Raw genomic sequence first — 120,610 nt, 5'->3', positions numbered from 1 at the left:
CATTAAGATGTTCCGGACACCCCTGTGTATTAGGATATACATCCCTCTTCTCTCCTTTCATTACTATGAGTGAGGAGTTGCATTTTATGCTTTATTTAACATCAAATTATAAAGGTGCTGTAAATGCGACCTGCACATGTGTTTAAATATTACAGCCTACTTCTGTACGATCTTGCACATTTTACTGAGCATCAAACTAAACATGAGTTGTTACAATGTAGGCTAGCTTAAAACACGCTTTTGTCTGTAAATGCTGTCACACGGACCAAAAAACAACTGGCAGGGAGATACGCGAGCTGCACGAACACTTGAAAACGGTTGCACCTGCGTTTCAAGACAGCATCGATGCTGACTTGCTCCTGGAGGCGTGGTAGCCCCTCTCCCTAGGCACTTCACTCGTCTCAAAATTCGTTTCGGATGATACTTAATGTGGCGGACCCTCGCGTGAACGCGCAAACGAAGTGGAAGTGTGTAGGACTATGGGTTAAGGGATCCGTTTTGGAAAGGGCCATTGTGTGTCCTCACAATAGGTTGTGACTGGAGTTCATATTGGGGTCAAGGAAGGTGTCGAGGTGTAGTAAAGGTATGTGTAATGTCAGACCCAGGGGGTCAGGATTTGGCTGATTAGCTTCGCCGATTAGCAAGGCACTTCCTCGTCGCCATTTTCCAGAAATATATCATGTCCGGTGCCGTTTTTCCTTCGTTTTCCTCATGCTGATTGGTGGCTGTTCCACTCTCAGCTCATGCACGAGCTTAGTGTGGGCACGAGCTCTCCTTCAGTACCTTACGTCAATCAATAACCTGGCACTTCATTGGCTAAGTAAAACGGCACCGGAAACAAGACCCTTGAAACGCCATGTTGAAGCCTGAAAAAATCGTTCAATTTTGGCACTTTTCACTAGCCTAGCATTCCCATTGAAATGAATGGGGGCGGGACTTGTTCACTTTCTCCAGTTCTTATAATAGGCGCGTTCAAGTTGACCTTTTGCAGCAGCGAGATTTGCCGGCGGCAGCAGGGGCAGGGATACAAACGCTGCTATGAAGTTGTACACTCTCTACTTCCCGTGGTCTAGACTTGACCATGTGACGAATCACGAGGCACGGACCCGCACGGACTCTTGTGGATATGGGGAGGCATCTAAACACCTGCACACACGTCAGGGATGTAAAAGCCAATTAGGGCAAAGACCTGACGTCATGAAGGCAGGGTCTAGGCTCCGCTGCTCTCCGCAGTACCTCCAGACCGGCTGCTCTTTTGCGGAGCAGCCGCCTGGCCACGCCTTGCTCCCGCGATAAGTTGAGGCCATGTGATACCGACTGCCGAGTCGAAAACACGCCCATCTAGACCATCGTGGACAGATTTTTAACCACGTGCATCTTGTGCTGCGCAGTTTTTGTGCTGCGCAGCCAACTTGAACGCGCCTAATACCTCCATGGTCAGACCTGTCTATCTGTCAAATCAATCTCACCTGCTTCCATTTGGAGGCTACTCCTCGAGCCATCAGCACCATTGCCTGATTGGCTACCTCACCTTTGGAGGTCAGTCCATCTATTCTGTCAAAACCACGGTTGTAATCCAAGTGCTTTTTAATTGCCATCTCGTCAAAAATCAATGACACTGCCAGCTGGGGTGGCATCATGGTTTTTGCCATTAATTCCATTTGATGTAGAATGGAATGTAGAAAACCTGGCTGCAATGCAATAGATACAGTAAATAGATAGATAGATAGATAGATAGATAGATAGATACTTTATTGATCCCCAAGGGGAAATTCAAGAATGCAATGCAAAGCAATTCTAGCCTGTTAGTTGAATAAGCATAATGCATTACAAACAAATGTCAACAAATGTTGATATAAATCTTACTTTGAAAAGGCCAACATTCGAATTAATGAATCTTTGGAGGGTTGATTGCGAAGGCAGAACAAAATGCCTCCGCAAGGTCCGGTAGGCATTTGGACTGTGGTGGAATATTTGCACTCCAAGCTGCTTGACCGAGGTGGGGAATTTTCTGCCTTTGGTGTTTTGGGCAAAACTTTTTATTTGGAAGCTCACAAACTCAGCTGATTCTGGTGGAAGATGTGTCAGGGCATCTGCCAGATTTTTTTTTGGCTTGTTCAGCTGAAAGTCTTACATTAGAAAAAGAGGTTGTTTGTTTTAGTGAAAATAAATTGTAACAATAGTAATTCCCTGAAATGTTGATACTCTTTTTTGATTGATCAAAAGGCTGGATTGCTGTACTAATAGGGAAACCCACTTTGCTTTAAGGTCTCTTATTTGACCTTGTAGTTTCCTCTTCATGGCCCTCTCTCTCCTAAGCTGCATTTGTGTGCGTTTTTGAACTTCCCTCTCCCTCCGTAGCTGCTGCCGGAGTTGCGATAGCTCTCTCTCCATTTGGAGCTCTTTCCCCGACTGTCCCTAGTGTCAAAATTGTCACATAGTTTTATCTACACAGAGATATTGTGATGCCAGGTTTATCCATCACCAAATGGCAATCACATACACTGATTGAAAGTCAGCCTTATGACACGTCTGACACTTGCTAATCTACCGTACTTATACTTACTTCTATTATGGCTTCTGCTATGTCTTCTACTTCGATTTCTGCTTGGTCAGTGTCTTCTATTTGGTCATTCACTGTCACTCTGTCCTCTCCTTTAAAACATGTCTGTATTGTATTACGTTCCCATGTGATTCATTATTTATTTATTTTTTAACTTTGATGTTGTCTCTTTGTTTTAGGTGCTGAAAATGCTGGTCAGATCACTGCCTTCAGCCAACCAAAGGGTGAAGAGATCCTGCTCTCCTGCACTCATACTAATCCATTGCTGATATTAGTTACTTAAAAGACAATAACAGTATTTTCTTTTGCAAATGCTTAACTACCACTTAATGCAATCTATTTTATTGTGTCCTGTCTCATGCATTTAACCGGGCCACATATGCATAGACTCTAGAGTCAACACCTACCCATATTGCTGTGTCTCTGCAGGACACGTCTAGTGGCAGTTGATGGAGGGGGGTTGGGGCAGTTCATAATGGTGGGGACAGCATTGTCTGCAAGACGCTTTCTCTTTTGCTGTAAATACATGAACATTATTGTGCTATTCCTTTCCCTGTGGTGGGTAAACTACAGAATGTGGCTATGTAGGTGTTAAATTGTGAAATTTGTTGAAAATGTGAATCTCAAATAAAACCATACCATATGGACAATCATGCCCAGTTCGAAGTGAGCCTCACATACTCCATACCCTCCTTTCCTTAGGCTTTCATGTTGTGAGCAGATGGACAGGTCGGCTCGCCTTATGTTAACAAGCCACCTTTTTCTTCTAGTTGTTCAATAGTGTGGTATAGGAAAGAGAAATGTCAGTGTTTATCCTATTGTAATATGCGTGGCAGTAATGGGCCCAAAGATATGGTTGGTGCTGCTGCCTTAAAAAACATCAGAGGTAAGGATAATTAAGTAAGTAGGCTACACATAGAATATTTAGGTGTGTTAGCTAACTGTCCAGATGATGAAATATAGCCTAATCGCTTAACACTTGCACGAATAGCCGGCTACCCTAGCCTACGATGTGTAGGCCTACGGCCGTATTATACTGCCGATTTAATTTGTGCTTGCGAGTTGCGACCCGGACACAAGAAACAATGCTGATGCACTTGATTGTACTACATACCTGTCTACGTCCTGCGGGAAGAATAAGACAGAAAGGTGTCGGTTATTGCACCCAATTGCAGCACAAAGTATCGGCATTTTTGTGATTGAATGGTCAACAACGGTCACCTATTCTACAGAACTTTCGTCTACCCATAGATCGCGTGACAGTGGGCTACAGAAACAGACAGACAAGTGGCAAACAAAGTAGTTTTTCTCCTTAACTGTTTATTCAAAAAACACCATGTCGATGCCAGAATGTAAGGAACATATGTGAATTACAGAAAATGCATTAACATTTGCAATATCGAACTGTATAAAATAAGGCTGGGGCAAATTCTGAGAAAAAAAAGATTTCTTCCATAGGGTTACATTGTAAAAAATCTCCTGCAAGTCTCCTAAAAAGGCGTGGCGCGTCCGAACATACGTCATAGGGAACAGGAAGAAGCCTCCTGTGAATCGTCTCGCTTTTTCAACCGTCTCTGACTGTACCAAAGATCCTCCGCTTTAACCCTCTCTGACTGTACTCAACTTTTCCCGCGCCTATCGTCTCGCTGGAACTTCAAAACTTAAAATGGCTGCAGGGCTGTCAGGACCGATGTGTGGTCTTCCGAAAAAGAACGGTTTTCTCATCTTGAAGGCTGAATTTACTAAATGGAAACGGTAGGAAGTAATCATCTTCTTTTCTCAGATTAATATGGAACCATGTTAAACTATCGTTAGGCTGCAAATGTTGGAAATGTGTGTACGTTTGCAAAGCATCATGGGATTTGAGTTCTCTAACTCGGAATTTAAGATATGTACACAGTCTTGTACAGTCTCGCTTTTTTTACATTTTCTGTTCATTTTTTCACTCGAAATTATAAGTTATATGCTTATGAGTCACATCGTAGCTGGTTAGCCTAAGGCATGGTCTAAAACTCTTTATATCCAGATTTTTCCAGAAGTCAATGGGAGAAATGAATGAGAAATTTACTTCCGGGTAAGCACCTCTCTCGGAGGAGGGGCGGGACTGTGGAGCTCTATTCCACCTGACATCTCACGCATCTGCGCTCACAACAGGGAGGCTATGCGTGTGCGTTCTGTTCGCGTTGCGTCTTTGTCAACAATTAGCTTCCAATGTTTATTAAACGCATAGGGGCTACATTCACGCATCCGTTGCTGATCAGACACGTTTTAAATGCGTCTCTGGAAACACCTCAAGATGCGTTAGCATCTGTGCCTGATTTTTAAACTCAGTTGTAATTCAATTCACCTTGACCCCCCCCCCCCCTCCCTAAATATTTTCTCATCGGATCTGAACGAATCATGTAAGTCACCTTTTTTTTTTTTTGTTGTTTAAAGGTTATTTTTTTTGGCTTTTTATGCCTTTAATTGGACAGGACAGTAGAGAGAATGACAGGAAGCGAGTGGGAGAGAGAGCTGGGGTGGGATCCGGAAAGGACCCCTATTTTTGATTCAAAACGGCGAATTTCGCCGAAAGGTGAGGAGTTTTCATGCCTGAAAATAAAATAAAAAAAACATTGAAAAAAAAAAAAAGAGAAGACTGACCAATGCGAGATAAACACGGACGTGACGTAGTTCCCGCCATGGGTGACGGGAGGCTGATAGATTGCAATGTGTTTTGGAATCACATTTGCCATTGCCATTTGAATTTTAAGACACAAAGAGCGTGACAAAGTCCTATGCAATAACGGGGGCGCTATTTCTGCAAACCGGGCAAAACATTTTGCCAAAAAATATTCAAAATGTCTTCAATATATTTTTAAAAACATTTTCAAAAAACAATTCAAAAAACATAATTCAAATAATTCAATTCTACATTGAATTTTGAACATTAAATTGCTAAAATAATTGACAATTAAATGATGAAACTGAATATTGAAAATTGAAATTCAAAATGAATTGCCATTTGAATTTTGAGACTAAAGTACCATGGCAAAATGGAATGCAATTCAATCCATGTTTATTCACATTTTTAACCAAAATAAATCATATTGATTTGATGATTGCATTGTCACTTTGAATATTAAAATACATGTTGAAAGAAAGTATTGCAAATTGTAATATTAAATTGCATAATGAATTAGCAATTGCATAATGTAATGTCTTTTAGAATTGCATATTGCAGAATGCATTCTCATTTGAATTTTGGAACACGCTTCCATAGAAGACACAGGGCCAGCAGTCAGACTACCCTACTACACTATCAAAGTAGCACTGCGCACCAGAGCCAGTAGGTGCTTCTCAACATGCCTCCTCGATCCTCGATGCTCTAGGGGCGTTCCCACTGATCTATAACACTGGATAGACTATCCCATTGTTGCCGTCCCCTCATTCTTTATGTAGATCTGTGAGGATCGAGGAGCGAGGGAGGATGTATAAAAGCCCAAATGAGAGGCACCCAGTGAGTGCACGCATTGAAATGTGAGAGGTATGTATCAACTCGTCTTAGTTAAGGAAATAACATAGTTTAATATGAAAAAACGGTGAAGGGTTCCTTTAACGGTAGCTAAGTCATTGCTAAAGAGACAAGTTTCTTTTCTCATTAGGCAAGTAGCCGTATAATAAGCGGGATAATGTATAGAACGCAGGTCATTATCAGGAAAATAAGGACCCCGACGCGAAGCGGAGAAGATAATAACCGTTCTAAACATTGTGTGATCACACTATTGGCTGGGTTAAAAACAAACTTTGAAAATTTAACTGCAGCTACTTATATAATAGCATACTGGTATCAATTTATTTGTGACTCTGCAAGGCAAAACCAGTCGCTTTGCGCTCGATGCTACAGTGGGTATAGTAAGTATTCACACCCATGCTAAAGTTGACTAAAAAGAGGAATATAAAATCATCTTTTGAGAATTGATTGTAATGCCTTAATTCAAAAAATGAGTAAAAATCAAACCGCTAAGGACACAAATTTTCTTTGTGAAGAATGTATCGTAAATAGATAAATGTTCTTCCTTAAATACAGGTTGCATAAGTATTTGACCCCTATGTTAAATTCCCATAGGAGCAGGAGGATTTTTTTATATGTTTTTCTTTTTAAAGGCCATCTATTTCATGGATCCAGGATATTATGCATCCTGATAAAGTTCCCTTGGCCTTTGGAATTAAAATAGCCCCACATCATCACATACCCTTCACCATAGCTAGAGATTGGCATGGTGCTTTTTCCAGTTAGCCTATTAGCCTGTTTGATTTGCATTGAGATGTTTGTTTCTGATTGGCCGAGAGACGTTCCATGAGTTGAAATATCCCACGATAATCCACTCGGACTTTTCACAGCTAATAATAAATCACTCCGCGATACAATGTCAAGTTGTGAAGTGTAAAACGAACTGTCACGTTGCATCCGAGCTGAAATACATAGGCTCAGAACATAGAATATGACGGAGGTGGATATTAGTTTTTCTCAAATGCTAAAACACAAAAGCCAATCCTCTAAACCAAATGACCAGTTGTCTAAACACATTTACTAAATCTAGCCTCAATTTTTCAATACCATAAACACATTTCACACGAAGACACAATTCACAAAACACGAGCTCTGTTCTCATAAATCTAAGCACATTTTTCCTTGCTAAAACACATGTTGCAAAACATATTCTCAAATGAAAGCTCATGTGATGCAAAATGCTTGCCACAGTCAGCAATAACTGAACACAGTGAACACACCTGGCGTCATTCATTACACACAACGACTCAAAAATGAAGACACTTGTTGCTAATGCGCACAGTGACAGTGGTGTGTGTGTGTGTGGTGTGAATGAAAAAAGTAAAAGAACTTCACACCCTGATCACGTTTTCTGTTGTGTACTGTTGTGCGCAATAGATTCTGTTTTTTAAGCATTGAGTTGTGTTACAGTAGTGTACTTGGAGAATTTTCTGTACTCTTCATTATGAAACTCACAACTCTAAATGAAGAGCTCTTCTCCAAAACGCTATAAATCCATTTTATAGACATTACTGTACTGTAACAAATCATGTTACTGTATTTACAGTAATTGTGTGTTTCAGGTAATAAAAATGCAGTTGTTTTGTTTTTATTGAGTAAAGATAAATTACTGTAACTACTGTAAACATAACCCAATACAGTTTCACTGAGATTACTTGAAAAACAAAATGTAAAAAATATATTTATAAAAATTAATTAGTAAAATGGTGGATATAGCGTTTTGGAAAAGAACTCTTCAAATGCCTAATCCTCTGCAGAGATCTAAGAAGATCCGTTACTCTAAAGTTTTTAAAATTGCCATGCATTGGCAGTTAAACAAAGAACCTTCTCACAAATTGAGCATTGTGTTTTCAATTGTTTTGCTGTAGTGTGTAATGATGTTTATAGTGTTTACATTTTTGAAAGCTTCGAGCAGCTCTTTTGGTGTGAAAGTTTGAGTTTTGAAGTGAGAAGGTGTGGTTGTGCTTATTTAGCTTTAGAAAAGGGTATTGTGTGTAGACATTGGGGAACATGGAGGAAATGTTTGTGAAATGTGTTTTAGCATTTGAGAAAAACTTTAGCTAGTTGGATGGCATGTAAGCTAAGTAAAATAGTGATGTGTCAAAGCTAAAAGCATGTCCTAACCAGATGCAATGCGATGCGAGCTAACGTGTATTAGGTTGCTTTCACACTAGGTCCGTTTAAGTGGACCGGACCCGACCGTAGTTGGTCTGTGTTCACATTACATGTTTGTCTGCGCACCTGGGTCCGTTTGCGTCATAAGCATCATGCTTCTAGACCATAGTTCTAGACACGAACTTCGAGAATTCTGTTTACATCACTTGGCAACACAGCGGTAAAGATTCTTTAGATTCTTCAGAACGTTTGCTTAGCAACCTGCTCCAGGGTTCTAGCGAACGGTTGCGTTCACACTATCAAAAACAGCCGAACCAGGCTGTTTAAGCAATATAGCACGGGTTGTTGCTGGATATTCCCACGGGTGTTGTTGCCTGCGCCACTCGGCCTCTGGCCTCGAGGCTACGGCCGAACAACACCCGTGGGAATATCCAGCAACAACCCACTCCCACTCGTGCTATATTGCTTAAACAGCCTATGGAAAACAGCTGTCTGGTCAGTGAATCCACTGAATTTATGGGTGATCGTGTCGCTAACATCTGTTAATAACGTCTGTTAACGTGATTAACATAATTCCGCCGTCGTGTTCGACTGTCGCATTGCCCACCTTGTGTGACGGTCTTTAAATGGAACCCTTTCTCTGTTTCTCTTTCTATTCAAATAGATGGCTCACTTTTCTCTTCCCTGTTGCACTTATCTCGCTCTCTCACTTTTTTAGTAAAGTAGTAGAGATCCAGTTGAATGGAGAGACACAGAGAACAGGTTCCTTTTTTAAGTTGCTGTAAGAGTAAAGGGGCTTGATTACACTACAGGTGCTTGATAATGAATATCAATAGAAAGAGACAGAGGCTGTGTCTCAAACCGCATACTTAAATAATAATAATAATAATAATAATAATAATAATAATAATAATAATAATAATAATAATAATAATAATAATAATAATGAAAAGTGAGTTGATAAAGATTCTACACAACAATTATGTCTACTTACACCATCTTTACTTTACAGGAAGGCACTTTAACCGTACAAGTTCAGTACAAAAACAAACAGGTGTGGAATGCTGTTAAATAAGGTTTACTTGGAATGAAACCAATGCTGTTTTCTTAAGGCATAGATAGAATTATAAATCACAACTTCTAATTAACAATATGAATTTACAGAAGGCATCATATGCAAGATTTATATGTTGTTGTATCAAATTAACTGAATATAAAAAAGCACTAAAATGTCTGATGTGACATTCATCATACAGTATGTCACTCATCGATTCTGTCTATAGTCTCTTAGCTAAGACATACATTTTTATTGAAAAAAAGTTGCTGTTTCTCAGAGCTTCATGTGGATTTGAAGACAGGGACATAAAGCACTTGAAGAGCAGAAATGGGGGATCAGCTGGGCTAGGCCAGGGCCAGTTTGAGGTCTAGCAGCAGCATGGAGCCGATGACTGCCTTCTCTGTGCTGACTCTCAACTGTGCAGTGCTAGCTTTCAGCTCCACACTAGCCAGAACCAGAGCCCCACTACTGGCCAACTTGGCTGCAAACCTAAGAAGCAACACATTACATGCAAAGTTAATGGAACCAAACACTTCCAAAGTAATAGCAACACACAACTAAAAAAAGAGGCTTGCAGAGGCTATGGTGTCTCCTGCACAGAACCATAAAACAGCATTTAAATGTTATTTATGTAGAGCTCCTCTAGTCACCCAAAGCACTATTCAGAGAAGGGGATACCGCAATATACCCACCATCACTATGTAGCACCCACCTGGGTGATCCATAGTGGCTATTTTGCACCAGAACACTAACCAGACACCAGCTTGAGAAGGAGAGTGAGGGAATCAATCAGCAAATTACACTGTGGGGCTGATTAGGTGGCCAGTTGGAATGAGCCAGGTTGGTCATTTGGCCAGGACACATGCCATTAGATTTGTTATTGCCTTGGTTTTTAACATTTTATAAACATGATGCCAGCTCTTACAGCACAATGTCCCGTCACTGGCAAGCCACACCACTCCATCTGCCATCTTGTTTTTGTCTGTTTCACTTTTGCAAATTAACTGTTAATTTGTTTGTTTATATCTTGATGTCTGTGTGTGAAGAACTTTGGGTTGCACTCAAAAAGCGCTATATAAATGCTTTAAACTGCATATTTTACTGCACTGGGGAATTAGGATTGAGCTGTTGTGTAGGAAAGACTGCCTCCCCAATTGCCGGTGGCTCAGAACTGTTTTGTTGTTTGTGATTGTTTCTTAAATTTCATTTTATCCTTAGTTGACAAATAACTTACTCAAGCTTTAGGAATACACTACAGCATAAGAGCTCTCAACGAAAAGACTGATGTGTGAAAATTAAGCTAAGTGGCAAAGGTCATGACTTTCAGGGGAGTTTAACATTTTTGCAGTTTATGTGAATGGAGAGAGTGAAACTCTGTCGTTGTTGTGAGGTCATCTCACCTGAAAATACCATCTTCATTAGATGGAACCACACACATGTTGGCTACTGTCTCCACCTTTCTGCAGATTGGCTGACTTGATGTGTTTTCTGACGTCAGGGTGATTGTTGCTGAGGTTTCATTCATGCCAAGCAAATTACCTGTGGTAGAGTATAACAAAACATGTCAATGTTGTCTAAACTTCAAATTAGACAATCCTACTGTATGTTACAATGCACACTTCACCCACACACATACACTGCCCCTTAAAGGAACACTTCACCGTTTTTTCATATTAAACTATGTTATTCCCTTAATTTCAATTTCAATTTCAATTTAATTTCACTTATAGAGCGCCAAAACATTACACATGTCTCATGGCGCTTTACAGAGTGTTAAACATTCAAAGAGAGCCCATGAGTAACAGGGGCAAGGAAAAACTCCCTAGAATTGGAGATACATATAGGAAGAAACCTCAGACAGATCCACGACTCAAGGGCCCAACCCATCTGCCTGGGGTCAGTTACAGCAAAGTCATTTGTAGTTTGAAAGTTACAATGACAATGAAGGTTCAAATAGTCCAGTGTAGGGAATAAATTGTCCATTAGTAATCCATTAGTTATTTCGGAAAGTGATGGGTCGCTAGGATGCGTGGGCCAAGGATTCGGGCAGGGAACGACAGCATTAAGACGAGTTGATACATACATTAATTAAGACGAGTTGATACATACCTCTCGCGTTTCAATGCGTGCACTCACTGGCTCTGGCGCGCGGCGCAACTTTGATAGCATTTAGCGGTAGAGGTATGTATCAACTCGTCTTAATTAAGGGAATAACATAGTTTAATATAAAAAACGGTGAACTGTTCCTTTAACCCTCCAACCCCTACATACATACAGTACACCACTATTACCCCCCCCCCCCTTTTTTTTTTACTGTCCCACCACCACTCCACCCAAGACATCACACATACCCATAGGCGTAATTTGCGGGGGGGTTAGGGGGGTTATGACCCCCGCAAAAATCAGATCCAGCTAATATAACCCCCCCAATATCAAATCAAAAAATAATAATAAAAAATTATTATCAAATTATAAAATATTCTGAATGAACAACTTTAGTTTCTTTTCTTTATTCATTTCATTTTCCAGCAAGATAGTATCATTTTTTTTAAATATTCTGAAATGTACCCCCCTGCCCACCGACTACTTGGTATTACCCAACCTGCGTTCTCTAACGAAAGTTTGTTTACTATTTTGCGCAGTCGCTGGGATGAATGGTTGGAGAAAGCCCTCAACTCAGGTGGGAAGATTAAAAAGACGTTGAAAGGCAGCCAGACAGCATTTTTTCATTGTTGGTTGACACCAACCAAAAATAGGAAAAATCCTGACCAAATGGAGGTATACCCCTATTCTATTGCTAAGTTAGCTGTTAAATTAGCTGATGATTTGTTGACTGGAGTTGGCTGGCTAGCCCTATGAGCCCGACGGACGCAAAGTGCGTCAAAAACACACCCATTTTTCTCTGTTACATTGCTCCGGGATAATTAGTCACAGCGAGATGAGACCTATATTGCACGAAAGAGCAGAACCGGGGCTTTCCAACGAGACTAGACACTTGTCTGTACGATCAAGTATGAGACTAAAATAAAATCATGAAGTTAAATCAAAGTATATCATATTTGCAGTCTTTGCTCTGCATTCACCCAGGCATCCAGTACTCTCGCTTGAATTACACGTGAACCCGCCATCGGAAAGATATGGCACGTATGTCAGATGAAAGAGGAGAGCTAGAGCTATCCACAGATGCCAAATAGAACCTTCTAGGCCATGAAACAGACGAAGTGACAGCAAAATCATAACTTCATTTAGCTCCACTTACCCCATGTTTTTGTGTGGCATAATAGCCTATGTTCATAATCCAATGTTATCATGTGTTTCAGTTTCTCTATGGCAAGTCACGTTCATAATACGGTTTTGAGATCCTAACAAACTCCTGTATGGTATCTAATTCAAGACTCATATTGCATCCAAATTTGTTCAGATCAGCAAATATGCAGCACAAAAAGTGTCAAAAAGTAATTTCTCATCACTAAATAAAAATTGCCATTTATTTCTGGAAGGCACACACCACGTATTTCTGTAAATTGCTCAGCCCCAAAGTAGGCTATACCCAATATGGTTCTTATTGCAAGACAGGCCTACACAACCATGCAAGTCATGTCGAGCTGTCAGCTTGCTGTGGTGAGATACATGTCAAAATGTAAGAATGTGTATAGTATGCTTTTTAAATTTGTATTATTTAAAAATCTAAATCAAATCAATGCAAGTATTAATACATGTATAGATCTGGGTAGCCTAGACTGTGCTGAAAAAAAAAAAACAATATGTAGCATGTGTGAATGGCACTTACAATGACCAGGATAAATGCTTCTAACTGAAAATGCCCTTAAAACAGCTTAGGGCTCATAGGGCTAGTGCAGGCGCGCACTTTATACACACAAGACGGTCCATGTGAGCACACTGAATTTAACTACTGTGTCATTATGGCACAAACAGTCAAGTGAACAGCTTAGCCTAGCCTAAATCATCATGATGTATTTCTAATAAAGGAACAGCAAATTAGCATGTTACCTTTTGCACAAGAAAATTATTAAATAAATAAATAAATTGATAAATATGCCGCAAGTTTAACCCCCCCAATGGTAGACCCAAAGTTACGCCCTTGCACATACCTGTCCTTAGGATTCCCTTGCCCCACACGCACGCACGCACGCACGCACGCACACCTCCATCATATGCTACAATGTTACTATGTTCTGAGTATTTCAGCTTGGATGCAACGTGACAGTACATTTAGACTTCGCAACGAGTTTGGCGAATTAATATTCAAGTGTGATACGGGCAACACATTGGAACTACTTCGAAGGAAGCCTGTTATACGAAGTTAATGGCCACCCCTTCAGCCAATCAGAGAATCCCATTGTTAAGGGAGATAAAGCCAAGTTAATGGACTGAAGCAAGAGGTTCTCTACACAGGTTGTAATTAGGACTAAGATCCCTAACTAGACTTACAGCGCAGCAACAACTCCTAGCATCCAGTAGTATTTAGATCTTTGAAATAGTTGTGTGGACAAACAAATGAAAGAGGATTTAGAAGAATGCTCAATTTTTTTTTCCATTATGTACAGTATGTAGTAGTTAGTAGTGATTTTAGTTTAATGCCCTTTCTGGCGTCATATTACCAGACCTGCCAACCTTGAAAGAATTTTAAGAGTACCATCCCCACCCCCATCCCCATATTCAAAGGGCGTCAATGATCCTACACTTCAAATTTCTTTGCAAAATCTGACTAAATTAATCCAAGTAGTGATGAGCTACAAAGTATGAGTGAGAAAGGACAAATTGTCTTCAGCCACCTGAAACAATGTTGAAGCACTGTGGACAATTAGAGCAGTGTGTACAAATAGATACTTTATTAATTTAGGAATGAATCATGGTGATCTCACCTTGTTCTTTTTGGAAGTCCTGCTCAGTCATAGTAACAGGCAGTAACAGCTCTCCCACAGCTGGCTGAATAGAGACACTGAACTGGTCATCTTTTGTGCTGCAAAAGACCATTTCAATTGTAAATCACACAGATATGTGATTACACAAAACAAATCTTTAGTGTTGCTATAACAAACAACATTATATACAACTAGTCAACATATTTATTCATGTTTACTTGAATGACATAATCAGCTTTTAAACTTTTAGAACTGTATGTGCAGAGCCTATTAAATTCAGATTTAAACATGGATTTGCTTTATGTACTTTTAATGTAAATATAACATTCCTATTTGGGGTTATAAATCTCCATTCATATGAATAGGAGCTTGATCTTGTTGATCCAAAATAATTGACTGGTGGTGTTACCAACATGGCTTCCAAATGGCAAGACTTGTCTGACTTGTCATTTGTCAAATAAAAATGTCAGTGAGTTTAGAGTGAGAATTATAGAAAGTAATGACAAGTAATGACAAGTATCATGATAAGTAGGTCATGAAAATCAGGCCAGTTTTTTTGTGTTCTGCAAACAAACCAACCAGCCAACCAACCAACAGACAGACAAAGGTGAAAATCTCCTTGGTAGAGGTAATAAAACAAGACCTCTTACCATAGCTGGAAGCTGGCTGCCTGTGTGGAATCCTTGAAATCAATTCCAATGGAAACTGTGACTGACACATTCGGCTCCAGGTTTTCTAGGCGGGGAAAATAAAATCACTAAAATGTATAATTTGATAGCAACATATTATACTCACTGCTTCGTTGAATTTCGTATTGTGATGCTAGAATGACAAGGTATCGATTCAAATGGCATGTGGATGGGTCTGAAAATGTTGGGGCACCATATAGTAAGCTTACTACTACCATAGACCAAGCGGTTTCATGTAACAGCATGACATTGCACTTTACTATTATTAATATCAGCACTACCTCCACAGTATCTATGCACCAGGCTTGTGCACAATTCCGAATTTTAGAATTTGCCTCCATTCAATTCATGAGTTGGAATTTGAATTGAATTGGCCCCACCCCACAGGAAGTTGAATTTGAATTGAAATTGGAATGACAGGAAGTGGAATTCAATTCATGACAATTCAAAACAAATTCACATGTCACATAACAAGAATGTGTTGAATCTCACACACATTCAGTTCAGGGAAAATTACATTGGAAATGTAATTGATTACTGTTTTCAATTATAAATTGTGTGTTTGTTGAGATCATATCTGACATTTTGTGAAACTTAATTGTTAAACACTGCAAAAAAGGGTGTCTAAAAACAAGATAAAAACACTAAATCTGAGGTAAAAGGTACTCAAAACAAGTGAAATTTTCTGTCCATGCAGCAAGATAATTTTACTTGACAAGATTTTGTGAATTAAGATAAATAAAAAAAAATCTAGCAATAAGCATGTCTACAGAGGTATTTGGAAACTTAACATAAGCTGAAATTGCTGTTTTTAAGATTACTTATAAATATATTTTTTACATCCCCAAAATAAGTAGAATATACTTAATATAAGCATAAAATGCTGGTTGTAAAATGAGGTTACTTAAATTTAAACAGCCTCAGATTATATTCCTTTTTTTTTGGAAGAATATTTTCTGGACTTTTTACCTTTATTCAGATAGGACAATGAAGATAGACAGGAAGCGGGTAGGTGAGTGAAAGAGTTGGGGAGAGATTCGGATATGACCGCAGGTGAGATTCGAACCTGGTCCCCGTGGGTAGTTGGACGAGTACAAGGTACTAATGCTGTAACCTGTTGCGCCACAGTACCACAGCTTGTGACAAGTCTAGATTGCGTATATTTAAAGTTGTTACATAAATTGTTATAAGCATAAACTGCTGTTTTAAGATGATATCTTAAATCTTAAATGTCATCTTAAATTAAGTCAAATTTTCTTGTCACTTAATCTTAAAACAAGCTTTATTTTGATGAGAATTTAAGGGAGAGATGTAAAAGATCTCATTTTAACAGTATTTACCTCATTTTAAGATTTCATGCCTATTTGAGACAAAAAAAGATAGTGTAAAGTTGAACACGCTTCAAACAATATAAATGATCTAACACTTCTAATCTATTTTTTTCAAATTCACGCTTCAAACAATATAAATGATCTAACACTTCTAATCTATTTTTTTTTATCTTGATAAGAATCAAATAATTTGCAGCGTACCCTTATATTATGTATATGAATTGATTTGAATTTCATTGAATTTCAATTCTACTTCCCTTAATTCAAATTCGAATTGTAATTCTGCATCCTGTTTTTGACCTCAATTCAAATTCAATTCAAACTCAAGAATTGAATTGGAATTTAGGAGTCATTCTCAATTAAATTCTGAATTTTGCACAAGCCTGCTATGCACTGTTGTCTGTCTGTTGTGTCATCACTGTCTTTGTCTAGCTGCACTATATGTATTGAAGAAAACACACACTGTATTGCTGAAACAAATTCCTATATGTTTTTTACATAAATGGCAATAAAAGTACCTTGAACCTTGAACCTTGAACCTTGAACCTTGACATATACTCATACCGTAGGTAGTCATATTCTTTTTTTTTTTCAAATGTATTTTATTGAGCATTCAAGATATACAGTGCCCTCCACAATTATTGGCACCCCTGGTTAAGATGCGTTAAAAGCCTTAAAATAAATAAAATTTTTATTGTAGAAGCATACTCTCACACTGAAAATTGAAGAAAAATGTAACCTTCAACTCAAGTGAATTTTAAGGTGGGAAAAAAATCCCTGACTGAGAAATAATTATTCTTCATAAAATCACCTGTTTCACAATTATTGGCACCCCTAACAATTCCTAGGAAATAAATGTAATTAAAATATTTCTGTAATTTCTGTAATTTCTACAGTAGTTTCCAAAGTCAATCAGAGTATGTAGGAACATTTATTTAGTAATTCATAACATCCTGTTTCCCTGGGCTATAAATATGACGTGGCACAGAGGCCATTTCTCTTCAACATGGGAAAGACAAAGGAACACACTGTTCAAGTAAGGCAGATGTGTGTCGACCTTCACAAGTAAGGCAATGGCTACAAGAAAATAGCCACTCGCACACCTGCCCATATCTATGGTCAGAGGAATCGTTAAGAAGTTTAAAACAACTGGAGCAGGGGTAAACAAGCCTGGAAGAGGACGCTTTGAAATACCAGGACATTTTAAATCAGAATCTGGTGGCCTCTGCCCGGAAGCTGAAGATGGGTCGTCACTGGGTCTTTCAGCAAGATAATGACCCGAAACATATGGCCAAGTCTACACAGAAATGGTTCACCAGACACCGTATCAAGCTCCTACCATGGCCATCTCAGTTCCCAGACCTCAACCCCATTGAAAACCTGTGGGGTGAGCTGAAGAGGAGAGTGCAGAGGAGAGAACCCAGGTCGTTGGATGATTTGGAGATTTTGTGCAAAGAGGAATTGTCGAAGATCCCTTTTTCTGTTTTCTCTAATCTTGTGAAACATTATAAAACAAGATTAGGTGCTGTTTTATTAGCAAAAGGGGGTTGTACAAAGCATTAACATCAGGGGTGCCAATAATTGTGGCACACATGATTTGATGTAAAATAATTATTTCTTAATGTGGGATTTATTTCCTTCTAAATAAATGCACTTGTATTAAAGGTTGGATTTTACGCATTTTTTAAATTGTGGTCCTATATTATTTGGAAAAAAAAATGAATTTATTAGAAGCTAAAGAACACATCTTAACCAGGGGTGCCAATAATTATGGAGGGCACTGTAGGTACAGTCATTAACACATTTCAGACTCTTTTTTTGCTTATAAGTATGCTCACAAAGTCGAAGAGGATATTGTATGCTGATAGAACACAACAGACAAAACATAACAAAACATAGAAAACAAACAAAATAGACAATGTAACACAAAGGACATATCAGGTTGACTATGCAGGTTGCATTTATCACACAATGTGATATTTCTGGATATATGTTATGTAGGGCTGGGCAACGATTAACATTTTTAATCGTGATCAATCGCATAATTTCCCTGATTAATCATGATTAATCGCATTATTATACGCAAACTCAATAAGGAATTCAAAAGTAATATATAGCACATTTTTATTTTAAATGTGCTGCCATATGAACGCAAGTGCCATAGCATTTTTTCTGCAAACATTTAACATCAGCATTTTGTTTATACAATAGCAGTTAAATAAATGATTTAGTGTAAATCTCAACTTACACAATGTAACCAAAACAAATACAAAGTTAAAGCTTATTGTACACACACTTTTTTGGTAAAACCTTTACTGTAACAGTGCGTGTAAATATTTTCATAATACTTGTTGTAATGAGCCTAGCCTGGTATAATGTCAAAATTATTTTTTATTTAGGCCTATAGGGGTGGGTGATATGGGCAAACAATAATATCTCGATATTTTTTTGTGATTTTGACGATAACGATAATTAGTCGATATCCTTTAAAAAAATGTTTTTTAAAAGTTTGAGCTGTTACTTACAGCTCATTATTTCTGAGTAGCAGCAACATTACTATTATAATCAATTACCAACCTGTGACTTTTTAACCAAATCAACCAATGCATTGTCACTCTATGACACATTTGTAATTCTGCCCCCACTTGTGTGTGTGGTAATGATGAAGTCTAACCAGCTACATTAGAATAAATGGATATAGGGCTAACCAATTTCCCAAGGGAAACTCTGATGCTGAAATTCTTTTCAAACTTTTACTGTAAAACTAAGCAGAACAACAGAATACATTTCAGTTATTTCCTTCAATGTTTTGTTAGAGTGCAGTCACGTAAGCTATCATTCCAAGTTACAGAATAGAAACTAGTGCGTTAGCTTATGGCTAATGTCTATGAGAAATTCCATAGAAATGCTAACGATTAGCATAATCGATAAAATTAGATATTTAGAGTGAACTTCAGTCCATTTACAGCTTGGGCTACATAGGAGGATGTCTTTGTTTACAACTGAATATTAAAATACTCAAGGCTAATGTTTTCTTTCCATACAACAATGTTACCGTGTGGAAAAACAACTGTTTAACTTATCAATGCCACTTGAACAAAGTAGCCGCAAAACCAGCGCAAAACATGAACATTAGGCATGCGTGTGACAACGTGCACCGTGAACATGTGACTTGCTCTTGCACTGCTGCAGCCAGTGGCTTCTCTCACTTCTGTTGCACATCTCCTGATTTCGTGAATGTAGGCTATGGAATTTCAATGCATGATGACGAGACACCTGTGACCAGCCTGTGAGCAACAGACTTTTACAGTATAAAATAAATAGTAAAAACTGTGTTAATGCGCGATAAAATAATTATCGGCGTTAATTGATTGATGATTTAACGTGATATTAACGCGTTAACGTGCCCAGCCCTAATGTTATGTAGTTTTTCCTTTGAAAAGTGTAACATATAGATAACTTTAAACTAAAAGAGCAGGTATTAATCTTTTCCAAGGCGCTGTAATTGGTTCACCAAGTTCTTTTTCCCATTTGCATCTATGTATGTTGGGAAAGGGGGAGCTTAATGATAAAAGAGTATGACAAATGTATGTAATCAATTTTGGTAGTCTCGATGACAGTTTCAAACAATCATCTATTGATGTTCTTGATTCGATCTGAAACTCCTTTACATGTTTTCGTATATAATCCCTGATTTGCAAATATTGAAAAAAATTGTTATTTCCTAATTCAAATTTCTGCTATAGTTGCGAAAATGAGGTAAAGACACCTTATATAGATCTCCAACATATTTAATACCCTTCTGACTCCAGACAGAGAATGCTCCGCCCATTCTGGAAGGGGTAAAAGTGGGATTTCTATCTATAGACAATGCTGAAGAAATAGGTTTAAGCCTGAAATGGGATCTGATTTGTTTCCAGATACGGATCATGTTGTCAATAATAGGATTGTAGGTAGTCATATTCTAATGTTAATTTCTTCCAAACGTATAGTGTAAAGGCAATTTTGCACTGCATTACAGTACATTACATTTACCTGATGCTTTTCAGCCAAAGCGACTTACAACATAGTAATCATTTTAAGCTTTAAGCTTTTTAAAGCAAATTTAAATCTACAAACCAAACTAATTTTCTTTCCATACCTCAGCATATTCATCTGAAGCCAGATACATTTTCAGCCAACATGGGCTTACTAAATATAGGTGCACTCTCACTCATTACTAAATTCTTTGCAATCAATCATTTTATCAGTGAAAAAAAAAAATGGAATTTCTGTTTTGTGCTGAAACCGGTCCCCCAAATGCAGCGTTTCTCAAACTGTGGCGTGCCTTACTGGCGCGCAGAGACATGCCAGGCATGCTGACGTGAAAAACAGGAGAGGTTTTTTTTTTTTTTTATCTGTAGCCTATGCCTTCCTTTATTGCTAATTACGAGCATGCACCTCCACAGACCCTTATATCATTGATCAGATGAAAATGTTAGTCTGTCCTGGAACCATATAGTCTGAAAAAAAATAATGATCGACTTCAGAATTTTAATTGTAGCGGAATAAAACAAATGTTCATGTTCGACAAGACAAGCGCAGTGGATTTGAAGGCTATCCCTCTGTCCAACGACACAATTGCTAGATGCATAGTTGACATGTCTCACGATCTTGAAGAACTGCTTGACAAACTCAAACACTCACATTTTGCCTTGCAAGTGGACGGCAGTAAAAAGATTGTTTATTTGTTGCTTATGTCCGCTTTGTTAATTCTTTGACACTGAACAAAGATATTCTATTCTGCGAGTATGTCAAAAGTAGAGCTACTGCTGAGGAGCTATTCAACATTCTTAACAATTACCTGACAGATCATGACATCAAACGGGTAAACTGTGTGGAACTTCGCTTGGATGGCGCAAAGACGATAGCAGGGAAAAGAAATGGCCAGCAAACCCTAATAAAGAGGGTAGCGCCCGATGCACAATGGACGCACAGTTTCATTCATAGGGAAGCGCTTGCGTCAAGGCAGCTTAGTACCGACCTGAGATTTTTTATAAGATTTTGAACGAGGTTGTGAGAGTGGTGAACTTCATTTAGAACACAATGGTAGCTTAGTCCCTTTTTCTTTATTTTTGGAAATCAGCCTTTTTTGAGGCAAGGATTGACACCTTGACTGATATTATTTGTCATTGATCTAGATTTTTATTTTCTCTATTTTTTAACTGATATTTATCTGTAGCCTAACTATTATTTGTTACTGATGTATATTTAGAATTTGACGTCATCAATAAATTTGACCATTTAAGCTTGACCTACTAGCCTACTTTCTTAGAGCAATGAGGGACAGGTGGGGCTCGAAAATGCCCCCTTGATCAAAGTGGGGTATGAAAGAAAAAGTTTGAGAACCACTGCCCAAATGATAGTTTCCTCTACTCAACTAGACAGGGCAAATAATTGTAAATGGTGATTTTAATATCCATGTCAATAAGACGACCGATGCAAAAGCCAGTAAGTTCCTTAATGTTTTGGACAGTTTAGCGCTAAAGCAGCATGTTACGGGTCCACCCACAATCTTGGCAACACCCTCAATCTGGTGATCTGGAGGGATAGAAGTCACTGACTTACAGTAAACTCCTCCCTTGAGATCTGAACCTAAAACCCTTTAAAAAAAAAACAAATTCACACATTACACGGTCATAAGAATATTGGGTTCACAGATTTAATCTATCTGGCAGCTTCCTTTGCTGCTGCGGCCTTGGAGTATCCTCTGTAACCGAGGAGGGAGTAGTATCATTGGAACCTTCTTGCTCAACTCTCAGTTGATTCCAGGACATTTTCAGTTGGTCTTATTGCACTTTCTAACTTGAGAAGAGACACTTTTTAAATGGGAAAATTACCAGAAATCTTAGTCACTTGTAAGCATGTTGCTAGCAGGCGAGAAGCTAATGGTCTAATCCGATTCAATGATCTATGCTTGGCTGAAGCTAAAAGTTGTATCGTCAGACTCACCGAATGGCTGGATGAACGGGAAAAAGGTAAATATCGATTGTTTTGCTCGAGGGGAGGTGGAAATGAGCTTATTTCCAAAAATGGCGGAATATCCCTTTAATACCTATCCTTGACTATTTTAAGTGGGTATACTGAGATGGTAATGCTTTTTAAGTGGGTATACCGCGTAGTCCCGCGTATCACGCAGACTACACCACTGGTAGGAAGTGTCTGGTAGAACGTTTCTGCTGTTTCATCGAGCTGCAGTCCAATATCTGTACTGTACAGCGCCATGTTAGCTAAGCTGCTAACATACAAATCTAGCTGCTACCAGTCAGGAAGGGAGTCACCCGCTGCACATAAACCTAAGAGGAATATCCCATCCTTGTTGTCAAAATTGTTGTGTATCTACAAAGTAACTGCAATATACAACGATAGGTATCTTTGGATATTCCTCTTTTTATTACTAACCAGGTAACACACATTACACAGCAGCAACGCAGGCACTGAAAATGAAACTCATAAAGACCTCTCGCTTGGTCTCTTCTCAAGGGCGCGACCTAGAGTGATGCTCTAACATTTATACCACAGTGGCATCCAATGAACACAAAAGGTCAAGGGTCACACATGAAATACAACACATGAAATGAAGTAAAATACATTATAAAGTTTATCTCCATACACTACAGCAACCTTGACAGGGACAACAAGGAGGCAGACATTCCCAGCTGTACTCCCAATTGCATTACCCTATCCCCCCCCATAGTAGGGCTGTTGGAACGAATTTCGGTATTCGAATATAATTCGAATTTGTAAAAAATTAATACTATTCGAATGTTAAAATCATAATTCGAATGTGTTTTTTTCTTTTTTACGTGTTGACTATATTTAGCGAACGACAGCTTTAGGTGCTGCTGAGAGCGCCCTCCTCCTTTTCTCGGCGCTTTGGCCAAGTGTTTATTGTTGCTATGTTACCAAAACCGTCTGACAGTAAGGCCAGCACGTCTTTTTGGAATGTTTACCTAATGCTAGTTAGCTAACTAGCCAACTAGCCAACGAGCTAACTGAAATGGCAGCAGTCGTTCAGCAGTCAGCTTCAGACAACCTGGGACCAAGACACATCTACCTTTCACACTGCGAAATCCCCCTCAGCCTGTTATTTCTGTAACATGTATGTAATGTTTCTCAGTCAGAAAAGGGCTATAATTTACTTAGCAAGACAGCTATCACGTAAAACAAGTCAACTACGATGTCATAGTGGCAGTGTCATAGGCTTAGCCAGTTTTTACAGTGCGAGTAGATAGGAAAATAGTAAATATTAATAAGTCAAAATTGACCATTAAATATTCGAATATTATTCAAATGTACACAAATTATAATGAATGAAATTCGAATGTGATAACAGAGGAAGATTGACAGCCCTACCCCATAGTGTCTATGTATTGCAAATGTATATATACCATGATACACAGCCTTATACTACTGCCCTTTATTCTATTCTTACTGTTCTGTATTCTTAGTCTTTTTATGTTTTAATTGTTGAGTATTGTTCTATGAGTCAATTCCTTCCCTGACTCCAAAAACCCTCCCTAGGACATTTTTTATATACCCTTTTTTAAAGTTTTGAGAAGCTGATTTTCAAATACCTGCAAATACCTGTTCACTTGCTTCCACATAAAACCTGTAGTGGAGAAGTTCTAAATGACCTTGCAGACCCATAAACTATGCTCCCTGTATAGACGCAGAACTACAGAGCACTCTGCTCCCCGATTTGTTTTTTTGAAAATACATTTACAATATCCAAAGTCTTGAAACATCCATTTCTTAAACTAATGTGTTGAATAAGACAGCTTGTTATCAAAGGTGAGTTAAAGGAATTTCCTTTACCACTTTAATGTTACATGTGCCCATCTGTGCATCATGACCCTTTGCTTCACATGGATGAAGAAACCATCAAAGAGACCTGATGCAACTTTCTGCAGGAGACGATCGCTCTTTGTTTACATCTGGAAGTCTGAACCACGCTTGCAATTTATATATTTAAATATAGCCTATACATGTATAAATATACACGCTAAACCTGTCGGGGAAGCTCTGCAGAGAAAATGCAAGCATAAAACGAGCGAAAACAAACAACGAAACCGAAACCAGAGATGAAATCGCCAATCCTGCATAGTTCCTCTTTAATGTAACATTAAACTCACCAATATTGTTGAATCCATGAATGTTCTGTCCACTTTTCTCTCCAATGTGAATATGCTCCAGTGTTCGTTCACTAGTGTTGGTGAGGTTAAGCTGTACTGCCACCATGCCATTTCCATAGATGGAAGGCTGTCGAGAGAAATAGTACTGGGCAGCCAGACCTTTCCCAGTCATTCGATGGAGGAGTTCATGGGGCTTCATAGGAACAAAGGCCTGGGAGGTCATCTGAGGAATCACAGGTAGTTTGGTTTTAACATGAACATCCTCCAGACAGGACATAAACTGCTGGGCACATCTAATTCAGGGTGACCAGATGTCCCGAAAAATTCGAGACAGTCCCAAAATACAAGCACTTGTCCCGAATCCCAAATCCTGCCCTAACTGTCCCCAAAATGATAGCCTACTATAGCAGAGTCTGGAGATATGTTAGTTATTGTCTGATACATGAAAAAACTATTAATTCATGGTGGTTGGCTGCTCATTGCCTGCAGCAGTCCTATGTGTTTAGAAAAAAATGATTGTGTAGTAAAGCCTACTCACTTGAATTGATAATAAGCTAATTTTCATTCATTGTTAACATGGAGGCTCAGAGCACAAACTAAAAAGCACAAACGAGTGTGCAACTTGCAGTCGTGAGGAGAGGGAAAGTGCAGGCAGCAACGAGAAGTTGGTCAGATAAAATGAACGTAGCTAATGTCTGGGTTACACAAGCTTACACACTTCTTCATGCATAGGCAGCACCTGCTGGAGCAAGGATGAGGAAATATTTAATAAGTAAATTTTCCCAGTTATGAGCCTCATCATTGCGGTATTGTACAGACCACCTAAACCATAAAATATATTTATTCCTGAACTTTCAACTGTTCTTACTACTTTGAATGCAATGTCTCCTAATGTCATCCTGATGGGGGACCTATAATTACTATTCTCTGCGAGCGCATCCTTCATTTCTCCAGTGCAAATGTACGTTCTCTAGATAGGAGATGATATTGCGCCCTAACGGGCGTGTCAGTGAAGAGAAGAGGTGTGGTCCGGCGCAAAGCTCGCCAGTCGCTAATATATGGATGCAGAAAGTAAGTGCGCCACTGACCATGAAAAACCTAGTCGGGAATCATTTGCGCATAGCTGAAAGGCTATTTTATGAGCGCATGAGGCTTGGGGATATGGAGGAGTGCACAATGCATGCACACACCCTACTTCTTTCATCAGCAGGAGCGCGCAGCCCAAATATAATTAAATAATATTTGTCCGTTTCTCGGTTTTAGGTTTGTGTATTGGTCAGCAAAAAGTAGCCTACAAAGCATAACAACATCCACATGCAATAATACAACAACAACGTCTAACAGTGACCTGCTCATTTAGACAACATAACACAGCCCTATGGCTAAGTTACCTTTAGTTTTGTTCTAGCGTACCTTTAATGTCTGGCATTAAACAGCTGTAGCGTTCTGACAATTGTCAACTGTTATTGCTCATCTGGAATAACTCCTCTAACTGCCTCCATCCTCCATCCTTTCTGTTTTGTTTGTTTAAAATAACTTGCGATATCCATGTAGGCTATTGAGTTAGTGAATTAGCTTCACATTGTGTGCTGATAGCCGAGTAAAAGAAAACAAGTAGTGGCGCGCCTGCGTGCGTAATCTCTCCTGTTCAAACGAAATGTGTGCGTGTGGATATAGCTCTGCATTAAGTTAATTTTGATAACATGTTGACTGACTTTTACTTAAAATAGAAAATTGTAAATAGCCTGATGGCAGGCAGCTAATGGGATGCTGTGCATATTGGGAGGGTACGGTATGGCATGTCAATTTGGTGTGAATACACATACACACGCAAGGGAAATGTAATAATGATAATGATCAATAGTGAGAACTGGCTTCTGGCTACTGCTGCTATTTAAGTCATAAGCCCCGAGAGACCGTAGGCTAGTGCCTAAAACCCCCCTTAGCTGTTCTAAAATCAGTGTAAACTACGGACTTCGAGTGGCTTATTGCTTTTCTAAAACGGTAACTTTACGTCGATAGCAAGATTTCATGAAACAGAGGCAGCAACGAAAAATTTAATCATTCTTCCGCCAAGAAATATTTCCTCCATATGAATGGTTGCCATGCAACATCGAGACGCAGCTACTTTAACTTTTGTGCAAGTTGTGGTAGGGCATTAACGAAATGCGGTCAAGGTGTATGTTGGTGTTGGATTTTATAACAGCATCGAACGCGATTCAACCAATCATCATCAAGGTCCGGAACTACTCGTGTTAGTAAAAAATATTCACACATCATGTACATTATTTTCACAATTTTCCAGCATAAAATTTGGGAAGGCTTAGCCTCCATTACGCGCTGCCCATGCCTCACGCACGAATAAATCGGTCTCTTCTGGAGTAGACGCCAAGGTAAATCCGCCATGATAATACCAACAGGCCATGGAACAATGCACCAGGCTTTTAAAGGGAATGAGAGTGTGAAATCTAATTGGTTTATTGCTTGCTACGCCCAAAAGACCACGACTAATTAACTAAATTAAGACAACCTCTTTTCACTGTGCGCCGAGCGCAATGTTCTGTTTTCACGGCATCATTATAACCTTTCGCGCTCGGAACGCCCCCAAAGAAACTTGCGCGATTGACTTGCGACAATGCCCATTTGATCCTGAGAATAGGGCCCAATATGTTAACTGCCCAACCCTCAACAAAGGACATATTTTAGATCTGGCCTGTTGCTCTGGTATCAAGCCTGGCAATATCAATACTGCTGAACTACCCATCTCTGATCACAAAGCTGTACTGTTTGACACCTATCTGCCTGTCATAAAGTCCAAGGTTCAGCGTGTGATGTCATATCACAACCTCCAAAAAGGTGGAACCAGAGGAACTCACTTCTCTAATTGCCACTTATCCCTCACCTGCTTTTAATACTTCATTGGGGGATTTAGTTGACCACTATAATGACTGCTTGTCTACAACACTTGACAGAGTTGCTCCTATAAAGACACAAACTGTTTCATTTGTGCACCTTGGTTTACATTTACTATATGGACGACACTACGGCACTTTTGAAACAGGGTTTATGTATTATTCAGAACTCAATTCCACTGATGCAAGAGCTTCTTGACAGTGATGATGAACACTGTGAGAGCAATTATCTAAACCGTCTACATAATCTTGATAAGCAACCCTTGTAATGTCAACTCGGAAACGTTCATTTAGCACTAGCACTAAAATGCTAACCTGTTAACGCTATAATCTAGCGTTATTCTCATTAGTAGCTGACTGATGTGACGTCACGCTCTGCTTCTCCGTCCTTTCGGCTGGAGTGCCCAGAGTACGCTCTGGACGCTCTGAGAGTGTGATGCTCTGAATAAACGAATGAAAATTCCATCCACGCTCCGAATTTACGAAGGGTTAAAAAGAGTGTGCTCAGTGTGCTGGGAGTGGCAATTTACGAACGCACCCAAAGACATGTACTCTGAACACTTCAGTATAACGCATCAGTATAAAAATGCTGTCTGTGTTTTGTAAAGATCATACTATGCAAAGATAATCAGTGAAGGACAATTAAACACCAGGACTCTCTTTTCCACTGTTAATGGTCTTCTTAAGCCACCTGATAACATCACCCATCAGGAACTCTCTGATGAATGCTGCTCAACCTTCCTGAACTTTTTTAACACCACAATTGAGGCAATCCATCAGCAATTAGAATGTTCAATTACTCAGTTGAAACAACCATGCTCACTGAGCACTCTGGGATCATCTTACAACAATGAACTCTGAATTCAGTCTCCCTGCTGAAAATACCATCTGTGGCCTCATCAAAAAGTGAAATTCCTCCACCTGTCAGCTGGACCCTCTTCCAACAAGCCTGGTCAAGAGCTACCTGCCATCCATTGCTCCGATGATTACATCAATACTTAGCACCTCTCTTCTCTCTGGCACAGCCTTTAAAACTGCTATTGTCAGACCAACACTGAAAAAATCTGGATTGGATTCTAACAACTTCAACAACTACAGGCCTATATCCAACTTGCCTTTTCTCTCCAAAGTGCTTGAGAAAATAGTGGCGACTCAACTCCAGGATCACCTGAAGGACAATGATCTCTTTGAGCCATTCCAATCTGGATTTTGTCCTATGCACAGTACTGAAATGGTTTACTGATTACTAATGATCTCCTCTGTGCAGCTGATGATGGACTTATTTCCATTCTGATTCTCCTTGATCTCGGTGCTACCTTTGATACCATCCCTCACCATGTTCTGCTGGAGAGTTTAGCTAATATCGGAGTGCGTGTCAGTGCTTACCAGTGGTTCACCTCCTATCTCTCTGGAAGGACACAGTGCGTGCAAATGCAAGTCTGTAAGTCTGAGTATAGTATAGTAAGTAAGTATATACTTTTTTGATTCCATGAGGGAAATTCAGTCTCTGCATTTATCCCAATTTGTGAATTAGTGAACACACACACAGCACGCAGTGAATACACAGTGAGGTGAAGTACACACTAACCCAGAGCAGTGATCTGCCTGCCCAACCAGCGGCTCTCGGGGAGCAGTGAGGGGTTAGGTGCCTTGCTCAAGGGCACTTCAGCCGTGGACTGGTCGGACCGGCAACCCTCCTGTTACAAGCTCGAAGCCCTAACCAGTAGGCCACGACTGCCCCCAAGAGTACTGCTGACAAGAGGGGTGTCCCAGGGGTCTGTGTTAGGCCCTCTGTCTTTCATCAACTACCTCCTCCCACTTGGCACTATCCTCAGGCAACATGGTGTTCAATTTCACTGCTATGCTAATGACACCCAGTTCTACTTTTCAGTGAAACCTACTGCCACTCTTCCGCCAGCTGCACTTATTGCCTACCTCCATGACATCAACTTATGGATGAATAGCAGTAAGACTGAGCTGCTAGTGGTTGGCTCCAAATTAGCTCTTGCTAAGATGGAATCTATCACCTAGAGATGCACCGATCGGCTGCTGACCGGAATCGGCCGATTTTCACGTGATCGGCCATGACCGGCGACCGGCCGGTCAGTCTGAGACATGCCAATTTTATGCCGGTCAAAATGCACTCGCACGTATTGGTAACAACATCACACTGAGTTTGCAAAGTTTGATGAAGCTAGCAAAGGCCAACAGTCAGGGCTAGATATAGCGCTAAAACTGAGTTTTTCTTTGCAGCAAACACTGCTTTGCCATATTGCATGGAATTTACTAAGCTCACTTCAGGATACAGCGCTCATCAAAGCTCGTCCTTGCCGCTAATTGCGTGTTGTCATTTTCCAACATCTCAGTCTATGTAGCACATGTACACCAAGCTTTCCAGTTATCAGTATTCTGAAGATATTTACAGTTGGATATTGGATGTCAGAAGAAAAAAAAATAGTGTTCCTACAGTGCATTTCTATTAGTATGTGTGAAATGAATGTCCCACACTGGGAATACTGCAGCTGAAGAAGACTTGAAGAAGAATCTGTCTATTCACATTTTCCTACCAGCCATTGATAAGTTGATTACATTTCTATATGAACATGTTGTATTAAAGAAAATATAGGCTAGATAATAACTCTTTGTTTGTGCTGTAAAGTGGTTAGAAGGAATTAAATCGGAATCGGCCAAAATCGGTATCGGTAGGTCAAATTCGATGAAAAATCGGAAATCGGAATCGGCCGAAAAATTGCAATCGGTGCATCTCTACTTTCACCATTTGTGTAGATGGCAGCACCATCCCTTGCTCCAAACAGCTCAAAAGCTTTGGTGTCATACTGGACAATACAATCTCATTCAGTGCACACATAAACAATATATCTATAAGTGCCTTTTTCCATCTAAGGAACATTACACGGCTTTACCCTGCGCTCACCCAGCAGAGTGCAGAAGTCCTAGTCAATGCGTATGTGACATCCCAAATACGCTACTCCACTGGCTCGAACTCATCCAGAATTCTGCAGCAAGGATTATAACATGCTCCAAATCCACTAACCATGTAACACTATTGCTTATGCAACTACACTGGCTTCCAGTTACCTTCAGAATTCATTTCAAGGCTCTGCTCCTGGCATACAAGTCCCTACACCACAATTCCCCCCCCTACCTAACCTCACTGACCTCCTGGAAGCTTACACTCCTGCCCATTCACTGAAATCCTCCTCAGCAGGCCTGCTGCATGTCCCTAACGTGAACCTCAGCACCCTGGGAGAGAGGGCTTTCAGCTACATCACCCCCAAGCTGTGGAATTCACTGCCAGACTGCATCAGACACTCTGACTCAATTACTGACATAGAGACCCTATGCAACTTTTTCATAGTCATAAAATCGCTTAGAAATCGTTGTTTTGCTTGACTGACCAGTTTTATCGAAAACAGTAATATTTCCTCCCGCCCCCAGTGTCCCTATCCGCGACGCATAAAGAACAAGAAGAACCACACTTGCAATTTATATAGCCTATATATGTATAAATATACACGCTAAAGCTGTCGGGGAAGCTCTGCAGAGAAATATGCAAGCATAAAACGAAAATGAAAAATGAAACCGAAACTTAAAGGGATAATCGAAACTTAAAGGGTAGTGAGTAGAGGGTCCCTAAAGCCAAACCGAAGTATCCCCACGTCTTTATGTGGTCGGATAGAGAGTCGAGAATGAATTTAATCGAGTCAGTACCTTTCCGGAAAAATGTTAGTAAAGTGTTGTTGAAGCGTTGCGCAGCTGCCGCAGCGACATTTCCAGAAGGTACTGACTCGATTCAATTCATTCTGGACTCTCTATCCGACCACATAAAGACGTGGGGATACTTCCGTTTGGCTTTAGGGACCCTCTACTCACTACCACGTAAGTGTAGTGTTGTTTGGAACAGTAGAAGAGGTATAAAAATAGCGTTTTGTAGTGGCGAAAGGACTTGCCCCGGTCACTTACAGGCTAACGAGTTTTGGCTAAAAACGGTGAACTCGAACTTTCTCAAAATACATCCGAATGACTTGATTTTGGTGTCAACTCAACGTATGTACTCCCAATAGTCCGGATTATCCCTTTAAGATGAAATCGCCAATCCTGCATAGTTTCTCTTTAAAAGTAGACTGGCAACGTATTTCTTCAAGAAAGCTTATGGACTGACTGACTGACTTTTATTTCTATTTTTATTGTTTATTCTTATGAGATGATTTTAACTTTAAAGGGATATTCCGCCATTTTTGGAAATACGCTCATTTTCCACCTTCCCTCGAGCAAAACAATCGATATTTACCTTGTTCCCGTTCATCCAGCCATTCTGTGAGTCTGGCGATACAACTTTTAGCTTCAGCCTAGCATAGATCATTGAATCGGATTAGACCATTAGCTTCTCGCCTGCTAGCTTCATGTTTAAAAGTGACTAAGATTTCTGGTAATTTTCCCATTTAAAACGTGTCTCCTCTCAAGTTAGAAAGTGCAATAAGACCAACTGAAAATGAAACCTGGCGTTTTTCTAGGCTGATTTGACATGGAACTACACTCTCATCTGGCGTAATAATCAAGGCAACTTGCAGCTACTGGCACTACTACTGCTTGTTGTCTATGGGGACTATTTTCAGATGCTGAGTACGATATCACTGTGCCTATGGTACGTTTGCAAGTTGCCTTGATTAGTACGCCAGATGAGAGTGTAGTTCCATGTCAAATCAGCCTAGAAAAACGCCAGGTTTCATTTTCAGTTGGTCTTATTGCACTTTCTAACTTGAGAGGAGACACGTTTTAATTGGGAAAATTACCAGAAATCTTAGTCACTTTTAAACATGAAGCTAGCAGGCGAGAAGCTAATGGTCTAATCCAATTTAATGATCTATGCTAGGCTGAAGCTAAAAGTTGTATCGCCAGACTCACAGAATGGCTGGATGAACGGGAACAAGGTAAATATCGATTGTTTTGCTCGAGGGGAGGTGGAAAATGAGCGTATTTCCAAAAATGGCGGAATATCCCTTTAACAACCTTGTGAAGTGACCTAGGGTGTCATGAAAGGCGCTTTCAATAAAATGTTTTATTATTTATTAATAAATAATTTCGGCCTATTAGCTTTACTAGTGTTATTGAGAGGCCTGATTAACGTGCACTAGCCTGGCTAGCACCTACCACTTCTCAATGAGACGTGGTCTGGCAACCAAACGTTCATTTTCTTATATTTGAAAAAATGCCCAGATCCGTTCATTGGGCGCCACGGATGTCTATCAAATGCGTCTGTGCATAGCTCATCATCATCTTGCTTTCCCCCCTGTTCTGTGATTGGTCCCCTATCTGAGGCAAAAATTAGGGCGGTAGTTTCCAGGCTGCCTTAGCAGCGTGAATCAAATCGCGCGCAAGGCAGCATGGGAACACCCGGGCTAAACGTGTACTATTAAAGCGCTATGAGTAGGCTAGTTTACCAAATGACGGACAGAAGATGATTTTAATGAAAAAGTATATTTGTTTGTGAAAAAATGGTAAATCAAAACATATAAATAGCACTACTGTGGCTGATTGTCTCTGTAGTTCTCATGTGGGCCTAGGCTGCACTGACTGCACTGTATGGTAGACAGGAGATACTTTAACATCAATGTCATGGCAGAGTGACCTGCACTTCGGACACCCTAAAAAGCCTCGAATGGAAGAAGACTACTTCAGATTTTAGTTGGATTATTTAGCCTATGTAATATCATGGACTATATTTTGAGTTATACTTCAATATATGGTAACTGTGCATAAAGGGCCCTTGCATATTAGGGCATAAGAACATTGATTGGAGACTGGATGGTAAAATGCAAGAGGAGATTGCATGAGTTCATGAGAACAAGCAGGCAGGTAGGCAAATAGGTGATCTGGCTCAAATAGTAAGGAACACACTGTAGGTGTAACAGATGAAACATCCACCAAATCATCATAACAATGGGCACTCTGACCTGTACGGTAGAAGGGGAACTGGAGAGAGAGAGCCCATCCAAATCTGACAGCAAGCTTGGAGAGAGCACACAGGACTTTGTGGATATCCGTGGATCAGGGGAGACTATAAAAAAATCACACAATAATTTGAATGTAGGTGACGCATTTAAACATCATAAATTACATCCTAACTCAAACTCAAAAGTTGTACAGTAGGTTAGCCACTGGTTCAACTCACAGTCATCCAGATCCAACAACGTGATCTCAGGCTTTGTTTTTTGCACCACCTAAAGGCAAAAGGGGGAGCAGTAAATGAAAGCCAAATTAAACAGGTTTTTTTACAGCGGTAAAACTAAACAAAAAAGTTACAGTATTGACAAAAACACAAGAGGGTGATTATACATTTATTAAAAGGGCCAATTTTGCCCTTTTTTTTCCAAATAATGTTCTCCTATCCCAAGTGTGGAGTGATAATTAAGCAAAATTGTTGCAGGAGAGGGATATGACCGTCTGGATTGAGATGAAGATTGCACAAACACACAGACAAATGTCCCACCCTTGGGCTGCTTCTAAATCATAATTATAAGGAGGTAATCTCAGGGGTGATAGTAAAAAAAAATCCTGAGCCTGATCTTTTTTCCCCTGGGAGGCCCCTTAGCCACGATATAAGCCCTGATCAACGTAATTGTCAAGCGGGATCCAGGGTGGGCTCTTCTGGGCAGTGGCGTAACAAGGCAGGTGCGGGCCCCGGTGCGGCATGGCCAAGTGGGTCCTATCTCGAATAGAATTCATCGTGTTAACTCAGGATGTATTAGCTCTGTTAGGCCTACATGCAATACACATTAAGGGTGACTTCAATTCTCTATGCAAAGGACCTCTGGAAACGAAGTAGTTTAGTAATTACAGATACATAATGAAAAACACATGACTACATAGGATCCATTACATGTGAAAACATTCAAAAAATATATATTAATAGTCTGCAGGTCAGTGTAATCTAATATTACTGCATTAACATCAACTCGCATGGAATTATGGGAACACTCAATGCGCTGAAACCTCTTCAACCCTCTGCTGAAACTGCAAGCGTGGATTGCTTGCTTATAAACTCGCACTGCGCAGAAACTAAACTTAAATTAGCCTAACTTATTCAACCGTGCAGAAACAAAATAAAATCATTAATATGCATACAATACCCAATAGCCTATGTGTGAATCAGGCCGTGAGCCTTTCGTTGTGCAAAATCCTCAACGATGTTCCCAATATTTAATGCTCTGGCTCTCATATTTTCAATGGACAGGATAGCTAACCCACTGAGCCTCTCCTGCCCCATGCTGCTCCTTAGGTAAGTCTTAATAAGTTTGAGTTTGGAAAAAGATCGCTTAGCTGTTGTCACAGTCACAGGCAATGTCAGAAACAACAGAGTAGTAGGCTACACACTTCCCCGAATGTGGATGTTACGCTGTCGTAAATAATCTACCACCAGCAGCATTTTGGCAAGTTGAAAAATAGATGTTAGTGTTAGTTCCCCTTGCTCCTTACGCTCCTGCCGCTTCTTGCACCCGCTCTTGTGTTTGAAGGGCATTTTGCACGGAATGATGACTGAAATGTGCAGCCGCACTATCCATTCAAAAAAATCGCAAAAAAAATTACTCAGCCTACCCAGAAATCCTTGCTGTATCTCAGTAGAAAAAAAGATACTCTGGCGCAACAGTATGATGCCAAGGAAAGATGGTAATTTGATTTAGCCGTTTTTATTTGATAGTTTGATTCTTAATGGTGAAGTTCTAAAAAAAATTAAAAAGGCAGGGTGGGGGTAGCGACGGGCCCCGGGAGGTCACGGGCCCTAGTGCGACTGTACCTGCTGCACCTCCTATAGTTACGCCACTGCTTCTGGGAGAACATTTTGATAACTTATGTGGATATGCAGTGCCTATAGAAAGTAATCATATCCTTTACCTTTTTGTCTTACAGCCTGAAATCAAAACCCATTTTCTAAAAAAATCTTTTCCAGTTTTATTTACAAATTTAGCTGTACAATATCAAAATAATGAAAAAAAAGTCAACAGTTCTGAAAATTAATAAAAAATTAAAAACTAGAATAACAGGGTTGGAAAAGTCATCATACCCCTGACTTAATACTTTGTAGAGCTTCCTTTTGCTTTCATTACAGCCATCAATTTTCCATGCAGAATTGTTCAAATTCAGTCAAATTCTGTAGGGAGCGATGATGGACTGCTCTCTTCAAATCAATCCACAGATTTTCTATAGGATTTAAGTCAGGGCTCTGACTTTGCCACTCAAGGATATTCACCATCCTATCCTTAAGCTTTGTTCTTTTGGCAGTAAGTTTAGGATCATTGTCGTGTTGGAAGGCGAATGACCTGCCCATCTTCAGCTGTCTAGGAGAGGGACGCAGGTTTTCCTTAAAATTTGGGTGTACATGGCAGCATCCATTTTCCCTTCTATTCAGACCAATTGCCCAGTCTCCGCTGAGGAGAAACATCCCCAAAACATTATGTTGCCCCCACCATGCTTCACAGTAGGTATGGTGTGTCATCTTCTATGCGTCATTGCTTTCACGGCTGTGAATGTTTTATTTGGATCAAATGCTCTTGTCGAGGAGTGGGTGTCCATTGAGCGCATTGCGCACGAGAGAGAGGGAGAGCGAGAGAAAGCGGGTCAAGGACAAGGGGCTTACTTCTAGACTGGTAAAGTTGCACGTACTGTATAGTCTACAATGAAAACTTGCAAAAGAACTTTCACCCGAGCAGTGTCAGAAGCATCAGTGCAACCTAGATTATTTTTCAGTCACACTCCAACATTTTGGTCACAATCTGGAGCTGTGTTTTCACATTGCCTGCATCCTCGTTTTAAAATCGGACAAGTAGGCTAGACTTAGAATTGTATCCATGCTTTTGTCTGTGGCCTCATCAATGTTGAGTGAAAACATGTTATTCTTAAACTTGTCAGACATTTCTTTTAAATTCTGGTGAGATGCCGTGTGTTTGCTCGCATGCTGCCTCGAGACGCAGGTGCGTAAAGGGAGAGTTTATCATCCGCTAATTTCTGACACAAAGTAACAAGTGGATGAGCGAATGTGAACGATAGATCATAGGGCCTACTACTCGGCGATGAAGGAGCACAAGCGAATCAGCCACGCGATCGGTCATAGAGGGTCGGCTGTGGCTGTTGGGCCTCTAAGATCTTGGGAATTGTCAGATCACGCAAACGGAAATCCGGCGTGGTGCCGGAGCGCTATCACCCCTGTAATCATGCTTTTCTCTGTAATATACTCATGTCAAGCACCCCACTTCCTACCTTGGGTTTAGCCTTGCTCCTCTTTTCCTGGTTCCCTCCAGAATCAGAGTCAGAGTGAGATGTGCTTTCATCACTGGAACTTGAAGAACTGTCTTCTGGGGAGAGTGTTGGGGAGGAAACACCAACCTTGGCACAATCAGGTTCTTCATCTGAGTCACTGAGGGAGAGCACATCTACGTTGTTTATCATGACAGACACCCATTCATTGGAGAAAGCCTGCATGCAAAGACAACTCTGAATTTTATGTGAGCAGAATAAACTAGGGGAATATGAAGTCAGATCTCACATAACATAGTGAGGTAACTTGTCATAGTGAGTCAATATGCCAGAGAGATGGAAGAAGTATTTTTTACCTTCTGAGAGAATTTTTTTAGTATATTAAAAAATCTGTGATCAATACCTTCCTTTGTTTTTTGTTTTTGTTTTTTTCTTCTGCTGAAGTTTCTTCTTCTTACTGGAATCTGAGTGTGAATGACTGGAACTCTGTTCCGATTCTTCACTACCGCTACCACTCTGGCTGGAGGTCTCCTCCTCACTCTCAGTCTCACTGGTAGAAGCTAAAAAAAGCAACCACAAAAGACGACACACAAAACACCCAGAGAGAAGCATTATGAAGATTTGTGGCAGTGTTTGGAATCAACTTTAGACATCTTTACATCCTTACCAATTATGTGTAGCTTTTGCAGTTCCTTAAACCTTTTGAGAAGCTACCCCCTTTCCATGCATTCGTACTGCACACAACTAGGGGTGATCGTACTTCCATTGACCGCAGTTCATCAACTATTAAAGGAGAATTCCGGTGTGAAATTGACCGTAACTGTACCGAAACATTTTGCAGAGTACTTACACGTGTTGAAGAGGCTCCTTCATGCACCCCCTAGGATTCCGAACTCCGCCGTTTTCCGCCTAGCTTGCAGTAGGCTTGAATCTATTAGATTGGGCATCATGTACCCTATGCAGCTAAATCGCTATTTTTAAACCATTAAAACGGTTCCAAGTAACTCCACACTGTATTGGTAGACTTCTGAGGGTCCTGACATCTATAACGAGATACTGAGAACTTTGGAAATGCACAGGAAGTTTATTTAAAAAGACTGTTTACAAGCAGTACCTTCATAGAATCTCTCCGCTGGGCGCCATCTTGTAATCAAGTCGCGATAAGCCAACTGACAAGCACGAACGAACAGGAAGGACAGGGGAACATATTTATTTAGACTTATCGCGACTTCACCACAAGATGGTGCCCACGGAAAAATTCTATGAAGGTACTGCTTGAATAAACAGTATTTTTTAATAAACTTCCTGTGCACTTCCAAAGTTCTAAGTATCTCGTTTTAAATGTCAGGACCCTCAGAAGTCTACCAATACAGTGTGGAGTTACTTTTTAATGGTTTAAAAATAGCGATTTAGCTGCAAAGGGTACATGATGCCCAATCTAATAGATTCAAGCCTATTGCAAGCTCGGCGGAAAACGGCGGAGTTCGGAATCCTAGGCGGTGCGCGAAGGAGCCTCTTCAACACGTGTAAGTCCTCTGCAAAATGTTTCGGTACAGTTAAGGTCAATTTCACACCGGAATTCTCCTTTAACTAATAACTATTTTTCTCCATGAAAATAAGACATCTATCTATATATTTGTTGGTCAATCATTATAGCCAACTTAATCAAGGCAGCAGTTGTGGCATTTTTTCAAATTGGACTAAAGGTAAGGTTATGCTTATTTCTTTCATGCTTGAAGCAGTAGGTTCAACAGTGGAGCTTGAGGTTGCTGTGTTAAATTTAGTGTGTGATCGTGACACAATACATAATCGATCATTATCAGTTTATAACAGGAGTGGAGTCTACTGACTCGCACAGGACATTTACATGTAGCCTGTTCCGTTTTAATTTCTTAGCATTTGTTGTGATTATACGCATAATCAAATGACACTCATGTTAACTTGAAACAGGAATGATGTGATGTCCACAAGCACGAATTTCAAAAGACAAATTAGAACAAACTGTTCTGTTAAAATAGTTTGAAAGATTGCAGATAGTTCTATGATATGTATGTATTCAATCTACGTTTCCATAGACAGCTAGTAGGCTACACCATAGGCCATCGAGAATAAAACACATAACAGCTGCAAACCAGCATTGACAACCATGAGGATCTAATGGAAACCAATATTTAGTCACCTTTTTGCTTCCTATTGCAAAAAACAACTTTTACACAAGTGGTTGGCATCTCTCAGTCAATATTTGATATTAAAATTAAAATTGTGAAGCTATTTTAAAATTGCTATCTCTGTTGTAGGCTTTTTGACACAATTACTTATTTCATTACACATAGGGTGGCTCACAAACTCTCTCCTCGATGCTCGGTCCCACTGATCTATAACAAACACTGGATAGACTTTCCCATTGTTGCCGCCCCATCATTCTTTATCTAGATCAGTGAGGACGAGGATCAAGGAAGGAAAGGAGGGTGTATAAAAGACCAAATGAGAGGCACCCATAGGCTTATCAATCCATCCTCACTGTAAAGGAGGCTGTGGGTTGCTGACAGTAGCTATGGGTCTTGCAACTTCACATTAATTGTTTTATCCACTGCTAATATATATGCTAAACACAATGTTGCTGTTATCCAAAGTATTCAGAATACGTAGGTTTAAAAGTAACCTACCCAACACTGAGTTTGCTGCAGTAGGTCTACTGTGATATTGGATAGGTAGTCTGTAGTGATCAAGGTGACTGGTGGGAGAATGCTGTCTTATTGGAGAGGAGTGTTTTCATTCATATGCAACATTCAAATGACTGTCACATCTTGTTTGTGAATATCTCATGTTGAAATCACAAATGTATGTCGATACATTTGACTGCTGCTATATTTCACTTTCATTCTTAATCACTTGGATTGGTAAGCACTTTTTTAGTAACTATTGGCTATTTTTGCAAAACTCTAAACACAAATAACAAAACCTTTCACCAAATTATCAAAACATTGTAGTTCTCTTGCTAAAGCGAACACAGCTTGATTAACTCTCCACACCTTTGTAAAAATGGTGTTTCTGTATCAAACAGTAAACACAAGCCATCATTTACTAAGCACACAATGTGTCAACTACACACTGATGGTATGAATACAAGACACATCTGGCTTTTGCTTTCTCTGTGCACAAGGTAGGCTACAGTATGCCAGTTTGAGGTCATAGTTTTGTCATAGTTCTGTAAACATACAGGGATCCAAACTATCCAAAGTATTGGTGTTCACACTCATCAAAACAAATAAGTCAAAACACAAAATAGTCATTTCACTGAGACAAAAAAAAATAAAAAATCTGTCTACATCATGACGTCTCTCTGGGTACGACCACAAAATTTCATTACATCACATTACATCGCATGCAATGTCCTCCTGTCCAAGGTTCCGGGCTCCTTGTCCTTGTTGTCCTCTCCCTCTCGCTCCTTCACCTCCTTGTCCTCTTCCTCCTCTTTCTCCTACTTCTTCAACTCCACACGGATATCTTACCTGTGCCTTATTTACACTGCTTAGGCTGATTGCAAAGTGAACTAATTATCTAAAACAGATTTCATGATGTGACCGTGTGCCAATAAATGTGTGTATAATTTTGTAAAGAGTGTGTTGGAAATTTGGAAAGTGAGTGTAAGCAGTGAGTTGTGTTTAGTTCTGCAAAAAGAGTGCTGTGCAGTGAACTGTGCCTACAGTTTTGCAAAGTGTGTGTTACAAAATTGCAAACTGAGTGCAAAGCAGTGTTTGTGCTTTTAGATTTGCTAACTCAGTGAGTGGTTTTGCTATATGTATTAATAGTTTTAGAAATTGTGCTACAAGAATCACGATTAGCGCTTAAGCATTCAGAAAAAACTGTAATACTGATGCACCTCTAGCTGGAAAGCACATTCAAGACACCTATCAGCCAAGGTAACTGGCTATTTTGCATTGCAGAAGTATTTTTCAACAGACATCAGTTAATTAACCTTCAGTTAATTAACAGTTAATTAACCTTCACTGCTGCTTGTGCTCTTGCCGTCCTCAGTACTGTTGCCTGGCGAGCCCTCATCTCCCTCCTCGTCCGAGTAGAATTTGTCATCAGATTTAACACTTTCTTTCTCGGATGATGGTACCCATTCTTTAATCTGTAAGAGAACGATGATTTAGAGGACTGTCAGTAAAAAAAAGGTCTAATGGGGAAAAGCAAACTTACAAAAGATTTTAATTATGTGAGATACAGGTCATGCAGCATTAGACTCTGCTCTTACCTGCTCAGCCACTTCTACGTTTCTCACTGACTGATCAGGGGCTACTGTTGGCCAATCAGAGAGTTCCAGGTAGCCCATAGCTTTAGCATTTAGGGTGTGAGACAAGGTGCCCAGCTGGAAGCGATCTCGATCTGTCCCATGAGACACAAAAATGCAGATTTTGAGAACACAAAGCAAGACAAAAACATGGATAAAAAGTGAGAAAAGAATTGCATTGTTATGTAAGGACAGTATGCTTCTGCATCAAATTGGCTGAATAGCCCTGCAGAGCCCTCTGTGTCACTGTGTACCCCCTCCAAGCCTTTGCCTGATGTGAACTTTGTGTTGAGATGATGTAGACGGCAAGGACTGTGATTGTTCAACTCGCTCTGTGTGTTGAGTTTCCCACAGAATTTGATTCTATTTATGGTGGTAGCTGAGTTGGGCAAATAGACTGAAATAAAAAAACTTGACCACTTAAATTGAAATAAAAAACAGAAAACAAATATAATACAAATGTAAAGCATTCTTCTGTATAGCTAGCCCCCAATAATTTGGTTTTAAAACTGCAGCACATTTTCCCTAACTTTGGGCTCTAATGTAATAGCACCCCAAAATAATGAATAAGCCTTCAATATGTCTAAATATGCAAAACCTTTTGAAAATTAACATCCTATTGTCACGGGTGAATTTATGTGGTATAGGAGACGTAACTGTGCGATCTGGTGAGGGCTGTCAATGTCTGGTGCGATTGAGAATTTTGGTGGTGGGTGTGCGTGTGTGTGACGTGCATGTAATGCGACCTGTAGACACAGGTGTGGTGATTTGGGGGTAATTGGGGAAGCAGCATTGTGGCTAACAAAAAGAGAACAACTCATTGAGGGAAGACACAGCGAGGGGGAACAGTATAGAGCTTGGTGCACGGTGCGTGGAGTGTTGGGCTGTGGCAACGTGTTAGAAGGAATCCATCGGACCCGGAGTTTCCTGTGTTTCTACCCTTTGATCGGTGCCGAGGAGTGCACGGAGTTCGCTGCTTACTATATCATCTGGAGGTGCGACATCGGTCGCCCTCCACTAAGTTAAGTGTTTGTATTCCTCAACCTGTGCTGCAGTGCTTCCGCGTACAGATGCCTATTAGCCTTCCTGCCATGATCGCCGTGGGATTGTGGACAATAGTTTTTACATGTTGATGGACTTTTCGTGACAACGTGTCTCGTGTGCCGTACTGTGTTTGTTTATTGAAAAGACTGTGTGCCTCGTCTTACATGTTGCTGTGCTATTTTTGGGTTTATTTAGTAAATTGCCATCGGAAGACTATTGACTGTTAGAATTGTAATGTTCACACTTATTGCAGTTGTGGCCGTCTGGTATTAGTTCTTCTCTTCTTCCAGCAGTGCGCGTGTGCAGCGAAGTGTGGCCTGGATTTGTTTTGGATTGCCTGGACGCCCGCTCGACTATTGGCCGCCCATCTCCCTTGGAACTGTGTGTGTGTGTAGCTGCGCACGGCCTTCTCCCTCGCTTCCTGGATCAGACGTGCTTCTCTCCCCCCACCACTCGGATTGGTCCACTGCTTGTGAACTGGTGCCTTCTCTGCTTAACGGCCTGTGTCTTTTAAAGTATTGTGTTAAATAAATATATTTGATTTTCATAAGTAGTCGTCATCCTTGGTTTGTTGAACACCCATAGCATAGCTCCCCAGCAAAACGAGTTACACCTTGGTTACACTATCTCAAAATAACCATTTGTTAAAAAAATACTGGAAAAGGTTGTTTTATCGCAATTACTGCCCTTTATCAGCTCTGCTGATATTTTGGAGCCCTTTCAATCAGGTTTTAAAGCATGTTACAGCACTGAGACAGCCTTGTTGCAAGTCACAGATGATCTGCTCCTCACCCTAGACTATGGTGATAATGCCATTTTGATTTCACTAGACTTTAGTGCTGCCTTCGACCACAACACTCTTTTGTTGCGCCTAAAACAGTGTGTTGGTTTAAGAGGCACAGCTCTTTAATAGTTCTCCTCATATCTTAGCAATGCTAAGCTATGTCTTATAATATTAGGTCCAGTCCTCTTCTGCTTGTACATGCTCCCTCCAGGCAACATAATCAAAAAATATAACATCTCCTTTTATTTTACTTCTGTGTAGATGACTCGGTAATACCTCCCACTCGCATCCGGGGAGTCCCTCTAGTCTAGACCCTCCTCGACTGCCTTGAGGAGACCAAAGTACGGATGGTAAGTCATTTCGGTAACACTTTACTTGACGGGTTCGTTCATAACACATTCATAACAGCTGTCATGAACTGCATATGAAGCATTCATGACTGTTTCATGAAACATGACTCAACATTCATACCAACCCTTTCATGAATGTGGAAGAGAAAACGATGAATGACCATCTATGGACCTCTGAATGGTTGGACATTCCTGTTTTATTTACTGTATCTGTATATACAGTCATTGGTGTAGACAATTATGCATTCTTCAGAGGTTACTATCATAAAATAGGCAAACAGAAAACTAGGGATGTCCCGATCCGATCACATGATCGGAAATCGGGGTCGATCACGTGGTTTCAGACTCGATCAGAATCGGACTTTACATCCCGATCAGGGATCGGATATATATATATATATATTTAACAGATCTATAATATTTCAAAACAAATGGGGAAAATAACAGCTTAGTATTTGCTGTTATGTGGTGGTACAGAGGGCTCAAAATTAGCACCCGCCAAACGCCAATGGCGTGTAGATTTCTGTTCTGGCCAGTGAATTATGACAAAGTGTAATCCGCCACTTTGGCGTGTGTAAAACGGCTCTACTAACTAAATACTAGTTCTATTACGTTAACGACACAACTCTGCTGTGTGTGTGTGTGTGTGTTTGCCCCTAGCCCCCTCCTTCACTCACCATCTCTCTCCCGCGGCCGCGGCTGCTAGCTCGCAGGCAGCCGTGTGATTTAAACAAGTGTCTGCTCTGCCCAGTGGCAGTGAATGCTATAGACAGCGGTCTGATCTGGATCTCGAAAACTGCAGACAGTTAGTTGAGCTCGGACAAAGCGAGAATCACAGAGTTGTTAGCTAATCCTGTCCATCCCCTGCCATTTTCTGTTCTATAGCCTTGACTGGCGCTATATGACGCAAAATGAAAGTAAATAAAACTGACAGCGATCGCGCAACTTCTGTTTCAGTGATTCAGTCCAGAATTAAACATTGTATCCATAAGTGATGCGGAAAACTATCCTGAGAGTCACGTGAAAAGGTGCTCGAATGAAAAGGCCAAACTTCATGGAGGGCATAGTGGATGAAGAATAGACACATGTCTACGAATTTAGTTTGATTACTTTGCTTCATATGTTCAGTTCTTTCATCCTTATGATTGAACAAGTATCAATGAGATACATGTAAATTAGATTTAAGGTATTAATAAACACTGCAGGTATAAACATGGTTAGTTTAATAAATGACTGGAAAGTAAAAAAAATGGTCTTTGTTAAATATTTTCAAAATATAGCCAGTGTATATGCCTAATGACATGAAAACAAGCAATAGTTAAAGGTAGTAGGCTATATCATTGATACTTAAAAGTATCGGATCGGGACTCGGTATCGGCAGATACTCCAAATCAAATGACTCGGACTCGGACTCGGGAGCAAAAAAACCTGATCGGGACATCCCTACAGAAAACTAAATTCTCCTGGACACTGGACTTCCCCGTTGACTAAGATGTGACATGATCAGGTTGGCTGAAACAAAAAGGACAGCAATGCTGCTTTCCGATTGTTGTCTGTCTGTTTTATTTTGACAAGTTTTTGACGTTTTGTCTTCCACATTCATGAAAGGGTTGGTATGAATGTTGAGTCATGTTTCATGAAACAGTCATGAATGCTTCATGTGCAGTTCATGACAGCTGTTATGAATGTGTTATGAACGAACCCGTCAAGTAAAGTGTTACCGTAATTTCCTTAATGAATCAGAAGTTATTACAGTGCATGAAAATGCACTGCACTGTTCTCCCTTGGCTTCTTCTTATTACAGTGCATGAAAATGCACTGTATTGTTCTTCCTAGGCTTCTTCTTATTGTGCCGCTTACCACTTTTTATTTGCATAAGCATATAACCTGGCTCTCTTCAACTGCTTCCTGTGCTCAAAACTGTTTCAAAATAAAAGTCCTCACTACTCACTATTAAATAATTTAACCATTTAAACTACTCAAATATTTAACTATTTGGAGATTCCAAGAGTCAGTTGTCATCAACTATGACTCCCGCCAACTGTTTCCTCTGCCCACAACTGTTTCAAAATAAAAGTCAGTTTAACTATTTAAATTATCCAACTATTTACTGTTCAGCCATTCCATCTGTCAGTCACAGGGCCGGAGTGGGGCCACTTTTCAACCCGGGAATTTCAGTCCTAAGATCGCCCCACTTTTTCCATGGAAGTGGAAATTGGATAAATGAAGCAACAGTTCAGCTCCTGCATTTTTTCTTATTAATACCATGGTTCAACAAATAATGCAAAGGTTAAATAATAATCCACTTAAGATGAGAAGTTAACAAACATATTCCACTATTCCAAGGGTAGGTTGATAAATCAACAGACCTGCCAACCTTGAAAGAATTTTATGAGTACTACCCCCCCCCCCCCCCCCCCCCCACGATGACGACGACCAAATTTCGGACCCCCGGATCCTCCAACTTACATTCAAGACCTTTTCTATACCACTTTGAATTCCATACCAACTTGTTATCCGTTCGCCCCTTATACAGCACAAAGTGTATGGGCTACAACCAAGGTAGCCTGGTAGCCTACTTTGGTGGCACTGTATGTGTATACAGTGTGTACATGTGTGTGTGTGTGTGTGTGTGTGTGTGTCTGTGTCTGTGTCTGTGTCTGTGTCTGTGTCTGTGTCTGTGTCTGTGTCTGTGTCTGTGTCTGTGTCTGTGTCTGTGTCTGTGTCTGTGTCTGTGTCTGTGTCTGTGCCTGTGGGGGTGGGTGGGTGGAGGGGTGCATATTAATTAAAGAATATCATACAAATTACATATAAAGGCTACTCTTCACATAAAATATAATGTGGGTGTGTGCAATCTACAAAAGTCTTTTTTTTTTATTTGAACATGGTTCAGGCCTTAAAACAAAGACAATATCTGAGCCTGAATTATCAGGCTTTTGAAGAGGTCATAGGCCTTATGGAAACCTATTAGCATATCCTACTGAAGTAAGTATGACAAGATAGGCTATTGGAACAAATCAGAACCTATAAACTAGCCTACATTAAGCTTGCATTTGTAAAGTTGATCTGAAATGTTTAACCTGCAGCCTAAGCTACTTGCAGATTATTTTGCTTAACTTGTGAAAACAGTATTCATTCACATTGCATGTTAAACTGTGCCCTGTAGGAAGGAATATTCCAGATGAATAGAACGTTTCTTTGAAAGATTTCAGCATGCCAATCATCATTGCTTTTGTAGAATGGCACATTAAGGAGCAATTTATCTTTTATTTACATAGCCTTTGATATACTGATGAAGTTCTCTGTTAAAGTTGTCTGAATTCGCTCCACCGTTTACACCATAAATTGTTCAAAATGAATGAATTCTTCATCACAGAATCTCGTTGTAGCCTATGCTACGTCTATTTTTACATAACTCAAGACGGCAACATAAGGTTAGCGGTCTTGTAGTGAGAACGTTTGCAATATTAGAAGAAAACACGCTGCCACACTGCTATACTAATTCACTCGTTTTGAATATAATTGTCAAAGTTTAACTATACCAGCTGTGACACCCCTGTCCTCTGACATGTCAGACGCACCTGCGCTTGCACACACTTTCACTTTAGAATGGCGTGACTGAGGGATGAGAACCGCGAACACAAGTTGCAAAATAAAAGCGTGTTTGTTTATTTTCGGAATAGACGCATATTTTCCCTTTGGGATCTGCAATAGCACGGTCTCTACCGAAATTAATTGACTACTTAGTTGTATTAAGACCTTGTGAATTATATCTATGGCTGTGGCTCTGTAGCGCAGAATCAACTTTGACACTGACGAAATGCGAGATCAAACGAAATGCGTAGTTTAGAGCATGGAATTGTACCAGCGTACTAGGAGGTCAAAATGCGTGCCCGCTACGCAAAATGCATACATGTTGGCAGGTCTGAATCAACAAAATCACAGTACAGTATACAGTTACATTGCAAACAGCAACGACATCCAGGGCGCCACCAGGAGTGGCCACCACAACTTAGCCAGGAATGGCCACAGGGGTGGCCAGAGTTTATGTGACCGATGGATGTAAAATGTATCCAAATTGACACCAATTATTCTCTGTTTAGCCTAATCGCTCATGGAGTACTTATCTTTGATCTGAGCTTTCACACAATATTAGCGGCTAGGTGCTGCGATAAATGGTTTGCGAGAAAATTAACGTTGGATACATTCAATCTAATCATATTTCCATTGTGCACATAGCGATTCATCCACCTCCACACCCATTACTCTCGGTGGTATATCTCACAAACTCTTTAGTCAACACATAGCTAACCATATATCAAAATAAACAGCAGACCTTACCGGACACGAGGACACGAGGACAATACGCTGATCCTGAGTAATCCGGTTTTGAGATTGCAGCACATTTCTGCATGTTATCCAACTTCGGGCTAAATGATATTATGTTAAGCTTCTATTCTAATAGCAGCCCATAATAATAGCTGGCTTCAGACCGTCGGGCTAGCTTGGGCCAGGCTAATTTCGGGCCAAACTGGTGCTAATAGCCCGGGTCCACAAGCCTCACCTTTGCGTTCGGACAGTCAGGCCATTAGCCTCTCTGAATTACACCTCGACACGCCCTCGCTTGTGAAAACGTCCCCATTACCACACCTTTGCAAGCAGGGTAAGCAGAAAGTCGCGCATCTCTTTCCTATGCTGTGCTATCGAAGTCAGTCACCACATATTGTCCGTTTACGTGAATGTCACTTAATATTCATTTCTATAAAAACCAAGACGGTGGATTCCTAAAGAAAGGCATGGCACAGACATGTGTGTATCTAAATGAGTTATGTAACATAAATTACATTTTACCGTGACTCGAAGAGCAGTAAACATTTGTAAGGCTGTGTGTACAATCCATAGACAGTAAAATCCGAATGGAGCGCCAGTGGAATTTTAGTTTCACGACGATGCCGTGAGTTCACAGCCTAGCACCAAACTCCGAGCACAGAGTATGCTAAAAAAAATATTTTGAAGGCAGTAGACGCTCCTGCTGAACCAAACGGGACTTTGCTCAAATCCATAAATGTATGGCTACTGGAAAACGTAAAGTTAATTTCTTAAATGTTATTTTGAAATATTAAAAAACATAGTTATTTTAGAATTTCCGAACAAGAGGGCACGATAGTCATCAATAGCAGAATAGTATCAATAGCAGAAAACACACTGGCAGGAATAGCCTAAATTAGTGGGATGCTTGTCTATGTTAGTTAGTTATGTTAGTTCACTTTTTACTGTGCTACATGGTGATCTCTGGACGGAGTTAGCCTACTGACAGGCAAATATCTTTAACGTGGACGTAACCGCCATCTCTAAATTCGATGTGCAATGTTTGTCGACTCCACACACAGCAACGGATTGACTTAGCCTTCACCTTGACACAGCCTCTGGCCCGACTGTAGTCCCAACTGGCCCAGTGATTTTGTTGGGCCAGAAATCATGGGCTAGTAGCCCCGTTTTGGCCCACAGTTAGCACCGCGCCAAGAGGTGTGAAAGCAATTAGCCCTGGCACGGCCTGGCTAGCTCGGCTTTGGCCCGACGGTCTGAAAGGGGCTACTGAACATGCTTTCTAAATCAAAGAATCAAAAGTTGGTCATGGCATGCACAGATCAAATGTGTGCAATAGATATTTCTCAGGTGACACAGATGCAGACAGAGAGTATTTTTCTAGATCCGTGCTGTCCATGAAAACAGCAAAGAGACTAGTTTAATTAAAACATGGAAATATGAATTGACACTAGCTAGACTGGTATAGGCAACACAATTGCCTTTACAAAAATGCTTTATTGAGGTAGGCTTCAAATGTTCATTTTGAATTTGAGGGTAGTCTACAGTTCTGTCATTAGCCTAGTCCTTTGTCTTTTACATTTCCTTACAAAATAGATATTATAGCGCTTGGTCTCACCTAGGCTACTCGGAATTAGACTGTTGTAGGCCTATAGCCTAAGTTAAAAGTTTAATGGGCATAAGTCATGACTTGTTGTAACAGAGGTAAATATCGTAGCAAATAGCCTATGGTGATGATGAGACAGCTTAAAACACGTATTTCACCCTTGACGCATATCGTTGCAGTAGGGCCGGCCCAGCTATCGGTAGCCTATCTGAGAAAACTTTTTTGGAAAAGATGTGCTATGGACCCAACCAACTCTATTTGGGAGGGGAGAACTCCCTCGCATGGTACAACCCATGCAGAGGCTGTGGTCTCAGAATGCGAAACGTCTGTAACTTACTTTAAAAGATGGACTAACGTGACAAATGTCAAAAAATAAAATTCTCAACTGGCCCAAAAGTGAAGCGCCCCCCAGAAACTCTCCCGATTCTCCTGATTACCCACCCCGGGCCTGGTCAGACATAATCAACATAGGCTCTCTCCACTGGTTGCCCATCCAACACAGAATTCATTTCATGATTTTATTGATGGCTTATAAAGCCTTAAATAGCATGGACCCATCATACATTGCAGATCTCATTCACCACCACTCAGCTCCCAGGTCCCTTAGATCCTGCAGCATGGGTCTTACAGTGGGCGTTGGTTGACATTGGTCGCTTTCACGTGAGATTCTCATGAGAATCACGTGTGAATCACGTGTATTTTATTTATTTTTCCCAAGTGAAGCTGCAATGTCCCAAACAACCACCAGGTGGCACTTGTGAGCAGGGTTAGGAATGTCGGCATTTACCACTAGCCTAACAGTCCCAAATTTGAATTCAATCCCGAAGCAAGCTGAACATCTTTTCTGCTTTTAATAGCCTAGTCTCACGACAAAACTTGTTATTGTTTATGAAGGTAGAAGACACCTTCTAGCCTATTTTATGAAGAGGCATCTGGCTGTTTCGTTTAGGTTTGTTTTGCTGTCAATGGTTTCATGAGGTAGGCCTAACCACTAAAAGCATAAGCCTATGTCCTAAGCACAACTGTGTTCTCATTTTTGGGTCAATTCATACATTTTATTTCAAATGTGTGGATAGGCCGATGGTAGCCTACGCTTGTTTTTATGCTGGCAACAAAACAAAATGGTTCACGAATGTTATTCTTGACTCTAAATGCGGGAAACAATTAAAAAATAAAATGTCCCATTTTCCGACGCACAACAAACCTCTTGCCTATAGCCTAGGCCTATAGGCTATGTTTATTTGTTAATAAGATAGGCCTACTGGAGAAACTATGGTTTATGCTCTCTTATGCTGTTTCATTCCAAACCGAATGCGAAGAAGGGAGAATGAATTACGAACTGTTTTGATCAGGCGGGAAACAATTAAATATAAAAGGTCCCATTTTCCGAAGCACTACAAACATCTTGCCTATTTAAATATTCTATTATTTGGGCCTATTATAAAAGTTGGGACTTTTTCGTTAGAAAACAATTTCATTTGAATTATGGACTGCCTTTGAATGAAGTTTGATCGGACTTTCAGTTCACAGAAGAAAGTTTCAAGACGCTAAGAAACACGTTTGCCCCGTGGCATTAACGGTGGCTTAATTTATTTCAAAAGGATATGACATGAATCCGGTTCAGTGTTTCCCACAGAATTTAATTCCATTTGTGGTGGTAGTGTGTTTGTGCGCAAATTTTAAACAAATTTGCGCAACGTACTTATGATGCTAACTGGATTTAATTGCGATTTAGCGTCATTGTCATCAACAACAACAATCCTTGCTGGATTTTTAAAAATGTATTCTTTAAACGGGCATGCATGTTTGTTGAGGGACAGAGAGGCTGCACAAAGGTGTGCATAGCTCTGTAATGAAAGGAGTTCATCTAGTTTAAGTAGTACAACATGAAATCATTGTGTGGTGGTCAGTGTTGATATTGTGGTGGGCCGCCACAAATAAGTCAATGTATGGGAAACACTGCGGTTGTTTGCCGTTCTATAGGGGATGCATCTCATATATCACTGCATTGCAGTGTAGGCCTATTGAATATTGACAGGTTTGAAAATCGTAACATTAGGCCTATTTTCAATCAATACAAGTTGAAAGCCACACATGTTTTGTCTTTGTTTTGTCTTCTCCTAGATTTTGTTCGGCAAATTTGACAACTGTCAGCTTAAATGTCAAATCATATTTCCTTTCCTTTGTCGCCCTAGTAGGCTATTTAGAGAAACGCAGAGAAACGAGAGAAATGAAAGAAAGAAGAGAGAAAATAAACTGAAAATGAAAATAAACACAGAGAGTTCGTAAATAGGCTAGACTAAATGTTTGCATGGGTAATGGACAATTTCAAGAATTCTGGTGAGATGGCGTGTACAATAGCTTGGATGCTCATGAGCGATGACGAGTGCTGAGCGATTTTTAAAATCAGCCATGCGATCAGTCAGAGGGTCGGATTCGGATATCTGTGTGTGCGGATTTTTCTGTCCGAACCCAATACAGTTAAAATGTCATTCTCTTGATGGTTTCTCATACTTAGGCTATGACAATACGTTTGTTTGTGTGGAAAGCCTGATTTAATTAGCCTAAGCAACTGTAGGAAGGCAATCAGAAATGTCAAAAGGTGAGCGCAGAAGTTCAAACGGGGCAACAAGCGCCAACACAGGCACGCACAAGAAGCCCAATCATATAGCCACTTGAAATTAAATGAACATATTCAACCACAAATGGCCAAACTAACAGAAAAAAACACAAAAGGTCCTGGGACCTATCTAAATGAAATTCTAATCAACGCGTGTCGCCAGCGATAGGCCTATAACATCAACATAGCGCAAATGAGGGTTATTGACATGAAAATCAGCTCTGACCTTTTTCATCGAAAACAGTAGGCTACCTATAGGCTACTTAACTGCAACATGAGATCTATTGGTATAATCTATGAAAGTTTGGGCTATGTTCTTATGCAGAAAAATGATTGCATCAAAGGTGGATGGACAACTTTTTAAAAATGTAGGCCTATTGCATCGTTGCGCTGACACAATAGCTTAAACGCACGTATTTTGTTGTCAGTAGTTTAACACATTTCTGCACATAGGAAGACGGATGTGAGGGAAATATTTTACATGTATTTTATTTTAAAAAATGTCAAAATGTTCAATGCCTTATTGCGCTAATCTGACCGAGTTCTATCCGCGAACCTTCGTTTTTCTTTCTGCAAACACCTCGGCTACGCCAGAAATTTGTTGTTTGTTATTTGTTGTAAATCTCCCGACCACTATGTCGACCAGAGACGGCAAGACCAAGACAAGACCGAGGCAAAGATACTTAAATACTCCTGGCTTTCACTTCCAGTCAAAGTAACTGAAATAGTTTTTTGGAAAAGGCATGCAGGTAGACAACACGGCTATTTCGGTCCATTATGCGTTGGCATTGTCGATCACAATAGGTTTATCTGTAGCCTGGGCAGTGGGCACTAACTTTTTTTGATGAATTGATAAACATTTAAAAAGTGGTGGGGACAAAATCGTTCGTCATAAAAAAAGTGGTGGAGACATGTAGCCTACCCGGTCCCCGGCAAAAAATGACGCTGCTGTTTCCGAAAGCCTAGAAGGAGTAGGCTAGGCTCACTGTTGCAGACGCACACTCAACATAAGATTGCTAATGATGTGTGAAACTGCTCTGGGGGGGTGGGGGATTTTTTTAATTCGTCTTCTAAGGCAGAGGTCAGCTCACAGACGGGGGATGGTACAGATAGCTTCCAACACTTGATGGCTGGCTTTGTGGTAGGCTAGCCATGGAATGCCTCAGTCGGCACGGCATAGGTGCTTGAAAAAACACTCAAAAGTCAAAGACTAGACTAGACTAATCGTTATAATATTTTCTATGTTTCAAATCACTTGATCGCAGATGTAACAGAACCCTCACCAATTTGAGTTGACAGTGGGATTAAATTAAGAAGTATTTAAAATAAGTAGGCCTATTTAAATGAAGAATTTAAATTTAAATTAAGATGTATTTCCTGATTGGGGAAACCTTTAGCTAGTTTATTTTTATTTCAGTCCATGGTTCCATAATACCATTCGATCGTGCTGCAAATTATCAGACTTGAGAAGCACGCATCGCATCGGCAACTTCGCTGCTCAGTAGCCGAATTTTCTGTCCACGAAGGCCAGCAGTTCGTGAAAAAAGCTGCAGATCATAGACAGAGAAAGCATATGCTCTGAGAACAGAACACAACTGCATGTTAAAGGGATAATCCGGAGTGAAATGCACTTTAGATCAATTTTTCGGACTATTGGGAGTACATACGTTGAGTTGACACCAAAATCATGTCATTCGGATGTATTTTGAGAAAGTTCGAGCTCACCGTTTTTAGCCAAAACTCGTTAGCCTGGAGGTGACTCGGGCATGTCATTTCGCCGCTACAAAACGCTATTTTTATACCTCTTCTACTGTTCCAAACAACACTACACTTACGTGGTAGTGAGTAGAGGGTCCCTAAAGCCAAACCGAAGTATCCCCACGTCTTTATGTGGTCGGATAGAGAGTCCAGAATGAATTTAATCGAGTCAGTACCTTTCCGGAAATGTCGCTGTTGCAGCTAGCAACGTTTTCACAACACTTTACTAACATTTCCGGAAAGGTACGGACTCGATTAAATTCATTCTGGACTCTCTATCCGACCACATAAAGACGTGCGGATACTTCGGTTTGGCTTTAGGGAACCTCTACTCACTACCACGTAAGTGTAGTGTTGTTTGGAACAGTAGAAGAGGTATAAAAATAGCGTTTTGTAGCGGCGAAAGGACACGCCCCGGTCACTTCCAGGCTAACGAGTTTTGGCTAAAAACGGTGAGCGCGAACTTTCTCAAAATACATCCGAATGACATGATTTTGGTGTCAACTCAACGTATGTACTCCCAATAGTCCGAAAAATTGATCTAAAGTGCATTTCACTCCGGATTATCCCTTTAAGTGTAGCCGAGGGTCTGTCTGCAGAAACAACACGTTTTGATCATGCGTTTCAAGTGTATATCAAATTAACTCGACTGACTGAATCCCTTATATTTTTTGGCAACTGTTAAAATATTCAAAACCATGCACTGAAATATCAAAGATAGGCCTAATGGTAAGGCATGGTAGGCTACTGTTCTTCGATAAACAACCAATATTTAGATTCACTGCTCCCGTCCTCCGCTGATCAGACCGCAATTCGAATAGCCCACGGAACTACGATTAAAATATTTATGCTTTGGCTACTGTATTTCAGCGCCTACACCACCTTGAAAAATGTCTCTGCCCCCCGAGAAAGTAGGTCTGAAACCTACATATTCACCAATCCTTATGGATTACTCCACAAAGCAAAGCAAACTAACCAGCGGTGGTAATTTTCGTGGAGTTAGAATGAACTACTTGGGACACAGACCGGTAGGCCTACGTAATTTTTTTGGCGCGAGCCGAGTCCTGAGGACATGATAGAAGCCAGCGAACTAGCCTTCATTCTCCTCGGAATGAGCCATTTAAGTACGAAGCTGATAAAGTAACCTAAATATAGCCTAGACGTGCGTTTTAAACTGGTTCTGGCGGCAACGGCGCAGCAGAGTCAGAAACGCAACAAGTCCTCAACATCGTTAAGATCATATAAAATGTATGTCCCCAGCACTTATCAAACCAAGCTGTAAAATAGCGTTTTTGTCCCCTGAAAACTAAACCGACGCCCTTGGATAGATAGATAGCTATCCAAAGAGAAATTACAGAATTACATTCATGAGGAAATACGTCAGATTACGGAACTATTATAGAGATGCAGTCTAACTCAATAAAACTTGTTTGCATAGTGCTAATCATCCTCACTGTAGTCAAACTCTCGAATGAAACAAAGTGTTCCTGCTTGTGTTAATGGCAATTTTGAACTATGACAAATAGTTAGTTCATGCTCGTCTTTTTCGAAGTAGGCTACAGAGCCTTGCGAACATTTTCAGAGTGCCAGACTGAATTGACAAACACCCGAAAAAACAAAACAATAAAAGAGTTGTAGTGTTGCAGTCTGTAGGTGACTAGGCTCCTAGGGATTTCTGTTGGCTCCTAGGGATTTCCGAAATATACTATATGGGCTGGGCCACTAGAAGTTGCTTCCTGGCCGCCTATTGAATGAGTAGAACTGGGCTACAGTATCAATCACACCGCAGCAATGCTACAGCGGACTGTACTGCCACCTAGTGGCGGTAAGTTGTAATGCAGCTGTAATACATTTCACGCTGAACGTGAATCAGGCAAAGCGTGAGTGAAATGGCCATTCTCAAGTAACGCTTACTGTATGCATGTTCCACGCGCCTGACTCGGGCAAAGCGGCACTAGAGCTTTTGCTGTGGCTGCACCACACCTTTGAAATCAGCTACCACCTTCCATCAGAGATGCTCCATCCATCACTAGTTTTAAATTTAGGCTCAAAACACATCTCTTCACCCTAGCTTTCCCTGCCCTTTCATGATTGTTATCTGATTGATATCTGTATTCATGTATTGTCTTTTAATTGCACTGTATACAGCACTTTGGTCAGAGTAAACTGTATTTTCAATGTGTCTTATAAATACATACTTAGTACATACTTACTACAGTATATGAAAGAATACAAATTTGGTCGCAGCCTGGGGCTACATAACATTTGCACAAATGCAACCACAGGTTACAGTATAATTACACTGTAAATTGCCTTGGCGTGAAAGGGTATGGAACCTTTTTACAACATGATCTGCAAGTGACTCATTGGCTACTGGGTACCTTTGAAGGCAGACTCCAACACAGGTGCTGGTTTGGGTGCCAGCAAGATACGACGAGCATATTTGGCCAATGCCCCACTCTTCTCATTAGGGACGATGAGTTGGCGAATGAAGCGTGTGCGGTCTCTGATATCATAGTTCTGATCATACTTTCCCAGATTCAGGATGTACTGTGTCAGCAGCTTGGTCTAAATCAATAAAAAGACACATAATTTGAAGAAATAAATAATAGACAGGGGGTAATAACAACAGTACTCTCAGTAAATTGGCCCTATACAAATATTGCCTGCCCAAACTTTATTTATATGAGGGTTTCAAGCAACTAGACTAGAGTCTGATTACCTGCTTAGAGTTTGTAAGGTAGAGTTTGGCTGCCAGATTGACAATCTGTAATTTTACAATGTCCTCCTCTGTGGTGAAGCTCTTCGCCATTTTTCTCAAGACGTCCGGGGCAATCTTTGGCACATGTTCACAGTACTCACCAATGAGCCAAAGTATGCTGGCACGTGCCATGGGAACCTGTCAAGCATACAATTAATACGTTCACAATCACTTAGTAATGCTGGATTTCCTATGAGGTCTCATGAGAAATACTGTATTAGGCAAACAGTAGGTCATATGTATGACAAAAAAGAAACCTGTTCATAAAAAATGAAATAGGCTACTTATCAACTTATCAAATTCCATAGTCTATTCTCTACTTATGTGTTCTGCAGAATCTTTCAGTCAGGTTTCTTTTCATTTTGTGAAAAAGGGCATTTAATCATTGTTTAGTTTAGTTTAGTTTATTGGTTTTGTTTGACAGGGACCATGCATAGAATAACTTCTATACCAGGGTTAGCTAAATAGCTAATTTGCACCTGTAGTCCCTGGGCAGGATGTTCAAGCACAATAAAAACACAGACAGATGAAAAGACAATAGAATTAACATTACAAGTAAAAGAAAAGCTAAATGAAAAACAAAGGTCAATGATCACAAGCTTGATTGTCTTTGAGCCATGTCTTGAAAGACTTTTTAAAACCCCTAAAACTTGAAGAGTCTCTGATATGGAGTGGGATTGAGTTCCATTTTCTAGTTGCTTGATATGAAAATGCTGATTGGCCAAAAGTGGTCTTTTTGAATGTAGTGTAACAGTCACCTTGTTTAATCATGGCCTTAAAAGCTTAAGACCTATTAAGACCTATTTCTGTATACTTTGTCAGGGTTCCCGCTATTGTACCGTGGCGGCCCGCCGCACCTTCATTTCTGCCGCCACACCTTCAGAATTTTCTATGTAATCGATTATATCAACACCAAAGATACTGAGCCTTTTATCAATCGTCTCTGTCTACACATTTCTCCGCTGTCTTTGCGTCCGGGCGGAGCGCAGTTTCACTTGCATACTTGTCTGTCGACTCCCCAGCCCTTGCAACGTGAATGTGCTATTTAAGCAATAAGCCCCGAGAGGCCATGGTTTATACTGTATAATCGAACAGCTAAGGGGTGTTGTTAGGCACGACGCGAAGCGGGAGTGTAGCCTACATTGAACGTAACACATGTAGCCAATAATGTTTAAGAATTAAATACTGTAGTCCAAATGAATTATTAGAGTGCATGAAAAATGCACTCTACTGTTATCCGAATTATTCTTATTATTAGAGTGCATGAAAAATGCACTCTACTGTTATCCGAACTATTAGAGTGCATGAAAAATGCACTCTATTGTTATCCGAACTATTCTTATTAGAGTGCATGAAAAATGCACTCTACTGTTATCCGAACTATTCTTATTATTCTTCTTATTATAACTATTATTATTATTCTTCTGTGTGTTTAATGCGGCTTCAACGGTTTAACTTTGAAACTTAATTCAAACTGTGTCGCGAAGATCTTACTTAGGCCATCCGGGCTTTGTATTTTTCAACTTTTTAAGCTATTTAATTAAAACTATAAAAATGTCCCCATAGACTTAACATTGTGATTATGACATCACAATTCCGATTAGAATCCTATGCCAGTGGCCCCGGCAGTGGCGCAACTGGCTGGGGCACCTGCACCGTACGCTGGCGACCCGGGTTCGATTCCCGCCCGGTGGTCCTTTCCAGATCCCACCCCGACTCTCTCTCCCACTCACTTCCTGTCATTCTCTCTACTGTCCTGTCCAAATAAAGGCATAAAAAGCCCAAAAATAAATCTTTAAAAAAAAAAAAAAAGAATCCTATGCCAGAACTCTCTCTCTCAGGCTTTTAGAATCCTATGCCAGAACTCTCAGGCTTCTAGAATCCTACAGAACTCTCTCTCTCTCAGGCTTTAAGCATACAGTCTTGCTCTAATAAGACTACAGATCCTATTCAACTGTTCCCTGTGCCCAAAACATTTATTTCAAAATAAAAATCCTCACTACCATAATTCACTATCAAATCGTTCAACCATTTAAAGGTCTCATTCCGCGAGAAACTGTTTAATACTTGTTTTTGGTGACCCTTCCCGTTTCTCCCGTAGCTGTATATCTACAGATGGTACGGGTTGAGAATGCTCCTTTCTTTCCCGCACATCGGGAATCCCGAAGCATCGGGACTTTGCAACCGCAAGGGGGCAACATAAGACCGCCCTAATAAAATGAAGGTTCGGCTCATACCGGAAAACACGGAAAAACCCGAAGACACCGCGCTGGTGACAAGCGGAGAAAAGAGACATCACGCTCGGCATGTCAGATTGCAGTTTCAGAGTTTTCGAATGTTTTACAGCCTACCTCACAGGTGGCTCTCTCACTCGACATAGCCTATAACTCAGAGATGCCAGAGCAACGTTTTGGTCAATGGAGAGGGAGAGAAATGCTCCGCATATCCGTCTCATTTAATCCGTCTCATTTAATCATTAAAATGAAGGTGATGACTGGCGAAATTATAATCAAACGACGTTTCAATAAACCATTGTTGAAATTAATGAAAATGGTTTTAGAAGCCTTCAATTCAACCTGAAAGACTCGATAGGCAACCTTAGATTAATTCATTAATTCATTACGGTTACAAGACCACATTTCCATGAATAGGCTATTATTGTTACTATTACTAAAATAATTCACTTTTAATCAATTCAACTATTTAAACTACTCAACTACTTAACTGTTTGGCTATTCCAACTTTCAGTTTTCATCAACTATGACTTCATCCAACTGTTTCTACTGCCTGAAACTAAATTCACTACTAATTAATTCCACTATTTAAACTATACTCAACTATTTAACTGTTAGGCTATTCCAACTGTCAGTTTGCATCAACTATGACTCCCTCCAACTGTTTCTACTGCCTGAAACTGTTTAAAAAATAAAAGTCTTCACTAAAATAATTCACTATTTATTAATTAAACTATTTTAAACTACTCATCTATTTAAACTGCTCAACTATCAACTGTTCAACTATTAAGCGTTTGGCTATTCCAACTGTCCATTTTCATCAACTATGACTCCCTCTAACTGTTTCTACTGCCTGAAACTAAATTCACTATTAATTAATTCAACTATTTAAACTACTCAACTATTTAACTGTTTGGCTATTCCAACTGTCAGTTTGCATCAACTATGACTCCCTCCAACTGTTTCTACTGCATGAAACTGTTTCTTTATGAAAGTCCTTACTACAATTATTCACAATTAAAGAATTAAACATTTAAAGAGGAACAATGCAAGATTGGCGATTTCATCTCTGGTTTCGGTTTCGTTTTTCGTTTTCGCTCATTTTATGCTTGCATATTTCTCTGCAGAGCTTCCCCGACAGCTTTAGCATGTATACATGTATTTATATATATATAGGCTATACATAAATATATAAATTGCAAGCGTGGTTCTTCTTGTTCCTACGCGTCTCTGACTTCCAGATGTAAACAGCACACGATCGTTCATCAGAAAGTTGCAAGGTTGTAATAGCGGATAGGGACACTAGGGGCGGGAGGAAATGTGACTGCTTTCGATAAAACTGGTCAGTCAAGCAAAACAACGATTTCTAAGCGATTTTATGACTATGAAAAAGTTGCATAGGGTCTCTTTAAACTGCTCAATTAAATCAACTGTTCAGCCATTTTAACTGCCAGTTGTCTTCAACTATGACTCCCACCAACTATTTCCTCTGCCCACAACTGTTTCAAAATAAGTCATCAGTGTCATAATTCCGTATTTAATAATGTAACTATTTAAACTATGCAACTATTTAACTCTTTAGCCATTCCGAATTACAGTTGTCATCAGCTATGTATCCCACCAACAGTTTCCTCCGCCCACAACTGTTTCAAAATAAAAGTCCTCACACAATAATTCTCTATTAAATAGCTCAACTATTTGAACTACTCAACTGTTTAACTTTTTGCTCATTCATACTGTTAATTGTAATCCACTATGAGTCCCTTCAACCTTTTCTCTACTTCACCTCTATCTTTGTCTCAATTTTCATGCACTCATAATTCCCTGGAATTGCTTTCTCTAGTTTTTATTGTTACGACTAGGACATTCTAGCTCTTGCGAGGCTACAGCACTGAAGCGCCAAATGCGTCTCCAGCGTGTAAACAATCTATTTCGTTATCGTTATCAGAAGCTATAGATAGCCTACGTCTTTCACTGTAATGCTTCTATTTCACGCATTTGCCTTTAGCAAAAGCCCCAGCAAGCAGTGGAGTGTCAATCGGGATTCGTTATTTGTAAAAGTTATTTACTTCAACTGTTATTTACTTCGACTGGACTGTGCGATAACAGCCATTCCTCTAACTTGTTTTTCAAAAAACCCAGAAAAATAAAATGCTCTGAGCCATCCTGCAAGCTTTGCCATTACTATTTTTAGCTATTCCTCTAAATTATATTTAACTTCAATAAAATGTGTTCTTGTATAGGCTACAGTATGGTGTGAGATTTATATGTTCAGGGGGTTGGGGTCAGGGGTCACTCTGGGGTCGGGGATGTTGGTTGGTTGGTTTAGTCTCCCTCACTGTCTTGTAAACTTCCTAGCTCTGCAGGTTATGCTTGTTACAGGTATTTTAAGACTAGGTTTATTCATTTATTTGGTACTGTCACTATTTTAGGGTGTTCTTTGTAAATTTTCAACTCAAATACCCCGTACCCTCCTTTTGGGGTCGGGGTCCCTGAGACGTGGTCCTGCACCTTCAAAGACATCCTAGGGGAAACACTGTTGTGTAGCAGATTTACATCAAGATCCTCAGCAGCTTTATGAGTATGAAGACTGGCACAAAATGATTTTTAAGTACAATAACATAAACATAATAACAATAATTACTGTAGTCAAAACATATATCATATCATATATTATCATTTGTTTTTAGTGATCACAATCAATCAACTAATCAAATATGTAGAGATGTTATCTTACCGTAATGTTGTCAAATAGTTTGGCCATATGTTTGATGATATCACTGTGTTGTGTGGGCTGTGTCTGTAAAAGCTTCTTAATCACCACCACACTCTCTGCCACCACTGTTTCTGCAGGAGGACAAACACATTGGTGTATGATTTCATTATTATCTATTCAACAATCAATAGACTAGACTGTTGAAACCACACTATCCCATCCTTGTTCATTAATCAAGCAAAATGAAATTGTGTGGTACTGTATGTTATTAAACAGACCTTGCCTAAAATGTTATGTTTATACAGCAAATTGGTATAGTTTTATACTACTTAGTCATTTGGCGATAGATAGAGGCGATAGATAGATAGATAGAAACAGATAGAAAGCTAGATGACTATTAATCCCCATAGGGAAATTAGATCATCAGACCCAAGATCTCATATATTCTTCGTTACAGACCAGAGACAGAGCAAAAGCACTGGAGGGCTTTCACATGTGCAAAGCTGAAAGCACAGAGCAGGCTATGGAAGTGCTGATGACATCCAGCTGGAAAAAGAGGGCAAAGGTATCCCCTGATGCCCTGCTCATGCTGAAACATATATTTTGCCATGAAACCCCTGTCCAGGCTACCAAAGACATAAATCATGGTTTCTCAGGGGAAAAAAAGGTGCGTTCGATCGGTATAAGCATGATCGCTATGGTTATCTTCCTTTGACAGATTCTAAACAAAATCAGAAATCAAATCAAATCAAAACAAATAAAAAATTAAAGACTCCCTTGGGATGTAATTTTAACAGACTGACAGCTCTCATTTTTGTTCTAGTCAAATAACAGTAACTAAAATGGGGCAAGGTGTTCTTATTTCACAGCAAAAAAGTACCCTCTTTAATGGAGCTGGGAGCAATAGCGACACAGAAGGAAATGAAATTACCATGGCGTCATTGATGCGGGACACACAGTAATAACAATCTTAAAAATAGAAGAAATCAAAGGGAGTTTCTTTCTGATTCCTGGTATGTGGCTGTTTGTGCTAAATGCCAATTTAAATCCATGAGAAAGTGTTCATTAATAAAGGAGATAGAATACTCATCTTTTCGAATTAACGAACACACCTGTTACGAATAATAATGTAATGCAGTCTAGTTGTGAAAATTACACTAACTGCTTGTTAGCACTGAGGTACTTTTAAAAACGATCGGCTTGTTCAAAACACACAACCAATCTGCAATACTTTCACGTACATTTTTGGCATCGCCTCAGCTTGCTTGAAACCTCAACGAAGGTGATACCAAAAATTGTGCCAGTTACCAATTACTGCTAATAGAAAACCAAAAAAAGCAAGTAGTCAGGGTGAGTTGAACAGATACTAGGCAGTGGGAAACTGATGCGGAAGCTCTCAAGGAACGAGGACAGAAATATATTTTTAAAAATCAATACGGTTCCCGAGACATGAGCAAAAATGTAAATGTGTTTACACGATAACAACCATTTAGCTTGACTGAACTACACTAGATTGAACTACACTGTTCATATAAAAATCAAGCAATACAGTCATTAGAAATTTAACTTAGTGTCACATCTAGACCACTGAAGCAAAAATATTAAGACATATTTTAAGTCCCTCACCATCTCTATTGGACAAGAGTAGCACCAAGCCATTGAGACAGGTATCTGTCACCTCCATGATGTTGGTGGCACAGCGACCAATCGCCTGAACAGTAGCTGCAGCAAACACTTTATCCTGACTCTTCACATATGTCTGAAAAAAAAGTGCAGGTGATGTAGTGAAGCTACTCCTTTTTGTTGATGATGTCAATAAAGCAAATCAACTGCCCTAATGGCCCAAAAAATGGCAGGTAGCCTTACCATTTCTTAGGCCACATCATTTCAGTATGCATGGTTGAAAGACGTACAGTAAGCGTTCATGCATGAATTCAGTAATGTTTTCAAAGTACAGCATAATTTTCTTGCACATTGTTATTGAAAAGAGGTAATAGAGCACACATATTCATTTCCATAGACAAATATACATATTTTGAAGGTCTAATACCTTTTTGAAAACATGCTCAACCAATCGGCTGTAAAGGGTCACTACTGCGTGAATGAACTGTCATTTTAAACATTTAGATGATAGAGATTTGAGATTAACCTCCATAGTTGTCTGTCTAATGTCCAGAAAATGCTAATTTAAGCAACTAAGTGCAATTCTAAAAGATTAGTGCATACAAACACACACATTTCATACAGTATATCCATTATTAGTGTGCTTGCAAAAGCACACTATTGTTCTCCGTGCGTTTCATATACTACTTATTTATCTTAAGTCAAACTTTTGTCTCCCTATCTTGTCCTAGGGATTTAGAGCTAGAGACGCCGTTCCACCTCTCACGCGTCGGTCCTGATGCGAGGATGGTGGCTTGTATACAGCTTTTTGATACGCCTTGTCGTTCTCCCGTTATTCCAGTTTTTCCGGTCGATTTTTTCCCATAGGAATGAATGGAAAAGTGATTTTTGAGCGCTGATGCCCACACATTTTTCCACCTGTAGCCCAAACCGTAAGACATAAAGTCATGAAATTTGGTACGCTGATAGAAGAGACTACCCTGATTGACACCACCAGGTTTCATGCTCTCCGCTCTCACGCCCTAGCGCCACCAACTGGTCAAAGTTGGAAAACACGTTAATGCCCGTAACGTTTGATCCGTATGGCCGATTTTGATAAAACTTATACCGTTGGAATCCTCTGACTCAGCCGATTCCAACGCACCATGTGACGTAATTTTCCGCCATGATGGATTTTCCACCATTTTGAATTTTGTCCAAAATCAAAGTAAAGCGACTTTGGCCGCATAGTTCATCCGATCGTCATGAAACTTGGCACGCGTGATCTACAGACCAAGGCGGATCAAATGCCTTGATTTCGCCTTCATACGTCCAAGCGTTCGCCTGTGACGACCAATTAAATTCAGCGAGCGAAGCCACCAAACAGGAAGTGTGCCTATCTTGGCAATGCTGTGACGTATGAAAGCCATATTTGGTGGGATGACTTGAGACCCCATCCAAAGCACCCTCAATAAATTTGGTGTTATTTGGTCTGTCGATGGCTCTATAATTAGCAAAAACGTGTGTGTTTGTGAATGTATGCTATTATTCGGAATAGCTCATCTTAAATTGCTTAGGTCATGCAGAAATGACATTTCAGAGTGATTTAAGATACAATGTTGATATTTAAAAAAAAAAATCAAATCAAGGCCATTCTTGTAAAATATATTGGTGCAATTCTCACAGCACTATGGAGTTCTGCCATGTCCTGGCATACATTCCCTAGCGTATGATAGTAGCCTCACAGCTTACAATTTATCATTGGATGTCGGAGATGGTCCGCAACGGTACAATGTGGATAGTCCTACTGAGTGTCTCATCCTGAGACTTGTTAGATCTAAGCAATGCCATGGCCCCTAAGGACAAGTACGGACTTACACGCTGTTAAATGTTGTGGGTGTTCATTTGGTATATATACTAGACAATTACACGATGTTTCATACTGACGGTGTGTTTTGGATGATTTGTATTGACCTGAGCATTCTGGGTGAACTTCACTCCCAACGTCGGCGAAATACCGGAAGTAGAGCGGTCGCCCTGTCTGCAGTGTGCTTGAGGCAAGGAGGATTTTAATTAGAATGTAATCGCAGTTACACTTTCAACATAAAGTGTGTATATTTAGACTTCAAATTTCGGAATTTGAGAGGTCTAGTTATGAGGGTAGGCTAAACTAACTGCAGTTCAAATAGTTGGTTTTAACTTTACCAAGGCTGTTTTAATACTGAATTGCAACTGCTGTTATGAAGACAGTTTGGAGCCTGGCAGACGTGAAGGCAGTGAAAGGTAATTAAATGCATGCCTGGGAAGCCAATGTTGTTAACTGTAAATTTAATACGGACCGAGTGGTACGTTTTGCTGATGTCGTTTCGCAACTCATCGAGCTAGCAATTGCTGTCAAGCATCAGGCAGTGCATAGATAGATAATATTATGACACTTTTTTACAGTCAGTGAAGCACCGAGTGAAAGTCAACGTTTGCTTTATATCCAGTGACAGTGGTGCTGATGTCGTTTGAATAAGTACAGTAAACTTAGTCAGAAGATCTAAAAAATATTTGCAATTATTGCTAGCTATGGTCTATGTGCCATCAAGTTGAAGTAGGCTGGTCATGTCTAAAGCGTGATTATTTTCAATAACTACTCCTCCTGATTGATTGTCATTGACACCGTCAGCGTGATTATTTAGATATTAATTTAACATGACAACAAAGCGAGTCAAACTATAAATAGCCTACAAGTCTGTTTATTGAATGAAAGTATCGTTATGATTCCCATGCCTCAGAGCCTTAGCGCTCTGGCTAGCGCGGTAGGCAGGCGAGCGTAGTCAACGTTCCCGTGCTGTGGGCGGAAGAGAGGACACAATTCGCAGTGAACGACATAGTGAGATTGTTAGTTGATATTAGTAGGCTAATTGTTAATTGCTTAACGTTGCCTACATTTAGCTATGGGGAAGGAAAGGTGATATTGCAGCCTGGCGATATTGTAAGCTATTTGTCTATTTCATTTGCTTTTGGCAGCTAAATGGAACGTTATGGAAAATGCCAACATCGAACAACCAAACTCAGGCGAACAGCTTCTTATTGCGAGTGAAAACCATAGACATGGTGAAAACTAAATGGCATTGTATAGCATTAGTTTTTGGCATGGGAACATTTAGACTGTCTTTCAATTCATTGGCTAGATGATACAAAGATGTTTCAAGAAGTTAGTGAGGAGCAGGAGAGAGAGAGACTGATGCTGCGGTGGTCTGCGTGATTGAGGTCAGTAAAGGTCTATGAACGATGTTAAAGATGATTAAACGTTGCAAATGTCACATAAGCCGAATGGGAACCGGGGGAAAAGTTTCAAAACGTTGTGGCCGCTGAACTTGGCTTTTGCAACAGGCTTTTGGCTGAGTTCGTTTTATTTTGTATGATGGTTGTGTCAGAATCAGAAATGTCACCTTATCGCAAAGTGTGTAGCCTAATTAGATTAGCCAACAGTGTAGGCTACTAGGCTGTGTAGACAACATGCACAGCAATATGTGTAGCCTATGTAGAGACAACATGCACAGCATTCAACTCAGTTGATTGGCATAGGCTAATAACAATGAAAAGGCGAAAAGAAAGTAATCTCCATATTTATATGCATGTTATCAAAGTTGGATAAAAACACAAAACAAATAGTGATGATCCATGTGTAGGCTATAGGCCTATGCATCTCAAACTCAACCCAGGCATTCCCGACCCCTCCTAAGGAATTGTCTTATTCATGCCCTTTATGCCCTTATTTCATATAATTCTGGCCAACTTGTTGCTCTTACTGTGTAGGCTTAGCCTAAAACCTACATTAAATAGTCGGGATGTAAAAAACAGGCATAGGCTACCTTATGCATTTATTTTAGTAATAGTAGGCCTACCCCATTCCCAACATCATCTAGAAATGTTGGTTCTGATAAATGTTTGTAGGAACGATGAAAAAAACGATGTAGGAACGATTATTTATTTTTTTTGCGCGAGCGAAATGGTAAACTTTTAAGAAATCATCATCCACATCATAGTATGATGCTGTGTGGGGTTATGGACTTGACAGTTTTGCATGGAATTGCCCATACAGTATATACATACAGTATACATATTTAAGCAATATAGCACGAGTGGGAGTGGGTTGTTGCTAGATATTCCCACGGGTGTTGTTCGGCCGTAGCCTCGAGGCCCGAGGCCGAGTGGCGCAGGCAACTACATCCGTGGGAATATCCAGCAACAACCCACGATCACAAGTGCTATATTGCTTTTATACAACAATTCTACCACTTGTTTTTTGCGCTAATTTCCCATTATAATGTAAATCGCTAAAACTGTCTTGTTTGTAGAACTAACTTCTCTCCGCCACAAAGTTCTATTACTTGCAGGACAAACTGCCGTTACTAGTTCTAAATGGATGGTTGCTATGGCCAAAGGCCAGTCGTTAGTTCTAAAAGCACGTTGCTATGGCCAAAAGCCAGTCGTTAGTTCTATCTCTCCCGTTGTCAAGCAATGCAGAATATAGCCTAATAAACGTTAGCTCGCATTGCGTCTGGTTAGGACATGCTTTTAGCTTTGAAACATCACTATTTTACTTAGCCTACATGCCATCCAACTAGCTAATATCCACCTCCGTCATATTCTATGTTCTGAGTATCTGTATTTCAGCTTGGATGCAATGTGACAGTTCGTTTTACACTTGACAATTTGACATTGTATCGCGGAGTGATTTATTATTAGCTGTGAAAAGTCAGAGTGGATTATCGTGGGATATTTCAACTCATGGAACGTCTCTCGGCCAATCAGAAACAAAGAAACAGCTTCATAGAACCCAATTGTTGTATAATAAGATTTGACACATTGCAGTTTTTTAATGCTGGGGTTATTTATAAATCAAAGAATTGTGGGTAGATGTGGGTGAACTGTGCAACATGCAGTTTGTGGACAAGAGGCAGACGTAACAGACAGATATTTGTGTTTGAAGGGGTGGTGTGTCTGTGTGTGTGTAAGTGTGTGTGTGTGTGTGTGTGTGTGTGTGTGTGTGTGTGTGTGTGTTTATGTGAAAGTCTTCGTTGCTAGTCAACTCAGCGACATGCAGTTTGTGGACAAGAGGCAGATGTAACGGACTGACGTTTCTGTTTGAAAGAGTTGTTTGTGTGTGTGTGTGTGTGTGTGTGTGTGTGTGTGTGTGTGTGTGTGTCTTTGTTGCCGGTGTACAGTATTTCTGAATATGAATGCTGTCTGGACAGGAAATGGCATAGCTTTTATCACATGCAACCAATCCAAAATCGATTTCATATTCAGAAACGTTAACCAGTAACAGCCTGGTTGCTTTGACTTATCAAAACCAAATTTTATCCTATTACATCATTTGAACAGGTGAGTCGTCCTGTTTATTTTACCATCCATTTGAGGCTATAACACATTGCAACTTATTTAACAGTGAGTAAACTGCGGATGTTCCCGCATAACAGGATAGCTATACTCCTAACATTACTCGTATTTGTTCTAGAAACATGCCTAGTTCTAGCCTGGATGCCAGACCGAAGTTTAGCCCCGCCTCCATTCTTTTTCGGCAGGGAACTTCGGTCTGGCACTGCTCCGTTCAGCTGCTACTATTCGAGATACACTTCGGCTCGGACCAATCACATTTCACAGGGCGGGCTTTACGTGATGATTGACATATGAACAGCAGTGACGTTCACGGCTGCATGCGTCCTCGTTCAACGAGTTGGTAGTGAGACCATGTTCGCTTAGGTTGATTTTGATTGCAACAGAAACGCTATGGCTATGAATGCATAATTTGTTCATGCAGTTTGGCCTTTCGTTTATCTTAGCTATTGAAACGGAGGTTTTATCACGGATTCGCACAACTATTTCTGAACACTTAGACCAACGAGGATGTGTGGGAAAACTTCAGTTTCACTTTCACCCAGTTAAAACAGCATGTTTGGGTGATGTTGTTCCCGTTTGTTTAAAAATGTCTGTTTGCTCGTTGGGTTAACGACACACTTCCCCAGCTGTTCATTGCATACAGTTTGAAGGAATTATTTTTAAAAACGAAGGAGGATGTTTTCCATAGCCTACCCTGCTACATATTTCTGTCTTAGATTTCGCAGATACTGACAGCCAATAACTTGTTCTGTTTGGTTTGGTCTATCCAATGAGTGCAGAGCTATCCCCCCCGCACTGTATCGGTTGAATCACGCCCCATAATCGCAGCTGAATGGAGCAGTTTCAGACTCATATTCTGATAAGAATTGAGTATGACGTCGTCAGGCTAGCCTAGTTCCTTAGGCTCCCTCCTTCCTTCAGTGGTTACGTGTTTCATGCTAGCTACACGTGAACAACTCATACTTAATTCAACACAAGGTCTACAGACCTTAGAGGTGTACATGTCATTTTCATACATCAAAGCGTTCGCCCGTGACAGCCAATCAAATTCGATGGTGAAGCGTCCAAACAGGAAGTGAGGTCAAATCTCGGAAACGCTGTGAGGTATCGAGACCATATTTGGCGGGATGATTTTGGACACCATCCAAAGTAGCCTCAGTAAATGTGTTGTAATTTGGCCACTAGGGGGCGCCGCAATTAGCAAAAATGCATTTTGGCTCATATCTCTTTACGTCTTTGGGATGACATCTACATTTTTACATTGGAGGTGCTCTGGGACATACCACTGATAAACCTAGGCAACTCGTCAGGTCAGTGTAAGAATTCGGCAATCGAGGGCAACGTCGCCAAACTCGAAGCAGCTTCGCGTCTTGGCCAAACTTTGGCGCTTTGACCTGAGGGCGAGCTGTCGCGTATCCTGCCGGGGCGCTCTCGCGGCGCGTCGGAGCAAGCACACTTCGCACTTTCCCACCGGGAAATGCATTCTAGTTGAGATATAGCATTCGCAAAATGGGCCTTTCATGGTTACAGTGACCTTAAACCTTGACTTATACCACTAAAATCTTATCAGATCATTGTTGAGTCTACATAAACATTCATACTAAATGTAAAGTATGCACCTTGAGCCGTCTTGAGGTATCTCATTCACAAGCATTGGACGTATGTTTACATACAATGACCTTGAGTTTTGACCTTCAAAATCACGTCAGTCCTACTTCAAGTCCAAGTAAACATTAGTACTAAATTTGAAGCATGTGCCTAAAGGTATTATTGAGATACAGTGCTTAATGTAGTCAAGTAGGATAATCCAATGCTAAATTCTGCCACCCTTAAAGAGACATTGTGTCAAATTTCCAATGGTTTGTTACCAAAATCAACATTTCCCATTCATAAATGTGGCCGCATTCATGTGTAATTACCACTACCACCAATTCGAAGCATTCCTATTGGCTCAGAAGTCCTCATTTGAATATTCATAGCTCAGACCCGACCCTGCATTTGCGTGCGCCATGTTGAAATACGGATGGGCGCTACGGACATATGCGAAATACTACAGCTCCGTCTTTGACTTCTGAATGCAGAGACCATATCTCGGATCTATCCATTTCCTACATTCCGCGATGTAAGTTATGAACCCGTTTTCTACAAGCCACCTGGCTATCTAACATTCTAACACTGAAATTGTATTTTCCAACTAAACAAATAAAATAACCTTGATCGAGATCTGTCACTGTCTCAGCAATGCCCTTTAGTTTAGTTTACATAGCCACGTAAAAGGCTTTCTAGACCCACAGACAGTTGATAAACTAACCTACTGTAACAGAATGGTATTATACTGTAGTGAATGTATTATATCCCCTCGGGGCTTTCCGTAGAGAAAAGATATATTCCTGTTCTCGCGGTAGAGAGCGCTATTGCTGTTAAGGGTGATGTGATGAGATTGTGAAGTAAACTGTTCTCCTCAATAAGTCTTGGCTGGCGAATTATTACAATATATGAACAAGTGCTAAAGCTCGGTTACATTAGCTAATAGCTAGCTAGCTCGTTTAACAGGCTAAATGAAATGGTTTATTGTGTCCGAAACAGGCTTGTGCAAAATTCAGAATTGAATTGAGAATGACTCCTAAATTCCAATTCAATTCTTGAGTTTGAATTGAATTTGAATTGAGGTCAAAAACAGGATGCAGAATTACAATTCGAATTTGAATTAAGGGAAGTAGAATTGAAATTCAATGAAATTCAAATCAATTCATATACATAATATAAGGGTACGCTGCAAATTATTTGATTCTTATCAAGATAAAAAAAATAGATTAGAAGTGTTAGATCATTTATATTGTTTGAAGCGTGAATTTCTTACTTTACGTAAGTGTTCAACTTTACACTATCTTAAATCAAGCAATCTTTTTTTGTCTCAAATAGGCATGAAATCTTAAAATTAGGTAAATACTGTTAAAATTTTAACAGTTTTAAAATTTACATCTCTCCCTCAAATTCTCATCAAAATAAAGCTTGTTTTAAGATTAAGTGACAAGAAAATTTGACTTAATTTAAGATGACATTTAAGATATCATCTTAAAACAGCAGTTTATGCTTATAACAACTTATGTAACAAGTTTAAATATACGTAATCTAGATTTGTCACAAGCTTCGGTACTGTGGCGCAACAGGTTACAGCATTAGTACCTTGTACTCGTCCAACTACCCACGGGGACCCGGTTCGAATCTCACCTGCGGTCATATCCGAATCTCTCCCCAACTCTTTCACTCACCTACCCGCTTCCTGTCTATCTTCATTGTCCTATCTGAATAAAGGCAAAAAGTCCAGAAAATATTCTTCCAAAAAAAAAAGGAATATAATCTAAGGCTGTTTAAATTTAAGTAACCTCATTTTACAACCAGCATTTTATGCTTATATTAAGTACATTTTACTTATTTTGGGGATGTAAAAATTATATTTATAAGTAATCTTAAAAACAGCAATTTCAGCTTATGTTAAGTTTCCAAATACCTCTGTAGACATGCTTATTGCTAGATTTTTTTTTATTTATCTTAATTTCACTTGACAAGATTTTGTGAATTATCTTGCTGCATGGACAGAAAATTTCACTTGTTTTGAGTACTTTTACCTCAGATTTAGTGTTTTTATCTTGTTTTTAGACACCCTTTTTTGCAGTGTTTAACAATTAAGTTTCACAAAATGTCAGATATGATCTCAACAAACACACAATTTATAATTGAAAACAGTAATCAATTACATTTCCAATGTAATTTTCCCTGAACTGAATGTATGTGAGATTCAACACATTCTTCCTTTTATGTGACATGTGAATTTGTTTTGAATTGCCATGAATTGAATTCCACTTCCTGTCATTCCAATTCCAATTCAACTTCAACTTCCTGTGGGGTGGGGCCAATTCAATTCAAATTCCAACTCATGAATTGAATGGAGGCAAATTCTAAAATTCAGAATTGTGCACAAGCCTGGTCCGAAAGTGTGTTTTATTGGGATCCCACACAAGCAATGACAATAGAGAAGTTTCTATTTTATGTTATTTCAGGTTAGAACATACAAGTTTAACCACAGTCCTTAGCTACCTAGCAAGCAAACCTTACTAGCCCTTGCCATTAACTTTCTATGTAGGCCTACTGTGCTAGCTAGCTCGGTTAACAGGCAAAGTGAAATAATGTATTGCGTGTCCGAAAGTGAGTTTTATCGTCATCACACAAGAAAAGTTCTGTTTTGACTAGGAGACTGGAACTAGGGCCATTGTCTTGGTAGATTCGCGACGAGATGAGCTTTTCTAAAACTACCTAATGAATGCTTTGCAATGGCTTGCAAATGCTGGCAACGATATGCAACGTTTAATCATAGACAGTAAACTGTATTTAATTCACACCTCCGCAACAGTTTCGTCTCGCAGATCTTTGGTGTGAATGGGGCAATATGTTTTTGTTGTGCGATGGCTTCAGTAGTTTCGACAGGCTGCGACATAATCCCTAACCGCTAGATGGGAGAATTTCACAATGAAATGTTCTCAATCTTACACAATATCCCTTTAACAGTCATCTCAACCGTTTGGTACAGGCTCATGTAAAGACATTAGGAGATACCTGGAATTCCCTGAGGATTGTTGAAATGTTTGCCTCATTGGCCAAGTTGGTTAAAATCTCCAACTAACAAAATGGAAGAAATTAAGTCATGGTTAAAACAAAGTTTTATCAGAATAGCACTCAGTACATAACTTACACATTGCCATACAACTCACCAATGTTAAAGCTCATGGGGTGGGGGTATGGTGTGTGTTTGAGGGGTATGGCGTAATTGTGTGTGAGTGAGGTGGAGTTGGGGGGTGTAATGGTGTGTGTGTTTGAGTGTGTATGTGTGTGGGGGGGGTGTTAAGTGCAGTACACCTGTCCATAGCACTGTTCCTGTAATGCAATTATAATAGCTCTATTGCTCATTTAACCACTATCCATCTTGTGCAGCTGTTAAGAAAGTACAATGAAGTCAAGGAATTCATGTACCTTCAGTATCTTTATATGTGTGGCATCTGTAGAACGGACATAGAAACTCTTCATGTACGGCTCAAACATACTCTGTGGATAAAAGGATGCATGCAGGAAACATGACATATCCATCACTTATCACATATCAAAATAGACATTTATCTGACTTGTAAAGTACTTTTACTTTACCTTCTTCTGGATTGACATAGTGGCAATGTTCTGCAACACAATGTACTGAACTTCCCTGTTTGAAAAGAAGGAGGACACATCAGATATGTGTTTTGGCATTAGTACTTGTGTGAACTACAAAATTGGTAAATGACAAAAACAAAAACCGGCATCTTGAATAAAAAAAAAGGTGGTGTTATTTTCATGGTGCTGGGTGCAACAGTACAGGAGGCTATGCGAAGGAGATAGCAAGGGATATGGATTACCGGTGGCTCCTCAGCAATCGCACCAGTGACTTGGTAACAATGCTCACTTCATGTTTAGGGGCCAGATGCCAGTAGAGCTGGGCAACAGACATCACCACCTTAGAGAAAAGGGAAAAAGGCAAAATATAAAACAGGGCAAGATTTAAAAAAAAAAAATAACAGGAATAACAGATAACGTAACATATAATGTTAGATGGAAAATTTCACTGAGCACTTTAAACATACAGTAGACATGTCTGTATATCAACATATTATTTGTTTGTGTTGAAACAGCACATCAATAATACATTATGCTGTTCATTGGCAGCAAACTTAACAAAACATAACGTCTCTTTTTTCAGTTCAGTTTTGTAAACGTAGAATCAGATAGATAGATAAATACTTTATTGATCCCCAAGGGGAAATTCAAGGTCCCAGCAGCTTAAGACACCACACACAACATACACTACAATGTAAACAGGATAATACAAAGCAAATCAACAAATCAACATGACTAAAAGAGCAGTAAAATACTAAATGCTAAAGATAAAGATGTGCATGAGTAATGAGGATTGGTCCTGTGATCCAGTATGAGGTGTGTGTCAAGTTGGTAGTGCAAATAAATCCAACAGTGCAAGGTTAAAGTCTAGTGACCAGCAATAAATACAGTATGTACAGTAAGAAATGTTAGCATAGTAAAATAACAGTACTAGTATAGATATATGGACAAGTAAGAAACATAACATAGTAATTCAAGAATTATAGCAGCAGTGCAAGGATAAGTTAGATATGGGTACAGGCATCAGTCATTGGTCAAATATATAGACAAAAAATCTGACAAAAATGATCTGACTCACCGCTGTGTTCCTGCTTTGTAAGAGTGGTTTGGTGCTCCTCAGGAGTAGCCGGTGGTCTGGGTCCATGATGTAAGGTTCAGAATTGGAGTGCTCTTTCCTCTCTTCATCAGAGTCATAAAATGCTTGTGTCATGCTCCCCTCGAATAGTGCATCCTATTAACACAGCATAAAAGGAATATACACATCAAAAAGGAACAATTTGCCTTCTCCAGACAAAACCATAATCTTCATTTTCAGAAGTGTCTTTACAAAACATGTAACAATAAAATAGTCTTCAAACCATGTTCAATAAACTAATCACATTTCCATACATACAGTACCCTCCAGAATTATTGGCACCCTTGGTAAAAGTTGACTAAAAATAGGTATAAAAAAAATCTTTAGGTGATTTATTGTACTCCCACAATGAAAACAATGAGGAAAAATGTACAACATTTAACGGGAGCATTTTCCTATGTAAATGCAACGTTTTAAAGTAAATCAGAGTGCCTGTGAACTTTCAGAAGTAGAGTTCATGACGTTCTTTTTCACTATGGTATGAAAATGAAGTCACTCAGAGGCTAAATCCTCTAGTCATTTTTCAACATTGGAGAGACAAGAGAATACACTAAATTGAAAAAAAAGAAATTGTGTTGACATTTGTAAGTAAGAGAATGTCTATGGAAACTAGGTATTTTGTTGAAAATGCCTATATTTCCAGTTAAAATGATGACTAAAAGGTTCTAATCGTCTGGGAATGGAGCAAACATGCTTGGACAAAGACCCATGGCTATTTTGCTCCCACGCACAGTATGGAGGATGGTATGATAGGCAAAAAAATCCATAAGAACCACTGTTGAGAGTTACAGACAAAGCTGTCATCTTGGGGTCACCAAGTCCCCCCAAAAAATCTTCAAAAGTGACCTCACTGCTAATAGATTATTTAGACAGCATGTCAGGTTAAAGCCAGTAGAGTCATTTAATGAACAATGTAAATGGCAGGAGTTACTGAATGGTACCATGACATGTCTGGGAGTGTGGTCTATTGACCACAAAATTATGCTCTTTTGCTAAAAACACTTAAGGTGTCTTTGGCGTACATAGAAGAATGACTATACTAAAAAGAACCCCATGCCTAATCAGAATTATGGTGGAGGGGCTGTGCTATTGTGGGGCTGTTTTAATTCCCAAAGGCCTTGGGAACCTAATTAAGGTGCATGGCATCATGAACACCAAGAAAAACCTGAACATTTTCAAAGGAAATCAAACAATCTCTGCCAAGGCCCTAAAAGTTGGTCATGATTGGATCATTCATCAGGTCAATGAACCAAAACAAATGCACAGATCAAAACAAATATGCTTTACTGAACACAAAATCAAGCTTCAGACATTGCCATAGCAGTCCCCTGATCTAAACTCCATAGAAAAACAGTGGGATGAGTCAACGAGAAGAATGCACAAGTGTGGACCTAGCAATCTGGACGATCTGGGGAGGTTTTGTAAAGATGAATGGTCTTAAATCCCTTACTTTGTATTCTCAATCTTTATGGAGTGTCAGAGAAGAATATTACATGCTGTTTTATTGACAAAGGGAGGTTTAAGAAGGTATTACAAGTAGGGGTGCCAATAATTGTAAGTGACGTGTTTTTATTAAAAACATTTATTTCTTTATGAGATTTTCCTTTTTCTCAGAAAAAATTTGCTTCCCTTGCAGGGTGTATTTTTTCCTCATTGTTTTCATTGTGGGAGTACAATAAATCACCTAAAGATTATTTTTTAGACCTATTTTTAGTCAACTTTTACCAAGGGTGCCAATAATTCTGGAGGGTACTGTATTTCACTTAAACCATACCCAAGGCTTTAGAATATCACCTGATATGATACAAATACAAACATGTGGATCGTATTTGGTGATTATGCATTGACAAATTACCCCTAACTTTGCTGACATCTTACCCCTTTCCATGGGCTAGTGAACTGCGTGCGCGCATAACGTGTCAGCATGTTGATTATGACCACCTGGCCCCATTCCTCCACATCCACCAGCAGGTTGCACAACTTGCGGAAGTTCTTGTGAATCAGGTCAATACGGTCTGGACACACCTCCTCAAATGCCATCACCACACTGCCCGCCACAAGCTGCATATATGCAGAGAGAGAAGGATTAGACAGTAGAAATCAAGTATGTATCTTAGACAGAAGTCTTCAAAAGAGATTTCTCTGCTTTGTTGTCTGTGAAAAGATGACATAGTTAAGAACAAAACTATCCAGGGTTCTCGGGACTTACTGCTTGATGATGCACCCTCCAATGCACACACACCAGCTAACATCAATCCAAATGTCCACCCCTTGATCAGCTACCACCAAAAATATAATCTTATGGAAAACACTGGTAATACTTACTGTGCTTTTGTCTCTCAGAAGTTTCTCAATTACATCAATCAGGTGCTCCTTCTGGTCAGGGTCCAAACTAAAGAGTGAGTGAGAAAACTGTAACAAACGAAAATATATGTCGAGGGCAATGTAATGCAATTCACGCTACATGCAACTACTTAAGGCGAGACACTGCAGGTAAATAGGGTAATTAATTAGCAGGCATCACTATGAAACTTCTCCAGTTAGTTACTTACATTAACCCTATGAGCCCTAGGCTGTATTACATTTTCACTACCTTCAGTTAGAAGCATTTATCCTGGTCATTGTAAGTGCCATTCACACATGCTACATATTGTTTTTTTCAGCACGACCTAGCCTTTTCTGGTGGAGCAATGTAACAGAGAAGAATGCATGTGTTTTTTGACGCACGCATTCTTCTGTGTTACTTTGCTCCGCCATTATTAGCTGCAGCGAGATGAGACATTTACTACACGAAAGAGCAGAAGTGGGGCTTAACTTAACAAAAAATAAAAAATATAGAAGTTTTCTGTAATTTAATGATTAAATATGCAAATTAGGCATTAACTAATTAAACACTTTGTTTGACAGGCTTCAGACAAAATTGCAGCTTCGCTTTTTTTAATGCTGAATTAGATTTGACACTACTCTGAAAGAAAAACCCTGCGCACCACATTGGGTATACGACATATCACAAAGAAATCGGTTGAAAAATAAAGACATGAAGACTTGGGCTAAAGTTAATCGAGACCTCTAAGCTTGGACGCTATCCTTGGAGTTCAATTACAATATGCTTAATTGACTCCCAACATGGCGACACCTAGAATTTTCACGTCTGTGACAGCTAGGAATCCTCAATACAAGCGCGAGTAGACAAAATGTAAAGAAATAAACACCTAAATGTGTAAATTGAACTGTATTGTTGTAGTAGGGTGAAAGAATACATGCTAAGGTAGCAAACTAGCCCAAAATCTCAAAATTGTCTGGTGCATGAAAAAACAATGTTTTCACCTGCCCCGTATCGCCTTAAAATGAAAAGAGATGTGTATTGCCACTTTCAATCTTTAAAATGGCAATATGTGCACCTGTAAAGCTTCTGGATGGCATGGGCAGCTGTCTTCCTGACATAAGGAGAGAGGTCAGTGGCTGCCTCTTTTATAGCAAGCATCATGATTGGCACAATGATGGTCACACGGACACTGGACAGCACCCTCAAAGCACTTGCTCTGATTAGTTGGTTGGAGTCCTAATGACAAACAAAGTCAACAAATAGATATCAAACACACACACACAACACATTTTCTCTGGGTCATTCTTTGATATTTGCAGATATTTGCAGAGGAAAAAAGAAAAGATATCCACACAAAGGCCCTCATTTATCAACCGCACGTAGAAACCAGCGCAGATCTGAGCGCAGAAATCATCTTATGACGAGGCTCACGTGTGATTCCTGAAACTTTCGCATCACTCAAATTCCAGCGTAAGAATAAATGTGTGTTGATAAATGTGGCGGCTGGAAACAAGCGTGATTTAAATATCACCCCCCTATATATGCTCGTTTTAATGGCTTCGCCCCTTGAATTTACGACATGAAGGTGCATTATACTAGCCTAGAAATCTAGACGCATCCTAGCGGCAAAACATGTTTTTCCTAGCGGGATGGTCTAGCGTTGCACCGTTAAGGCCAACCCTGCGTCCGGCACCAGGTCAGCCGGTCCAATCAGAACGCTCTATCTGTGTACCGAGTCCTTGAGCCCGCCTCAGCATGGTGGCGACAGAGCTGCGCGACAGCGAGATAGCAGAACAACCATAGAGAACAACGAAGATGGATGAGGCTAACGAAGCGCGCTCGTTTGAATCGGCTTTGTCATCAACTTTGGAAGAGTCAGACTTCCACTCAAGCACTCAAGTCATTCGTTTTAAAGAAGAATGTATTTGCGGTTTTGCCGACCGGCTACGATTGGTCACAAGTGCTGGCCTATTACGTGCAGAGACAGTTTGAAAGACAACGATTCATCCCACCCACAGGCTTCAGCTCTGTGAATGGTCCGACTCCAGACTATACATTTAATGTATAGTTTGGCTTGCCAGGCTAGCATTATACGTCCAAAAGAGAAACATTTGTGATCTTGAGCAACATGACAGCTAGAAGTGTCATCAAGGAAGGCGAGAAACTAGAGCGATTTAAGCGCAACAGACTTTATTTTCACAGAGAGAACGCATCATACTATAAATACATTAATTACAAACCCATACGACACTGAAATTTGCCCTTTGAAAATAACTACAAATATATTATTCATGAATGTTGCGTTTGCCAAAGAGAACGTAATCGCCTCCTATATGGCTATCCTAAGCCATCAAATGTGTCAATATAATAGGCTACATTACAGCAAATAGGCTACACATGTACAGGAAAGTGTTATATCCGAGATATTCCTGGAATTCAACTCTTCAACTTTCTAATCCACCGGCGATTAACTGCTGCACGGTGCTATGCCGCCTGAAAAACTAGACGTGAGATTCGAGCGTAGCCACCGATTACGTTCAAATTGATAAATGCCATGCTTTGCGTGGAAATAAGCGCATTTCATAAATGAGGGCCATTGTCTTCTTTGCTCCCAGTGTGACTGCGTTGCAGTTGCATTTTTTGAGATAAATACTCCAATGCTCCTTACAGTGCAAAAACTGCTTATCAAATAAAATCTAAACAAGTGTTATTAATCTTAAATCAAGATTAAAAGTGATTTTTTTTTCAGTTGGGGGCTCCTCAATCTCCTCAAATTTTTCTTTGTGACTGCCTCATGTCTGTTCTTGTGTATGTGTATGTGTGTTCTGTGGATAATACTAATCCCTCAACTACATTTGGTACAACTGACCCTTCGCCAGCCCTTCCCATCGAACGCGGATGAGCCAATGACCGTGCAGTAGCTCCGCATTTGAAGACAAACTCCGACAGCTTCACTTTATGGTTCCATGGAAATGCATTGGGAGCCGTGATTTTTATGGGATTGTATAGTGATTTGAAAAAGGAAGGTCCAACAACACGTGAAATTAAGCCACACAGTCAACTCAATGTAAGTAATAAACAAGGATGTTTATTATTCTCAACACTGCCAGCATTGTGTATAATATGATTGTCACTTAGAGGAGACTCGTAGATAACCAACATTAGCATAGCTAGCTAACTGCTGCTATGTGCTAGCATCGCCTCGTCAGAAAAGCCACCCAACCCTGTCACCCAACAAACCTAGATATTAATTTGTATTCATGTGTCTCCATGTCATACTGGAGTTGTGCAACAGATTCTAAATGAAATCAGGTCCTTGGCTCTCTAAATGAGCCTCTTGGGCAGTAACTTTTACAGACAGGCTTACAGCTACCATTGAGGTCCAACTTTGGTCTGAAATTATCGGACTTAGCAACAATAAGTAAGGGGGGCGGGACTTAGTGGCGGGTCAATTGGCAGAAATGAAGAGGGAGAGGGTAAACTCACCTTTAAAGCACGCTGAAAGGTACTGATTGATAGAAGGGCAAGATCTTGTTGCTCCTCTGCATATCTGACCAGATATACATACACCAACTTCTTGAGCTGAAAAGCATATTAACTCTTCAGATACCAAATCACAGCATATGATCTGTAATGACACTTTAAAAGGCTGTAGTGATCCTGATCCTGATGTAGATTAATCACTTGGGTTAATCAGTCATTTTGACAGCACTAATGTATACTGTGGCAATGACAATTTTCTTAAAGTCTACTCTGAATAGCGGAAAATCGTTTATTTTACTGTCTATGGAGAAAGGCGAGCGGCTCTGAAAGCCGTTGGATCCGTTTATTATGCCGTTATAGCACCATCACTTAATAACCGAATAGGCATTTCATGCTATTCAGATTAGGGAGTTCCGTCGCAATTTTCTTCGAACTCGTAGGTGTGGCCATTTTAGGTGGCACGCAAATCGCTTGCCATGGTTACTTACATAGCATTACAGTGAGATACAGAGAGTGATTGAGAGAGAGAGAGAGAGAAAGCACCACATACAGTATGTTTAAAGGGATATTCCGTCATTTTTGGAAATAAGCTCATTTTCCACCTCCCCTTGAGCAAAACAATTGATATTTACCTTTTTCCCGTTCATCCAGCCATTCTGTGAGTCTGGCGGTACAACTTTTAGCTTCAGCCTAGCATAGATCATTGAAACGGATTAGACCAGTACCATCTTGACTGCTAGCGTCATGTTTAAAAGTGACTAAGATTTCCGGTAATTTTCCCATTTAAAACGTGTCTCTGGTGGCTGGATCAGGAAAAAGGTAAATATCAATTGTTTTGCTCAAGGGGAGGTGGAAAATGAGCTTATTTCCAAAAATGGCGGAATATCCCTTTAAAATCAACATCTTGACATCATGTATACTAACTTGACATGAGTTGAAGCTCTAGGAGAAGAGCTTCAAAATTGAGGCCAAGAAAGAAAAAGAAAAATCAGAATAACCTCTGGGTGCTCGGGCCTGAATAATAATAGCAATAGTAATAGTAGCAACAACAACAACCCTTACAAAAACAATAGGGCTTTCACACCATCCAGTGCTCGGGCCCTGATAATAGGGGTGTAAATATTAATTGATTGGTATCGATGCATCAATTATACAGCCGCTGATTCGATGCATCGATACGTCCGCAAGATAATCGATTAATGTATTTATTTTTGATATTTTGCTGCCTGTTTATTTTCAGGTCGTATGCGTACAACCTACTCCTAATCTGCGGGTAGCGCTATCCTCATTACAGGCTTCTACCATAACTTATAGATGTTTAAAATTGGCACCCGCCGCCACTCGCCAAATGTGAGTGAAAATCTGCATTGGCGAGAATAAAGGTCATTCGCCATTGGCGGGTTGCTGACATGCTTCACTGTAAACTTTCAGCACCACAACAAAGCGTTTATAGGCTGCAAATTTTGTCATCGCATAAGTTGGTGGACTATGTTTTGCATTTAGTAAGGCCTACCATAGCTTCACCTGATGCACATGTTTTTTCCCTGTGGAAAACATCTGATGGATTAGTCAGATCAAGTGAGCATGCTAACGGTGACGTTAGTCATTACTCATTATATTAATGAATATCAAGTTTTAGTAACAGTGTCGTTTTACAAGTTAGGCTACGTGTTCTAAACATATCTGTGTTCTGAGTAGCAGGTGTTAGAAGGACGAAGTGGAATTGGAGAAACGAGTGTCTAAACGAATCAATTTAAAGTTTTTGGGAAATCTTCACGTTTATCCCGTTAGTTAAACATGCTGCAGATTATGATTTGTGTTTGTTTCATACTGTCTTGGCTGAGCATGTTCCTTAGAACCAAAAAGTCCTCCATTTGTGGACAGATTTATTTTTAACAGTGACATGCATCTACAGCCTACAACTATCGTAGCCTGTACCGCTACAAAATCTTTCCAACTTGTTTTCACAAGTTCACGTCCTTGTGAACACAAGTTCATGTGACAGCCACCTATTTAATCTCACATCGCCAATACAGTGAAGGCTTAAACAGGTTAAACGTTTAGCTAATAATCTTCCAATATTAAATACACTCAAAATGCACATATGCAATAGCGGATATATTTGGGCCTACAATTTGTATTAGCTTATCTTAGGCCTACAATCAGCATGTCACCGCATGTGGAGGAAGAAACTGCACTATAGACACAAGGGACTAATTTAAAGTGCATCTCACAATGAACTCAGAACATAAAGATCAAAGACATGGCTGCAAGATGGATGCAGATCAGTTCTACACGTTTTTTCAATAATAAAAGTTTTGTGGCTGGTAGAAAGATATTTTGGCCCAGTTTATACTGTAACATACACATCATGTGAATAGAATACTGTTTCTGTAGGCCTATTCTCAATAAAAGGCAAATAAACTATTTTTGTTGATTTTTAAAAAAAAACTTAATAGATATCATGTAAAAATCTAAACGAATCATATCGAATCGTATCGGCGGGAATTCTGAATAATCGAAAATAATCAAATCGCTGACCTAAGAAATTGATATTGAATCGAATCGTCATGAAGGCTCAGATTTACACCCCTACCTGATAATATTCATAATATAAATTCTATACAAATACTGTATGTCAGAATCAGAATTAGCTTTACTGGCCAGGTTTGCGTAACAAACAATGTCTGACATGACTGGGCTTAAGAATAATTTCTCAGAAAGCATTTTAGCCAAATCCTGAGTGTGTGTGTGTGTGTGTGTGTGTGTGTGTGTGTGTGTGTGTGTGTGTGTGTGTGTGTGTGCGTATGTGGTCTTACCTCTAAATTTTTACTTGCCACATTCTTCACCACGGCTGGAAATAATTCAGAGGCGTTCTTCCCCTTGGCTATCAACTAAAAAGTACAGGAGATCAAACAAAATCACAATTTGAGCAAATCTGAATACACTTTATCAAGGAATTACACTCACGTTTCTCAATAACCAACACATTTTGCAATACATTTTCCTACAGTTTCCTACAACTTGCGTTCGGGACCAAAATCAAATTAATCAGAGTAACTTTCAGCACATGAAAATAAAAAATCTTTCTCGGCTGCCCTCGGAACACCCCACAAACTACAGGATTTCCAGTTGCAAATATTGAACATGTCTAATATTTACGATCATCAGCGCCAAACGTGTTCCGAGGCAATTGTCGGGAAATTTTGACTCTTACAAGAGAATCTCATAAAATAATCTTAAGATCTTAAGATAATCGGCCATTTTCTGTCTTTGGTCTTCTGGGGGAAATCGGGGCAAAATCAGCCTGATTATCTTTGTGTGTGTGGTAAGCTTAAGACCCCTCTTGAAAGATCCAAAACTACTGCAGGAACGGAGAGTACTGGGCAACTCATTCCACCACATACAGTACACCTAGATGCTTGTAGTTTTCCACTACCTCCACCTTGTTACCAATGATGGAGTGTTCAATTTTGTCCTAGCCCTCCTAAAGTCAACAAACATTTTTTGTCTTTGTCTTGGCCACATTTAGAGTAGCCGTTTTTCCACACCACGTCACAAAGCTGTTCACCAGTTCTCTATACACAGTCTCCTCCTGATCCTTCACACAGCCTCAGAGTCCTCAGAGAATTTCTGCAGATGACAGGTTGCAGAGTTGTGCTGAAAGTCTGATGTGTATAATGTGAAGAGGAAAAGAGAGTAGTCCCCTGCGGTGCTTCTGTGCTGCTAACCCCCTGCTCAGCCATACATCCTCCCATCTGTATGAACTGTGGTCTTTCCATCAGGTAATAAATGATTCATGATGTTATGGAAGTCTCAACCTGCATCCTGTATAGCTTCTCTTATAGCAATACAAGTTGTATGGTGTTGACGGCACTGGAGAAATCAAAGAACATTATTCTCACTGCACTGCCAACTTCATCAAGGTGATTGTGGGGCTCGCTGAAGCAGGTAGATGATGGCATCTTCGACACCAACCTCAGGTCAGTAGGCAAATTGCATTTGGTCCATTGAGGGGGTCACCTGAGGTCTGAGGTGTGCCAGCCCAGCACGAATCTCTCCAGCACCCTCATGCAGTGTGATGTTAATGTCACTGGTAGGGATGTCACGAGAACCGATACTTGCGATACCTCTCGATTCCAAAATTAAAAAACACCGGCGATGCCCATTTTTTCGAAGCACCGTAAGCACCGACGCCAGCATAAGCATCGGTGCTGCGACTCTTCCGGAACTGATGGGGGCAATACAGTGTTTCCCACACATAGACTAATTTGAGGCGATGCGCCACAGATTCAGCACCGGCCGCCACATATGGTTTCGTTACTTTTTATTTTATTTATTTATCTATTTTTCAACGCTATTGAAAAACACGCAACATTCGTTAAGCTGAATTTCCTTTCCCTGCTCTCCCTCTCTGTCACTCACGCGTCTGTCTCTCATGCATGCACACACACACAGTCCCCTCCGTGCACACAGCGTCTGTCTCCATGAAAACCAACCAATCATTCCTGGAAGCGTGGTCGTACTGATGCACCTGACGCTGCCCGGGTGGATAGTTCTTCTTCCACATCGTTTGTAGACTATGCGTGCAACTTTACCAAACCGTAGAAGTAAGCTCACTCTCCTTGGCCCGCTCTCGTGCGTGGTCAATGGACACCCGCCCACGACATGCACATTTAATCCAAATAAAACATTCACAATCGTGAACGCAATGACGCACAGAAGACGACTAGCTAAATTGCTGTTTAAAATCCGGTTAGCATCATTAGCAGGCTATGCAGCAGACATTTGATTAAAACTTGCATTCAAGTTGACTGACCATCTCAATACCAATGTTTTTCAACTCCAAGACTTAAAAGGGCCTGTCCCAAGGAGAAAAAGTAGGTTACCTTGAAACTTAAACACATGTGGGGATACTGAACAGTCCAACCAGTAGAGTAGCCTATGATAAGATTAGCCTGCTACTTTGTTTACAATATTTTGAGGCTTCAACCAGACGGCTGAATGTAAGAGGTGGAGTTGTAATATGAATAGTTGGCTATAATCTGCATAAAGTTTGCTGTTATGAAGATCAGAAATTTCAGTATATAGAATGTATGAATAGTTACAGAATGTGTGTGTGTTTCAAATAAAGACTTTGCATCTTGTAAAAAAAATCATTCACATTATATGAAAGCAAAGCGATAAAAAGGCGATGCAAGTTGTTGGTTTTTATACAGTAGGCTACAATCCATTAGAAAAGTGATTGAATTAATTATGTGTAAGCCTATGTGATATGCTTGCAATTGGATACTGTATTCTGTTATGCACTGTAGAAATTATATTTCAGTATTCTGCAAATATTTAAAGAAATTCATTAAGTACATGGGATTTTAGAAAATCCTTTTTTTATACGGTAGTATCGAATTTGGCATCGAGAATCGTGTAATTTTGCTGGTATTGGCACCGACTACTGATTTTTTGGTATCGTGACACCCCTAGTCACTGGTCTGTAATCGTTGAGGCCAGATGGAGAAGACTTCTTGGGTACTGGAACATGACGTGATGCCGTCCACAACACTGGAACCTTCCCCTAACACAAGTTGATGTTAAATAGGCAGAATCTTGCATAGCTGTTGTATACAGGCCTTCAGGACCTGGCTGCTGGAAACAGACAGGCTGATAGGGGAGGTAGAGGGTGCAGGGAAGGTTGCTAATGGTGCTCTGCTGCAGTTCATGGTGGTGATCGGGAGGGTTGAGGAGGTGTGAGGACGCAGATGAAGGGGTGGTAGGTTTGAGTGGGAGGGGAAAGCTGAGGGTCCTGTGGTGAACCTGTTAAAAAACACATTCAGGCCCCAGCCGTGGCACGACTGGCTGGGGCACCTGCACCGCATGCCGGCAACCCGGGTTCGATTCCCGCCCCTTGATCCTTTCCGGATCCCACCCCAACGCTCTCTCCCACTCACTTCCTGTCTCTCTCTACTATCCTATCATTAAAGGCATAAAAAAGCCCAAAAAATATACTTTGAACCCAGCTGTTGGTCTTCATTCCCAACCACTAAGGTGGCCCGCGAGAGCTTAAAGGATCTGATACAGTAGGCTATGTGGCCCGTGAGAGCTTAAAAGGTCTGATACGTTTTTTTGCGTATAGGCAATAATACACTGCAATACAATGCACGCGTGTGAGACTGACAGGGAGGCCACATCAACCACCTTCCATGATCAGTGCAACTGGCTACATCAGATGTGATAGCAACACGTAGGCTACGTGTGAAAACAAAATAGAGTAGCCTATTCTAAACTATTTTAGCAAACGGAGCGCCTAAATAACGCGCTCGGTTTAGCCTGCCTGTGAAACGCATTAGTTTGAAGTGCGTGTGCTTCTTTGGCTTAGTTCACACTGGCAGTCGAAAAGACGTATTGCTTCAGGAAGTACATATTTACAGCAGTTATTACCATTTTATTTTACCCTGAAACCCAAGTTATTTGCATTGTTGTTGTATGGTAATTGCACAGTAATTGCCTAGAAATTACACATTAATTATTTGTAATATGTGGTTTAAAAATATTATTACCTTTAAATTGCATACATATTACCATAACATTACCCACTTATTACCGATCTGCAATGTAAAGTGTTAACTTGTATGGTATAGTGTTTTAGACATTCTTACTCACCCCCACAATCCTTTTCATTGCCTCTAGCTTCATCGACTCTTTATTACTTTCCAGCATCTCTTTCAGGTCATCATTCCTGCCAAAAAGACAGACATAGTGATGAAGTAGACATACCTTCCTAAAATTATATCCCAATATGCTGGCATTTTTTATTTTTTATAAAAAAGGAACAATGCAAACCTGCGTGAAGCTGGCCACCCATGTTATTCAAAAATGTTTAAAAACACTGCCATTCATTTGTGCTACGTTTGTGCCGGTTTGTGCCGTAGAAATTATCGTTTGTGCTGTTAAGGGTTTTAAGTCATTCAACTTTACTTTTTCTGGCCAGTGACGTCACTCAGCCCCCCATACCTGTCCAAATTTCCCCAAAATAGTCTCAATCATTTGAGCTACGTTTGTGCTGATTTGTGCCGTTACAAGTAACATTTGTGTTACTTTGTTTTTAAAGCTATTCCACTTTATTTATTACACGCGTGACGTCACCCAGCCCCCCATCCATGTCCAAATCTTGCAAAAATGGTCTCAATCGTTTGTGCTACATTTGTGCTGATTTGTGCCGTTAAAAGAAACATTTGTGCTACTATGTTTTCTACGTTATTATGCTTTATTTATTACTCGCGTGACGTCACCAGCCCCCCATCAATGTCCAAAACTCCCAAAAATGGTCTCAATCGTTTTTGCTACGTTTGTGCTGATTTGTGCCGTGAAAAATAACTTAAAAAACATAGCTGCACAAATGTTATCACGCTTCGTTACAAGCGTGACGTCATTCAGCCCCATTCAGCGTCCAAATCTCCTCAAAATAGTTGGGATCGTTTGTGCTACGTGCGTGCTGATCCATTTCATTAAATGTTTGTGTAGCCTACTATGTAGAAGTTAGCCGGGGGGACTTGTCCAGCAGTTTTAGCTTATGCTAGACATCACCAAGCCCCATCAATGTCCTAATCGATTTACGGTGCTACCCGCTTTACTTGGCTGTTTCTGCTGCCCCGAATTCTATACACCAGTTGCATGTGCGTAACGTCAGAATTGCTGTAACCAGAATAGAGATTGAGAACGTGACGTAAAACGCAACGCATTTTGGGAATAGGTGGCCCAAAATTAAGTTGTTTTACTGACGTGCGGGAACAACGAAGTGCAGTTGTCGAAATGCCGTTTACCTGCTGTGTTATAAAATTCAATAGAGTAACATCCCAGCTAACAATTTCTGGTTAGGAGAACGTTTTTAGAACGTTTTTTTTCTGGTTAGGAAAACGTTGCCTGAAAGTTGCGAAAGTTGCCACAAGGTTCCCCAGGAAAGTTTTCTTGACGAAAATACTACGTTTTTTTCTGGTTGTTTATTTTGGTTAGCAGAATGTTCTCCTACCCTTTAGGGAACTTTATTATATTTGGTTGCATTAACGTTCCCCTAACCTCCCAGCAACAAAGTGTAAAGGGGGAAAAAATATGTAGAATTATCGTGACATTCTTGCATTGCTCGCTGCACACTCGCCGTCTGCGACGACAGCCCATCTGTAACCTGGGAGAGCGAATGTCTCTGATGGCTAAGGCAATGACTATATAGTATATGAATCTTCACTTACCATTAGCTGCTTGCTGAACTGCGACGAATACGGCCCGTTAATATGTCTACATGTCAGCTAAGTATTTAAATGCGGTTAGGTCTAATACTTTCTTGTCTACGGTGTCTTTTCCTATAATAAACGATTAGTCAGATCAAAACATAAGCAGAGCAGGCGCTAGCCTAACACACTGTTTCAACATTCAAAACTGGCTGTTTTTATTGCATCGTATGCCATTAAAAGTCCTCGGTTCAGAATTATGATGGATTTTGGTTTATTTTGTTTTAAATTGGGACTGGGAATTGTGGGATAGGCTGAGTGAACAGCACAGTAACATAGGCTATAACTTGGACTACGTGTTAATATAAAACAATTCTCCCCCGGGAACATTGTGCTGTTTAAGATGCAGCCTCAACGTTTGAGAAATAATTCATTGGAGTCCTCATCATCATATTTTCATAACAAATAAAGCTTTAAAAACATGAATGCATTTCAGGTGCCACTCTAATCGATTATGGATTAATCCAAAACTATTCGTCAGATTAGTTAGCATGAAATCGTTGTGTGCCTGCCTGGGACTATGGCTAGCTAGCTCTTCCACCTGGTTTACCCTGTAGTGGTTTTTAAAAGCCTTGGACTTAATGGAACAAGTGCATGGAGAACGATGTGAAGAATGTGATCGATACCATACAGCCAGCCTACGTGAGTAACTTTATCTCTGTGTTATCCAAATGTCTTAAAGTTAGCGAGGTTGAGTCTGCTAAAACAACACCCCAGAACTCACGGACCCGAGATGAAAGTTTCTCAACCTCGCGCTGGCCCCTTTAGCTGACGGGCTGGCTTTGGTCGGCCGAATATCAATCCAACAGAGGGGGAAGAATAGAATAGGGCTATATGTCGATTTTGCAACAAATTATTCCGACTTTGCAGTGTGGCTGCTGGCCGTGTTCAATTGGAAACTCATAGAAACTCTGGGGCGATTTTCATCAAGCAACCCCACGCACATAACCAGAGAATACCGATATGGTTATACAAATAAGATACCTAAAAACAACTAAGTAGCAACGTTGTGTGAAAAGAGAAATGCAACCAGAATATAACGTTTTTTTCTTTAGTTGTAATAACGTTCGGGAAACTTTGATAACCTGGAGCTAACGTTCTCTCCAGGGTATTAGAAGGTTACTGATAAACTAACCACAGGAGAACCAGCGGCTAACGTTATTTGCTTGCTGGGATTCAACCAGAATATAACGTTTTTTTCTTTAGTTATAAAAACGTTAGGGGAACGTTATTTGTTTTGACAACCTGGAGATAACGTTCTCTAAACGTTATTAGTAGGTTGCTGAAAAACGAACCATAGGGGAACCAAAAGCTAACGTTAGTGAAAGTTAGCAGAACGTTAATTGTTTGCTGGGATGAAGCTTATCTTTTATAGTTTTCCAGCGTAGAAAAATAATAGTATACGTCATGTTTCAGAGGTGACAAAAAGGCGAGGAATGGCTTGGATAGCAGCACTAAGGAAGCGCGAGATTATAACTGTTTTTCACACAATTTTTTCACGCTTAGTTTTCATTATTATCATGCCAGATCATAGACCCAGACCCACTAGTTTACATGGGCTGGCATCAGGCGAGCCAAACCTACCCATAATTCTTTGTGTTTTGATGACTTTAGTCACATGTCTTAGCGATCTCTATTAACTGCTGGCCATCAGTCTGCAGCTGAGGAGAAACGCCAGCTCAGTTACTCCAATCTCCGGCAGTGCAGGTGTGCTTAGCAGCAGGCATCTACGAGTAGAGAGACCATTTCCCTTTTGTATGTACCCTCACTCCAAATTGGCCTAGCCTACCATAACTTCCCAACTCATCACTGCACTGTATATTCTCTAAAATAAACAAAAGTTTTTTTATGGCCTATGCATCAAAATGACAGAGCGTTGCGCACACAAGCAGCATTTACGCAGCTACTTGGCTACCGTTAACATTAACATAACACGACATTAGCTATAGCGGAAGATAAGCCAATGTAATATGCTTTGGACATAGTTATCATCACTTACTGTATGTGTGGTATTACTGGTTTCATGAGGTATACAAAATCAAACGATTGTGGATGTGGAATAAGCGATTGGTTGTCGTGAATCACATTTGTGGTTGTGTGATAACTGTCCTTGTGTTACAGATGGTAGCAGGCACACAAACGCTCGAGCGTTTACGAGGGTAAAGTAAACGTAGGGTGAAATAAACTGTAGGGTAAAATAAACGTTGCATCAGGTTAAGTCAGCCGTAAAGTTATAAGTTCGATACTGTATGGTGGTAGCTGTGTGTCATATTTGCGTAAAAGGTGGTTCATTTTGGGAATGTTAATATCTGACATTGGCGATTATTTCCTCAGTTTTAGGTTGAGAGGCTTAGCAACAGCCAGCTAGCTACTGACGTTATTCTAACTAGCAGGAGGCGCCACCATGCCCTGCACGTCTCTGAAAATGAAACGGAGCAAAATTAATATATATAGGGAGGGAAAGTAATCTCATCGCCACCTGGTGGTTGCGTTCCTAGAGGCTAGCGGGAGTGGATGGGATTTTCTTTTAGAAAAAATATATCTCGGCCCACGATCGGAAGTTAGTTAAATGCCTTCAATATGCTATCCATGTAGGTCAGCTCTATTGCTTCTAGTGGTCATACTTTATTTTTTAGGATCAGTTTAATTGTTTTGAGTTTGTTTGTAACATGGTGATAACGAACTACAGTAGCTAGCTACAGTAGCATTTGACGTCACCAGTTTGGGCGCTCCATCTCCAACTGATCAAAACGGCAATTTGCTTAACTTGCTTATCATATTTTTGTAATAACAGAGAGCGATGTAAACCGCGTGGTAATTACCTTTATGTTGGGATAACTTGTGTTGTGCTCCTACTCACACAAGAGCTGGCAGTAAGTGTGATTGTCTACTAACTAACCAACTAGCTAACAGGCTAATAAACAAACCATGCTAGGTGAGTAACGTCGTCGAAGGGTGTCACGTCACTTGAAGTTGTAGTCCATTTATGAAATGAAACGAGCAATTACGTTTTTTTTAAATAAGGCGAAATAGAGTCTGATATTTTCACAGTTAGTAGATTATTACAGTATGCCGGCTGAAAAATATTTTTGGTGGATAAGATCGCTGGTATAGCTGCGTAGTATTTTTTTGAAAAGTCGGTCTATGGGACTTAACATTGGAGCTGCTCTTCGATAGGAACGCAACCACTTGGGGCGCTGGTTTTCACTTTCCCTCCCTATTGCCAAGTTGCTTGTTAATTTATGCAACTGAATATAACATAACTTTGTTGTTAACATGTTATACAGTGTGATCTGATCATAATAAACTGTAGGCCACATGCATTTCATAGAATTTGACTTATGAGGAAGTGAGAGTGGCTACGATCTCAATTGAAAGACGAATGCTACACTGAAATTGTTTAGCCTGCTGAAGGGCGCCGCAGATAACATTTTCAATTACATGCTATATTTAAGATAAAAGTAATCATCCCGCCCACATTTACTGTGTGTGCAGAATTTCTTCTGTAAGATAAGACATTTTTTTTATATGTCCAGTCAGACAAAAGTCTACTGTAACCTTGTTTGAGACCGACACTAAAATATTGCTGCAAACATGGCTCTCCCTTCATGTCAGTGTCTGGATAAAACATTTAATAAACAAACAAAGCCATTTACTAGGCTAATAGTTTGACAATTCAGAGACAATTTTATTTAGTTTTTCTCAGTATGGACATGTATAAATGATTTGGAATACAGATTTCACTTATTTTTAAAATAGGCCTAAAGCTTATAATATCTGCCTTTTATTCTGTTCCACCACCAAACTTAAAGATGCTTTTGTATTTCCATCTCCAGGCTGCAGGAGTATCGCCAAGGACTTCAACAGGGGGATTCACAGCCAAGGATTGATTCATTTCAGCAGCAACCATCGCAAGTTCAAGTTTACAATGCTTGTTCATCAAGGCAGCAGGCTATCAACCAAACGATCATCCATGACCTGATCATCGGCTGCTGTCTACCTCTATCAATCGTGGAAAATGATTTCCGACATTTTCTACACACCATGGATCAAAGGTACACCCCAATCTCCAGATCAACCATAACTGGCAAAGAGATACCTCAACTGGTGATAAGAGTGAAAGAGTGCATCAAGGCCAGTCTGGTAGATCAGAAATCCATCTCTGTTACTGCTGATATATGGTCAGAACGCACAATGAGATCTTACATGGGAGTCACAGCTCATGTTCTCGACTCTTCGGCCAGTGGGTATACTCTGAAGGCCTACCTGCTCGACTGCAGGAGATTCAAAGGGCGTCACAGCTCTGAAACATTTCAGCTGCCTTTGATGAAATACTGGATGACTACAATATCAGTGATAAGGTAGATTTTATCATCACTGACAATGCAGCGAACATGAAAAAGGCTTTTAAGGTCACCATTAGGGATGCACCGATCCGACTTTTTCAGTCCCGATACCGATACCGATGCCTGGGCTCTGCGTATCGGTCGATATCCGATACCGATCCGATACCATTGTTAATTAATAAACTGTATACCTTACCATGTGGAAAAGACTAAAGGCATCAGGCTTGACTTTAACATTCTTTCCCTAACTAAACATTACTTTCCTAAAAAAATCGAACAAAATAACACTTAGATATAAAGGTAATGTATATTCATTATTATTATTATTATTATTATTATCATCATTATTATCATCATCATTGATTATATTACTAGTATTAAAAATAAACAGTTGTACACCAGCAGCAACTTGGAACAGCATTCAAATTCAAGTTCACAGTTATTACTAAATAATAAATCTAACAAAAAACAATTTTGCAGATAAAAATCCCATATTGGTCACATACATTGAAACACCCCTGCCAAAATCGTGTCACCCACGAAACCCCTCTATTTTCTCATAGTGGTACGGTCCCGCAGTTTCCCCACGATAAACTAATTAGTTCACACGGAGTTGAATGGTGGTAAACGGTAGAAGTTGTTCGTTTTATCTAATAAAGTTTTTAACAGCCAATTTGAACAATTGCATGTCTTTATACCAAGAACAGTTTATACAGATGAGATGAAAATGACAATGTGTTTAGTTTGAGTAGCCTATTTTGTGTTGACTGTTACACATTAAACATGTTGCCTAAATGCAACAAAACGCATGAAGATCGTAATTAATCTATGACAAATGGAGGTTGGTATAGATATTCTTTTGATCCTATGACATAAATTATGTATCTGTATTTATCCCATCCATGAATTTAGACACTCAGAGCACACAGTGAGGTGAGGCACACTCTAACCCGCAGCAGTGAGCTGCTGCTACAGCGGCGCGTCATGGCTGGTTGCGCGTCATGGCTCAGCCTTTTTTTGAGACTATATTAAATTCGGATCGGCCCATGGATCGGACCATTTTTTCCGATCCCCGATCCAGCTATTTTGTTCATATCGGGGCCGATATCCGATCCAAATATCGGATCGGTGCATCCCTAGTCACCATGGCAGAACAATCAGATGACAGTGAGGATGACAGCGAGGATGAGGAGGACATGGTTGGGTAACAGCTAGATGCGGACTTTCTTCTAGGTTCCCGTCAACGGCTTTCCTGCTTTGCCCACAGTCTTCAACTAGTTATCGGGGATGGGATGAAGGAAGTAAAAGCGATGTCCCGGGCACTCTCAAAAATGGCAAAACTTTTCAGTCTGCTGCATAGTAGCACGGTCTTCAAGGATCCGTTTGAGGCTGTTTTTGGAAATGGAAGAAGCATTCCAGTCTTAAATGTAACAAGGTGGAATTCACAATTCAGACAATTACAAGCAGTCATTGAACTGGATCATAGTGCACTAATCCAGATGTGCTCAGTGGACTTTGAAAATGTGAGATATGAGCTCACTTCCTGTATCAACGCCCCCTACGGATGCCAAATGATGCCAATTTCCTAGTGCATCCTCTCAACCAGATACCATGGGTGGCTCTCAAACTCTCTCCTCGATCCTCGAGGGGCGTTCCCACTGATCTATAACTTACACTGGATAGACTATCCCATTGTTGCCGCCCCATCATTCTTTATCTAGATCAGTGAGGACGAGGATCAAGGAAGGAAGGGAGGTTCTATAAAAGACCAAATGAGAGGCACCCCATGTCCCGTGCCAAGTTTGGCCTTCATACAACAAAACGTTACAGAGATATATTGTGCGTCCTCACAACCAGATATCATGTACCTGTGCCAAGTTTGGCCGTCGTACATCAAAGTGTTGCTGAGATATGAACTCACTTCCTGTACCGCAGCCCGCCCTATGGATGCCAAATAATTCCAATTTCCTAGCACGTCCTCACAATCAGGTACCAAGTCCACATACCAAGTTTGAACTTCGTATATCAAAGCGTTGCTGAGATACAAGCTTACTTTCTGTATCACAGCGCCCCCTATAGAGTCCAAACGATGACAATTTCCTTGTGCGTCATCACAATCAATTAACGAGTCCCCTTACCAATGTTTGGACTTCATACAACAAACCGTGTTGGTGAAATATGAGCTCACTTCCTGTTTGGCGGCTTCACAGTCAATTTTGATTGGCTGTATTGAGTAAACGCTTATGCGTATCGAACTCTGCAGCTTTGCTGATAGACCCCCAAATATCAAACCAGAATTTTTACACTACATGGTCAGATAAACATTGCGATCACCTCAGAAAAGCTGTTGCTTCAAGAAGTATGCATATATCAGATATTGGCTCATTTGCATATTTAAAAAACTAATTAGACAAAGTGTAATACAAAAAGTATTTCTCTTAATATGAACATTAATCTGGTAGAAGTTTCTGAGGATATCTATAAAGGGAAAAAAAAGTTCCATTCACCTCTAGTGTAATACGATCTATAGTGTCACCTATTGTGGTCATTTTCAGGACTTTCGTCCCGGATAGAGATTTTGGCACACATCCCACGTTGTTCAATGGGGTCATATTAGTCTAGAACAGTTGAGATATTCTCCGCTAAATGAAGTGCATACAAATCTTACACAGGACTAGGGCTGGGACAACGCATCGACTTAACCGATTCGTTCGACGCAAAAAATACGTCGGTTCAAAATATGCGAATCGACACGTCGTCAAAATCAAAACAAGGTTGGCGGCAACGTGAGTGACTCCTCAGAATTTCAAAAGTGCAAGGCACTGCAGCACGCACTCTTTCCTCTGCGTTTCTCTAACTATGGGCCGCGGACGGAGCTGCACCGGTCCGCAATGTAGAGAGACTGCTGGTCTGTGAGGCGTGGAGTGAAATTAGGCTCGGTGCTTCACCTGATAATTTGCTGCGCAATTGATGAAGCAACCGCGGCCCGACAGAAAAAGAAAACAAAAGTTTCAGCAATCAGGAGGAAATACGTGCTAATTCGATGTGAATAAACATACAGCAACACAATTAAGTGTTGGTATGAGCGTTCATTGAATGCATGCATGTGCGTGTTTGCGCGACAGAAACTGAAACTAATCGATAACGTTGGTGGCAAGTTCCGTTCAACCTGCTGTTTAATTATTTAACGACATTTAATAGAATAACGTGGATTCTTGATACAGAGCAGAGTATAGTTCAGTCAAATTTGAATATGGTCAAAAGATTGTAGCCTTAGTCTTTCATCTAAAAATCTCCAGATCAGTGATTTACGCCTATCTGCTCGGTCGTAATACATAGACTAAAGTTGGTACGTGTTTCCTGAATCCTTACATTCAGAGATTCAAATGGAATTTCATTAAAAAGCATGTCAATTTTGTCTCCATTTGCCTACCAGAGTTTGATGCTTGCACGAGGGAAACATCCCAAAACAATAGCACCCATATTATTGCTGTTGTTTTCAGTATCATGCAACCATGCAAAAGCTATTGTAATTATACTGTATCTTACATTACTAAAGCAGGTCTGATTTATTCACAAACTTTTTGTGAACAATGTTAGCATTTAAAACATTGACTGCTTTGAAGTGAAAGTACACTTAATACAGCATAATAATAATGATGATAATAATGATCATCATAATGATGATTTGATGGGGGTATACAGTATGTGTAGGTGGGCCCTATGGCCCCAAAGTCCCAAAGACTTAAAATAAGCCTACTTAACTTGTCATTTTATTGATGACAGTTCAATTTGACAACACTCCCGGTGTTTTCAAGGCATCAAGGTTTTATTGAATGCTACCTCTGACTTAGAATGCATTACTTTGCACTTGCATAGTCTTTCATTTAGGAATTTTAAGAGCAATAAACATACATTGCAATGTTTTATTTCATTCACATATGTAAATCAACATGTATATATTGCAATTAGTCAATTAGTGGGGAGATAGTCGATAATCGAATCGAATCGAAATCGAATCAAAGTGAAAAAATGAATCGTTAGATTAATCGATGCATCGAAAAAATAATCGCTAGATTAATCGTTTAAAAAATAATCGTTTATCCCAGCCCTACACAGGACCTCTACCAAAGTCTTTTTAAAGTAAGTCACGTCACTCGGCAGCCATATTGGCCATGGGGTCGGGCAGCGAGTTTGACCGTAACAAGACCAGGGGCCGGTTTCACTAAGGTCGTTTAGACTGGTCTATGGCTTAGATAGGTCTTATGTTTCTTTATAGATCAGTCTAATGCAAGTAAGCCAGTTTCACAAAAGTTAAGACTATCTAATTTTAGACTTAAAAAAAAATAGACACCTCACCCCCAGGCTAACGTGGGTCTAAAGGGCTATATCACCATGATAACAACAGAAAAGCTGCTAAATTACGTCAGTTTATCCATTTGAAAGCAGGCTAGCATGGCTAGCTAATGTAGGGCTTCAGTCCTATGAGTCAACAGCGTCTGCTTTAAACTAACCTGGCTAGATTAAGGCAACAATGTATGTTCCTGCCTACGAATAAAATGTAAACAACCTCAAACTTGTTATGCACACATTAAAAGAGCACGCGGACTGGTAGGTTGGTGGAAGTAACGAAGCTTCCTAGCCAGCTAACGTTACGCTGCCTCGATAGGTAAAGTGGGATAGAACATGGGTAGGACGAGACGGGAGCAAAATATTTATCTGTTACGTTAGCCAGCAACGATAACCACACTAGCCACTATGCATGACACAAAAAAGTCTTTATACGTGTTAAACTCCTCCAAAATGCACAGTTTCTCTGAGTGAGTAAAAGCTACGTGGTGTCCACTCGGTCGGCCATGCTTTTTGTTTTGAAAAGAGTCTTAAAATACCCAGATTACCCACAATTCTTTGCATCTAGTCCTACTTAGGATAGTCGGTGTCTTAACTGCTTTGTACAACACTATTATTTAGACGTCTATGCTAAGTCTGACTATAGCCTACCCTTAACCCAGTCAGCACAAATAGAGACAAATACGTCTCCGAGACGCCTGGAAAAGATCTGAACAGTTTAATTACATCGCGTTCCATTTAGAACGTCTTATTTTGATCTTACAAACAGCGGCGGCATCTCACTGAGAATGTGTGTCGTAGTTCTAGAACTTTATCATATTTAATACCTTTATAAGATCTTTGTAAGACGTTAGGGAGATGGATGTCCTATTATGACGTATTGATGAGCATCTGGGATACGGCTGCTAAACGCTGTTTGAAGAACTTAGCAAGACGTATCAGATACGTCTGCCAGATGAGCAAACGCTCTCTAGAATACATCTGCAAGACGCCTTCCAGACCTTTCGGACACATCTGCAAGACCCCTTGCAGACGTTCTTGTGCTTACTGGGAAGTCTAAGTTATAGTCACAGTCTATCTTAGTGAAACCGGCCCCAGGCCCTATCTAAATTAATGGGGAGAGAGCTGGATGTCCATGTTCAGAGGTGTAAGGGACATAAAAATCACGTTTGAAATCACGATGAAAATCAGACTAAAATCGCCCGAAAAGGTTTGATGGTTTTGTATCAAATTAACGCTTAAAAAGCCTTTTTCTTACTGGTAATCTTGGACTGCGCATGCGTGACTGCCAAGGATCGGCAAAATGATTGGAGCAACGGCACTGGAAGAGGCGGGACGTGCTAACCGGTGTAAACACCCGCCATCTTTGCGTTACGAAGTTAGCCCATGCATTTCAATGGGCGATTTTTCCAGTGCAGTGTCTCCTCATATAAGTGTCTCTGCCTCTACTAATTCGGGATTTAGACGCAGGGTGTTAATTGTAGTAGAACTCAACTGATCCAAGTTAACAATACGAGACTTGCGGGTTAATTTAAAGACAAAGATCCGAGTGAGTCACGTCTCAAACAGGCTTAACACAGACAGACATGTTCTTGTCACTGATTGTGTTTTTCTTATTAAACTTCCTGTTCCATGGTGGTGTATCATTAAGTTACGTTTTTGAATGCAATTACTCTGACATTTCAATGGGTGGTAGGGCTGACCATTTTCATAAGATTTATGTTATGCATGTTGCAGAGCTACCAAAATGTTATCAAAGTGTGGCACACGTCAGCGGCGTTAGTGTTTGCACATGATGTGTTGAATAGGAGCACAGTCGTAAATCTCAGAATAGCGGTGACCAAATCATATTTCGCCAGATAGCCTAGCTAAATGTACCCGACAGCCAGACATTACAAGTATAGCGCAAACCGCCGTCGTGGAAGGCGCTGGTGAACAATAATGGAAAACTCAAGCCAAACATTGTACTCTAACGTTAAACTTTGTCTTCTCCCAAGAAAGGCTAAACTTACTTCTTGAAATCAGTACTAAACAGGCCGAAGGCTGCTCCAGTGGTCGACGAGGTTGGAGTTGTCTCCTGTCCAACTTCTACAGCGGAATCCGGTCCTCCCTGATCATTGTAAGACAGGTTGTTCGTCGACATGATTAATAGGCAATTACACTATGCAACCAAAGAGAAACCTTACAACGGAGCTTATTCTAATCAAATGATAATAGCAGCTCCGTTTGCATACAGTGAAAGTTCTATCCCAACTAGTCTGTGTAACTTTCTACGCAGAACCGGAAGTATGGGTTAGTGATGTTGCGAACTTGTAGTCACATGACAAGCACGAGAAAGATGCACCTGATAAAGGGGATGTTCAGCCCCCACAAAACGTGGCGAAAAGGAAACAGTGCGTTACACCCTAAACGCCGCCCTCCCTCCCAATCCCCCTCATGGACCTTATCGTGCAGATGCTCAACAATATTGGATTAAAATAGAACTAAGCAGACAGTTTATGTTTCTGTAAACAAAAACGTGTAGGCTAGGTATACCTCTTTAAGCCAGGCATTTGTTAAGACACATTTAGGATATTTTGTGTTGATGTTTCTGATGTCACTATTCGTTATTATTCCCAGTGGTGGAAGAAGAAGTTGAAACTCAGTAGCCTACTTAAGTTAAAAAGAGAAATATTGCAACTATCCCTAGTTAAGCAAAAGTAAAACAAGTCTGCTTTTAAATGTAGGCTACTTCGGTAAAAGTACTTGCACAATGATTTATTCTTTTTAATCTCTATTCTAACGATAATAATAGGCTAGTAGCAGGGGCGCCAGCAAGGGGTGGCCAGTGGGGTATCCTACGAAGCAAGTTAGACATATCTAGGTTATCTAGACATATCGAGGCTGCATACAGCCTTAACTTGGGTATTAAAGAGTTACTTCACCCCATAACTCCACCCACTTCACATTTCTGAAAAAGGCTTTCAAAATGGGCGAGACGTTCTGAAATTTGGAGAGGGATGCAGCACTCATCAACCATGGTGATTTCGTGTCAATCTGGGAATGAGTGCTGCAGACAATAGTTTACATGCACCCTTTCTAATCCGATTCAGGCCTAATCGGGTTGAAATTCCTTCATGTAAACAAGACAATCGGAATGAAAATCGCCGATCTGATTGAAATTTGGGTCGGATTGAAAGAGGTGGAACGGACACGTCCGGTAGTGAAATAGTTGTCATGTACACTGGATCGGATCGTTCTCTGCTACTCTTCCCTTCTGCGCATGTTCAGAAAAGGAGGCGCAATATTTCTCTTATCAAAAAAGCCACCACGGTGTAGGCAGAGAGGGTTAAAGCTAGTAATTAAAGATCTTTGGTTAGGTGTAAACATAAGCACTGGGCGTGAGGTTGAACCATATGTTTCTTTTAGGTCTATGGGTTGAACAGTGACGGATAACATGGCATCGGAAGAATAGGCTATTTAGTTTGGTGACACTTTCAAAACAACCACAAAATCTGACAGCATCTTTGAAGTTTAGGAAGTAGCCTAGGCTGCAGGCAGTTGGATAGGCTACGCTAACTGGCAGCTGCGTAGGCTTTGGTGAAAGCAACGACTGAAATGCAGTGATTAAGTCTCGTTTTCTGAAAGCCAAATATTAACAGGTAGGCTATGTTTCGGAGACTACAGTGGATACAGATATTTTGCAATGTCTGAAAGAACAGTGTGGATGCTAGGTAAACGGCAAGGACCTGATTGAATGCATTTCCGTACAAGTTTGAATTTGTGTTGCTGGGACTTGTTAAACAACATCTGAGGTGCAAAACAACTAGCGAACAGTCAGACGTTTTGGTGGTTTGCTACCCCGTCAGATTACAGGATAATCAGCTATATTTTTGGCTTTGGAATACTTCTGTATGACCGTGCATGAAGTTAGCATTTGCTGACCGACTTGCTGTGCAGTGTGAAAGCGGCCAGTGAGTGTGTTACTGTGCATTCAGACCGAAACCGTCAAAAGAGTCAAAATCGCTGGTGAAGCTCATAGCCCGATGCTCAACCCAGTTCAGCGCTGAAAGCTTCAAAGCCAAGACGTGAAACATTCGAACCAACCACAAGCAGCAATCCTGCAAGTTTGACATTCTAATTGGTTGACGCCGAACCGTGTCACAGCTAATTACCATAAAGTTAACTGAGGCTCAACTCTTTTTTGACGCCCGTGAAGCTCATGAAGCCACGCTCACGCCTGGAACGCTTTTGAAGCCGATAACGCCGACTCTCCATATAATGAATGATTTCCGGCGCTCTTGAAGCTTTTGACGCTTTTGGTGTGAACGCACAGTTAGGAGGACGCAATTTTAGTTTATATTTTCGTCGTTTTAGTCATTCTAATTATAAGGAAAAGAAACAAAACTCTAGGCCTATGATGTTGCTTTTGAACAGAAGAAAGCAGAGGCAGAGGATTGGAAGTAGGGAATAACTCACGCCTCAAACGTCATAGGCTATAAGCTCTCACGTCCATCTCGGGGAGCAAAACTGCAAGCAGGCTATGTGCGTGTGAAGCTGATATGTAAACGCGCGCATCCAGAGGGGTTACCAGGATGTAATCTTTGGGGGGGCATTTGGCCTATTTGGGGTGGCAACAAAAAAATGGGTGCAAAGGTATCAGCACAATCTTTTAGCGCATGGCCACTTGGTAGACACACGGGGCCCATTATAGGCCCTAGACTATATAGTATATGAACATGTGGTAGTTGTTAAACCAGGTGAATATAACTGTATGGGTTTCCCAATGTCATTTATAGTGGCGTTGTGACCGATACAAATCACATTCAATACAATAATAGGTATACGCAGGCATCACCAAATGGCGGACCGCGGTCCGGGTCCGGACCCAGTGACGGTTCTGTCCGGACCCGTTGAAATTGTCGGCCTAATATTATCAGAGAGCATCGTCCGTAGCCAAGCCAATCAACTCGATTGTTTACCTTTCAGCAACAGAGAATAGGCCTATAGCGGGAGAGAGAGCAGATGAGAGAAAATGGCTTGCTCAAAAATAAGAAAAAATAGATGGTGAAAACCGAACTTTTAAAGATGAATGGACGGATGAATACGTTCGTTCTGCTGTGAATATGCGCTGTGAAACTGTGGCGACGTTAGCGTCACTATGAGATCAAACACGGGTCGTTTGAGGAAAGGTAGCCTACTACTGTACGCGCAGAAGTCCGCAGTGAGGGCAAGTACTAGGCTAAAACTTGAAAAGCACTCCGAGAGCTAACAAACAGACAAACAAACGCAAACCCCGATGAAAACATAGGCTACTCTCCTCCTCGGCGGAGTAGGATAATAATTATCAAATTGAAAGCAAACTATGACAGGTCTACTCGTGTGATCACGCATGCATTTACAGGCAAATTAGTGTTCGTTAAAGATTTCGTGGATTTTGGTGCAACACAAGACAGCATGTAGCGATGGGACAGCTGTGAATGAGTGCTTAATGCGGCTGCAGAAACGTTACAGATCCCATTGTCAGCTTCAACAACAAGAAAATAAATCTGAACTATTAGCAGAGAATGTACTAACTAGAACGCAGTATGCAAATAACTTTTTCTTTTTCTTTTTTCTTAAAGATCCACTTTTATTTTATTCAAAAGATTCGGAATGTTTTACATTTGGCTACTTGAAGGCCCTAAGTTCAGGCTGCTCAAAGTTGTGCTTGCACTTTATATTTATTCTATTCAGAATAATTCAGTGTCTGTTGTCTGTTAACTTTCTTGAAATGTAGGCCTAGTAAAGACAACTACAGTATTGTTTTGCATTCAAGTATCATTCAAGTTAAGACTTTTTGGTATGTTACAAGCATATTACTTTGAAAACACTTGAAATGTAGCAATAAATTAAATAGGCCTAGAAATACACACGTTATTGATTTTATTAACATCAGGGTAGCCTACACTATTTTGAGTGACAATTTAAGATTCGGACCTTTGCCGGGAGGACATTTTAGTAACTGGACCTCTTTGAATTTTAATTGAATACCCCTGGTATACAGAATCATAGATGATCTAATCTACAGCGCCCTCCACAATTATTGGCACCCCTGGTTAAGAATAGAATATAAGATATATATAATATATAAGATGTGTTCTTTAGCTTCTAATAAATTCATTTTTTTTCCAAATAATATAGGACCACAATGAAAAAAAGGCGTAAAATCCAACCTTTAATATAAGTGCATTTATTTAGAAGGAAAAAAATCCCACATTAAGAAATAATTATTCTTCATAAAATCACCTGTTCCACAATTATTGGCACCCCTAACAATTCCTAGGAAATAAATGTAATTAAAGTATTTCTGTCATTTCTGTCATTTCTACAGTAGTTTACAAAGTCAATCAGAGTATGTAGGAACATTTAATTAGTAATTCTTAACATCCTGTTTCCCTGGGCTATCAATATGACGTGACACAGAGGCCATTTCTCTTCAACATGGGAAAGACAAAGGAACACACTGTTCAAGTAAGGCAGATGTGTGTCGACCTTCACAAGTAAGGCAATGGCTATAAGAAAATAGCCACTCGCACACCTGCCCATATCTATGGTCAGAGGAATCGTTAAGAAGTTTAAAACAACTGGAACAGTGGTAAACAAGCCTGGAAGAGGACGCATGTTTATTTTGCCACCACGCACAGTGAGGAGGATGGTAAGAGAAATAAAAAAATCTCCAAAACTCACTGTTACAGAATTGCATCAAATGGTTGCATCTTGGGGTTACAAAGTCTCCAAAACAACCATCAGGCACTATCTACATGCCAACAAGTTGTTTTGGAGGCATGCAGGGAAAACAACCTTTCTCACTCAAAATCATAAGCACAAACGTCTGGAGCGGTACTGGGCCTTCAACTGGGACCGTGTGCTTTGGTCAGATGAGACAAAGTTAGAGCTTTTTGGCAAGTGGGTCTGGCGTAACAAAAAGATGAGTATGCAGAACAGCACCTCATGCCCACTGTGATGTATGGGGGAGGATCGGTGATGCTGTGGGCCTGTTTCTCTTCCAAAGGGCCTGGGAACCTTGTTAGGGTGCATGGCATCATGAATGCTTTGAAATACCAGGACATTTTAAATCAAAATCTGGTGGCCTCTGCCCGAAAGCTGAAGATGGATCGTCACTGGGTCTTTCAGCAAGATAATGACCCTAAACATATGGCCAAGTCTACACAGAAATGGTTCACCAGACACCGTATCAAGCTCCTACCATGGCCATCTCAGTTCCCAGACCTCAACCCCATTGAAAACCTGTGTGGTGAGTTGAAGAGGAGAGTGCAGAGGAGAGAACCCAGGTCGTTGGATGATTTGGAGATTTTGTGCAAAGAGGAATGGTCGAAGATCCCTCTTTCTGTTTTCTCTAATCTTGTGAAACATTATAAGACAAGATTAGGCGCTGTTTTATTAGCAAAAGGGGGTTGTACAAAGCATTTACATCAGGGGTGCCAATAATTGTGGCACACATGATTTGATGTAAAATAATTATTCTTAATGTGGAATTTTTTCCCTTCTAAATAAATGCACTTGTATTAAAGTTTGGATTTTACGCTTTTTTTCATTGTGGTCCTATATTATTTGGAAAATAAATGAATTTATCAGAAGCTAAAGAACACATCTTAACCAGGGGTGCCAATAATTGTGGAGGGCGCTGTATCTAGCCTATATCTATCTCATGCATCAGTCAGGAGCCATAATCAATGAAAAATACATAAGACTAGTGTCACAATTGTCTTGATATTGATAATAAGTTAAGACTTCTTTCTTGATTTGATTTGGGAGCCACCACACCAGTAGAGATAAAAGACATTACAAGGCATACTGTAGCCTACTTCCCCTAACACAGTCAGTGAAAAGGTGGCAATGTTTGTATTTCAAACATTTTGAAATTCATATTAAGTTTACATTATTTATGATAGCCTATGCGTAGCCTAATTAGTTAAAGTAAATTTTACATATAGATTCTTTTATTTTTAATCACATTTTACACAATTGTCATATTGATTTACATCGATCTTTAATGTCATTGAGTGCCTGTCACATTAAGAGAACGTGAGAGTAGGCCTATGCTTCAGTAATGATATGCGGCTAGTCTAAAATAGGCATAATGCATAGAAATATGTGGAAGCAATGTTTATGTTTTCTATGTAATTCTATGTAGGAGTTTAAATAAACGTTCAAAAACCAAACGAGTGGAAGAGCACAACATTCATGCAGTGGTTATTGTGGGGTGCTATTAACAGACTGAAGTTGGAGACCAATTTTTAAGTAAATGTGCTGCAATTTAAAAACTGGATTAGGCCTACTCGGGAATGGCTTGTTGTACAAATGAATACTTCATATCCTCGTATTTGGTAAGGTCTGCCGTTTATTTGGATATGGTTTGCCACGTGTTGGGTTGAACGAAGAGCTTGAGATATTCTACCGGGTATATGTTGTGGAGATTGAATGTAAAAATGATTACATTGTAAATTCAGGTTGATTTTCTCCAGAACTGTTTATTACAGCAACTAATGCCACCGGAAAGCTAAGATCGTGCTCTGTAAGGTGATATGCATGTGATATCAGTGTGATTAGAACTTCGTGAGTAATCCAGCACAGAAGAATGGGTGTACATTAAGCATTTTTCGCGCGTTGCAAAAATGCGCATAATGTTACATTTCATGTATAGGCCTAGCCTAAATTCATGTTGATTTTCTCGTGAACCCTTACAGCAACTAGTTCTTAATAAAAAGCTAAGATCGTGTTCTGTCAACAAGTGACACGCATATATCAGTATGACTAGAACTTCGTGAGTAATCCAACAGAGAAGCATGGGTGTGCATTTTCCATTTTTTGCCCGTCGCAGATCATTTCTCTAGGGGGGGCAGGGGTTATCTTTGGGGAGGCACTGCCTCCCCCAGCCTCCCCCTAGACACGCCCTTGCGCGCATCCAAAATACTCCTTGCCATGTAAACTTTGCGATCGGATCCACCGATCCCATTGACCGATCCGATTGGTCATTCCGATGGTTGCATGTAAACGTAGCTATTGGCTTATCACAGGTAGGCTAATCAGGGTAGCAGGTGTTGGGGCGTTTCAGTCCTAATTTGTGACGACCCGGTGACGTAGTGTTGGACTAGAAGTGCAGGACAACGTCAGCATTCCAATAGTATTTTGGACCAACATGCCATGGCATGTTTGAAACTGTAGTATGCGGGGAGAGCAATATCTCCAATACAAAATCAGACGAAATGTTACTTTTGTCGAGAAACACGATTTTTGTCAATATTAACCCTGGTAATAGTACAGTTCACCACTTATGAGTATTTTCAATCAATCAACAGCTCAAAAAACCTATTTTAGGGTGCAGTGACTCTTATAAGTGATCCTACGACAGCAGGTATAGGGAGGGAAAGTAATCTCATCGCTCCCTGCTGGTTGCGTTCCTAGAGGCTAGCAGGAGTGGATGGGATTTTCTTTTTAGAAAAAATTAGGGCTGGGCACGTTAACGCGTTAATATCACGTTAACTCATCAATCAATTAACGCCGATAATTATTTTATCGCGCATTAACGCAGTTTTTATTATTTATTTTCTACTGTAAAAGTCTGTTGCTCACAGGCTGGTCACGTTCATCTCATCACGCATTGAAATTCCATAGCCTACATTCACGAAATTAGGAGATGTGCAACAGAAGTGAGAGAAGCCACTGGCTGCAGCAGTGCAAGAGCAAGTCACATGTTCACGGTGCACGTTGTCACACGCACGCCTATTGTTTATGTTTTGCGCTGGTCTTGCGGCTATACTTTGTTCAAGTGGCATTGATAAGTAAAACAGTCGTTTTTTCCTACACGGTAACGTTGTTGTATGGAAAGAAAACAATAGCCTTGAGTATTTTAATATTCAGTTGTAAACAAGACATCTTCCTATGTAGCCCAAGCTGTAGTGTAAATGGACTGAAGTTCGCTCTAAATATCTATTTTATCGATTATGCTAACCGTTAGCATTTCTATGGGATTCCTCATAGACATTATCCATAAGCTAACGCATTAGTTTCTGTTCTGTAACTTGGAATGATAGCCTACGTGACTGCACTCTAACAAAACATTGAAGGAAATAACTGAAATGTACTCTGTTGTTCTGCTTAGTTTTACAGTAAAAGTTTGAAAAGAATTTCAGCATCAGAGTTTCCCTTAGGAAATTGGTTAGCCCTATATCCATCTATTTTAATGTAGCTGGTTAGACTTCATCATTACCACACACACAAGTGGGGGCAGAATTACAAATGTGTCATAGAGTGACAATGCATTGGTTGATTTGGTTAAATAGTCACAGGTTGGTAATTGATTATAATAGTAATGTTGCTACTCAGAAAATAATGAGCTGTAAAGTAACTCAGACTTTCGTTCATATGGCAGCACATTTAAAATAGAAATGTGCTATATATTACTTTTGAATTCATTATTCAGTTTTGAGTTGAGTTATTGAGTTTTGCGTACAATAATGTGATTAATCATGATTAATCAGGGAAATCATGCGATTATCGCGATTAAAAAATGTAATCGTTGCCCAGCCCTAGAACAAATATAAATGCCTTCAATATGCATTTAGGTCAGCTTTATTGCTTCTAATGGTCATACTTTATTTTTTAGGATCAGTTTAATTGTTTTGAGTTTGTTTGTAACATGGTGATAACAAACTACAGCTACAGTAGCATTTGACGTCACCAGTTTGGGCGCTTCATCTCCAACTGATCAAAACGGCAATTTGCTAAACTGGCTTTACATATTTTTGAAATAACAGAGGGCGATGTAAACCGCGTGGTAATTACCTTTATGTTGGGATAACTTGTGTTGTGCTCCTACTCACACAAGAGCTGGCAGTAAGTGTGATTGTTAACTAACCAACTAGCTAACAGGCTAATAAACAAACCATGCTAGGTGAGTAACATTGAAGGGTAAAGCAGAGAATGTCTAACTAGAAATGCAATTCCAAGGAATTACCAGTGCATGAAAATGCAAAAATAGATAGATAATGTAGATATGGTTACTAAGGTGTAGCTAGGGTAAACATGGTGGTTGCATAGTTTACAGAGAGTTGATAGTGTGAAGGTAGACAGTTTAAAGATGAAACGTTCCAGTTCTAACTTAACTAATGATTTCTATTCATGTTAAAATGTTGATTAGCTAACTTAGCTAATGATTTCTAGCAGTTACGCTAAAAATGCTTATTATGCTAGCAATGCTAACTTTACTAACAATGCTAACCAGGTTGATTAGTTAACTTAACCGATGATTTCTAGCAGTAATGCTAAAAATGCTAACTATGCTAACAATGCTAAATTTGCTAACAATGCTAACCAGGTTGATTAGCTAACTTAGTTGATGATTTTTTGCAGTTATGCTAAAAATGCTAACTATGCTAACAATGCTAACTATGCTAACCATGCTAACTAGCTAACTTGCTAGTGAGGACTTTTATTTTGAAACATTTGTTGCTAGGGTATCCATGGTGGCCACTATCAGGAAACAAGAAGTTACTGCAGTATAATCATGTTGGTTGCTATGGAAACGGTCATAAACACTTAATTTTAATAGTTGCTATGTTGGTTGCTAGGTACATGGAGGTTTCATGTAGTTGACTGGAGGCATAGTGGATGATAACTGACAGTTAGAATGGTTGAACAGTTCAATAGTTGAGTAGTTTCAGTGGTTAAATGATTTAATAGTGTATTATTGCAGTGAGGACCTTTATTTTGAAACAGTTGTGGACAGAGGAAGTAGTGAAACAGGACATATAAACGCTGCTTGAGAGGGACCCACAGTAAATACTTTAAAAGTTGTATATAGTCTAATTAATGTTGATAGACAGAATGTTTAATGGATGTTGATAGGCAGATTGTTTAATAGATATTGATTGACAGTTTAATGGGTGGATGAGTGAATGGTCTGAAGAAGATGAATGGATAGAAGGTTGGATTGAATGTGCCTTATATTCTTGTTAAGAGAGACACTGATACAGCTCTCAGAGTAGTTGACACAGGTGTAATCAATTTAACTGGCTAGTCTTAAGAGAGCCAGTGTACTCTTAAAGCCTGAGACAGAGTAAATAATTTAAAAGTTGAATGTAGATAGTCTAATTAATGTTGATAGACAGAGAGTTTAATGGATGTTGATAGACAGATTGTTTAATGGATGTTGATAGACAGTTTAAAGGGTGGATGAGTGAATGGTCTGAAGAAGATGAATGGATAGAATGTTGGATGGAATGTGCCTTATATTTTTGTAGAATGGAGAGACACAGCTCTCTACTGAGAGTAGTGGATACAGATACAGGTGTAATCAATTTAACTGGCTAGTCTTAAGAGAGCCAGCCTGAGACAGAGTAGATTGTTTAAAAGTTGAATGTAGAGCGTCTAATTGATGTTGATAGGCAGACTGTTTAGAATGGGTGGATGAGTGAATGGTTTGAAGAAGATGAATGGATAGAAAGTTGGATGGAATTAGGAAGACTTATGTTGATACAGTTGATACAGGGGAACAGAAAATGTAGTCTCGAGAGCCAGTGTAAAGCCTGAGAGAGAGAGAGAGCTGCTGCACCTGGACTGGCCACCTGGTGTAACATTCTAATTGCTGCCATGATGTCATAATGAGCAATGTTAAGTCTATGGGGAAATTGTCATTTTAATTAATTAATAGTTTAAAAAGTATAAAAGTTACAAAGTTGAAAAAAATAAAGCCCACATGGCGTAAGTAAGACCTACGCAACAGCGTTTGAATGAAGTTTCTACGTTAAACGGTTGAAGCTGCATTAACTGCGTTAGAAGAAGAAGAATAATAAGAACTAGAAATGCAATTCCAAGGAATTACCAGTGCAAGAAAATGAAAAAAATTATAGATAGATGATGTAGATATGGCTACTAAGGTGTAGCTAGGGTAAAAATGGTGATTGCATAGTTTAAAGAGAGTTGATGTGTGAAGGTAGACAGTTTAAAGCTTAAACATTCCAGTTGTAACTTAACTAATGATTTCTAAAAGGTATGTTAAAATGTTAACTATGTTAACAATGATAACCAGGTTGATTGGTTTACTTAGCTAATGATTTCTAACAGTTATGGTAAAAATGTTAACAACGCTAACTATGTTAACAATGTTAACCAGGTTGATCAGCTAACTTAACTAATGATTTCTAATAGAAATGTTTAAAATGCTAACAATGTTAGCAATGCTAACAATGCTAACCAGGTCGATTAGCTAACTTAGCTAATCCTCTTTAGCAGTTATGCTAAAAATGCTAACAATGCTAACTATGCTAACCATGCTAACTAGCTAACTTGCTACTGAGGACTTTTATTTTGAAACATTTGTTAATAGGGTATCCATGGCTGCCACTATCAGGAATAAAGAAGTTACTGTAGTAAAATCATGTTGGTTGCTATGGAAACGGTCATAAACGCCTAATTTTAATGGTTGCTATGTTGGTTGCTAGGTACACGGAGGTCTCATGTAGTTGACTGGAGGCATAGTTGATGATAACTGACAGTGGGAATGGTTGAGCAGTTAAATAGATGAGTAGTTTCAATGGTTAAATGATTTAATAGTGTATTATTGCAGTGAGGACTTTTATTTTGAAACAGTTGTGGACAGAAGAAACAGTTTAACAGGTATATGTAGTCTTCACAGGGAATGTATGCTTAAAGCCTGAGAGAGAGAGAGAGCTGCTGCAGCTGGCCTGGCCACCTGGCAGAAGATTCTAATTGCCCTATTATGATGTCATAATCACAATGTTAAGTCTATGGGAAAATTTTTAATAGTTTTTAATTTCTAGTTTAAAAAGTATAAAAGTTACAAAGTTGAAAAATACATAGCACGGGTGTCCTAAGCAAGACCTACGCGTCAAAGTTTGAATGAAGTTTCTACGTCAAACGGTTGGAGCTGCATTAAAAGCGTTAGAAGAAGAAGAAGAAGAAGAAGAAGAAGCCTAGGAAGAACAGTACAGTGCATTTTCATGCACTGTAATAAGAAGCCTAGGAAGAACAGTACAGTGCATTTTCATGCACTGTAATAAGGGGAGAACTGCCACTGTCGTTACACTTCCGGTTTTGAAATGGTTGCAGTTCCATGCTGGTTCCATATGAGGGCGCTCACATTTGGAGTGCAGAATGCATGGAGGTCTATGGAGCAATACCCCTTAAAATCCACTTTTCTCCAAATATAATTTTTTGTCAATTAATATGAATGTTGTTTTCGAAAGGGGATGCAAAGAAATTACGTATTGCGTGGTGTATGATTTTTTAGAGTCACTTATTTGCTTTAAAACGTCTTTTAAAATGTAAATGACGTCATACACTCAAGCTTCATTAGCAGAATGCTAGCGTGGTATGGGCAACAACAACTCAACCTGTAAGAAATCGGTTCTCGTTCTCGTTCATTCAACTTTTGACCTATAACCCATGTTGAACTTGCAAAAACTACAATCAAATCTGAGATCTCTCAACGACAATTGGGTGAAAGAGCCAAATTTAGCCGTCTAGCTCCATAGACTCCGATTCATTCTGCACTCAGGCGACCGCCCCCAGTGGACTTCTGGTGGAACTGCAACCAAAAGTCGTTAAAATGGGACTTAATAGCAAGTGGCAAGGCTCTCCGTAGACGGGCTCTGGGTAAAGTCACGTCACTTGAAGTTGTAGTCCGTTTATGAAGTGAAAGGAGCAATTACATTTTTTTAAAAAAAATAAGGCGAAATAGGGTCTGATATTTTCACAGTTAGTAGATTATTACAGTATGCAGACTGAAAAATATTTTTGGTGGATAAGATCGCTGGTATATTTGCGTAGTATTTATTTGAAAAGTCGGTCTATGGGACTTAACACTAGAAGCGCCAAGCGCCGGTCATTTGACCGCTGACGCGTATTACTAGAAGCGCCGTGGAGGTTAGACCTAGATATACCTAGAACGGCCGGGCTGCGGTTATTTGACCGCAGTGATTAAAAAAAAAAAAAAATCTTTTCACTCGATTCAATTCCAGGACCCTACGTTCACGACTTTTCCTAAATACGCGTGTTTTGTCACCCAGAATTTTTACATGATCAAAAGCACACCGGTACAAGCTAGTTTAGAGCTATTTTGCGCTCACTTATGTGACAACACTATGTTGTCTCGCGTTCGGCCATGTTTGTCCAGGCTGCTATTCTCTTTTCTCACAGCAGATGTCGCAAGGGTTTCCTGTCAGTCGGGCATGATAATAATATTTTACCATAAAACATATAGTTTGTATATGTGCAATATGTATTATATATGTGATTTATTTCAATAACTATTTTTCATTTACATGGCATAGTCTATGGAGGCGATTTACAGTGGTAAAATGCGAGTTTGTTTTGAAAACGTTGTTCTGCGACGTTGTTCTTAGGCAGGCCTACGTGTGTAAAAATATTTTCAGCTGAAATTCGTCGCAGCCTATTTATGTACGTAGGGCGCGTATGCCTACGTAGCCTACATTCATAGTTGTATCTTATCTTCTATTTGTAGGCTATCTTTTAAAGCCCAGACTAATGTATAAGCATTTTCTTACATATTTGCTGGACAAAGAAATCTATTTCCAATGCGTAGCGGTGCATTCATTCAGTGGCGCAACGGTAACTCTCTCGACTACGACGTAGGAGACCTGGGTTCGCATCCTGGCATGAGCGAAATTATGTAGCTTATATAGACTGATTTCTTAGACTGTTTTTCAACGTCGACGAACAATTATTTTTTGTTAATGGTTTTTCATAACAAACTATCTGAAATAAACGGATGAATCACAATACTGTTTACCATTAGCCTAACGAAAAATAATTTCGCCAGCCAATAATTGTCTGAGCCAAATTGAGCTGCCATCTGACAAACTTTGACTAAGCCAGTTAGACTTTTTGCATCTAAAAATAATTATATCATAGAGACACGCGAAAAATAAACGAGCCTAGAAATTAGGCTACATGAGATTTTCCCTGGACACACCACATCATTATTGTGCTCGTTGCTACGGGGAAAGAAGCAAACAACGTAGCCTAATCTTGATCTCGCCTTACATACTTTCCTAATTCCTACGTAGGTCTAGTCAGACTTTTGTTAAATCTTCAGGGCCAGGTTGCACAAACACCAAAACCAAAGATTGATGATATGAACCAAATATTCTGGAACAGACGGATTTACAACATTGAACGCGATAGGTTATTAGGCTACGCCCTTACGAAAAAGTACTATAGGAATCTTATAGTATTTTGGGACTAAATATTGCAGGAATCTTATAGGAATCTTATAGGAATACTATAGTAAATTGGGATATACTACAGAAGTACTACAAGATTGCTATAGAAATACTATAGCGGCTAGAGGATATTATAGAGGTATTACAGAACAAAACAGAAGTCCGTGATGCGACTTCCACCGTTTCCTTTCCTGTTCACAACGCATGCAGTCTACATTGAAGTGAAACGTGCAGAACGTTGTCCAAAACAATACAATAACATTGTGTGGTGAGATCTAGTACAATATAGACATCTGTAGACATGAAGTGGCAACTGCCATGATCAGTCATGAAAGCTTTGGCGGCTGCAGCCTCATTTAGGTTTTGGCTGGGCCAGCTAGCCAGCCAACTAGGCCTACTTCATCAGCCAGCCGTTATTCTCAAAGCAAATGGCTTCGGGGTCTATATACATAACACACTATCCATTGCAACATAGCCTATTTGAAACCGATCATTCCCCCTCCCCCATACACTCGTCTAGGCTAGGCTACTACAGGCATCACCGCGCATCGAGGACAATTAACTGCCTCCCCACCCCCACCGCCTCTCTCTGTGCATAGATAGGCTAGCTAGGCTGTAGGCATGGCTATTTAGGCAACTCGTGGAAGAATACGCAATCATGTTTCATCGCATATGCGCGTTTCAGAATGTTTGTGAATTGTGTGAATAGAAAAAATAGAATATAGCCTATATTTATTGATGCCTTGCTTAAAAGAACTTCCGCCATGAACCAGTCGGGGATCGAACCAACAATCCTTTGGATGTGAGGCAGAGGCTCTGACCAGTGGACTACTGTTCTCCTTTCCAAATCAGTTCAAATGTGTGCCTCAATGGTGAATCTCGAATTCACGTAGACGTTAGCTTAAATTGTAGAAACAATAGGCCTATAGCTTTTTTTCAGCAGACATCGCAAACATATCATACACATTCACAAAACGGAGAATATCTTTCTGCTCAGCATAGCTCTCTATCTCCCTGCCTCCGATGTAGCTAGACCCTAGATGCTTCTCCCTAAATGAATAAAAATTGATTTAGAAAGCCACGGTAGCCTGTAAAATGCGGCCTGAAATCCTGGCTACTGTGTAATTGAAACCAGACTGTTCATTGTCGGCAGACTGTTCATTTTCGGTGGCGCAAACAGATAGGCTAGCCTATATAGCCTACCTATTAAAAATGAATAGAAGTGAATTTGGGGAGTGAATTGGAACTAGCCACCCATTCACTTTTAGAGCATTTTAGTTGAAAGTCAAGTTTGCTTAAGGTTTGTTCAAGAACTCTTCCAGAGTTTTTACCTCAAACAACACAAATCAACACAAATAAATGAACAGATAACTCGAACGTGCTGTATGTCATAATGAAACAACCACAGACTATCAACAACACGGTCTGACACGAATGATACATGGCTTAGTGCAAACTGAATTTATGACCAAACGATTTGATTCGTGCACGAAGCGCCATCTAGCGATCATTGGGTGTAAGTAACAGCCTCCCAGTCTAAGGACTCAGCGGTCATTTGACCGCCTCGCCGCGCTTTAAGTAGTTCACAACAGCACGGCGCTTCTAGTAGGTCGTCAAAGCGGTCAAATGACCGGGGCGCGGCGCTTCTAGGTATAAGTGGGTCAGAACGGCGCGGCGCTTCTAGTGTTAACATTGGAGCTGCTCTTTGATAGGAACGCAACCGCTTGGGGCGCTGGTTTTCACTTTCCCTCCTATGTGATACATTTGTCAAACTAGGCTTTCAGCTCAGATCTGTGCGCGTTCTCGTGGTTGGGGTGATTTTGACCAATCGGGAAACGTGGAGACGCATGACAGCCTAGGTTAAACAACGATTACTTCCGCATTTATGAGCGGTAGCGAAATCTAGGGTGGTCTTTTTTAGTGTCTAACCTATAACATAAAAAAATCGATGGTCATCAGATATTGTATGGTATGCATATAGCGAGATATCTGCATGCGCATAGTTAAAAGCGCCTTCGAGTTTCAAAATGTTTGAGGAGGCGGAGCTGCTCCAGTAGATTCTCACACGTGAAGGCCCCATCACATTAGGCTGGGATTATACTTGTTGTAAAACCAAGCGTAAGCGTATGCGCCCGTGTGCGACCTGCTGTGTCCTGTGTACAGACTCGCTGCAGCATTACCCACCCAACTGGAGGTCTTCACTGGGGGGAGACTATAGTAACATCAGATGTGGATGTGGCCACGTGCCATTGTTTACTCTCATGATTGCCCCCAGCTTCGATGTCGATAATGCATTTTGCAGTCACCTTTTTTTGGAGTGATCGCCCCCAACTTTCTTATCAGTATTGCATCTCGCGGACGCGTCATGTTCGCTTGCAACGATGTGCACGACCGACGCACCAAAGGACCGCAAAATATGCGAGGCAGCCATGATACGAACACGAACGCGTTGTCTACAGCAAGTCTTTTAGTATATTTTTTTGGGCTTTTGTGCCTTTAATTTTGACAGGACAGTAGAGAGAGACAGGAAGCAAATGGGTGAGAGAATCGGGGTGGGATCCGGAAAGGACCACGGGGCGGGAATCGAACCCGGGTCGCCGGCGTGCGCTGCAGGTGCCCCAGCCAGTTGCGCCACGGCTGGGGCCGTCTACAGCAAGTCTAAACCTGCCTTTACAGGCGGCATGCGCTGCGCTCACCGCTAAAATGCTCTTGGTTGAGGTAACGATTCTAACGATTGTTGTTGTGGTTACCGCCAGACATGGGCAGTATTTCAATTATATGTATTTTAAATACGTATTTAATTACTTTAGTGTATTTTGTCATTTGTATTTTGCAGGATTGGAAAAAATCAAATGTACTTTCTTACCTAGTATAAACATGACAATATGCTAGGCTTATCATAGTCTGGGAGCCAAAGGTCAGAATCTTTAGGACATGAGGATTTATGTCAGGTATCAACTAAGGTGTCCTGATCTGCAGAAATAATGGAGGAGACTGAGGCAAAAACCTCCCCAATGCGAAACAGTCTCGAGTTTTCACCTCCCAGTTAATTAATTCTGTATGACACCTTACAGGATGTTACTTTATTTGTCCCCCGTGTTGCCAGTCATGTATGAAGGCAAAAGGCATGCATTTATAGCACTAAAAGGGAAATGCATTTCAATTTAAAAAGGCTAACCTGTTCAATCTGTTGTACTACTTTCATTGAATACGGAAAATGATGGTGGGTAGTTTGCTTCGTTAGAGTTGATTCCACTGTTGCAAAGCCTGCTGTTGTCAGTTCAATCATCGTTTATATTGATATGGGATGCTGATTACATTTTTTTTTACTAGATCTACTTCATGGGTAGCCTGGCTCCGCCTTCTTACGTACTTTCGTTCAGTTTTCATTTCACTCCACTACGTAGTCTGGGTCTGCGGTATATTCACAGGTTTTCTCAAGACAAAAATGTGCAGGTCCAATCAGCGAACAGAGGGAGTAGCTGAGAACGATGAAGTTGAGATCGCTAGTTTGAGCATGTCACCTCACGACCAAATGTTTATCGATTGGTTATGGCAGATCTGAGAGGCTCTGGGCAGAGTATCCGCATTCAAGGAAATTCATGCTTGGCAATGGAAAGTGTCCAGACTCTCTGTACATTATGAATGTACGAGAGTATGGTAGGACCAGGCTACTTCAGCCCAAAGTAAAGAATTTTGGCCTCTGTCCGCCAATAAAAAAACTATTATTTCTTGTAGTTTATTTGAAAAGATGGTATACCATGATTATTGTGGGGGTATTTTTGTATTTTCTAATTACGAATTACTTGTATTTTAATTAAATACATTTTTCACATCCGTATTTTGTATTTTATTTTGTTACATTTTCTACCCCAGTATTTGTATTTTGTAACAAAATAGTTTTTGATGTATTTGTGCCCACCTCTGGTTACCGCTGGGTTCCGCGCAAAAGACCATTGACTTACAGCGCGCCACGGTCAAAGTTCAACATATTTCAACTTTGACCGCGGTAGCGCAAGAGCGGCAAAGCGGCAAAAATGCCGCTATACTGACCGCAGCGGCAGACCAGTTATTGCGCTCTCAACCCATTGAAAGGGACCGGGTATGATTGTTACACTTTTTTTCCAGCACCTGTAACTTGCTCATTTTTTTAGCTACAATCCTGTAACCTTTTTTTCAAAATACCCACATTTGTCTACTTCAGATAGAACCAACTCAAATTTCTGCAAGAAAATTACAGACCTTGTAATTTGGTGTAAAATTCAAGGTGACCCTTTGTTACAACCGACCCCACTACGGGGTCGGTTGTAACACATACTGGGGTAAGTTGTAACAGTTAGATAAAAGACAGAAAAAGAGAGGTCAAACCATGCAATATTTTTCAAAAACTGTTTGGGGCATTGAAATAGGTCTATGAACACAAGAAAACAGTTTTCTTTAATTCTGTTTCTCGTTGAATGGTCATAACCAAAGTAGCCTTTGTATATGTGGTCGTGTGTGTGTGTGTGTGTGTGTGTGTTTTTGTGTGTTAGATGTGTGTAGGGGCTTGTGAGTGTGTGTGTGTGTGTGTTTCTCTGTGTGAATTTGACTGGATAGTATAACAATTTGCACAAAACTTGTACTACAGAAGTGCCAGTGTTGATAAGATACAACTGACAAAAATAATGGCAGAGAAATTACATTAAATGATGATTAAAATGACACATAAATAAGTATACATATATAAGTGTTACAACCTACGATCCCTGACAGCCATATGTATCTTGCTGTATAGGCCTAGTGCTTTGGTTTATGCGTGGATGAAAGGCATCATGTTTTGCCATAATATGAGGCATGTGATTGTATCTTCAATGGTAAAAGTACTAAAAAAAATAAATAAAAAATAGCCGTAGTGAAAAATTTCACTTTCTCATGCCAAAATCACTTTTTCCTTTGCCAAATTAGAACGCGTGACATTATAGACTTAAAAATCACCATGTGGGATAGTAGTGGAGTGGTGCAAGTGATGATGTGATCATATGTCTGATATCTTTATTCTGTTCTGTGGAAACGGTGATGTTACAACTATCACTGTGTTACAACTATACCCGGTCTCCCCTAATGGGTTTCATAGCGCATGCCGCGTGTGGTGATGGGCCCTTGAGATGACTTCGTTTTTCAAGATAATTGATTAGTCAGTAGTCAGTAGGATTAGTCAGAGGGCGGTGATTTTTCACGATTTGAGCTATAAGTTAGCACATAACCTGCTCCCGACCAGGTTTGGTTGCGAGCATAAGATACCATGGTGATACAGCGACGCTAAAACAAATCCACTGTCGTATGACAGCGTACCCTGGCTTTGAGCGCAACCTACCTCTCTAAGCCACTAACCATGCACTTATTCACTTATTTATGCACTTATTAGACCCACTGATTCACTTATTTTATTCTTTATTGTTGTTCGAAATGCTCTTAAAAAACCTAATTGTTTTTTTCCATGTTGTAAGTCGCTTTGGTTAAAAAGCGTCAGCCAAATGAAATGTAATGTAATGTAATGTAACCGAGCTTCGTAGGACAACCTACAGGGGTGGCCACAACATAAACTCTCGCCACCCCTGGCCGATGGACGTAAGATGTAGATGTGCGTCAAAAACACACACCCATTCTTCTCTACATTGCTCCGTGATTATTAGTTGCAGGGAGATGAGACCTTTATTGCACGAAAGAGCAGAAGACACTTGTCACACGAGACTAGACACTTGTCTGTACGATCAAGTATGGACATTAAAAAAAATCATGAAATTAAATCAAAGTAGCCTATATATTTACAGTCTAGGCTACTGCTCTGCGTTCTCCTGCGCATCAATTCAGGCCTAGCCTACTTTCGCTTGAATTACTCGCGAAACCGGACACAGACATGCCACGCATATCAGATGAAAGAGGAGAAACAGAGCTTTCCATTGATACCAAACACATCGATCCTTCTGTGTTATAAAAACAGATGAATTGACAAACAAATAATTGTCATATAGGCATGAGCCCGCAATCAGTAAGATATGGCACGCATGTCAGATGAAAAAGGACACACAGAGCTATCCACAGATACCAAATACAACCGTCTAGGTTATAAAACAGACAAAGTGACAACAAAATAAGAACTTCATTTAGCTCCACTTACCCCATGTCTTGTGTTTTTTTTTTTGTGGCATAGTAGGCTAGCCTAGTTCATAATCCAACGTTATCATGTGTTTCTTTATGGCAAGGTAGCCTACGTTCAATCCGGTTTTGAGATCCTGGCAAAGTCATGTTTCCAATTCAAGACTCATATTCCAACCAAATCTGTCTGACAAAAAAAACAAACACTTTTTTGCCTTTACTTTGTTCATTGCAATGTAGTAAAGTTATTATAGAGAATCATCATGTAGGCTACGTCATGTGTGCTACCTCGCAAACAAGTCAGGTCAGATCAGCTCGTGTCACAAATATGGAGCACAAAAAGTAATTTTTCATCACTAAATAAAAATGGCCATTTATTTCTGGAGGGCACACACCACATACATTTCTGTAAATTGCTCAGCCCTAAAGTATCCCTCCACCATGGTTCTTATATTGCCATTTTCAGGGCAGTAAGGCCTACACAAATATGAAAGTCATGTCGAGCTGTCCGCTTGCTGTGGTGAGATACATGTCAAAATGTAAGAATTTGTATAGTATGCTTTTTATGAATTGTTATTATTTAAAAATCATAATCAAATCAATGCAAGTATATTGTGACAGATCTGCATAGCCTAGACTGTGCTGAAAAAAACAAAAACAGTATGTAGCATGTGTGAATGACCAGGATACATGCTTCTAACTAAAAGGTAGTGAAAATGCCCTTTTTAAAAAAATTCCGGATCCCGGCTGACTGGTGCCACCCTTACATTTCCAATGGCCTCACCTGGCCACCCCTGTTACAATTTTCTGCTGGCGCCACTGGCTAGTAGTAGGCCTAAAATTAATTATCAGCCTAGGCCTAGGCTATGTCTCCCCTGCACATGCAAGTTTTTCAGGGAAGAGAAGGGGCCGCTCATATACTTCTCTTAATGGAGTCAAAGATGAAATGAAATGAAGGGAAATGTGTACTTTTGATGAAATAAACTTTTCAATACCAGTTTGGTTGTGTTTTGATTTGATCAGCAGTAGGCTACTTCTATATAATACATTTGAAAGGGTAAA

General features: G+C 40.1%; 1 protein-coding gene across 1 annotated transcript; it reads right to left on the bottom strand.

Annotated features, from left to right (window-relative positions):
* Window positions 1-9,293: 9,293 nt before the first annotated feature.
* Window positions 9,294-99,433, bottom strand: ap3b1a (adaptor related protein complex 3 subunit beta 1a). Its single transcript, XM_062554609.1, has 27 exons — window positions 99,179-99,433; window positions 86,849-86,924; window positions 83,011-83,085; window positions 80,195-80,290; window positions 77,784-77,944; window positions 76,708-76,774; window positions 76,261-76,443; window positions 74,326-74,478; window positions 73,490-73,587; window positions 73,245-73,299; window positions 73,074-73,145; window positions 72,660-72,722; window positions 62,676-62,808; window positions 61,071-61,180; window positions 56,061-56,237; window positions 55,720-55,906; window positions 40,815-40,945; window positions 40,559-40,691; window positions 36,957-37,113; window positions 36,557-36,713; window positions 33,474-33,522; window positions 33,256-33,359; window positions 24,369-24,591; window positions 14,825-14,909; window positions 14,175-14,272; window positions 10,689-10,827; window positions 9,294-9,777 (listed from the first exon to the last, which is right to left on the bottom strand). The coding sequence occupies exons 1-27, from the start codon at window positions 99,307-99,309 to the stop codon at window positions 9,633-9,635; spliced, it is 3,258 nt and encodes a 1,085-aa protein (XP_062410593.1). The 5' UTR covers window positions 99,310-99,433; the 3' UTR covers window positions 9,294-9,632.
* Window positions 99,434-120,610: the final 21,177 nt, after the last annotated feature.

Source organism: Sardina pilchardus, chromosome 14, assembly GCF_963854185.1.
Source record: "Sardina pilchardus chromosome 14, fSarPil1.1, whole genome shotgun sequence".
In the NCBI taxonomy this organism is placed as follows: domain Eukaryota; kingdom Metazoa; phylum Chordata; class Actinopteri; order Clupeiformes; family Clupeidae; genus Sardina; species Sardina pilchardus.
Note: the sequence above shows the minus strand (reverse complement) of the source record. Positions and strands in the feature narration are given on the sequence as shown.

Bases quoted from the DNA above. Each gene is read 5' to 3' on its own strand.
- ap3b1a (XM_062554609.1), bottom strand. From the start codon at position 99,309: ATGTCGACGAACAACCTGTCTTACAATGATCAGGGAGGACCGGATTCC. The intron at 73,146-73,244 runs GTAAAGTAAAAG...TTTTATCCACAG, and splicing joins CTATGTCAATCCAGAAGAAG to AGTATGTTTGAGCCGTACAT. The intron at 40,946-55,719 runs GTACCCAGTAGC...CTCATGGGACAG, and splicing joins GTTGGAGTCTGCCTTCAAAG to ATCGAGATCGCTTCCAGCTG.